The sequence below is a fragment of the Paramormyrops kingsleyae genome, chromosome 7 (assembly GCF_048594095.1).
Source record: "Paramormyrops kingsleyae isolate MSU_618 chromosome 7, PKINGS_0.4, whole genome shotgun sequence".
Lineage (NCBI taxonomy): Eukaryota > Metazoa > Chordata > Actinopteri > Osteoglossiformes > Mormyridae > Paramormyrops > Paramormyrops kingsleyae.
In genome coordinates this window covers 25116445-25260623 of record NC_132803.1, presented here as the reverse complement: position 1 = coordinate 25260623, position 144179 = coordinate 25116445, and the positions used below count along the sequence as shown (strand labels likewise).

The 144179-nt window shown below is 40.4% G+C and overlaps 5 protein-coding genes and 1 long non-coding RNA gene across 19 annotated transcripts in view; 3 read left to right on the top strand and 3 right to left on the bottom strand.

Annotated features, from left to right (window-relative positions):
* dym (dymeclin) overlaps positions 1 to 23879 on the bottom strand; it is a 90113-nt gene extending 66234 nt beyond the window's left edge. For 2 of the 5 annotated variants that reach the window (XM_072714603.1, XM_072714606.1), the window contains exons 1-8: positions 23682 to 23879; positions 15814 to 16007; positions 14274 to 14326; positions 13820 to 13913; positions 12929 to 13062; positions 12120 to 12192; positions 5191 to 5316; positions 4112 to 4254 (exon numbers count right to left, since the gene is read on the bottom strand). In XM_072714603.1, the coding sequence (XP_072570704.1) occupies positions 4112 to 4254; positions 5191 to 5316; positions 12120 to 12192; positions 12929 to 13062; positions 13820 to 13913; positions 14274 to 14326; positions 15814 to 15953 (763 nt within the window). In that variant the 5' untranslated portion in view covers positions 15954 to 16007; positions 23682 to 23879. The remainder of the gene's footprint in view (positions 1 to 4111; positions 4255 to 5190; positions 5317 to 12119; positions 12193 to 12928; positions 13063 to 13819; positions 13914 to 14273; positions 14327 to 15813; positions 16008 to 23681) is intronic. The other 3 variants (XM_072714605.1, XM_072714607.1, XM_072714604.1) reach the window with 2 other exon arrangements.
* Positions 23880 to 33466: 9587 nt separating this feature from the next.
* Positions 33467 to 35431, bottom strand: LOC111834241 (UPF0729 protein C18orf32 homolog). 2 transcript variants are annotated; one of them, XM_023793322.2, is made up of 3 exons: positions 35326 to 35431; positions 34112 to 34323; positions 33467 to 33963 (listed from the first exon to the last, which is right to left on the bottom strand). In XM_023793322.2, the coding sequence occupies exons 2-3, from the start codon at positions 34289 to 34291 to the stop codon at positions 33889 to 33891; spliced, it is 255 nt and encodes an 84-aa protein (XP_023649090.1). In that variant the 5' UTR covers positions 34292 to 34323; positions 35326 to 35431; the 3' UTR covers positions 33467 to 33888. The 2 variants fall into 2 exon arrangements, with proteins under 2 accessions (XP_023649090.1, XP_023649091.1); XM_023793323.2 differs by having other exon boundaries at positions 35256 to 35354.
* Positions 35432 to 36351: 920 nt separating this feature from the next.
* LOC111834236 (alpha-adducin-like) lies at positions 36352 to 70377 on the top strand. Of its 8 annotated transcripts, XR_002835967.2 has the most exons (17): positions 36352 to 36510; positions 46813 to 47015; positions 50167 to 50329; positions 53771 to 53922; positions 54419 to 54499; positions 55827 to 55976; positions 56495 to 56638; positions 56735 to 56833; positions 57427 to 57600; positions 58018 to 58269; positions 61735 to 61830; positions 62273 to 62362; positions 63389 to 63545; positions 64162 to 64322; positions 65251 to 65334; positions 66376 to 66409; positions 68157 to 68256. XR_002835967.2 is itself a non-coding variant. In XM_023793307.2 (16 exons), exons 2-16 carry the CDS (start codon positions 46821 to 46823, stop codon positions 68456 to 68458), a joined length of 2436 nt encoding a protein of 811 aa, XP_023649075.2. In that variant the 5' UTR covers positions 36352 to 36510; positions 46813 to 46820; the 3' UTR covers positions 68459 to 70377. The 8 variants fall into 8 exon arrangements, 6 of the variants coding, with proteins under 6 accessions (XP_023649075.2, XP_023649081.2, XP_023649078.2 ...); XR_002835966.2 differs by lacking the exon at positions 66376 to 66409 and having other exon boundaries at positions 68157 to 68296; XM_023793307.2 differs by lacking the exon at positions 66376 to 66409 and having other exon boundaries at positions 64162 to 64458; positions 68157 to 70377.
* Positions 70378 to 73018: 2641 nt separating this feature from the next.
* On the top strand, positions 73019 to 87394 carry nop14 (NOP14 nucleolar protein homolog (yeast)). 2 transcript variants are annotated; one of them, XM_023793324.2, is made up of 19 exons: positions 73019 to 73129; positions 73537 to 73740; positions 73865 to 73999; positions 74081 to 74222; positions 74680 to 74822; positions 75000 to 75134; positions 75373 to 75495; positions 75799 to 75930; positions 76035 to 76380; positions 76882 to 77012; positions 77101 to 77186; positions 78000 to 78135; positions 78227 to 78328; positions 79087 to 79240; positions 82857 to 83016; positions 84498 to 84645; positions 85991 to 86109; positions 86243 to 86398; positions 86837 to 87394. In XM_023793324.2, exons 2-19 carry the CDS (start codon positions 73558 to 73560, stop codon positions 86931 to 86933), a joined length of 2628 nt encoding a protein of 875 aa, XP_023649092.2. In that variant the 5' UTR covers positions 73019 to 73129; positions 73537 to 73557; the 3' UTR covers positions 86934 to 87394. The 2 variants fall into 2 exon arrangements, with proteins under 2 accessions (XP_023649092.2, XP_023649093.2); XM_023793325.2 differs by lacking the exon at positions 73019 to 73129 and adding an exon at positions 73153 to 73252.
* Positions 87395 to 87633: 239 nt separating this feature from the next.
* LOC111834243 (vimentin-like) lies at positions 87634 to 89601 on the bottom strand. The gene is made up of 3 exons (XM_023793327.2): positions 89052 to 89601; positions 88178 to 88846; positions 87634 to 87944 (listed from the first exon to the last, which is right to left on the bottom strand). Exons 1-3 carry the CDS (start codon positions 89515 to 89517, stop codon positions 87871 to 87873), a joined length of 1209 nt encoding a protein of 402 aa, XP_023649095.1. The 5' UTR covers positions 89518 to 89601; the 3' UTR covers positions 87634 to 87870.
* Positions 89602 to 108310: 18709 nt separating this feature from the next.
* On the top strand, positions 108311 to 111284 carry LOC140592026 (uncharacterized). The gene is made up of 3 exons (XR_011992250.1): positions 108311 to 108381; positions 110830 to 110891; positions 111225 to 111284. It is a non-coding gene; the product is annotated as an uncharacterized lncRNA (long non-coding RNA).
* The last annotated feature ends 32895 nt before the right edge of the window (positions 111285 to 144179 follow it).

Below are 144179 nucleotides of genomic sequence, written 5' to 3'. Positions count from 1 at the left end.
TTTACTACACTTTGGGGACAATTTAGTCCTCAAATGTGATCTATGCAAACACACACACACACACACGTGTGCATTATACCACATTAATGACAGACTGAGCCATAGCCTTTTGTTAATATGAAACATCTGGAAGGAGCAGCACGAACCCCAAGCCCTACTGATCTCTCCCTGCTAAACAACATTCTGCACCAGAAAGTCCTTAAGAGCAGACATGCAAATGTGACCTTATGTTAACTTGTTTGCAGCCTCTGGAACGTCGGCCCAGAGTCCACCATGTCCACGGGGTCATAGGAGGTTTGAAATCCACTCAGTTACTCAGTGTGCAGACAGGAGTGTTTAGTCAGAGTTAAGCATAAAGGAGATTCAGCCCTGGATTATTCAGCTAAAGCCCCAACGTGCCTCTATGTTGGATGTCATCCATAGAGAACTGGAGGCTCAACTGCAAGTGCTACCCAGGTCTACTAGTCTCACATTTCCCAGGATAGTTTCCACAACAATTAACATTTACTTATAACCCCTAGATACTACGGTTTCCTTCCACAGCCCAAAGACATGCAGTTAGGCTAACTGGTGTTTCTGAATCACCCATAGTGTGTCTGTTTCTGCATGTACACTATATGGACAAAAGTATTGGGACACCAGGCCATTACACCCACAGGAACTTTTCTGGCATCCCATTCTAAATCCATAGGCATCAACATGGAGCTGGTCCCCCCTTTTCAGCTATAACAGCTGCCACTCTTCTGGGAAGGCTTGATAGGCACAGCTGATATGCATACCAAGACATCTGGGCAAAAAATCCCACAGACACACTCCAAAATCTCATGGGAAGCCTTCCCCGAAGAGTGACAGCTGTTACAGTTGCAAAGCAGGGCTCCATACTGATGCCTATGGATTTAGAATGATGTCCTGTGGGTGTAATGGCCAGGTGTCCCAATACTTTTGTCCATACAGTATTTGTGCTCTGCGATGGACTGCAATTCCATCCAGCCCGGTGCCTTAGTTTGCCTGGATTAGGACCCAGGATCACTAAAACCCTGATCAGAATGTTACAGGACTTAGACTGCTGCCCCCGCAAACCGGACTCAGATGGATGGATGGTCAGACAGACATACAGTATAGCGTAATCCCCAATCTGTGGCAACTACACTGCCTCAGGAAAAAAATCTAAATTATACATTTTAACAAGCCAACAATAATCTAAAATTGGCATTAGTTTCCATAGTAACACTATCCTGTGTGGACAGCTGCAGCTACTAGCTTAACATTCAAATCAAGAAATTTAGCCAAAACAGGCCACATTTATGCAATTATCATACATCTGACATTTCAAAAACCAAAATAAAATTTCAATTTTCATATACACTCACCTAAAGGATTATTAGGAACACCATACTAATACGGTGTTTGACCCCCTTTCGCCTTCAGAACTGCCTTAATTCTACGTGGCATTGATTCAACAAGGTGCTGAAAGCATTCTTTAGAAATGTTGGCCCATATTGATAGGATAGCATCTTGCAGTTGATGGAGATTTGTGGGACGCACATCCAGGGCACGAAGCTCCCGTTCCACCACATCCCAAAGATGCTCTACTGGGTTGAGATCTGGTAACTGTGAGGGCCATTTTAGTACAGTGAACTCATTGTCACATTCAAGAAACCAATTTGAAATGATTCGAGCTTTGTGACATGGTGCATTATCCTGCTGGAAGTAGCCATCAGAGGATGGGTACATGGTGGTCATAAAGGGATGGACATGGTCAGAAACAATGCTCAGGTAGGCTGCGGCATTTAAACGATGCCCAATTGGCACTAAGGGGCCTAAAGTGTGCCAAGAAAACATCCCCCACACCATTACACCACCACCACCAGCCTGCGCAGTGGTAACAAGGCATGATGGATCCATGTTCTCATTCTGTTTACGCCAAATTCTGACTCTACCATTTGAATGTCTCAACAGAAATCGAGACTCATCAGACGAGGCAACATTTTTCCAGTCTTCAACTGTCCAATTTTGGTGAGCTCGTGCAAATTGTAGCCTCTTTTTCCTATTTGTAGTGGAGATGAGTGGTACCCGGTGGGGTCTTCTGCTGTTGTAGCCCATCCGCCTCAAGGTTGTGCGTGTTGTGGCTTCACAAATGCTTTGCTGCATACCTCGGTTGTAATGAGTGGTTATTTCAGTCAAAGTTGCTCTTCTATCAGCTTGAATCAGTCGGCCCATTCTCCTCTGACCTCTAGCATCAACAAGGCATTTTCGCCCACAGGACTGCCGCATACTGGATGTTTTTCCCTTTGCACACCATTCTTTGTAAACCCTAGAAATGGTTGTGCGTGAAAATCCCAGTAACTCAGCAGATTGTGAAATACTCAGACCGGCCCGTCTGGCACCAACAACCATGCCACGCTCAAAATTGCTTAAATCACCTTTCTTTCCCATTCTGACATTCAGTTTGGAGTTTGTGTTGACCAGGACCACACCCCTAAATGCATTGAAGCAACTGCTATGTGATTGGTTGATTAGATAATCGCATTAATGAGAAATTGAAAAGGGGTTCCTAATAATCCTTAAGGTGAGTGTACATTTACTCAAAAAGATATCTGTAAGAAGATCAAAAACTGTCCTTCTCTGTATGTTTTTTAGGCTCTATTATAAGCCACAAGGTTCCACTCAAACTGTATTGCAAGGCATAAACCCATGCTAGTATTCCAACAGAGAACAAATAAAAACATTAGACAAATCATTTAGACCGAAACAGCGTGATAATGGCCCATAGAATCCTGAGAGATCTTCTCTGTAAGTCTTGTAGACTAAACAAAACAATAAATAAGCAGTGAACCAGATAGATAAGGATTGAGTATTAGTGCAGTTCCAAGAAAAAATGCACGCCTCAGCACTTCTGTGTTTTTGCTGCATTCACCCCCTATAATATCCTCATTCCCCGAGCCTGATCATGGCTCCAAATTCCTCAACAGCCCTGCAAACCTCAAATCAATAAGCCCGGAAAAAAATCTCACGCAAACTGGACAAGTGGCCTAAAAAGGGAACGTTCTTATAGGTTCTTATGAAATTCAAAAAGGCCTAAAACCCAGCTGGATTCCCCGGCAGACACAAACAATAGCATTTTGCTAATCCGTCATTTTACACTAAAGGTACGAGGTTGAGAGATCGATATATTAAGCGAGTTTCTCATGTATGGACCATCGGTAATTCTGTCTGATGGGCACTACAAGCTCAATCCCCACCAATAATCCTGACCATCTGGGTAAAGTTAAAAATTCCAACAGTGGCAGATTGAGAGAACTCGGACTAATCGAGGAAATGGTTCATGAGTTATTGATTGTTTATACTACTTTTCTTACTGTTATAGCACCATCAGTGCGCCAAAGCAGAAATTACTACAAATCAGGGGTCACCAAACACACACCTGCATATAATTTTGTGACCATCAGACCATTCAAGACTGCTTTTCTAAAAGGGCCACTTAAAGTTAAACTAACAGCCAAAGCATGTTATTGTTCAACTAGCTTTATAACACTTCGAAAGACTATGCTACCAAACTCTGCTGGTTAAGCCAGCGAACTAGGAGTAAACGTCTTGAACAAGGTTTCAAACAAAATTCGAAACAGTGGTAAATCCAACGCTATGTCTAATCCTGCATCAACATGTGAATTTATTTGTATAAAGCACTGATACTCCAAGCTGCAGAGTTTGAGTTATGACCCATAATTGCCATGCATTGTGTTTCACTGAGCTATGAGTCATGGTACATCAGGATTCCCGAAAAGGGGCCAGCAGAGCAAACCCAGCCAGCAAGAAGTAAATGTCTGGCCCGTGCAAATCGCCTCGGGCAAAATGGAGCCATAGGAATGCCTACCCGCCTCCCCCAGGCAATTTTATTGTCAGTCCCCCCCATCAGTTTTTTGGGAATCCCACAGTATCGGATTAGTATCTGACAACACAACCCATAATTCCCAATTTTACATGCATCCCTGAGAGTCTTAATTAAGGCAAAGGGAGAAACTTTAATGTACCGTAGTACTGTTATAGTCCAATGTCTTTTTTCAGTGTTCACTTAGCGGTAAAATATTGCACACAGCCTTGTGATACTTACTTGCTACACCGGAAGCAAGTCCATACAAAAGTCCCCCTCCTTCAGACTGCGATTCGAAAATATGGGTGACAGGAGGCGGACACTTCTCCTGCCGGATGAAGTTGTAAAGCAGGGTCTTCACCAGGCGGCTAGTGAGGTCCACACTGCGGAGAAGCAGAGTGACGCGGCGTCAGCACAACACAGCACTGATCTCTACCCTACGCATCACACAAATGCATGAATGGACAAAACATTCACGTAAAGGGATTGTCAATACAGCTTCATCTGATGTTTACTTTTTAAATGAACGGCCTGTTAAGTGTAGAAAGCAGTCAGTCCCACCATAACTCCATTGCAAAGACTTTTTCTTTTTCTTCCCCAAATTTATGTTGTTTGCAAGGAAACTAGCACCCCCCACCCCACCCCACCCATATAAGCATGTGTGCTGTTTAGTATTGCTGGGAAAAGAAAAGAATATTTATATAGAAATTTACATGATAATTCGCTTGTGGAAAAATTCACTTTAAAAAGCTTCTTCACGAAGCATAAACTATGAGGTGAAACACCGAAGAAGCACCGTTTCAGCGCTTCGTTTAACCGTATACTATGAAAAACGATCAGTGCTTTAACCGAATGAGGGGTTGGTTTGGACAGAGTTTGCACATTAAATCCAGCGGCTGTAATTCAAGGACACTTTTCTGGACCGAGCTGCAGAAGCATTCCTGGGTGCCATGGCTGGCCTCTCCCTGCAGGACCGGTTCTCCCAGCAACAGTTACCACAACGTTACAACAACGAGGAACTTGGGCCACCCAGCGTCTCATGTACTTACACCACTGGGTATTGGGTAAAGTGCCCTCGATGTACCGCTTTCGACATCTAGACACTGCAGTCCACACGAGGCAGACACCCACTACTCCCAGTGGACATCTATGCCCGGTAATTTTCACAGGACGTGAGAACATTACGGAATGTAATATTGTCCAATTTCTTATTGTTGCATTCGATTTCTTGCGTAAAGCTACAAGGCACAGTCTCTTCTTGAGCACCATCTTGTGGCACTTTAATCATAGCTAGATCTTAGCCGGCGATTCCCACTCACCATTTCCCCAGCATCAGGTACTTGTAGATGATTCCATCCCTCAGTATCTCCTTGTGGAAAAGTTGATATGAAAGCAGGACAAGGAGTGTGGTCACTGCCTCAAACAGAATGCTGTAGGTAATATCCCTGGAGGAAAAAAAGACAAATCAGAAAAAGACTTTGGAAAGTGTCACCTCGAAGAGCATACAAAGGAGACTGAAATGCAAACACCATGACAAAAGGCAAGAATATATTTTAGAATAGAACAGTGAAAATTATTCAGCCTATAGAAGAGTGATTAAGCAGAAAAAAAGCAAGTGGTAGGCCACTGAACATTTATACGTTATAAGATCATGTTCATATTTCCAGATGCCTGATAATTAAATGCAATACAGTATATGATACCAATTCAGTTAATAAGATTATTATTTTTTTTTTAAATCCAGTCATAACACCAAAGGGGTACACTTCCCAGTTTCCACTCAATTTCAGCCCCTAATTGCTTCACTGAAGAGGTTCTTTACCAAATTAATGTGCATTTAAAAATACGCTGTACTGACAGAGTATCACTGTAACCCTTGTTTGTACACTAATAATCTTATTTATCTGTATGAAGTCACTTCACTATAGGGTGTTAATTGTAAAATGTAAAAATATTTAGCAGATACTTTAATACAAAGCAACATACATTTTTGAGAATGCAGAGTTAGACAGTCCCTAGAACAACTGGTGATGAGGGCCTTGCTCAAAGGCCCAGCACTGAAACTATTCTGCTGATCCTGGGATTTGAGCCAGTAACCTTCTGCTGAAAGGCTCAGCACTGAAACTATTCTGCTGATCCTGGGATTTGAGCCGGTAACCTTCTGCTGAAAGGCCCAGCACTGAAACTATTCTGCTGATCCTGGGATTTGAGCCGGTAACCCTCTGCTGAAAGACCCAGCACTGAAATTATTCTGCTGATCCTGTGGTTTGAGCTGGTAACCTTCTGCTCAAAGACCCAGCACTGAAATTATTCTGCTGATCCTGGGATTTGAGCCAGTAACCCTCTGCTCAAAGACCCAGCACTGAAATTATTCTGCTGATACTGTGGTTTGAGCTGGTAACCTTCTGCTCAAAGACCCAGTACTGAAATTATTCTGCTGATCCTGGGGTTTGAGCCGGTAACCTTCGGCTCAGCATAGTAACCCCTGAGCCACGCATCACCTCTCTATTTCATGAACTACAGCAACACTTCCTCATAAATAACAGCTCCTTTTCATCTTTATTTATTTATTTATTTTTGTCAATCAGATGGAACGAGTATTTTCCAGAAAACTATCGCCATCTTTCTGGGAACTGCACCCACCAGAAAGTCCATGATCTCATAGCAATCTGACAAGACTGTCCAGGTCGGTGACCCGTATCTTCAAAGTTTCCTGCAGGCCTGGGATATACAGCAGTCTCGCAGAGGTTTCCGCATTTACAACTTGGCGGTGCATGCCAAGGAAAACGCACATCATGCCAACTACACAGCGGCTCAGCAGTACATATGTGCCCAATTCAATTATATCACTGAACTTTGTAGAAGAATGGCCCAAAAATAAAGTACGCGTAGTAATTTATCCGACAGTATTGCAGACTTTGTTTTTACAGATCATTACTTCACAAGCAATGCTAAGTCTTCTGAGCCCCAAAGTCCAGCAAAAGTACATTACTTGGAAAAGAACCAAATGGACAAAACTCTATAAAACCTAAAACATAACTAAAACTGATATGCAATAATAAGCATGATCTACAGATTTACAACAAAATACAGTTTATATGTTTTTTGTTTTTTTTTGTTTTTTTTTTTTTTAAACGCCTTTACTTAGGACTGACTATCAAATATAACTAAGCCAGAAATGTACTCCCAGCTTATACAGAAAGACAGAGAGAGACAGACACAAATGAAAAAAAACAAAAGATATAACTGTAAATATCTCAGGTATTATCTTTCAGTAATTTGTTAGCATTTTGCTTAGAAACCCATATTCTTAATCACATCATAATTGCAGCCCTATTCATTCCTACAAATATCCATAATTTTCTGGAAATATTAAATAGTCTTATATTGAGTTATGCCTGATCGCGTTTACATCCGAGGTCCGTAGTAAATGATATACAGTGGTACCTCAGTTCTCGAACTCATAATTCGAATTTCTTAAAAGTCGAACCAACCAGTTCGAAAAAAAATTACCTAGAACTCGATCTGAATATCAGAAGTCAAACCGTGACTTTTGTACATTTATTTTGTACATTTATTTTCTTACTTTACAAATTACTGTTTTGATAAATGTGCTTAGATGTGTTTAGTACAGTATATGCTCTTTTTGTTTTATCCGGTTCAAAAAAAAAAAAAAAAAAAAAACATTATTTCGGTGTAATTTTTTGGAACCAATTAATTGGTTTTCCATTATTTCTTAATTAATTGGTTTTCATTATTATTTCTTATGGGGAAAATTCGATCACAACTCAAACTTTTTAGGATTCGATCCGGAGTTCTGAACGGATTAAATTCGAGTCCTGAGGTACCACTGTACATTGACTGAGAGACACCTGAAAGCGGATGTAGTAGGACATTAGTGGGTGTATCACTTAGTGTAACCAGCGCAGGAGAACGGGCAGCTCTGCTGGCCGTATGACGACTCACTGTAAACCTCGACAAAGTGAAAAACTGCACCGCTGATCTCAGCCGATTCCTGCGACATCACACTGACCACTAGGGCAATGTCACTGCTGTCAGTGTTGAGCTTAGAGAGACAGATTCCTTTTAACCATATCAAATATCCATTCACATAATAAAAATATCGACTTTTTCAAAAAGCTGATATTTTACAGTTTTCAAAACTCTAGTACCGTGGTTTTTTTCAGTACCGGTTTACCATGCAATCCTTCCCACTTTCCATATCTAAAATGACAAAAATGAAAAAAAACACGATGAATCCTTTGTTTGCCATTTGCACAAGTACACTGGGATGCTTCTCTTCGCCTACTCCATCTTGCTCTCCATAGCTTGGGGGTAACAGTGCAGGCTCAGCCACTGTGCAACACCCCAGGAGCTGGGGGTTAAGGGTCTTGCTCAAAGGCCCACGGACATGCAACTGTTCTGCCAAGGCCGAGGCTAGAACCAATAACCTTCCGATCACAGGCACAGAGACTTAGTTCACTGAGCCACTCACTGTGCACCTCTCTCACTTGTAATACAGCATGCGTATAGTAATGTTTACGTGATGGACAATTACAATACTGAGATACAACTAAAGCTACTTGCATCTGGCGGTGCCGGTCCCAAATGCGAACGCAAGTTGACACAAGGCTGTATAAACAACTCTGATCACATCAGCAGATGCAAAACGTTTTCCCACATGACGGTCGATGGGTATAAAAGGTAATTCTGAATCATCTTTCAGGAAACACACACTCAGAAATGAATGTAACAGATTCACCAGTCTAACCGTCCCCAGTAGCTGCATTAGACTCTTCACAGCACAGCACAGCCCTACTCCCTGCCTTCCCCAGCGTCAGCCGGAGTCAGGGTGTCACTCCCTCATGATCAATCACCATTGTTCTTTCCTTCCTGCTACTTTCACCAGCTCCGCGTCCATTTCCGAGCCTCCTGCAGTCACTTGGCAAACGCCGCTTTTACTTTCTAAAGCGAAAAGTGTTATATATTTTTTACAGCCATCTCCCTCATTTTGGGGCCAGCTGCTGGTGTTGGCACTGCAGGGCCATCTTTCTGTTGGGTAGACGAGGTACTTGACCCTCCTCCTGGCACCACAGAACACTGCCCCCTGTGGCTCCATCAGCCGCAACAACATCGGAGACTCCGGTATTACATACAGTACAGGCTATAATAATGGCTTACAGTTAACACAGCCTCTTTCAGCAGTGGAGCAGTTTATCAAATGGGACCTCACAGTGATGTAAATCACAAGAACTCATATCCTGTCACTGTTTAAAATGCCCCTGGCATTAGTGTTACAAGTAACGGCAAACAAATTTGGTGAGACCTTGAATAGTCATGCTGATGTTCCGTTTCCCTTGACACCCATGTTCAGCTTTGTTTTCCTATTACTTGGCAGATGACTCTGGGGCAAAGGCACAGATTCCCTACGAAAGCCCCCCCCCCCCATGTTCTCAGAGCAAGGTATCCTTTTCCATGGATCTCTACCATTTATTGTGTTCCCTGTAAAGGATCTATGCCCAGCTGCAGGGGGGTAACGTCTCTCACAGGGGGTATTTTCATGGCCACACCTATCACCAACTGCCAGAGTTGTCACAGGAAGCGGCCTAGCATGGAGTTCTCTCTCACCAGCCAATCGAACAACAAGCTTCCAGCGTGATGCTGGAGTAACAGGAGAAACGTCCTGACCGGACCCATCTGACTGCTAGCCTTGCATCCTGGAACATCTGTCGGAAGCTCCAGACAAACGTCCAAAAACAAAAAGGATCCAGCTTAGTTTTAGGCCAAGGCAGTACAACAAATTGCTCTTAATGAAGGGAAAAAAATCCAGTCGTTTACATTGGAAGAGATTTTCTGCACTTCTAAACAGAATGCTGAGGGAAAACGAAACGTACTGAAATGTAAAGTTTATAACTGTACGCTTGTTACATTTGGTGGTAGGAAAAGTAGAAACTGTACATGTAAATATTATTTGTTTAGGACATCCGTTTTCCTAGACTGAAGCATAATAAAAACTGAATATTTGCCATGCGTGGCACTTTCCGTCGTACATTAGCATAGCAGGATGCTAAATACCTTTTATAAAATACTCTGTACTTATTGGAATACATACAGTACAACCTCGGATTGCGAGTAACTTGGTTTATGAGTATTTTGCAAGACAAGCAAAAACTTTTTATAAATTTTAACTTGATAAACGAGCCAGGTCTTGCAATACGAGTATTACGTAAACGCTTTGTCTGCCGAGCATTACGTAATCACAACTGAGCCGATGGTTCTTCTCTCTCTCGCTGCGGGATTGTGGGTAATTGTTTTCCATGCTCGGTCTGAGTCGGTGTGCCTCACTCATAGTCGAAATTTATTAGAAAAGCACCATCCGAATAAGGGCGTAACAGTGCGAGCGATGAATCTTTAACGACAATGCAATGTCCACATTTCCATGAAATTGAAAAGGAGGCAAAAGCGGCTGTTATTGGATAGGTTCCCTGTTAAAGTCGCACAAAAAGAAAAAGATTCCAGTGAGCCAACAGATAGCAGTGATTCCGTTATAGTGAAAGTCTTCCTACCATCTTCTCCTCTCTCATCTCCCTCACTCCATCCACGATTCTTTTCAAAGGTAAAGTGCAGGTTAATTTGTTTTATGCATTTTTACTTTACATTTTGTATTAATCATTTTTATATTAATATTTTTGGGTTGTGGAACGAATCATCTGAGTTTCCATTATTTCTAATGGGAAAATTCGTTTTGATATAAGCGTGCTTGCATGATAATGCATGATAACCAGGCTGCCGTTTTTCTTTTAAAAAAATGTCCCATTCAAAACTAAGTGAGCGCTCTTTATGGTTTTGTTTTTCTTATTAAACATGCTGAGCCCATCGCTGTTCCCCCCTGTGCCGCAAGCTGGTTCTCAAAGACACACATCAACACATAATACAGTCTGAAGGCCGTGGCAGAGAGATAATCCCTGCAGACATGGAGGGAGAGAGGAAGTTGGCGGCACCTTTGAAACGCACACCGGCAATGGGCACCGTGCAGGGACACCCTGAGGAGCACGGCGCCATGGCACTGCACAAAGCCGCCGACTCCATGACACGCCCATTCAGCCTGTGGCCCCACCTCTGACCACACCCCCACCCATTCAGCCTGTGGCCCCACCTCTGACCACACCCCCACCCATTCAGCCTGTGGCCCCACCTCTGACCACACCCCCACCCATTCAGCCTGTGGCCCCACCTCTGACCACACCCCCACCCATTCAGCCTGTGGCCCCGCCCCTGACCACACCCCCACCCATTCAGCCTGTGGCCCCGCCCCTGACCACACCCCCACCCATTCAGCCTGTGGCCCCGCCTCTGGCAACACCCCCCACCCATTCAGCCTGTGGCCCCGCCCCTGGCAACACCCCCCACCCATTCAGCCTGTGGCCCCGCCCCTAGCCAGACCCCCCACCCATTCAGCCTGTGGCCCCGCCCCTAGCCAGACCCCCCACCCATTCAGCCTGTGGCCCCGCCCCTAGCCAGACCCCCCCACCCATTCAGCCTGTGGCCCCGCCCCTAGCCAGACCCCCCACCCATTCAGCCTGTGGCCCCGCCTCTGGCCACAACCCCCACCCATTCAGCCTACGGCCCGCCCCGGGGCCAAGCCCCGCACTGCCGGCCACACCCCAACCGGCCACACCTCCCCCATAATCCCATCTGACAAAGATCACCCGGCAACCTGAATAAGTCCCAGAGAGCAGATGGCAGGTGAGCACAGGTGCAACAGGAAACCCCCCCCTCCCCGTCTGCTCTGAAAAGCAGGCTGCCCGAGCCAGAAACACCCGCTTGGCATGGTTGGAGACGAAAGAGAGACAGAACGGCGAAGGACAAGCCCTGACAATGAGGAGGAGCCTGAGAAGGGAGCAGTGCCAAAATCGGGTTTGGTGCAGCGTGTTCATAATACTGCAATTCACCCACATAGAGCCCTTTTATGTTCAGCCATAAAGGGAAAAAAGGCTAAAGTTCAGGTCAAAAATGCGCAAACTAAAGCAGAACAATATCACACATTATAGAGTTTCCATGTCCTGCCTAAAATGAATAATAAAATAAAATATAATAATAATAATAATAAGGAAAAGTGATTCGGCACAGAGACTGTGCTCTCTAACCCAAGTCCTGCAGCACCTGTAGCCAGGACGGCTTCTCCTCCGATCCGGTTAAGGCCCAGAAGCCACAAACTCTCACAGCCCCTCCCCGGCAGGATACTTACAGCAGGGGCACCTCCACGATCAGGTGGACAAGGTTACAGATTAATTCCTCAAGGAGGTCTTCGCTTCCCGTCTCTGCTCGAAAAAGGAGGGAATGAAAATCAAAATCTCTTCCATTTTACCTTAATCATCTTAGAGTTACTGAAAAGGACAAACAGCAGCTATACTAGAACTGGTTTTACACAAAGAAGTTAAGGCCTCAAGGCTAAATATACATGAAAGGAAAAAGGTTTTTTTAAAAGATAGTTCTTAAAAGTAATTCTTCATGTTCTCCAAGGCAACAGACTGATGTGAAGCAGAAGCAGACACTTTCCAATGAATACATCCTGGAAGCCTTAGAATTTTCCACCATCTCTCTATTATTCATACAACGATCTCTTCAGGTAACACCAGCTTCAAAGAATCCCACTAATATTTCCCATCTAGCACCAATTTGCCAGGAAACTTTTCTGAAATTTTGAATTGGGACCTACGTTACTAAAATCGATATTTTTGTATTTTCCTTGTTTTTAGCCAATGATTCTGTGAAAGATTATAACACATGGAAAAAAAATACTAGAAAGCATGCATAAATGAAACACACTTTCAATCCATACCATTTCAGCTCTCAAAATTTAAAAGGCAGTTCTTGGTTTACCATTATTACAAATATAAAACTCAAGCCTGTCCTTTCTTTTTATAAGTAGTATTGACCTGTAGCAGTATTTTTAGCCGTATGGTGCATTACTTTCCCTCTTCTTCAGGAGTCTGTACACTTCCTGTCACTGGCTCCGGCCTGCAATGTGAAAAGGCTAAAGAGCACCAAGCTTACCACTGGAGCCTGGCGCCCTCTCCTGGTAGGAGAACTGCATGTGCAGCTCCTCCTCGCTCATCTCTCGGACAAAGACTTTCAGCAAGCAGCGGATCATGAAGAGAGCGTTGTGGGCCTGCCAGATGAAGAGCTGGCTGCAGAGACGGAAGTGGGTGTGTTCGTTAACCAAGGCGCAAACTCAGAAACACATAAATGCCATTACCTCATTACCTAAACTCATTACAAAAAGGGAGAGTATTGATAAATGTTTGTGGAAAGATTCAAAAGACATGCTTTCCGTCGTAGGTTCAAAAAAGAAAGGCCTACAGCTTAGCATGTCTCCCTGGTGTGAAAAATCCTTTGCATCAGAAACACTGCCCAGTCTGATATGCCTCCCTCTCCATCACAGAGAAACATTCATCCATCCCAAAAAATACACCAATAACAAATCTGGAGCTGTAGATTTCCTTATCTGATCAGAGCTCTACCCAGCTGGGCATCTCACTGTCAATAACATCTCTTTATCTCTCTCTCAGACATTGATTCTCTGCAGAGGAATTTATAAATAAATAACCAGATTGTATATTTCCTGCGAAAGCCCTGATCTGGGAAGCTGCCCTGAGCCAATGACCTCCGACAGGATGAGGGGAGACAGAGCAGGGCGCCGAGCAGAGCAGCAGCGCAGAGCGCCGAGCAGAGCAGCAGCGCAGAGCGCCGCGAGCAGAGCAGAGCAGAGCAGAGCAGAGCGCGCCAAGCGCGGCAGCAGCGCAGGGCGCCGAGCAGAGCAGCAGCGCAGGGCGCCGAGCAGAGCAGCAGCGCAGGGCGCCGAGCAGAGCAGCAGCGCAGGGCGCCGAGCACTGGCCCCTGGGGGCGCCCAGTCTCGTCCACTCACACTTATTTTCACATACTTACTCTTGGCATTCTGTTGATATTTTCAGCTCTTTGGTGCGTCCAAGGAAAATTTTCACAAGGGCTCCGAAGTTTCCTGTCCTAGGATTGTTTTCAACTGCCAAGTACAACAAGTGAAGCAAAGCGATGGTGGCCATGGGGGGGGGGGGGTATTAGTATATCAGAAGAGGGCACCAATCTTTAACATATACGATAGTGCTCAGAAGGCAATAATAGTCAAGAAGCCAAAAAAACAGCTGCTAAAAATCATTTGGTTCTTACTGCTACTCATATTGTCCTCTGTTTTATGAAGTATTACACACATACATACACACACAGACATTTATAATTAGTGTGTGCCTTATGGCTCTGTCCTTTGTGCAGCTCTACTTAGATATCAAAATGTAACAATAGTGACATGTAGAAACTGGAACAAACTACAAAACATCAAGCATTTATGAAAGGTGTCAGGACGTACTGAGGATCTTGGCAAGCGGGATGACGGCCTCCTCCAACAGTTTGGAGTCTCTGCTGAAAAAGGAACAGGAAGTGATCAGTCACCTATGCAGGCCGCCGCCCACACAGGCCAGGCTGGGTGTGACAGGACCACAGCTCCACCCACTGTAAACACTACACGCTCCCAGCAGCATAATCACACATGAATGTGAAGTACAGTTCACGCTGCACCATTCACAGGACTATGAGCTATAATAAAACAGATATGTGGTCCTTTTTGTACTGCACAGGATCTGGAAGAGACCTCACTCAAGCTCTAAAGCGAGGTAATCAGAGTGCAGGAGCAAAACACAGTTTTTCAATGGGACTCCATAACATGCTGTTGTAATACTACACTGTCAGAATAATTGGTACAGCCCAGGTACACGTTTGTTTCCCAAGGGACAAACATCATTAATGTATCCCAATGGTACAAAAAGCTCCTCAGTATCCATTTCTGTACCTTAAAAGGTACATTTACCTGCAGCTAGGGTACAATTGGCAAAACCTTGAGGGGACAGCCCCAGTGACATGTAATAGCATCCTCAAAGCTACACGTTGACACTTTTCTTTCTGACAGTGTAGGGCATCCCCAGTTTGTAAATTGTCAGCACACAGTTTTCAAAAAAAAAAATCCCTAATAAATCCTTGTCTAAGTGTTTATCGATTTTCGTCCTCATGGAGTCATTCTCATGGAAACATCAGGTCTTCTTTAAAGTTCTTCAAAGTGACGACCTTAAAGTCAATTTTCAGTTTTAAGCTGGAGTTAAAACCATTCATATGAAATCCAGCTTCATGTATTACCATTCAGAGAATACAAGGAGGACAGTACAGTGGGATTTGTCTAGATGAAATGCAACATGGTTTTAATTAAGAGGTAAACAAATATTTTTGCTGGGGTGGGGAGATCATGGCCGAAGCCTGCACACGTGGATTCACAGACTCTGGCCATTTTCAGACTCCCATATAACCAAAACAGGCTTAGCAAAATGGCTGCCATACCAGCCATCTTGAATTAACAGTATATGCAGCATACAACCGCTATAAAGACGTCGTGACATGGCTGCACAACAGCCTCAGCAACAGAAGCTGCAGCAACAATAGCTAACAGGTCTATAAAAGAAGTTACTAAATAAAAATCTTGATATACATTTTAAATATAAAAACAAAAATATGCAACTTCAATTCAAGTTCACAAAAAAAAACATTTTTGTAGATGCTGTGATCACATTTTTTTTTCTCTCCCCAATTATTGGTATTCACTGAAAATGTAAGTATCAAAGGACCCGCAGTAAAGACCCATTATGGTGTGGATGTGAACACAACTTACACAATGAGAACTTTAGACTATACTACATCACACATTCCTCAGTCCTAAGAAATGTTAAATCTCAATTTAAATTAGCTAATTTCTTAGTTAATTGTATTCCCATGAATTTCTTAGTTAATTGTATTCCCATCCATCATTTTTCAACCCACTTTTGGAGTCACCTTTTTTGTTTGCAAATCGATCAAGAACTCACCTGCTGGTAGGACTGGTGAAAGTGAAGGAAATCAGCTGATTCCAGAAGGGGTCATTTTCAGAAATGGCCTCTGTCCCAACCAAGGATCCGAGGCTTGGATTTTGCGACAGGTCATTGACCTGGCTTGTGTTAGCCCCCATATCCTAATATTGGACAAGGTCCTCTTAGAGCTTCATGACGAACAGAACTAGGCCCTGTAACGCAGAACATGTCACACGCATTGAGCAAACAAGAACAAATTGCATTTCATTTCCACTGTAGTCATCTGAAATTCTCATGACAACGAATAACATACTCAGTCTACTCCATTAATACATTGCAAATCCAAGACAAATGGTCTTCCACTAAAGTAATCAATCACAATGCACAATCACAATCCTGAAAAATAAGATATGTGGCAAGAGAATACAGTGTACTATAATAAGTTTCACCAAATGACTGCCGGTCAGGTTATTCTGCACTGGTGTTAGGCTGTGAATACTCATTTTGATACTTCTGAAATGTTAGGGATAAATTAAAAAAAAATATATTGGAAACTACAGCTATTTTAAAGCTCAGTGCTCGAACACTGACCTCATATAATTATTAACTGGAATAAAGAGGAACTGGTTAGCCAAAAAAATAAACAGACAAACTGTCTATCACCTAGTCTAACGTGCCAGTTTTTTTTTTTTAAGCCTAGCAGGTTTGCTTTTCAATAGACCCATTTTTTTCATTTTGTTTATTTAATGCCAAAAATCCAGCTCAACACAACCAGCCTGCTGCTCTTCTAAAGAGAGACTTAATTCAGCTCAAGAGAAACCTACCCAGACAGCTAAAGCGAAAACCTATCCATTAATCTGCCATGTCGTAATGGGTTAATTACCAGTGCCAAGCAAATTTACGGCACAAGGTGGACAGAAAGAAAGAAAGTAAAGCTAGCAAGAGTGGAGCAGAGAAGGAAAAGGAAAATGAAAAAGTAACAGCCAGTGAGGATATAAGTGACAGAGGTGTCCAAGTAAGGATGGGGACACATCTGCTGGAAGCTCTGACAAGCTCCGTGATTCTCATGGAGATGTCAGTTTGAGATTCGGAATACCACACATCCTATTACCTTTACAGAGTATTCACCAATTTGACTGGAGCAGAACAAGCTCAAAAATAGCCCTAATCTGCATAAGTCACAATCTGCAATTTATTACATAACCTGAGCCCTACTTCCAGGATAAAAACCCAGGTCCCCTCTTGCACATTTATTTCAGATTAATAAGTATGACTGCTATAAAAATAAATGAACACCCTGGTTGAAGATGATGTTTGTTTCAGGCAGTTTTCAAGTTTATTTTCAATACCTCATTCAGCCCACAGGTTTATCACAACATTCCATTTTTCGATCACCCAAAACAATGAATGAATTTAATCAAATTCTAATAAGCAGCAGGTTCTCCATTGATGTGGTAAACTCCATGTTCATCACTATGATCTGTGTTCATATTCTAAGTGTATGGTGAGGTGTTCAGCCTGAGAAAACTTCATTCAAGATTAAAGAGATGTTTGTCAATGTACGTATATAAATCCAGGATAAAATATTGTCTCCCTGAACCCAATGGCGCTATATTTAAACATTGGCTGCTTTCCCATCTGAGGAAAATTTTTTGAGGACCAGGAACTTCTGTTGCATTCCCACCACAGGAACTCTGCCTAAGTGTAGTTCCTCAGAGGTAGTTCCTAAACCTTTAAGTCCCTACTCCGGAATAGGCACTTTTCACTCACCCACATACTACTAGGTGGTGCTTATATTGATAAACTTGGCTCATTGGTTCACCACAAGCACCGGTGCTAACTTGGAAGTTATGAGAAAGTGTAGGGAAAAGAGAAGTAGTGGAGAAAAAACTGAGCAGAAATATTTTTGCATCTCAGTCACATCAAATACATTAATGAATACATTTTTCCCCCCATATCTGTATATTTCTGCATCGGAAAAATTTGAGTGATGATAGACATACTTCTGTTCAACTTGCCAGCACTTATTAGTGGAATAACATTCATTACACAGTTTTATATTCTGTGGAAAACGAAAGATCGATCTGGTGGTCAGATTTAATCATGGATTATAAGCCATACAAATAAAATGTGATGTGTCCCATATTTTTGGATGGCGATTGATCTCCCAAGTAACTAACAAAACGACAAACTAAACTGATTACTTACAAAGGAATTAACCTTAAGGGTGAATTTCAACTGTCTGAGATCAAAGACGAGAATTCAGCATAATTTTAACACAGCCTACGGACAGTGACCATAGAGAAAAGCAATGGGCTTTAATTACAATGAGTCAACTGTTACTGTGAGATGAGATTATGTCACGCACAGAGAGCAAGACGAATACAGATATGCATGAGCAGATACAGTATTTGTGAGCCAGAAGTGGAACAAGAGGAAGAGAATTACACGGCGTTCAAGAACAACCTGAAACAGCTGGAGATAATACAGGGAGTTCCGCCACGAGAGGCACACCCCCGAGGACATAGAGGGATCCAGTCCACCAAGACACAGGATCACGGACATACAAGTGAAAGTTGTGAAGACGATGATGTCACCAGTACGTTTACTGGCTCTTCTGAAAACAAAAAGAGTTATTTAAAGAAATGATCTAATGAAAAAGGAGCAGGCAGTTGTGGATATGCAGATGTGTGCCTCAGGAACCAGGCAGCCCATAGAAGATAGATGGGGGGTTTAAAGATTTGCCAAACGCAAAGAGAAGCATGAAAGCTTGTGAAGAGCTGGAATATCTGAGGAATATTCAGCAGATGCTTGAACTGAGGGCAGCACTGGAGCATACAATGGTATATTCACAGAGTTTACACAGAGTATAGCAGATACCAGGGAGGCTGTCTGGCAGTAGCTGCAACAACACTACTGCAATGACTGTTTAAATGCGACTGCATGTCTTCAAAGGCGACAAAGAATCAGCAATTCATAGCTTTCCCAGAGTGATTGACATCAGTTGTGAAAATGTGGTAATCAGCATCTACAACCCACTTGAACCAGCCTGAAACCTGAGCTGTTCAAGGGTTTTAAGATCACGTGACCTGAAATGGCCTAAGGGGTGCGGCCTATAGCCAGGTGGTGGATGGCACAAAGAATCCAGATAGCATTGCTCTTGCAGGATGCCTAACAGTAGTTGGAAAACGCCCACATCAAAGCTCAGCGTCTGAGAAAACGAAGGACACTATGGCCATGGTGTGACACACCAAGGCTAAGAGTAATTAAGTGCTTGTAATGGCACTCATCAATGCTTCTGAATTATTCAAGCAGCTTTCACTTAACAGGGGCAACTCCCAGAGATGCATGTCAAAAAACATGCACAAGCACAAAGCAAGACACCAATATATTGTACAACTTCTAAAGTTTAGGGTTTGACAGACATTGTAAAATTAATTTTGCTATGTACAGAATCATCGTGTAAAAGAGAGTCAGCGCCTAATGGACTGGTGTAGAATAACGTGTATAGTGCATGTTCAGATTTAATGACCTAGTATGTACAACAAATAACACACCTACAAAATCACATTGTGGGTTGAACACAAGGGTTGCTACGAATAGACATTTCAATTTAATTGGACTACAAAACGACTACAAAAAGAACATCTAGTTGATCATCCAACATAGTGAAGGACAAGAATAACTGTGGCTTGACCGCTGTGCAATAGACTCCATCATCTTCATCTTCACCTAGCACAGGGAAATAACCCATTAACAAAACTTCTGTAGAACGCATTCTCCCTGTAAAAGCATAAATGGAAGGATGAGGCGTCACTATGAAGAGACTATGAGAGCCCAGTATGGCCGGTATGCAAGGCTAATGAGACTTGATGGCTCATTAATCAAAGAAGTACAGGAGCATAAACCAACATACCGACAAGCTCACCCCTCTCATAGCAGATCCAGCCACCATTTTCAATGCATTTAAACTAGAGATGGGCGATCCACATTTTTTCAGTTCTAATCCGATTCCGATACACAACTGCCGATACCGATTCCGATACAAGGGGTCTTTTTACTTTGTTATACTTTATATATTAATTTTTTTAAGCTAGTAAATACAGATGGAAAAAATGTATGAAACATACCTAACGTACTGTTCTACCTCATTTGTTTTAAGCGTTTTTGAGGCATTTGCAGTTCAATATGAATATCTTCAAAGCAAGTATACACAAGTGGCTTAAAATTTTAACACAGTTTTTCTCCCATTGGCGTCAGCACAGTTACACTTTGTCGCGATGGCAGCCCCTCTTGGATCACAAGCTGCAGCGAGTTCTCAAAACAGTCAGCGACTCCCAAATCATCCATTGCTTTGTTTTGTCTCGTAGTTTCGTGCGCTTTGTTAAATGGGATTGTCCATTAAACGCTATTCCCACCTCAAAACTTTATTTTACATAGACTGCAAATCGCTGTGCTACTGGTTTCTGTTAAAAGCGTATAATACTCCCAGATCATCACGTCTTATCTTACGCTCCTCGTACTGCGAAGGGTATGCGCATGATGTCACAGCAGGCGGAAGTCACTGTACTCACACCCACTGAGTAGCCAAAAAAGACTGAGGGGCAGCGATAGCATTCGATTTGAATGCCACAAAAAAACACATGTAAAATGGGAAAGAGCTGTTGTGCGATTGATTGCCAAAAACTAAATAAGTAAGTATAGGACGTGGATCGGTCACACATGGCCGATACCCGATCCATCAAATAGGTCTGGATCAGCGCTGATACTGATCCCAATATCGGTATTGGTGCATCTCTAATTTAAACCCAATCAAATGGTCCACTACTGAGGATACTGTCGATGATTACAGAAGTGCACCAGATGGCACTGTGAAAACATCTGAGACACATGCCCTACAAGAGTCAATAATCATCCAATGTGTAGATGGCATGCTGGTGGCTTCTAAAAGTAAACAGTAACAAACTATAGGAGCAGTTATATCAGAAAGGCCGCACACCAGCACCAACAAAGCCCCAAAGCAACCAGCGCAAAACATCTGTGTAAAACAATACATTTCTCAGACAGACTCAAACTAAAAAACAGCTAAAATTCTAACCACAGTCCAGGATCTTAGGTTGTTCTTTAGCCTAATTTCAACAGACTAGGTTGATCATTACACCAAACGAGTCTGAGCTCTGATGAAGCTGAAAGGAATCACAAGAAATGTATTGTCCTAACAATGGACACTGAACATTTTATAACCTTAACAGCATCATTTGTGCATTGATAAAGCTTAGAATTCTGAACAATGAATAACCCATTCACCTTTACTTCTGCATGAACAAGGAGTGTTCATGACTGGTGTATTTGCTCAAGAACATAGTGAGGAACTTTGACTCGGTTACTATTCTGAATGCCTGGGTTGGGGAGTAAGCCACCTGTTTGGCGGCTGCTGGAGTCTTCAGCTTTGTGTTGGACTACTTCACAGTTGACGGCCATCATGCAGTGCAGACTCCTACCATGAATCAAGTCTCACAGGAGACCTCAGCCAGATAGGCGGGGTGGACTACAATTCTAGAAACCCTGAATATCATCATGAAACTGGCTGGTCCAGTCAATCCTGCAAAACTCATTTGCATCAGTGAAGAGCTGGAGGAAAGACAGGACCCGTCTGGGCAGTGGGAATGTTGACTTGCAGAAGTCAGTTAAGCTAGAAATGCATCCCTGGATAACTGATGAGTCCTGTACATGGATGAATCATCAAAGGTAACAGATGGAATTCTGAAAATCAGGTGATCTGTCACCACTGAGCACCAAATACTGAACTGAGGAGTGCCGGTGAATGCATTTCCCCAACACGCTAAATTAAAAACATGGGCTAAGGACCCAGCCGTGTGTATAAAGGGTCTGCGCAGTTGAACTTCAGGATAATTTTCTAAATACAAAAACCCTAGTGCATGGCTCCTTAACCTTGCGTTGGGTTCAGATAAGGAATGAAAGACGGTGCCTAATCTGAGGTCTGTGAACCTCTGGGCGCCATAGCGGTTTGTACCAGTTAACAAGGACACTTGCCTCTTGAAACATCCATCTCATGTGTGTAATGGATCCCTGGTGACCATACAGTTTCTCTCTATTCTCAGTGGTTACAGTAGCATAAGCGTTAAAGTAATTGTTTGGAAGTATCGTACTATGCAATGGACATGACAAATCAAGAGCATATATAGGTGACTCTTAGTGGTTCACTTTGATATTTAGTCTTTTGATCTCTAAGAACCCACTTAGAATAGACTGTGAGAGTAAATTCTTACATAATACATATATTTGATACAAAACAACTTTTGAAACAAACTGCACACAGGATATTTTAAATAAAATTTGTTGTTCATACTAGGTCATTAAATCTGAACATGCACTATACACGTTATTCTACAACAATCCATAAGGCGATGACTCTCTTTTACACGATGATTCTGTACATAAAATTCATTTTACAATGTCTGTCAAACCCTAAACTTCAGAAGTTGTACAATATACCGGCGTTTGCATTTTCCGCAGAAGAAAAGGCATATGGGGTAATCAAAAACTGGTAAGTCATCTTAAAGGCCCTCATTTCTGTCACCGGGGAAGATAAATATCTGTCTACAGCAGTGTCTCCCAACCCGGTCCGCGGGGACCCACAGAAGATCTCATTTTTGCTCCCTCTCAGCTCCCTGCCCCACAGTCCACATTTTTGATCGTGAGATGTCTATAGGTCCCTGAGGACCGGATTGGGAAACACCGGTGTATTTGTACGGATCATCACAATAATTATACCTTCTCATATTATATGCTTCTTTTTGAAAGAACACTATTCTTCCTGTTTCATCTAATATAACAAGGTTTTTATAATATATCTTTGCAAAATGCAAGTCAAACCCTGTATGAAGTCGGCAACACAATAGTCTTTACAACAGATTCATCTATTATTTAAGATGACAGTAAACGAATATGTTAAAGGCATACAAGTTATAAAATGATTCTCACAAAATAAAGTATAACCCACAGGTATAAAAACGAAAAACCTCAGATACCTGGGAAAACAAGCAGACTGCTCTGGGCAGGATTTATGACGTCAACATTCAGTGCATTATTTATCCCGCTATTTTTATGTGGCAATTAAAAACGCCTTAAAATGAAACTTGCTTAATTAAATAGAAACTTGTTCAAGAAAATAATACACAAAAAAACCCAAAACAATCTTGTGATACCAGAACACATTACATTCAGAATAAAAAAAGCTGATGAGGTATATGTTTAGAAAAATAGTCCTTGATTATGAAAAGCATGTGATATAATGCATAAAAATAAAATACGTAATGCAATGCATATTAGGGAAACTCTAATTTCTTGACACAAAAAACAACTTAAAATATTATTCTTCAAGTAAGAACTAGGAAACGACCTTAATTATTTTTGGAAAATTTATTTGTTTGAATCAATTTTGGTATCTTTAACCGACCTTTTAATTAGGAAAAAAAGAATACAGCATAAATAACATAATCTAACTACATGAATGCCAGAGCCTAAACATGTCATATTATGAATGATTATTATTTGAATAGTACAAAAACAACGCGCCTGAAAATACCAAAGATAATTTTGTTGTTCTGTCTCAACAGCATGCTTAAATTGTGAGACATCCGTGTACACAGCCGGTTAATCCTACTCATCCAGCCAGGCAAGCGGCTAACCGGCTAGCTAAAGCACGGTCTTATTAACTAATCAGTTTTAGTTAACATGCTTCAGCTGTCTTAGAACCTGGCTGCATTTACTCCGAATATAAAGCGCAAAACCATATTGGCGACTGCCTGATATTTTTTAAATCACCAATGACACAGAGCAAACACTAAAAGCTGCTTCGGTACCTGCCGAGTACCTGACGCGCGTCGGTATGACACCTCTGCCGGGAGCGCCGATCTTCCCAGTGTTACGCTGCTCTTATTTCCCTCTTCTTCTGTTTATTATTAACTACGGTTCAATATTGCCGATATTTCCCAGCTACTTTCCTAATTTACTCCACCATGTTTCCACGTCACCACAGTAACTTGCGTTATTGCAAAAGGTAAGAGGTTAAGTGACAGGATGTGCAGGGTGGGGGCGGAACCTTGTTACACATCCTTCTGGGATATGTAGTTTCCAGAGTTTAATTTATTTTACCATACTTTTAAGGTTTTTTTATTTTCTGTTTTGAGCAGTTGAAGCGTAAATATACTGCACGAACTGATTGTTTATTATTATTCAAGCAATTTAATTCGCTTATTTAGTACAGGGTCCCGGATAGCTATAGGTGTAGTGCAAGGCGTCACTGTGAACAAACATGACCAAGTGCACAATACTGGCACCAATTCACCTGACAGCCTGTTTTTGGACTGTTATATGGCTAGGGAAGATACCGGCATAAAGAAGTAACCATTAGTAAGTTCAAAGAAAGACTTCAGTTTATATGCTTCAAGAGACTTTCAAAGCCAAGACTGTGGCTGCATCCCGTGAATGTGTACAGAAAACAGGCATTGAATGACATTATTGTTTAAGAAGTACCTGTAATATAAACAAAGGTAATCTAAATTAGCTGCCTTAGCAAACATATCATATTTCATAGAATCTTCCTGTTTATATATAAACCACTTCCTACTGGGCACTTGATGTTTTCTGTCAATAAAGCTAACTGTTTTTAAAAATTAGCAATTTGAATGAATTGAGCTGGTGTTGTAGGGAGCATTTAGGACAGTTTTATGTTTTAGCACTTTTACTGGTTGTAAGGCATTTACAGGTTTTGTGTCACAACATAGTTTTGCCGTGGCATTTTGGGAGAAATGTAGGGCTGGTCGTTTCTGAATGTCGTCTTAGTAGTAGTATAAATGAATGGCCTTAAGGAATATAAATGCAAGTTTGTAAATGGTGACATAATTATCAAGACAATACATACTGCATTTTTGATGTGTATGGAAAAATGTAATATGAATGCTCAATAAATGCATGGTTTATGCATAAATCCATGCATGAAGACTAGTCCGTGTGCATGTGGGTGTCATGATGGGGTGCAGGGAAGGAGTGACGATGCAAGAGCAGCTTTTAGAAACTGAAGGGAACTTTATTTCAACCTAAACTCACAGTACTTCGGAAACAAAAGGACTGCAGAGGGTCAAAACAAGAGGCAGGGAGGATACTGGGAAATGCTGGGGGAAATGATGACTGAGAATAGCAAGTGGGGCTATAACATGGATAAAACTAGCAAGGCACGGGCAGGAACACACAGCACTGGCAACGACGGATGGATAAATGGGGCAAAGGTCGGTACATTTCTACAGTGATACAGAACACCAGATGAGAGACAGATGTGAACAATTCACTAATTACACAGGTCTACAAAAAAAAATTTTTTTTCAGGCGCCAAGGTTTTTTGAATGGATTTAGGTTATTTTGAGGGTGCTGAATTAAAAAAATCCCATTACTTTTGCTGAATTGGCTCTAGTTTTTGAGATAATGGACATCCATGAAAATAATGCATTCCCCCAATGCGACTTGTGTGTGATAACAAATGCAATAGCTTTTAGTTTGTCTTTTGACTCTACAGTGTCTTAGGTAATGAAATATCAACAAGCCACTGGTGGACAAGAACAAAATCATTCTCCCATCGCTTCATATTAAGCTGGGATTGATGAAGTAATTTGTTAGGGCTTTGGACAAAACGGGTAATTGCTTCAAGTACATTTGTAGATCATTCCCTGGACTGAGCATGGAAAAACTAAAAGCTGGAATCTTTGATGGTCCTCAGATTCGTACACTCATGAACGATTCCAATTTTACCAAATGCATGAATGACACTGAGGCTTCGGCCTGGAAGAGTTTTGTTTCTGTTGTGAAGAATTACTTGGGTAATCACAGAGCAGACAATTATGAAGAATTGGTGCAAGATACAGTATGCTTGCTAACTTCAGAAATTTGGGAGCATAAAGATGCACCATCTCCATAGCCATTTAAACAGATCTCCAGATAACCTTGGAGACTTCAGCGAGGAACAAGGCGAGAGGTTCCACCAGGATATGAAGGTGATGGAGGAGAGATATCAAGGCAGATGGGACATACACATGATGGCAGACTACTGTTGGAGTCTCCAACGTGATTGTCCTGATGACACACATAAAAGAAAATTGCATAAACAGCGTTTTTTAAGCATTGACATTAATAATAATAATAATAATAATAATACATTTTATTTAAAAGCGCCTTTCAAGACACTCAAGGACACTGTACACAACAAATGATAAAAAAAAAACAAACATAAGAGCAAACAATTTACAAAATCTATATAAAACAATCCAAATTAAAAAGATAGAATAAAAGAAAGGTTATGTTGGAAAAGCAAATTTAAACAAGTGAGTTTTGAGCCTAGATTTAAAAAGAGAAAGAGAAGTAATGTTTCTAATGTCTGGAGGAAGCGAATTCCAGAGGCGGGGAGCAGAGCAGCAGAAAGCTCTGCTCCCCATGGTGGCAAGACGGTGAGAAGGGACAGAGAGAAGAAGAGAGGAAGAGGATCTGAGGCAGCGTGATGGAGTGGAGACCTGAACCAAATCAGACAAATATGGAGGGGAGAGGCGGTGGATGGCCTTAAATGTATACAGAAGGATTTTGAAGTTGATGCGATCTTTAACCGGGAGCCAGTGAAGCTGCTGCAAAACAGGGGTGATGTGGTGGATAGAAGGGGTCTTGGTGATAATACGAGCAGCAGAGTTCTGGACAAGTTGTAGCTTATGGATGGATTTCTTAGGGAGACCAAATAAAAGTGAATTACAGTAATCGATCCGGGAAGTGACAAGGCTATGGACAAGAATGGCGGTGGCTTGTGGGGTGAGTGATGGACGGAGACGATTAATGTTGCGCAGATGAAAATATGCGGACCGAGTGATATTATTGAGATGTGAATTAAAAGATAAAGTGCTGTCAAGGATGACACCAAGACTTTTCACATTTGGGGACGCGGAAACTAAAGAGTTATCTATAGTAATAGGAAAATAATCAATTTTGGATAGTGTTGATTTAGAGCCAACTAGAAGAAACTCTGTTTTATTACTATTAAGTTTGAGAAAGTTTGAAGAGAACCAAGATTTAAGTTCAGCTAAACAGAGGCTAAGGGAAGGTGGAGGAAGAGTGAAGTTTGGTTTAGTGGACAAATAAAGCTGGGTGTCATCGGCATAACAGTGAAAATGAATATTATATTTACGGAAAATATGACCAAGAGGAAGAAGGTAGATAATGAAGAGAAGGGGCCCCAGGACAGATCCCTGGGGCACACCAGTAACAACAGGAGAAGGCTGTGAAGTGAATGATTTAAGCTGGATAAACTGAGTGCGGTCAGACAAATATGATTTAAACCAGTGTAATGGTGTACCAGAGAGACCAATGGAGGTTAACCTACTAAGAAGAACAGAGTGAGAGATAGTATCAAAGGCTGCACTCAGATCCAGAAGAATAAGAATGGTAAGAAAACCAGAGTCAGCTGCCATAAGAAGGTCATTGGTTATTTTTATGAGGGCTGTTTCAGTGCTATGGAGGGGTCGAAAACCAGACTGAAACTGTTCATACAAATTATTATTAGTTAAGTGAGAATGGATCTGTGTTGCAACTATTTTTTCAAGAATTTTTGAAAGGAATGGTAAATTTGAAATAGGGCGGAAATTATCATAATTATTATGATCAAGACCAGTTTTTTTCAATATTGGGGTGATAGCAGCAGTTTTGAAAGAGACAGTAGTATTAATAATTTATAACTAATTAATATTGTATTAATTTATCAAATCATACATAACTTCCCCTCCTGGAGCCGACACCTTATCGTGGTGGAGGGGTTTGCGTGTTCCAGTGATCCCAGGAGCTAAGTTGCCCGGGGCTGTATGCCCCTGGTAGGGTCACCCAAGGCAAACAGGTCCGGGGTGAGGAACCAGACAAAGTTCGGCTCAAAAGACCCCATATGATGAAAAAGATTTTGGAAACACGTTTTCCCTTGCCCGGACGCGGGTCACCGGGGCCCCCCCCTGGAGCCAGGCCTGGGGTTGGGGCTCGATGGCGAGCGCCTGGTGGCCAGGCCTATACCCATGGGGCCTGGTCGGGCACAGCCCGAACAAGGCACGTGGGTCCCCCTTCCAATGGGCTCACTACCCGTAGGAGGGGCCATAGGGGTCGGGTGCATTGTGAGCTGGGCAGTGGCCAAAGGCGGGGACCTTGGCGGTCCGATCCTCGGCTGCAGAAGCTAGCTCTTGGGACATGGAATGTCACCTCTCTGATGGGGAAGGAGCCTGAGCTGGTGCGCGAGGTTGTGAAATTCCGGCTAGATATAGTCGGGCTCACCTCGACGCACGGCTTGGGCTCTGGAACCAGTCTCCTTGAAGGGGGTTGGACCCTTTTCCACTCTGGAGTTGCCTGCGGGGAGAGGCGCCGAGCGGGGGTGGGCATACTTATTGCCCCCTGGCTGGGCGCCTGTACATTGGGGTTTACCGCGGTGGACAAGAGGGTAGCCTCCCTTCGCCTTCGGGTGGGGGGACGGGTTCTGACTGTTGTTTGTGCTTATGCGCCGAGCGGCAGTTCAGAGTACCCACCCTTTTTAGAGTCTCTGGAAGGGGTGTTGGAGAGCATTCCTTCTGGGGACTCTCTTGTTCTGCTAGGGGACTTCAATGCTCACGTGGGCAATGACAGTGAGACCTGGAGTGGCGTGATTGGGAGGAACGGCCCCCCCGATCTGAACCCGAGTGGTGTTCTGTTGTTGGACTTCTGCGCTCGCCACGGATTGTCCATAATGAACACCATGTTCAGGCATAAGGGTGTTCATATGTGCACTTGGCACCAGGACACCCTAGGCCGCAGTTCGATGATCGACTTTGTAGTCGTGTCGTCGGACTTGCGGCCGCATGTCTTGGACACTCGGGTGAAGAGAGGGGCGGAGCTGTCAACTGATCACTACCTGGTGGTGGGTTGGCTCCGCTGGTGGGGGAGGAAGCCGGCCAGGCCTGGCAGGCCCAAGCGTATAGTGAGGGTCTGCTGGGAACGTCTGGCTGAATCCCCTGTCAGGAGGAGTTTCAACTCCTACCTCCGGCAGAACTTTTCCCATGTCCCGGGGGAGGCGGGGGACATTGAGTCCGAATGGGCCATGTTCCGTGCCTCCATTGTGGAGGCGGCTGACCGGAGCTGTGGCCGTAAGGTAGTCGGTGCCTGTCGCGGCGGCAATCCGCGAACCCGCTGGTGGACACCAGTGGTGAGGGATGCCGTCAAGCTGAAGAAGGAGTCCTATCGGGCCTATTTAGCCTGTGGGACTCCAGAGGCAGCTGACGGGTACCGGCAGGCCAAGCGGGATGCGGCTTCGGCGGTCGCTGAGGCAAAAACTCGGGTTTGGGAGGAGTTTGGTGAGGCCATGGAAAACGACTTCCGGATGGCTTCGAGGCGATTCTGGTCCACCATCCGGCGGCTCCGGGTGGGAAAGCGGTGCAACATCAACACTGTTTATGGTGGGGATGGGGTGCTGCTGACCTCAACCCGGGACGTTTTGGGTCGGTGGAAGGAATACTTCGAAGACCTCCTCAATCCCACCGACACGCCTTCCGATGTGGAAGCAGAGTATGGGGACTTGGGTGTGGACTCCCCTATCTCGGGGGCGGAGGTCGCTGAGGTGGTTAAAAAGCTCCTCGGTGGCCGAGCCCCGGGGGTGGATGAGATCCGCCCAGAGTTCCTGAAGGCTCTGGATGCTGTAGGGCAGTCTTGGTTGACACGCATCTGCAGCATCGCGTGGACATCGGGGGCAGTGCCTCTGGACTGGCAGACCGGGGTGGTGGTCCCCCTCTTCAAGAAAGGGGACCAGAGGGTGTGCTCCAACTATAGGGGGATCACACTCCTCAGCCTCCCTGGTAAGGTCTATTCGGGGGTTCTGGAGAGGAGGGTCCGCCGGATTGTCGAACCTCGGATTCAGGAGGAGCAGTGTGGTTTTCGCCCCGGCCGTGGAACAGTGGACCAGCTCTATACTCTCCGCAGGGTTCTGGAGGGTTCATGGGAGTTTGCCCAACCAGTCTACATGTGTTTTGTGGACTTGGAGAAGGCATTCGACCGTGTCCCTCGGGCAGTCCTGTGGGGGGTGCTCCGGGAGTATGGGGTGCCGGGCTTCCTTTTAAGGGCTGTTCGGTCCCTGTATGACCGGTGCCAGAGTCTGGTCCGCATGAGCGGCAATAAGTCGGACTTGTTTCCGGTGAGGGTTGGACTCCGTCAGGGCTGTCCTTTGTCACCGATTCTGTTCATAACTTTTATGGACAGAATTTCTAGGCGCAGCCAGGGCGTTGAGGGTGTCCGGTTTGGTGACCTCAGGATTAGGTCTCTGCTTTTTGCAGATGATGTGGTCCTGTTGGCCTCATCAGACCGTGACCTTCGGCTCTCGCTGGGACAGTTCGCAGCCGAGTGTGAAGCGGCTGGGATGAGAATCAGCACCTCCAAATCCGAGACCATGGTCCTCAGCCGGAAAAGGGTAGAATGCTCTCTCCGGGTCGGGGATGGGATCCTTCCCCAAGTGGAGGAGTTTAAGTACCTCGGGGTCTTGTTCACGAGTGGGGGGACGATGGAGCGGGAGGTCGACAGGCGGATCGGTGCGGCGTCCGCAGTGATGCGGGCGCTGCATCGGTCTGTCATGGTGAAGAAGGAGCTGAGCCAAAAGGCGAAGCTCTCGATTTACCAGTCGATCTACGTTCCTACCCTCACCTATGGTCACGAGCTGTGGGTAGTGACCGAAAGAACGAGATCGCGAGTGCAAGCGGCCGAAATGAGTTTCCTCCGCAGGGTGGCTGGGCTCTCCCTTAGAGATAGGGTGAGGAGCTCGGTCATTCGGGAGGAACTCAGAGTAGAGCCGCTGCTCCTCCGCATTGAGAGGAGTCAGATGAGGTGGCTCGGGCATCTGATTAGGATGCCTCCTGGGCGCCTCCCTGGTGAGGTGTTCCGGGCATGTCCCACTGGGAGGAGGCCCCGGGGAAGACCCAGGACACGCTGGAGGGACTATGTCTCTCGGCTGGCCTGGGAACGCCTCGGGATTCCCCCAGAGGAGCTGGAGGAAGTGGCCGGGGAGAGGGAAGTCTGGGTTTCCCTGCTGAGACTGCTGCCCCCGCGACCCGACCTCGGATAAGCGGGAGAAAATGGATGGATGGATGGATACATAACTTTTTCCTGTCACTTAGATATTTTTAATTTCTTTTTTGGTTGATGTTAGACTGTTTACTTACTAGTTGTAACTAAAATAAAAAATATTCTTGCAATTCTGAATGCTTTTCAAATGTGTTGCTTTAATTAACTATGAAATGTCTCAGAAACTAGAGCCAATCTGACAAAACCGAAGTCATATTCTTAATCAGCACCATAAACTTAATATAAAACTGTTCAGACATCGTCGGCACAAAAATCACCATATACCAGTGCTATATAAATTTTCAGGAACAAAGGGAAAAAGACATGATGGCCAGCGGCATCTGCTGGCCAAATGGGGCATGACAGACATGACAGGGACAGGACAATGGACTTCACCAGAAGGAAAGATGTAAAGCACACTGTCTTGATATTGAAGGGCATGCAGATTCTCCTGCATTAACCATGCTAGTGGAGTCTGTCTAGGGACTGGTGTTTCAGTAGCTTGCTGCATACAATTGCTGTGCATATTGGCAGGAAGGGAGACCAGTTTGAGGATGGCTATTAGCTGGACTTGCAGTAGACAGAACACTGCAGGAATCTGTTCCTTAATTACAGTTCTATTTTTTTTCTTAGCAGACACTTTTGTCCAAAGCAATTTACAATTGAAAGCAGGGTCAGACAGTTCCTTGAGAAATTGAGGGTTAAGAGACTTTTGTTAATTAAAATGCCACCATCCACTTGCCATGCTAGAGTGGATCCCATACAAAGACCTAGTTTAGACTTCACTGGAATCCTCAGAGATGAAGCCAGATGCCGCATCAATATGCACTGCCAGTTCATAAGCAGTGTGGGCTGCCTGGTAGGCCCTCCAACCTCTCACAGGCCAGCTTTCTGTTGTGAATGGGTGAGATACTCACTCAACATTTCAGAAAAGCTTTGTAATTCATTCTGATGCTTTGTCTCAGCAAGAATCCCCACTGCTTTTAAAGGAAACAACTGTCAGTGTCATCTGAAATGTCCAAAAATATTTACCCATAGCAGCTTCTAAAATTTGGCAAAGTATTAACTCTTGGCTAAATATGCAAATACTGTAATAACCATGATGGAACTAATCACATGCACTGTACACAATGTATATATAAATTTGTGCCAATGAATGCAATGTAAAAATATTATAAGTAATCTAAGACAAAAGACCCATACTGACTGTGACATATTTACATCGATACAAGAAATTTCTTCACAATATTCACAAGCAGAGGAAAATAGATGACATGGAAAAAAATTGCATGAAGATCAAATATTTTATTACCTCTAACCTCTAACCCTAACCCCATTTTCCAAATCTTTTTTAAATCAGGAACGGCCAGTTTGTCAGAGGTGCTCTGTATCAGTATTTGTGGCATTACAGACTTAACAAGACACTTGTGAAGTATTAATCATGACATTTCACAATTAGCATAAACATTATTATGTGATCTTTAAGTTAAATTACTAATAGAATGAATTGGAATGGAATCAATCAATCAGACTTTATTTATATGGAGGGTCTGCTCATACCCCTCTATCCTGGATCCACAAACCATATTATTATCACTCTCCCCATCTGTCCAACCCCCTCCCACCATCACCCCTCAACATTTGCAAAATCAGTACCAAGGTGGGTGCTACGTTGGCACCCCCTGTCCCAGTGCCCCCGGGCAGTGGCTAAGCAAACACCCCCCCCCCCCAAAGCCCCCTGGCAGTAGCTAAGTTGGCATCCCCCCCCCAAAGCCCCCTGGCAGTGGCTAAGTTGGCACCCCCCCTCCCTGTGCCCCTTGAGAGTGGCTAAGTCAACACCATCCCTCCCCCAATGCCGCCTTGGAGTGGCTAAGTCAGCACCCCTCCTCCCAGTGCGCCCTGATTGTGGCTAATTTAGAGCCCCCAACCCAGGTGCCCCAGGCAGTGTCTAAGCAAACACCGCCCCCCAATGCTGCCTGGCAGTGGCTAAGTTGGCACCCCTCCTCCCAGTGTGCCTCCCAGTGTGCCCTGACAGTGGACTAAGTCTGCACCACCTTACCCAGGTGTTTGCCGAGTCGGCACGTCAAGGTGAAAGTGCTAACCTGTCAGAGCATAAAATAGTAAGACAGCCAGGGGCATGGAACTGGGGGGGGGTGCCCTCTCAACATTTAATTTGGATTCATTCATTCATTTCCCTCCAATAAATAGGCTTTTGTATTTAAATTATTAAGTTCTATCCTCACCAATACAGTAGCCTGCAGGGAGCCAATGAATAACCTGGAAAACACTAACTAGACTATTACACAAATGTATCTAACAATAAGCGCCACTCCGTCATGTCGCACAGCAGAGTGGAGGCAAAAGGACAGCCACACTCCCGATAACTAGTCACCAACCCCTGATTAAAACATACTCTAACTATGGGATGACATGGATAACATGTGTGACTGACAGCTTTGGCACATGTCAAAGGAGAAAAAAAATTCTGAAAATCACCACCACATATTTATTGCTTTTTTCTTTATTGTGAACCTATATTTAAAATATAAGCAACGTGTCTCCCCCTCCTTCTATTAAGCTCGTTAATAAATTAATGTTTTGTAGTAACCTTAAAGTAAACATTTTAAAATAGACAAGTGACATAAGACAGAAGGAAACTAATGTACACTACACTTAAGAGATAAGCATCAAAGTTGACTTTATATACATTTCTCAAGCTTAATAATTAATTAAAATTACATTTTTAGTTATATAATTTCCATATAAAGTACACATATTCAAAATGTAAGGCTTAAACACCCAGTGTTCAGTCTTACGAGTGGAACAGCAAATGTGCTATATTTATGCACAATTTCAAAATAATTTCTAAATTACAATTCATATCATTACAACGTGACTAAAGTCTTCATTCTTTTATTAGCAGCATCAATCCATCTTCTTATCTGGGGCTGTCACTTGTCCATTCACAGTAGCACTTTTAGCATCACTGCTGCAATCATTCTGGAAAAGAAAATTGTTCTTGTGAATGAAAGAGAGAATGAAAAGTGACAGTTCATAATATTTTTTAACTATTAAACTTTCAAAATTCTGGTACTGTAGTTGAAGAAGATCTTCATTAGAAGTGAATGTGTCACAGAAACGTTATTACCTTGCATGTCCCATTACAGTTTTCTTCAGTTTTCATTTCGCCATTGCCTTTACCATCAACTGCCTTTTTAGGCCAAAACCGGCTCAAAAGTGGAGAGATGAAAGGGTAAATAATGGGCTCAAGGAATCTCTTATAAACCCATAGAAGGACAGGTATGACGATGCAGGGAATGCACACCATTTCTGCTCTTCAGCTGAATGCAGACAGGAAACCTGAAACGTTAATAAAAGTTTATCACTATACATTCCTAAATTAAACTAAAAGAATGTTTCATGTACTATTTCATTAAAGCACATTTTAAAAGAAAACGTCTTTTTCAAAGTACTCTAGAATTCACTGGCAACCACTGTTGTGCCTAGGAAACTTATACAAGTATAGGAAGTTATACAAAGTCAAATATAGGCACATTTCTTGGGTTCTATTTCTGCTGTATGCATCACTGGATTACTGATATATGCACAGAAACAAAAAGCTATAAAGAAAATAACGAATTTGTTAAAGACGCATGGTACTAAAATACCGTATGTTATTCAACATACATGAACATCTCAATAGCCATCCTATATTAAAACCGGTTTCGAGTTTTTTTTTAAGTTAATGCCGAAGACAAGAAACATGGTTTTCCTTCATCGGTAACTGGAACAAAATTCTTAAGTGAATAAACGTATAAAGGATATTTAAAATGTCTGAAATGTCTTAGGCCTTAAGTACACTACACAGAAACGACATTTACTTAGAACAGCGATTTAGCTAGGGTGACCAGACAATCCATGTCAGGGAGGACACTTTGAGCTACTTCGTATTTTACAAACTACTTTCTAATTGAAAGGCTCCTGTGCTCGGTTAAATAGTTTAGCTCTTCTTGTGCTTTGACTGGTTTGTTTCCTTGACTGAAAGACTCATCCAGCTGTTTCACATTAGCATTAGTGACACATGCATGATCATAGGAGACTGACTAATCAGCACACAGCAAGAACTCAGTGATCAAGTGAAATCCAGGTCCGTTTAATTGAAATGGTAATTTACAATTCCTGTCCTAGCTCAGAGTGTCCTCCCTGACATGGATTATCTGGTCACCCTAGATTTAGCCATTCAATTTTCAGTACAATTGCACATCTTCACCATTCAGACCAGCACTACTTACATTCTAACAAACGATACGTTTAAAATAAAATAAATATAATAGCAATAACACACGTAAATAAAACACTAACCGACAAATTGAGTGTGTACTGCCTTCCCCGGATCGCCGAACAACGGATTATTCTGGAATTCGCGTCTTCCGGGTTCATGGGTCACGTGATCAACGACAAGCTACCTGGGAGAGAAGCTCGTTTTTTTAGGGGTACGCGCACCCAGGGGTGGGAGACTATTGTATTTTTTTTTTTTTTTTTACTCATGATTTTAATATTACTTATGAAAAAAATGTAAAATTTGAGACAGTTCGTGGCCCCTTGCTGTTTTGATCTGTTTCCGAACCATAATGCGTTGTCGCCATCTACTGCACTGGAGGATACTGGAGGACCTGAATAAGCGTCAGTATAGCATAAGCACAATAATTAATCAATATGAAAGAAATAAATTGCAGAAAATTAATTTAGAAAGGTATATGTCACAAAACCACAGACCCTTCACTGACTTATGTTTTATTTTCACTATAAAACAGCTTACATTTCTTAGAAAATTTACAATTACACATGCAAATAATAAATCGCATTTCATTTAGCTTTAACTTTTTCTTTATGAACATATTATCAAGTATTGTAAGTATTGTTATTTTCAGGTTAAAGCTATATTTGAATTTGACCTTTAACCATTTATGGTCAGTTGAATGTTTTTTTTCCTTCGACGACAACCTGGGCCAATGTCATGTTCCTCCCTTGGTAGATATTAACAGCACATGTAAAGAATTTAAATTGAAGTGACAAATCAAATACCCAGATAAAAGGAGAATCGGGCGATGTAAGATACACATGCGCGGAAATGTAAATGTTCGTAAACTGTCACTTTAATGCAATTAATAATGTAAGTGTGCATTTCCAAGAAGGAAAAAAGTGCTATTAGAAACTAAAGATAACACTTGTTCAGCGTGCAATATCCAGAATGTAGGAGCAGACTACAGCTGTATTATATGGAAAAGGCCCATAAGAAAGGCCGGTGCTGGCATGTAGGGAGGTTGAATTCACACGCTCTCAGTAATGCGGCTCCCTATTGGTTGCGGTTTGTAATCTTGCCGCACCCCAGAGCGCGGGGCGGAGCGCCACAGGAGCGACGAGCTAAAGGGGGTAGACCTTTTCGAAAGCAGCGGGGCTGCGCGGATAAAAATAGTGAAAAATTCAAGCTTGCTTGCCAAAGCAGAAGAAGTGTTGTTCATCGGGTTCGAGTCAAGTTTACCTTGGGTAAGGCAGAATCAGGCCGATCACAAGTCATAGTGACAGACAACGCTAAAAGCGAGATAGTTGCAGTCATTTAAAGGCTATTTTCCCTTTAACACTAAGCTGGCTGTTTAGCCTGTTAGCTACTAAGATAAGAGGAATGGAGGCTGTACAGGGGCGTGTGTGTTCGGCATTTGTTTTTAACTTGAATTCACCTCCGTTGCTAATGCACGGTGCAGGATAGATATTGGTAGTGTCTCGACAGAAAGTCCTTTTCTAAACGTAGGCGGTCACAGTTTCTATTCGTATAGATTTGAAACGGAGGCCATTGTGCAGTGGCGTGTTATTCTCATTTTAAATTAAAATTGTTGTAACATGCTTGACACGTATTACTGCATGCTCCTACTCTGACTCGCTGGTCACATGAACGATGCATTATGCAGTTGACAGATGCAGTAAATTGAAATTCACTCGGGAAAATTGCATTACACTATGCTTTGTGCCTGTTGTAAATGTCCTCTTTGAGCACAAATATGGATCTGTATGATGCATTAACCCTTAGACTGCTTATTTTGCAAAGTTATGAGGGTATTTAATAATAATAATAATAATAATAATAATAATTTGTATAGCGGAATTTGATCATTAATTAATATGTCTTGTATGTAATTCATATGTATATACCGGAGTTTTTTTTTTTTCCTGGCATTTAGTGATAAAAAACCCAAAGGACATGGCAATGATTTTGGTTTGGTCTGCATTGTTTAGTAAGCGGATCGACGTTTATTTAAAAGGTACTAAAAGTTCAACTGCAGTTTGATGTTAGTTAAGTTTTACCCGGTTATTTGTTTCTATCTTGAAATGTTGAAATTGTTATACGAAGTGTAATTGTATGCTTATATTTCACGTTTGGACACTTCTTGCGTAGTTGAATGTACTGTAGTCTATGGCTGTATGACTTATGTAATATTTCGATATACTCCGGGGGGGGGTTATGACGGTAGTGAAAATCCATATTTGTAATGATAAGGAGGTGACATGTCGGGTAGAATGACTATCCTGAACACTGTACAATTGGTAATTTATATACATTTACAGGTAAACTATTTAAACGTTCTGCTGTTTTTTTTTTCTATGACCGAATAATGCCGTTACCACCTTCTTCAGTTTAGTACTTAAATTAAGGTAGTAATAATAGTTTTTTTTTTCTTGAGTGTTAAATAATAACAAAAACTGATTTTTGAATTCAAGGAAAATAATACTGAATACTCTTTATAAACAAATTCTCTGCGTCAGTGCAGCAACATGCATAAGATTGCTATAAAGCTGCCGCTTTTTTGTCCCTTGAGATAAGAAAGTGTACTTTGAGTTACGTCTGGCAACAAGACGATAGTTATCCTTACACAATATGTTGTCGTACATGGAGTTAAGAAACCGAAGCCAGCGTTAAGCCTCCCCCACTATCCCCGCAAATTGTTGCCCCACCCCCAGGCCAGGAAGTCTCCTGCAGTCCCTTCCACTCACAATGAGGGCTGGGGGTGCATTTTCAGGCCTTCACTCACTTTCACAGAAAACAGCGGATATGTGAATATATAATTTGAATATCTAAACAAAATAATCACACAAAATGACTGCAACAGAACATACTCTGTGACTTTTTAATGGGTCTACTGATGCTTGATCACCTGTGCTGTATGGTTTTTTATATATATATATATATATATATATATATATATACACATACATACACACACTTAATAACCCTGTTATTTAGCTTATTTGTCTAGATGAGGAAGTGTCCAGACCAAAACATGGGTTTTAGCTTATCCAGGTTTACCTCTTATTATTAGGAAGCAGTTCACATGCTTGAAAACTTAACTTTCCATTCTGTTCAGTAGTTTAATTTTGAGTTGTGTTCTACTGTGTTACACATCTTACAAAGGAAACGTGTAGATGTGTAGAACTGAGTTTCCTTCCGAAAATCTCTATCTCTTTTGCATATTTTTTTTTTTGTTGTTGTTTTGGTGAGGTAAGAGCCTGAGGTGTCATTTATTTTCTGGTATCTTAACAGGAATTCAGTGTGTAATAATCGCTGATTCATTAATAGGGTTTGTAAGTTTAATATCTTAACAGGCTAATCTTTGTTGGGAAAAGTTTCAGTCATGGCTTCAGCCATCCTCAGTAAATGAATGGCCAAAATCTGTGTTTTCCCAGCCTTATGGGAAATGTGTTCATAGTTTTCCTTTCATGAATATAAATTGAATAGAATTAGTGTTACTTTTGTGTACTGCAGTGTATGGCTCAGCTGGTTAGGGTGCTGTGCTCCTAATCGGACAGTCACTGGTTCAAATCCCAGGGTCGATGAAGTGATCTCACCATTGGGCTCTGGAACAAGGCCCGTAACCAACAGTTGCTCCAGTGACAGCCTGAGCCTGCCTTTACTGTTGTATGTCACCTTGTGTAAAAATGTCTGCTAAATGAATAAATGCAGTTAAATTATTGATTTGTTTGAGGAAAATGAAAGCTTTGCGTTTGGCGATGAAGTCTGCAGAATAGCTTTTTATATTTACCAGAAAATGACATGGGTTGTCTTCCTGCTCATGACATTCCCAGCCTTATAGAAAATGTGTTCGTAGTTTTCCTTTCATGAATATAAATTGAATGGAATTAGTGTTACTTTTGTATACTGCAGTGTATGGCTCAGCTGGTTAGGGTGCTGTGCTCCTAATCGGACAGTCACTGGTTCCAGGGTCGATGAAGTGATGTCACCATTGAGCTCTGGAACAAGGCCCGTAACCCCCAGTTGCTCCAGTGACAGCCTTGCAGTGAAGTCTTCTGCAGTGAAGTCTGCAGAATAGCTTTTTATATTTACCAGAAAATTACATGGGTTGTCTTCCTGCTCAGTGCATCGCAGTTCATCCCAGAATAAGGATTTGTCAGTGACGGCTGTAAAAGATTAACTGGGCACACTAACGAGTGGCACAGCACCGATGCGTGTGACAGACCTGTAATGCTTTCAGGTCATTGCTGGAGGCCTGAATGGAGACAGGTTCCACATCTCTAGGTCAGTTTATTTTTTTTTTGCTCAGTCTCCTCCCTTTGCAGTCACATTGCACAGAGGGAACTGCGTGCAGCCAGCTCACTGGATCCAGCTATTCTTTCATTCTTTAGGAATGAAGTTTACACTCTGAGGGCCTGACCCTCCTGCAGTCCATCTGTACATTCCTTTTTACTTTCCAGTTTCTACTCCATGTGTGTTTTTTTGTATTGACATATGCCCACACCCCTCGCTGCTCTATCCTCTCTCTTCCTTTCTACCCACAAGGCCTCTGTGGGCTGTAACAAGTAGGAAAAGCCCCCCACGCTTTTTTTTTTTAACCTAATAGCAAACCCGTGTGCACTTATTGTGTTACTACTGCAGTTTGTTGCATTTTGCTGATCAACTTACTTCTTGAAAAATATCCAAAAGTCTTTTTGGGGGGTAAGTGCAGAACAGGCTGGAAGAGTGATTATCATCATTCTCATATTTACATTTGTGATACATTTATTTCCCCAATTCTTTTATCTAAAGCATCGTATAAATAAGGTAGGTAGTACATTACAGGCATATGTACACAAGAATCGTTACATTATTGTAATGATTTTAGAATATAATTTTAAATTGTGGAAATGCTTCTTTTTGGGTTTTCCCCTTTTCTGATTTTGCCTTTTGTAAGATGATCATTTTTGAAGCAGTTAAGTGAATTTATGTTTCATCACTTAATGCTTAAGGTTATGAAGGAGCTCAACTTTATTTCTACTTCTTTGTCGCATTTAGAAAATTCAGGCAGTGACATTCAGCTGCTGATCTCCTTTTGTGCTTTTGAAGATTAAGGTGGTCGTGATGGTTTTGTGTCTTCAAGCAAAATAGACCTGTAATGTACAGACAAAAAAATCTGGCAAAAACTATTTTGTGTGTGTGGTTTTTTTTTTCCTTTCAAGGACCAAGATTTTACCCCAGATACGTTGTTAGCAATAGTCACATCGAAATTATGGCGCTATAACTTGTTTCCTTATAGCTGGATGTGCAGTGCTGAGCCAAAAATGTTATATTAAACCATTCATCTCACTGTGCTTGATTAATCTTGCTTTGACTGTAGAGTAAGTGCTGTTCTTGAGTGGAAAATGTTGCTCTTTTACGCTGCTTTACTTCAGGCTACCACACCTAGAGACCTCTGGGGGAAACACTGAAGTGTGTGAAGCATCGCCTGGTCTGAAGCTGAAAACCACAGGCTTGTTAATCATGCTGCACACTGATGTATTTTATTCCCACTGGAGTGCTTGAGTTCAAAGTGGTTATCTCTCATTTTAGTGTGCAGTGTATTACATAACAGTCGTACGACTGACACCTAATGTGTCACTCAAGACGCACTAATCTCAAGCATACTAGATTCTGTGCATATTTTGCACACTCTTCTGTGATTATTCCCTTCTCCATGTAAGCGTGAGCCAGATATTAATAATATATTGTTTGACCGATTTCTGTTGTGCCACATCCTCTGTTCAGCAAGTGAAGGTTTTTGGGGATGAACTGAGAGCAAAGCAATGTGATCTGCCACTGATGATATGTATTTAATATATTCTAAAAATGATTCCTCTCCCCAAATTTGATCACATTTACCTGAAAGTGTATGTTAAAATGACATTTCATTGATTGACCTAGTGTGATAGAAAATGGGTCTGAAGGGTTATATACTGAACCATATAACAAACACTTTTAAAAACAAACTTCAGCTCTTTGCCTTTTCTTTGTCTTTCAGCCTTTGTGCATAACTGCATGGTATGTTAATTGTAACATGTTCTGTTTTAAATTTATTGTACTGTTGTGCATAGAGGTGAGAGATGGCCAAATCACAATATTTTTTTATTAGAATCACAATCAAATTATTAATTAACCATTTAGCCTTCAACTAAATAAAATGAGTATCGCACGTTACTTATGTTTAACAATGTTTTAAAATGAAATGAACAAAGTAACAGTGATTGCTCACATTTCCCCTCTGTGGGCTTCCCCATGAGGCGCTTTGATTTTAGCTGTGAATTCTGGGATTCTGTGTAATGTCACAAACAAAGCTCTTGTTCTTTACAACCAGGAAGAAATACTATAAATTTCTGTAAAAAATCTTTAATAGAGCCTCAATTTAAACACACCGTATATCGATATAAATGGTATTGTTATCCTATATTTTCATTTGAAAGATGTAAGTATATCGATATACCATAAAAATCCAGTATAGGCTACTTTCTGACCCTAGCTTTATGTTGTATTCTTTTCCTACACTTTTCTAATAAATGGCACAGCCCCCCTCCGCCCTCGCTGAGGCCACCTAGCGGGCCCCGGGCCCCTGGTCCAGAACCTCTCACCTGCAGTATGAATTTCTTTACAGGCTGTTCTGCTCATTTTTAAGGGTATAACAAATTACGGATTCAAATTCTGAACCACCAGTCTGGCACAATAAAGCTGTCAAATTACTATTACTTAATTTTTACTGTAATTATTTCATGTCTTTTTTTTTTACTTAAATTGCTTAGTTTCAGTGCAAAATGAACACAGTGACATATGAAGGGAATTTTTTTTACATGATTTGATTGAAAGGAATGTAATGATAGTTAATCTTCATTTATATCATATCACTGACCATTCTGCGATGTTGTTTTCTTGTTCAGGAATAATTAACGATATCTCATACTTAGTGTTTTTATTTTAGTAGATTTTTCAATCTATTGTCTCAGTTGCATTTGTTATATTTCATATCTATTAGAAATTTTATTAAATATCATTTTTATAAAACCCATTCGGTGCATTAACTACGTGAAACACCTATAATGTACGAATGCTGGATTTTCCTTGTTTTCTTTTTGCCATCAACTCTTCAGGCAGCACGGATAGTTTCTTAATATAGCACACAGTGCGTTAAAACCGTATTCATTCCTGAAGATGCTGTAGAGTGGATACTACAGCAGATATACTTCTGCCCTTAGTTTGCTTTTCATTGTGGGGGAAAGATGACGTCTTAATTGTATCTATATATATCTTTATCTCTATCTCTATATCTCTATCTATACACACGCGCACACATATATAGAGTCATTCATTGTTAATATTATCCTTTTAAAGAGTTAAGTGTGTGTGTTTTTGTTGGATTATATAACGTAATAAGCTACTCTCTGTTTCCATGGAAATGTGCATCATTTCCATGGTGACTACAGTCAATACTATGCGACTGCACAACCAAAAATATGTTTTTGGCTCAGAAATTGATCAACTGCAATTGAATCTATTCCAGAATACATTTTCCAAAGCATTTGAGCTAATATTTGGCAACAAAATACTTTCAGATGAATGGAAAGAGGAATATTTTGCTATTTATTTTATGTCCAGACAACAATCCTAACTGAGATCTGATACTGATTTCTCCTCTCTGGTGTTTTTTAGATTGCACTTTCCCCCTGGGATCAATGAAGTGAATCTTAATCTTTCCTGCGTTTCTGCTTAATCCCATGCGTTGAGCTGCTTGCAGCAGTGTAGGTGGTATGTGAGAAAATGCGTGCTGTGCGGCAGTATAGCTGGATGTAGGTATGTGCTGTAGAGCTGTGAGTTCTGTCCCTGAGTTGGTGGACAGAGATCCATCTCTGCGAAGTGCCAGGGCACCTTGGCAGTAACTGCATGTGGGTGGTATTCCTTGGGATTCAATCAGTATAGTAAGGTGGCAGTAGCAATTGAAGCAATGAAAAGCAAACTTGTATTTCCATCTCTCTTTTATTGTTGATGCAAAAAATATCCAATCCATGAGTCAAAACCATGATACAGACCGAACTGTGAGTTTCGTGGTCTGTGGAACCCCCAGTTTAAACCGTTGGGACATTGAGCAAAGCTCTTAATCCGAGCCGCTTCAGAGACTGCCTGACCTTGCTTTCTCATCCACACCTGTATGCCACTAATTAATTTTCAATTAAGAAAGATCATGTCCTGTAATTTTTAAATTGCAATCAAGTATTGTTTCTATTTTATTTTAAAGAAAATTTTAAAAATGCTTGGAGCATTTATAGCCCAAAAAAAAAAAAAAAAACACACACACACTAGAGAACAGTCAACAGAACATAACTCTGTCGGTTTGGTGTCCAGAAATGTACATTATGGATCATGCAATAGGAAATTCTTTTTGTAGTTCATTGCTTCATGGCTTGTGGTGCTATATAACTTCAGGCGAACAGCTGAAAGAGGCTTTCAGCCTCTAGAATTGGAAGCGGTCCTATTCGTTTATGAGTTTCCATTCATCCTGGGAAGGACTGACATAGGTCTGTATAACACACCTTTGTCCATCTTTATTTGCACCAAAAAACAAAGTGCTCAGATGTTTATAACTTGTATATATCACGGGACACCTGATCTGTATCAGGGGTTTTCCTTGATACGTTTCTCTTTATTTATTGCTTAGGAACCGTTTGCCCTTGGCCTGAGTAGGGCCCCGGATCCAGACTGCCTTTGACTGAAGGAAATTTATGGCGGTTATTTGGCAGCCTGGTCACGGAGATTCCGCTGGAAAACTCGCAGCTTCTCACCGGGGTTTGGTGCGGTGTAACCGTGTCTTTAGAGACAGGCCCCCAATATTAAGTCTAACCTAAGAATGTACTCCTAATATATACCATAAGGGCTGAAACGGATTTGTTAACAATGTTGTAGTAATAGAACATGGGAAATCATATAGGGTCATTAATGCTTTACAGTTTGAAACTCAAGTAAGAGGTTACTTTCATTTGTTGGACGGGATGAGATTTCAGGGTATGGGAAGAAGCCATTGAGCCGACGCCTGTATCTTCTTTATTCTGTAGTCTGTGTGTGTTTGTAGGACCTGTTCACACCTTTATTTTCATGTATAGCAATGTGGAATTCAGGCTATAAAATTACTTTGGTCGTCTGAGTATTACACATCCCTGGAGTTAACTGGAGTTTAGATCCTCCAGTGTGGGGTTAAATAAACCCGAGACTCCATTCGGAGCATCTGAGAACTGGAGAGTTGAGGTATGTTACTGCTCTAGTGTCTCCTGCATGCTGGTTGGCTTTTTTCAAAAGCTGTCGTGGCCACAACCCCAAATGAGACCTACTGGTACTCGGTACTGGATTTCTACCGGACTCACTTAGACCAATCAGAACTGTAGAACTGCAATTGTAGGAAATATCTCATGTTTTGCTAAATATTCATGCTGAGCTGGTCGTTAATAAAGTGTGTAGCGTTTTATACGTTTCAAAATCGTTTCCGTACATTGCAGCACCAGGGGTGTGTCAGTTTATTACACTTCTTCAACCAGTGAGAAGTGATCTGTCCGAATATATAAAACTAGAAAAATCTTCCCAAATAATCCAAGAATGTCACTGATCTGCTTTGTAATTTTTTTCTGGGTTAGCCAGGGTGTTTGGTTTCTGCAGTGACCTTGGACGTGACTCCATTGTACACCGAGCTGCCTTAGTTTATTTCTTACTGTAATTAAAACTGCTTTTTAGTTTTCATCACATAAAGCTTTTGTCACTTATAAACACTGTTTCATTTACAGGTTTCCTGAAGCGTTCCCTACTTACTCTGGGACTTGTTCTCTTTTTCGTCTGAGAGCTGTTGCAGGGCTGCAGCCCATCTCCCTAAAGCGAGATAGCATTACACAATGATTCAGTTATTTCCTGCTCCCTTGTAGAGCAGTCATAAGGGAGGTGGCCGGCTTCATGTTTCTGCTATCTTGGCTAGATTTGCTCGCCTTTTGTAAGGGTTTCCCTGTTTGTTTGTCAGTTTATGGTTTATTTGAATTTCCTGTACCAGTGGTAGGTAGGTAGGTAGGTAGGTAGGTAGGTAGGTAGGTAGGTAGGTAGGTAGGTATGTATGTATGTATGTATGTATGTATGTATGTATGTATGTATGTATGTATGTATGTATGTATGTGTGTATGTGTGTATGTGTGTGTGTATGTGTGTATGTGTGTATGTGTGTATGTGTGTGTGTGTGTGTGTGTGTGTGTGTATGTGTATGTGTATGTATGTATGTATGTATGTATGTATGTATGTATGTATGTATGTATGTATGTGTGTCATTTTGGCTGCTGCTGTTTTCATCTTCTGCTTCATTCTTCAGCATTACCAGAACTGCACCAAGATGGTCCATCTCTTTACGTCTTGTCCACTCTACTGAGAATGGATGCTAAAATAGTTTGTTGCGGGGGAGTTTTGATTTAGTGCAGAGCCTAACAGAAAAACCAGCCAGTCAAGATTAGGGTTCCTCTACTTGAAATTAATTCAAAAAGTACACTAGTTAATATGGAGAAATAATTAAAAAAAATGCTATTGCTACAAGTCAGTTAGATTTTGCTAGTTGTTGGTGTTCAGTCATTACAAATGTAATTGTCTGTGTAGTCTGTTTAAAATGCAAAAAATGATGTATTCCAGATATCTGCATGGTTTGTGTGATTTACAGGCATACATTTGACTGAACTCTTATCTGTTTATCTTCAGCATTTCTTGGACTATGCTGATGTCTTCTTGTTCCACTGAACGGCAGTTTTAAAAGCCGCCTTGTCTTTTGAAATAATGTGCCCTCCCCATGAGCCCGAAGCGCTTCCTCGCCGCCTGCGGTTGTTATAGCAGCACTCTTGGCAGTCCGGGGGGAGATGCGATCCCCCCCAAGACAAATGAGCAAAAAGAGCCATTTCAGCCTCTCTAGTATCTCCACTCCGCCTCCATGAAAGGAGTGTGATTTTTATAAATTAACTGTTTCGAACCTCATTGTTTCTGGAAATGTCTTTTTTTTTAATTCTTTAGACAACTCCTACAACGTGTAAATTAAGTCCTTGACTTGATCCAATATTGTAACAGTATGAAAGACAAGCTTTTGTCTGCCTATGATATTATTTAGTTGTACTGGAATAGCTACTATTTGAGTTTTTATCTTTGATACTCCTTTCTTGAAGAAAAGATTAAACGTAACTTTTTTTGGATTTTCTGCTTTCATACTATTCCGGGAAATAAGTAATATTAAAAATACGTAAGACTCTTTAAGTCATTAAATTTAATCTGCTTTCCCATGAAAGTAAAGCCTTCCCAGAGTATATTGACTTTCAGATCAGTGGGAGGCCTCCGGCCGGCGGGTCATGTGACTTGTACGGAAACGGGCAGGTGTTTATAGACGCCTGAACATCTGGCTCCTTGGTTGTGAAGGGAGCTATTGGCAGGTCTCTGACGGCAGTGTCTGTGGAGTCTTCAGACCCTTCAGTGAAATCATTGACTTCCTCCTCCTGTCCTTCCAGGAGCGGAAATGAACGGAGAATCGGGCGTCGGGGTGGTGACGTCGCCACCCCCCACCACCGCTCCCCACAAGGAGCGCTATTTTGACCGTGTGGACGAGAGCAGCGCGGAGTACCAGCGCGAGAGGAACATGGCCCCGGACCTGCGGCAGGATTTCAACATGATGGAACAGAGGAAACGAGTGTCCATGATCCTGCAGAGTCCGGTCAGTCGGGGACCGCACACTCCCAATCAGGGGGGGCTGAATGGGGTGTTACACCTTGAGGCAAGGTTCTGAAAAGTTGGGCAGGACCGAGCTTAGCAGTCTTCAATATGCAAGCCCAGTGTTTACTATAATGTTAGCATGACCGGGGGGAGGGGGGGGGGGGCTGGGCAGGCAGTTGACCTTGGAACCCCAGAGTTTTTTTTTTTTTTTTTTTTTTCTCCCTCCTTGGGAGTTTTTGGTTCCTCTCCTCTATTGCCATCTTTCTTTCTTTCGTTTCTTTGTCTTTCCTTTTTCCCTGTTTTGAATTATTCAGTACAAGTAACACAGGAATGTATTGCAACACACCCATGTAACTTTGGGGTGACTTTGTTGTGAAAGGCGCTATGCAAAAATAATATACAATGAATTGAATTATCGAAGCTTTGGAGTTGTAACCCCCCCCCCCTGTAATGAAAACCGGGCAATACAACCACCCAAAATAATCTCAAAATGTGTGGAGACCTCAACCCCCCCCTCCAGTAATCTCAATAGTGATCATTAAAATCATGCCAGTTAAGCAAGCGTGTTACCAAGTTTAATATATGGTAATAATCATTAAAGCATTTTGCTCTCATTTAGATATATATACATTATTAATCTAATAAAGCGCCCAACCACGGGATTTGAGCCAGTGACCTTCTGATCATAGTTGTAACCTGCAAAACCACACACTGCCCTGTTTAAGGATAGTACATCTCTGCCAATGACCTTTATAGCAGTGTAGTGTAATGCGTAACTGTCAGTGACCATGACAAAGAAGAGTACCCCCAAGTACCGCAGAGCTCAGCCTTGTGTAGATTGTCTTTCATAGAAATGGGCTTGCAGATGGGCTTAGGATTTCTGTTCACTCTCTCCATTGTCTGTGGCTGGACAATGCTGAATTCAGACTGAAGGGAAACAATGGACTCAAATGAGCTTTAAGGGCAGATGGATAATTATCTTGAGAATAATTCTTTGTTTCCTGCTCCTGGCCATGTTTGGAAAGATGAATATTTTGGGGGCAAAAAGTTATTAGCCGGTCTGATTTGATTTTTTAATTTACTCTTGGCTGAATGGTCTGGCCTATTTTTGAACTGTTTCAGTCAGTTTTGTAAGGGTGTTAAAAATTTATGGGTGGTTCGGGGTGGGGGGCAGTCCCCCCGTGACAACATGCATCGGCCCCCTTAAATACATATGCTACTTGTCTGAAATAAATGTGTAATTATTATTAATTATGTCTGCTCATACAGAGGGGAATACTTGATGTATGAATTACGGACAGATGCATAACAAGTAATGGAATGACACCTTTCCATGCAAGGCCTCTTAGCTGGAAGTGAATTTAGGTAACGTTTGTAGTGGGGTATACACTCTGTCCCTGGATCTTTCCAATAAGCATTATCCAAATATGTTTTTGGTTTGGTTGTCAGCTTTTCTCTGGAAGCACAGTGTTCTGAGAAATATTGTCGATCCTGTTTTAAAAATGTCATCGTCATCATCGGCGACATCAGAACTTTCCCGCTGCTTTTGGCGGGATGCTACGCAGGTCCGACCAGACACCTTTCTCCATGGCGACAGACGGTCTTTCTGGGGGAGATCCCTAGACCGGTTTGCAACACAGTTTGCAGACTTCCCTGCTCAGACACATCTTAATCAGCTAATTACCAAGCTTAGTAGGTGTGCCTGAGCAGGGAAATCTGCAAGCTGTGTTGCAAACTGGTCCTCCTGGACCAGAATTGGGGAGCCCTGCCCTAGACGTTCCCCAGGCGGCCAGGAGATATGATCCCTCCAGCATGTTCTCGGGTTCCTCCAGGGTCTCCACCCAGTGGGGTATGCCTGGATCAGCTCCTTTGCTGCCAGTCCAGGTGCCATCCTTGTGGGATTTTGGAACCACCTCAGCTCACTGCTCTCGCCCTGGAGTTTCAGCAGCTCTTCCCCAGTGAAGATGCCTGGTTTCCCCTGCATGTTCTCACCACCTTGTTGTTTTGTTACTTACCCATAGCTCATGACCACGGGTCTCTGCGTGAGGATGGGGATGTAGATAAGCTGGTAAACCACAAGTCTCGTTTTACAACCTAACTCCTGCTTTACCGCTGTTGATTTTGTCTCATGTTCCCTCTTGTCAATCATGAACAAGATCTGAAGGTGCTTACACTCCTTCACTGAGGCCAGACTCCCTCGTTGCCTGACAGGAGTGACCCACACTGTCCGCAGAGAGTGCTCTAGCTTCGGATGCGGAGGGGGCCGATTCTCGTCTGTGCCGCTTGGTATGGAGTTTGTTGAAAGGCATGCTGGAGATGCTGGTCAGATGAGGACAAAGAACGTCATCTTCAGATGACAGAGGTGTCACTTCTAGCCCCCGTATTGATGCCTTTCCAGCTGTGGCGTGATGTTCTCTCTATGGGAATCTCAGATGAGGGAGAGACGACCAACACAACTGCTGCATTTGTACTGGGACACAATAGCAAGAAAACCAGGAAATAGTTCTTTGTGTGTGTGTGTGTGTGTGTGTGTGTGTGTGTTTTAGTCAGATTTTTATTGCAACGTGGGGACATTTGGTCCCCTCAATTTTAATAAATATGTTATCTTGATGTTGTGGAGACCATTTTGAAGGGGAAACTCAATTTTATAAAAATATGTGACTGCAATAGAAAATCTAAAAATGTGAAAGTCCTGTATTTTCTTTGGTTACTTATAGTTAAGTTTAGGACTGTGTAGGGGTTAAGGTTGTCATTGTTGGGATTAAGGTTATGCCCATAGAAATGAATGGATGGTCCTTAACTGTGAGTACTTCATAATAATTGCCATGAATTTGAATCTTCTCCCATGCCTGATGCAAGCACACTCACTCATACATGGATATGTGTGCTTCATAACCGTCTTCAGATCGGGGGGGGGTCTGCTGTATCAGTGCCAAACACACCCTGCCCCTCCCCTGCTCCTCAGACTCGTGTCATGTGACCTTCCATGACAACTACCACTTCTATGAGTAACTTCATTGAAAGTCCTCTTCCCAAAATCACTTGCGACTCCCATTTTGGATGTCGTCATGGACTCTCCCTGTTAATATGAACTCTACTTGCTGGTTTTTCGCCGCACTGACGAAGGGCTTATGTCTGTGCTGCGGATCTAGGCTTTTTGCGATGAGCTGGAGACGATGATCCAGGACCAGCTGAAAAAGGGGAAGAATCCCACCAGCCTGCTGGCTCTGCAGCAGATCGCCGACTTCATGACCACCAGCACCCCCACTATGTACCCGGCCGTGCCGCAGGGGGGCATGGCCGCCCTCAACATGAGTGAGTACAGTCAGCTGCTGTTAGCGTGTCCGGGGCGGCTGGGGGGCCAGTAGACCTTGGACCCCCAGAGGTTTTTTTCTCTCTCTACTTGGGAGTTTTTTGGTTCCTCTCCTCTGTTTTCGTCTGCCTTTCTTTCTTTCAACTCTTTATTCTCCCTATTCCCTGTTTCTGTAATATTCTGTCTTAATGATGTTTAGTGTATCACAACACACCCATGTAAAGTTCCTATAGTCGACTTTGTTGTGAGAGGCGCTATATAAAATAAACGCAGCATTATAGTGCAGTAGTGGTGACACAGCATAAGTCAAGTGTTGGCGCAAAAGTTACCTAGGTAGTGTTTTGCCTGGAAATCTTAAGTATAACGTAACTTCTTAATACTTTACTTTAGTTATTGTTATTGTTAAGTTTAATGTGGAGCGTAGCTACCAGGCATTGCAGGGGTGGTGAAGAAATGAGGCGAGATGGGTTTAAACGAAGTTTGAAGTAATGTAGCCCTTAAAAATACCGCACTCAAACAGCAGCACTGCAACACCACGCTTCCACGATTTACCAAAATAGCCACATTTAGCATGCTCTGCTAACCAAACCTAATTTGGCGTATCCTTATGCTTATTAATACGGTTAACTACCTTTTTGGCATCTCAGTATATGATATTTTAGGCTTATCAAATTGTAAACATCTGTCTACTTTCCAAAATCAAGTGTCCGTTATGTAAAGACCTAATGACATACAGTATGTTGTTGTCAAAATAAAATTAAATTAGATGAGATGGTCAGTTTGATTTTCTGGAGGAAAAATAATGGTTAAGATTAATTGAACCATCGGTAATACAGTTGATAGATTAACCTATAGAAAAACAGTTGTTAGTGGCAGCCCTAAGTGCATCGCATCGCTATACCATTCATACCACGAGATGAAACTTTATCACATAAAAATTTATACTAGGGCTGTCACTATCGATCATATTAATAATTGAGTAATCTGCTGATTTTAATTTGCTGATTCATAGAGTAATTGTTTATAATATAATACATATACATTGAAATTGTTGCAAGGCAGGAACCAACCATACATTGCAGGCTGCACACTCAGTCAATTTAAACACTCCAGTTCACTTAAGTTTAATGTGTTTGGACAGTATAAGGAAACCGGCGGATCTGCCAAAAAGTCACACGCTGTACTGCTAGGCTTGTACGATGTGCAACGTTAATGTCAACATGGTATTTCAGGCACATGAAGTTGTCACAGCAAGGACTGCTATAGTCTCCTAGGTTCAAACCATCAATAAATTGCACTAAAACATTTACTTAGTCACAGAAAACCAAACTTGGCAAACTTTGCAATTATAATGATGGTTCCTTTTGAACATTATCTAGTATAAGTAAAAAAAAAAAAAAAAAAAAAGTCTAAAGTTTACCACATGAGTACTCTATGTGATCACTGAGACAACACTATCGTTTTTGTCCTTTCTGTTGGACTGATTCATAGACTGCGTGGCACGTTTGTGAAAATTAAGCAAAAAATGAGTAAAGAAGAGGAAGGCGAACAAGAACTGGTCACGAAAAGCCATTTGTATTCTGCTGTATGGAAATAGTGTGTATTGTATAGTGACAATGAGCGAAAGCAAGTGAAGCACTGTGTCGAATGACCCAGTCTGCAGGAAACGCACGAGTAAGCACCTCACTGTACTTTGAACTTTTACTAGTAAAAATAACACTAAAGCTTTTGGACAATATGGTTGCTGGGCATTGTGATAAACCTAATATTACAATTACTGGGTATAAGTAAGTTACCTTCCGCCCAAGATCTGTTTCGATGCTATTTAAATAATATAAATAATGACACTGTGTTCATACCCATTGGGAAATTCCCCGTCTTGCTCTCCATGACACACAAACAGTTTTTGCCATGAGGAAGTCTGTTGGATTTTGTTAATGATCCACCGTTATGATCACTAATTAAAACTAACCCCGATTTATTAACCATTAAAAAATCTAATAAAATGATTATCAGCATGACCTCTTTTCTGCTTTCTACTTATTTTTCACTTCCATGGTGAGACATGATCACAGAACATAGTGGAACATTCTCTGCCTCACAGTGTGGCACACTGCAGAGACCTGCGAATTAGGAGTGATACAAATCAGGTTTTTTTTCGTCGTCATATGAACCCCTAGACAGTTCTAGCCGTTGGAGTAGCGCAGCTGTCATCTGGTACAGCCATTGAGAATCGGGACACGTGCGTGCTAAGGGAGCGGACGAGGTACCGGATTGGTAGCACCTCACCATCTGGCCGCTCGGAGAAGTGTGTGAGATTTTGCTGAAGTTGGTGCCGAGTACATGCTGAAACGTAGGCAGCCCCTCTCTGATGGAGCCTTCCAGATCAACTGGTGCCAGATGTTGCAGGTTTGTTACATTACGCAATCACTGCTGGCACGAAGTAAAAAAATGATGCAGTGTGGAGGTCATGGCTAGACATTGTCGCAGTTATGAGTGCGTTACTGAAAACCAGTCTGTCTGGTCAGCCATGGACTTATGTTACACTAAAACAGGAAATGTAATTCAAATACACTTTTCAAAGATGAGCGAATGCTATTTTATGCTGATGACACACTGAATGAATAAAGGTTTGTTGGCCATTAGTGTGAATATTCAGAGGGAATGGGAATTAAGTGATGTTTATTACTAATTTAGCAAATGTTAGTTTTAATGGTGGGCTATCTCTGAGTTGGCATTAATAGTCTAACCTGGTTTAAACTGTTAACCTTTCAGTTTAAAACTATAGCTAGCATAGAGAGATGAGACTGTCTCTCTCTCTCTCTCACACACACACACACACACAAACACTTTCCTCTGAGTACCCTAGTTTTCTCATGGTCTACAGACCTTATTACTGTTATACTAGATGTGGTGGCCTAGCATGCCGTGTGGGGGGGGGGGGGGCTTTTTACCTTATGCTGCCTGGGATAAGCTCCAGGCCCCCCATGACCTAACCAGGTTAAGTGGTTAGAAATTGGATGGATGTATAGATTGATGGAAGAATGGATCTAGTATTGGGAGGGCTTGTATTGATATAGTTGTCATCGATGTCTAGTACAGTTTCAATGCTGGTGGATGAAGTAAAGCAGTAGCAGTACCTGTTTCGCTCCTGCTGTCGATCACAGTGCTCTGAAATTTATGGTTCGGTGTCTCATTTCAAAGCATGAATCATGCCATCTGACGACTACATGAACTTTGTGAATATTACAATGACCATATGACCTACAATAGAGTAGATTTCAGTGGTTTGTATGACATGACAAAATCACTCTATATATTAAATTTATGGCTGGCTATTGTGAATTTATTTATTTATTTATTTTAACCCAATTCCTGAATGTCAATAATCATTGGCTTTGAGTGCTGAGTTGACCACACTCATTCCATTTTGCCATTGGCAGGTCTGGGCATGGTGACCCCAGTGAACGACCTCCGCGGCTCGGACTCCATCGCGTACGAGAAGGGCGAGAAGCTGCTGCGCTCCAAGCTGGCCGCGTTCTACCGGCTCACGGACCTCTTTGGCTGGTCACAGCTCATTTACAACCACCTGACGGTGAGTAGCTCCGATATGTCAGCCAAAGATGGGTGAGACGCATGGTGGCTAGGATTAGCATGCACTGTGAGACAATTACACATGGTGAATGCGCCATAATCCCACAGACTGTGGGTTTGAGGCAGTGTCTCTAGAATTAATGATGATTTTTTTTTTGCTGCTTAACTCCATCCTGCCAGAGGTCTTTCAGAATGCGAGGTGGCTTTTTAAAATTTGTCATTTAAATTTTTTATTTTAGTTTTAATTTCACGAGTATTTTTTTTTTTAAATTTTGTTTTCAATTTTATTTTTTAATTTTATTTATGGTAGTTTCTATTAATACACTATGTTGATTCATGTGGTTAACAGAACATTCTAGAATATTGTGTCAGAGTACTATCTAGCAAGTGAGAGTGTCAGTAGTGATTATCCTTGTGTTTTGTCGTTTCCCCCCAGGGGTTTTTCCACAGTCGAGGGCCTATACACGTTGATGCTATCTGCTTGGTTTGTCTTTCAGGTCCGGCTGAATTCTGAACAGGAGCGTTTCCTGATTGTCCCCTTTGGGCTTCTGTACAGTGAGGTCACAGCTTCCAGCCTGGTAGGTTCCTGTTGTCCAGTATTGTTGGCAGAGTAACATTGTTCAGTAAAGAGTAAATAAAAAAAAAAAAACATAGCGCCAATGTCGTTGTATGCCAGGGGCGGCGAATCTTATCCTCAAAGGGCCAGTGTGGTAGTTTTTGGGATAACTTTTAGGTCAGCTGTTGAAATCTAGGTGTGAGGACTCTTCAGCCAATCAGTCCTCTAATTAGTAATCTAAACTAAGAGTAGGACTTAAGCAAGATTTAGAAAAAATAGCATAATAGACACACACCAGTGTAATAAATTTAAGTATTAAACTTAAGTATTAAACTGAGTGGGTGAAATAATACTAGTAATTTCAAAGGATAGCCCTGATTCAAATGAATACATTGCTGATATACAGACGGTGCTCTACTTACGAACTTTCAACTTACGAACTTTCAGACATACGAACGAAGTTGTGTTCGTTGGGCTCCTGTTTCCTGTGCGCAACATATATATATTTTTTCTGCGCGCCAATTTCGCCTAGTACGACTTCTGGCCGCTATTCCCGCCGCGCAGCAGTGTAGCGTGCGAACTCCCAGCATCCTAGTTCTTTATACTTGCGTATACCCTTAAAATGATGTTGAATAATGACTTATGAACATTTCAAGTTATGAACGGCCATACGGCACACAACTCGTTCGTAAGTAGAGGAGCGTCTGTATGTTAGTATGCATTCAGCATTCATGTTTAGTCCTGGTTGCTGTGCTGTCCTCTCTTCACGCAAGTGAGCCTGACAGCATTTGCCGTAAATTTAAGTGGTATGTAGTTAGACCCCAGTGTGTGCCTGTGTCTCATTTTTCCAGGTTCATGCTTTAATAATAATGAAATACAGACTTCGCTGAGGGTGAAGAATGACGTACCGTTCACCATACAGATATTTTTAGCAGTCGTTTGAATTTGTCATTCAGCAGGAATGGTTGTGTGTCAAATGTGGCCTTTCAGCAGTCATGGAAAAAGAACCTGATTTGTGACCTGATGTTCTGAAATTTATGAGAGAAAATTTAGAAATTCAGTGCCACCCAAATAAAACCATTATATATGGTTTCAGTCCACAGCTTCTTGTAAATCCTTTACAGCTCCAAGCTTCTGAGGTCATCTGTCTGCGAGGATGCAATTTGTTTGTTGTGCTATGGGTCAGTGGCAGGGCAGTAACCTTTTAACCATCTCTGAATTTTTGCAGATGGTGTCATTTTTTCCCATTTGATAATACACTTTGCGATGAAATGAATGTTAAACTTGGATTAACTGAAATTTTCAACTAATTGAACCAAAGAATTACCATGTATTTCAATGGCTTGCAGGTAAAAATCAACCTTCAGGGGGAAATCGTCGACAGGGGCAGCACCAACCTGGGGGTTAATCAAGCGGGATTCACGCTCCACTCCGCCATTTACGCAGCTCGGCCGGACGTCAAGTGCATCGTGCATATCCACACGCCTGCTGGAGCGGCGGTGAGGGCCCCGATCTGCGTTTCTGCTCTTCCTTCTGTCTCTCTGCATCTGTGCTAATTCTTCCTGTTTCGCTGGGACTTGCTCTGACAGATGGGGTTTGTTTGTGGTTTGTTTTTTTTTTCTTCTTTTTTTAGGTTTGAATGTCATGAAATAACTCTGAAATAACGAAGTTTTTCATTCTATGCGCATTCAGTGTAGCAGCAATTGCATTTATAATAGCAATTGCTGTAATATTTTTGCGTGTTGTCATGGAAACGGGAACGTACTCAGATAGTACAATACAAAGTTTTAACCCCTCTTAAAATTTTCTAGACCCCACCCCCACCCCCCCATTTGGTTTCTGGACGGAACTAAAATATTATGTAAAATTGATTTAACTGCAGGAAGAGGGTTTGAAATTTCTAATGATGTTGTACTGACCTTCAACTCTGCTGCGCCTTCCTGTTATGCAGGAAGTGTTGGGTCAGTGCCCGGAACGATAAGGTGACTGATGGAAAGCTGGCTCTCTCTGCCCTCAGGTGTCGGCCATGAAGTGTGGCTTGTTGCCAATCTCACCGGAGGCACTGTCCCTCGGGGAGGTGGCCTACCATGATTACCATGGCATCCTGGTCGATGAGGAGGAGAATGTGTTGATTCAGAAAAACCTGGGGCCTAAGAGCAAGGTATGCTGGAGGGGAAGCCGTCTCACTTTGTTTTTTATTACAGTATGTAGGGAATCGGTGACGAGAGAAATGAATTAACAAGGGAGTGTCTTGTAGGTTCTTATCCTTCGCAATCATGGCCTAGTCTCTGTTGGAGAAACTGTGGAGGAAGCCTTTTACTACATCCATAACTTGGTGACGGCTTGTGAGATTCAGGTACGTATTCAGATCCTTACAGGTTCAGCTTGCAGTTAATTGCGGCAAATCATTTGGTTGCTGTTTTCGTGTTTGGTTATCGTATGATCGGTCATGGTTTTAGTTTTTAAATAGCTTTTTTGAAATAAATGTTGCACTTAAAGATGTGCAGGTTTATAGTAATGTAATATGTGTGCCTCAGCAAGGCAAATATCAGTGTCTACAAGTTACAAACTAATCTCACTGTATTCAGATTTAACAATGATGTTGGTTATCTAGTTATCCATATGAAGTTGTCAAATTTAGCAATAGAACATAATCCATAGAAATGATCGTCATGAATATACTGTAAGTGTTAACTAGTACGAACATAAATACCATTTAAATAGATGACATCATAAAACATCTTTTCATTGGTCAATTAGATGAGAAACGTTATCAGGAGACAGGAGAATGAGCATATTCCAACAATATATCCATCCATCCATTTTCTGAAAGTGCTTGTCATAAAAATTTTATATATAAACTTGTGTGTGTATATCAAATTTTTTATTTGGGGTGTAGCGCTCGTATTAAGTTGAGTGACAATGTGCTGCACTGGACGCCTTCCACAGGTGCGTACTTTAGCTAGCGCCGGGGGCCCCGACAACCTGGTCATGCTGGACCCGGGGAAGTACAAAGCCAAGCCCCGCTCCTACGAGCTCACTGGCGATGGCACTGGAGCCCAGATGAAGTGGCAGGTCGGGGAGCAGGAGTTTGAGGCTCTCATGAGGATGCTGGATAACCTGGTAGGTGGGGGGGGGGGTGTTTGGGGAAAAATCCTGTTACTGGTACTATTCCAGCTGAAAGTCGGCTGTTATTGTGTGACATATGGGTGTTGTGGCTCAGTGTGTTAGGATGCTGTGTCCGTGATGAGAAGGTTGCTGGTTTGAATCCCAGGGCCAGCAGAGTGGGCCCATAACAGCCAGTTGCTTCAGTGACTGGTTGACCCTTCTTTCTTAATCGTGCATCGCCTTGCCTCAGCTGCATCTGCTGCTGTGTAGTTCTTGACCTCAAGGGGCTAAAGTGTAAGTTTTAGAGAATTTGATACCTGGAATCCCAGCTGAGGTGAAAGGACTAAAAAGCTGAATTTCAATTTCCCTTAAACTCATTTTTATACCTCACTGATTAATTTCTTTCCCTTCTATAATATCTCGTCCTTCTAGGGTTACAGAACTGGATACCCGTACCGGTGCCCTGCTCTCCGGGACAAAGCGAAAAAATACAGTGATGTAGAAATCCCCCCATCTGCCACAGGCTACCCCTATGCCGAGGACAGTGAGTCGGGCGCGCGTTCCCCCCTCAAACACAGCTTTCAGAGGCAGCAGCGCGAGAAGACACGCTGGCTGAACTCGGGCCGGCCCGACGAGGCCGCCGAAGAGGGCCCCGACGGCGGCAGCCCCAAGTCGAAGGCTAAGGTGTGGGCGAACGTTACACACGATCACGTGAACCCCTTCCTGCAGTCTCTCTCGTCCGGTGTCTGCGTGCCAAGCTGTATTACCAGCTGCTTGGTCTGTGCCTTCCTTATTGTTCATAGTTAGACGTTCGGCTAGTGTGGACAGCTGGCCGGCGCTTGCAGGCTCTGGGGACGGAACCCCGAAACAGGGCTGCATTATAACGTAGCTCTTAATATCTAACACTACCAGCCTTAGTCTCTGGACAGTGATAACTAAAACTGCTTGAGATGGTTCTTCTTTTAGAATTTAGAATTTGATTATTTGCAGAAAACCTCCCCTGATCCCTTGGATTCCCTGAAGGCTCATGCTCCCCCCCCAGCTGTCCAGATGCATGCAGTGTCGCATGTGTTTAGATGCATTGTGGAGGGGGGGGATGTTCACAGGATGGTGTGGTGGGAGGGGCCTGGACCCATAGTGGGATGTGGCTTGGTAGTGCTGCTAATCACTTTTGCTTTGCAAATGTCGTCGTCTTGTTTTTCTTTTCGTCTTGCTAAAAGTAGTGATGTGCTTTAGTAGAGTTATTCAGTCAACGAAAACTGCCTTTGTTAGGTTGGGTGATTCAAGTAGTAAGTTCTGCATAGATTCTTATCTTTGACATGCTGCAATATTCATGCGACTGAAAACAAAACGGTTCTATTAGATTTTCTGGTAAAGTGAAGAACCCAGATTCTTCTCTTTCTCATATGAAAAAGAAGTTTAAAGTTATTCTGCCTTTGGGATTAGCTAAATTGAAGTATTTGACAAACAATTGAATGACAATCGAAGGACAGTTTCAGAAATTTTCACAACACATATCATATATCAGTTATTAGGTGATCGACCTCTTGTTAGGACATGATTGTATACGGCTGCTTTACTATAGAAGTGCCCTGGTTAGCTTGTTACCCTTTGAAATGAATATATGTCCTTGTAGCCTCTTCTCCAATAATTCACCAATTCAGTTTGCGACTGTGCGAATGTAAGATGTAAAACTGCTCAAGATGAGACCAGCTTGGTATTCCGGAGTTACAGCTCGCTTTTTTATGACTTAAGGTTCATTTCCCCGACTGCCCAGTGATTTCAGTTGCTGTAGTGTAATTTTTTTCCCTTTTTTGAAGTTTCATTTGGATCTTGAACAAAAATGTTGACTTTCTATAAAGGGTGCCCAAGCATGAGCAAGTTTTTAAAATCGTTACACATATTAACTCTTTAACGATTATCTCTAGTGGAAGGTTTGTGTTGTGAGAGACTAAGCGTGATCTGTAAGTATTTCATGCCTACATGTTCATCCCATGAACTCTCCTAGCTCGTCATCTCAAAGCGTCTCCTCATCTACTTCTGGTTTTCCATTCTACTACGTGGCTGCTACATTTTAAAGAGGAAATTAGTACATGTAGCTCATGCTATGTTGAGTAGGCCTTATTTCAACTATTTCCATGAAAGTAAGTGCATACATAGTAATGCATGGGGATGAAATCTGATGGGGGGGTAAAATGCACTTGCTGTGTGCGACTAACAACACTAAAATTGTTTCTTCTTTTGATTGAGTAACAGAATCTTAAGACCTCAGTTTTCCCATTGTTGTGAAGGTGAAATATACTTTAAGTTGTACACCTACAATTATGTTGCCAGTCTGTGTTTGTCTACCTACATTTAAATGTTTGTCTGTCAGAACCTTTAGCAAAGAACTGTGGTTGTAGAGAATCTTTTTTTTTTGTTTTATTTGTTTTATGATAAAATGATTTAAGAGTTTATTTGCATGGTAGATTGGAACCAATTTAGAGAGCTGGCAGTCTCTCACTCAGTCTGTTGATTTATGTTTACAAAATCATTCCAAGTTAAGTAACTTTCTCAGGGACTCAGTGGCAGGGTCCTACTTTACCACTTTAAACTCTATGTCCTTTGGGGATTTAATGGGATTTATCAGCAAATAAATTTGGGGAAAATTTGGATCAGACTTTATATCACCGACTGACTCTGCCGTTTCAGTGGACTAGAGAGTATTGAGAGCATGAGCTTCTGTAAGTCATGGGCAAGCGTTTTGTGTTTTACTGTCTCGTCTGTAGCCTGAGAAACAACTTTGGTGATGCTCACTCGTGCTTCTGTGTTTTTTTGCTCATTCCCGGCGCTTTAAAAAAAAAAAAAAACATCATCATCTCACCCGCCATGTTCACGTCATGTGATGCCTTCATACCATCATGTGATGCCTTCATACCATCATGTGATGCCTTCATACCATCATGTGATGCCTTCATACCATCATGTGATGCCTTCATATCGTTTGTGGTTCTCATTTATCGGGACAAGTATCAATGATGATTTAATGGTGGCCAGTGTTCACTGGTTTACGTCCTGTTACCATCTGTATTATTTATGTGTTGTGATCAATAATGTAATTGTTTCCTATTAATATTTTTAATTTGTTGAATAAGACTAAAGACTAAAACTGTCTAGTAACGCTGTAAAATTTATACTGCCTGTTTTATTTTGTAAAAGTTTTATTCTATTTGTGGCGCACTGAAACAAGGCAAAACATTTACTGACAAGCTAAGTTTTATTATGGTGAAATTATGTTCAGTATGAAGTCCTTCCTAACAACATTGCAACAATCTTCCTAGTACTATGCCAGGTTATACTCATTTTAGGTATTCTTGGGCAAAGTTGCATTTAATTTCAAGGGCAAAAATCACTCGCTTCCTTTACAGTGTAAGAATCATGGCAGGAAACCCAGCAAATTCAGTACTTTGTGCTTGTTAGCAGAGGGGTCTCACAGAACCTCATTATTTAAAGGGAGAGACAGCTTATTAGTCATTAAGCTGAAAGTTTGAGTGTTTTACACATGAAAAATGAAAAGAGCTGCTATAATTAGCAACAGAATTTTTTCCTGAAGAATGGTATGTCAGTGAAGGATGTGTGCATAATTAAATAATGGAGCTATTTTTAAAATTGTAATTTTTTTTCACCCTTAGCCCCTGTCAAAAGTGCAGTCTATTTAAATTTATTCGGAGGAATTGGGAATGTTGTTTGTAAGATGAATATTCAGGTTCACTTAAGTCCATACCTCGATAAATGGTTCTGAAAATGGGTAAATGAACAAACTTTCATTTTAATAATAATAATAATAATAATAATAATAATAATACTTTATTGATCCCCATAGGGAAATTTTCTTTTCGCCTCCCTCATCTTGTTCTTCACATGTAGGTGAGAGCAAGTTTGGCAGCGAAACACAATATTTATGATAGTTATTTATATAATACAATTAAATTTAAACTGCAACTTTAATTAAAGAGACTGCATCATCATTGGTTCTCACGCTCCCTACCTATAAACATATTATTTCATATTTATTGAATGCATGCTCTTTTGTTAAGCCTGTATGTCCTTTTGGTTTCTATGTTAACTTGTTTGTTTCAATGCGTTCGATTTTTACCGTGGTGATGACAGTGGACAAAGGAGGAGGGCCTACGACAGGCTGCGGTGGCCAATCAGTTTGTCCCGCTCAACACAAACCCCAAAGAGGTGCAAGAGATGAGAAACAAGGTCTGTTGTTGCAATAAATCGCTATAGTTTTCTTCCAAATAAACATAAACACACATTTATGTACCATACATTAGAAAGCTAACAAATTATCGTGTACAAAATCTATACAGTATAGTAGGGTTGCACAATATGACATTGTGTAATAATTGTGATTATACATTTGACTTGCGCCAACGTTTTTTGGTAAGCAGATTCGTAGTATGCCTAAAATATTAATCAGAGGCGTACTGTGACGTATTTACACTCATCATCTAAAGCCCTGGTGATTATTGCACATGCCCATATAATCACGGTGTCATATCATGCAGTCCTGCAGTAGAGTTTAGTGTCAGTTTGTAGTTCGTTCCTTTTAAGAGGGCAGGTCTGTGGCTACATGCGGCTGCTTTGCTCACATGTTCCCTGACATGAAACCCTCTACCATCCTGCTTTCCTTTGCACCCAGATCCGTGAGCAGAACCTTCAAGACATAAAAACTGCGGGGCCTCAGTCTCAACTGCTTTCTGGGCCAGTGGTGGATCGCTCCTTTCTGCAGGTGAGCCGGCGTGTTCTGCATCACTGGGTTTTGTCACAGTGTGGTCCCACTTGAACCCTCATCTATAGAATATGTTGGTGCTGTTTGCTCACGGAGAAATACGGCCTGCCGGTTAAGTGGCAGGTGTCAATACGGGCTGAGACGCTGTCTTGACTTACAGGTTTGGCATCTTACCCTAGTGATTGGCTTAGCTATCTTATAAATCAAGCGTGAATGCAACAGCAAAAGCACCCAGCTGCTTTTGGTGAACAGAACCGTGAAGATAACGAACCATCATATTGTGTGTTTTGAGAAACTTTTGTCCCTCTGTAGTGGTGGTGGCGTTGTTGTTGTTTGTTGTTGTTTTTGTTAACAAAATAAGAACAACAACAATAATGATAGTAGTGACAATGATTATAATAATATTGATGATGATATTCGTTGTTGTTTTATTATTATTAGTTGGTAATTGCATTTTTTTAAAGTTATTTCATAGCCCGTCCTGTTTCTGGCTGGTCATGTTTGGGGGATGTTCTAACTAGGAGTGTATGTCTTTTAATGTGTGTTATATTTATTAATGTGTGTTATATTGCACAGACTGACTATTTATTGAGTGGGATGTTCCTTGGAACGTCTCGTGACTTTTCATGTAGCAGTGCAGTCAGGTTCAGGGTATAAAGTGGCGACTTGGGAGTACTTCCGCGGGACCAAAAATGTTTTTCTTTAGATCTGAAAATATTTTATAGTTCAGGAGCTTCATAGTATGAGTGGATAAGCTGCCTTACATTGCTTTGCCATGGACACAAATACATACCAGATTTATTGTTGAAGGTTTGGAGACTGCATGCTGTTTGTATATGACCGGATGTGTCTGTATGTAACCACTTTAAGGAGTCTACTGGTATTGATGGGAAAATTTGGACATTGATGAAGTTGCGGGCCACCTTGTGAACTGATGATTGAGTTTGCATTGCAGGACGCCTTGCAGAATGGTACTTTCTGCCATAACCCTGGGCTTCTCTATGGTATGCCTTTGTTTGCCTCTAGGGGGAGCTAGTTACTGCCTCCAAGGCCATCATTGAGAAGGAATATCAGCCACGTGTCATTGTCAGCAAGTCTGGACCAAACCCCTTCAACAAGCTGACTGACCAGGAGCTAGAGGAGTACCGCAAGGAAGTGGAACTCAAGCAGAAGGGTCCTGAAGGTAATGAGCAAACATGGCCCTTTAAAAGAATAATAATAATAATAATAATAATAATAATAATAATAATAATAATAATAATAATAATAATAACAGGGAAAACTGTATTTGTTTGCAAATGATTGACGTTTGGGTGATGGCTTTCAGTGAATTTGCCTTTGTAAGAAATGATTAAGATCTTCATTTCTTGAAAAGTAGAATTTAATGATTAATAATGTTTGTATTCTTCTAATTTAGTTCATTTAATGTCATCAGTTTATTGCATCCATTTGGATTTATATGAAGTCTTGGTTCTTTTTTCCGTAAAAACAATAGACGGAAGTTTACTCTCTTGGTTAGGGATTTCTTTTATTAACATTAAGGCTAGACTACCAGGCATAAACTATTCTTGCAATATCACAGACAGCGGCACAAATAATGTTGTTTCCTACAGGGTAATTTTGTTGGTCAAAAAGGTTCCCTTGCTAATAGTTATCTTTTGATGGGATTGGTAGTGGTTTATCCCGCTGAGTTATATTTGGGATGTGGAGATGTTTGCTTAGCATCCGAGTGCACAGCTCCATAGCGTTCACCAGCTGGAGCTCCAGCTGGCAGAGGGAGAACCTTCTGCTGTATCCAGTACAGGGAGAAGAGTCCGGCCCAGCGCAGCTCTTTCTTCCTGGGGAGAACCCGGCCCCTAGCCCTCTTACGGTGCCCGTCCTTGCCCACAAGCATGAAGAGGGGGAGGAACCTCTAGGCAGTTTCACTTCTGTGCCTTCCTCGGATCCCAGCCGGGCAGAGGTGGGCCGAGACGGCATAGCCGGGGGGCACGCTGTCTCGGGGGAGAGGGCTCCCTTAGGGTCACCTCACAAGGAGTTTCACTGTGCTGTCCTCCGCGCTCTTGGCACCAGCATGGAGCTAAGGCTCCAGGCTCCAGGTATTGCAGAGTCCTCTCTCCTGCATTCTGGAGGGACTGCACCCCCACCCCAACCCCCTGCTGTGTGCCCAAATACCTTCTTTCCGTTTCCTCCAGTAATCCGTTGCCCCTGGTGATCCACTATTTAACTGTGGAACCCTAACAGACGTAGTCTAAGCTTTTTTTTTTTCGTTTGAGACAAATGTTGCCAGCTCTTTGTCTGAAAGGGGTTGGGAACCTCATCATGTGGACCGATGCTCCCTGGGGATTGTCTGTGAGGCTACTAATATCTATACTCTTCAATCTTCAATCAGCGTTGTTCTGGGACTAAGCGACTTTGGACATAATCCTGTGGGTGACTGTTCCGTTCCTTGCGGGTTTAACATGATTCTCTGCGGTGTGTCGGGTGTACTTTAATCAACAGCTGTGTCCTCTTCTGCTCCCTGTACTTCTGTCTGGTGTTTGCACAACAATCATTGTTTGGACCTGGGCTTTGTCACTGAACTCCTTGCCCGGGTCTTTGCTGATTCACAGTGTTTAACTTGGATAAATTTTGGTTATGATTGTTAACCAATTATGAAATCATTATATTCAAGCAGTGATTCCCAGTCCGGTCCTGGGGACCCACAGACAGCCCATGTCTTACCGGAAGCTAAGATGGAGCAGAAATGTGGCAGGGAGCAAAAACATGGCCCGACTGCGGGTTCCTGAGGACCGGATTGGGAAACGCTGTGCTAAAGAAGTTTATGGCATTTAGGGGAAAACCTCACTGGAAATACATACTGATGAGCTGTGGTTGTGTGGTGTCTTCAGACCAATTGCAGGAAGCTCACGAAGAAGTGAAGGGTCCAAGCCCAACCCGCACACCCCCCAGCACCCCAGTGAGGCCGGAGGAAGGTGAGGTCTCCCTGACTGTCCCGCCTAATGCCAGCATGGCTTCCAGACGTACTACAGTTTATGTGGGTCAAAACGGAGAGTGCTGCGATATTTGTCCGTGCGTCTTTGACACGTGTCCTTAAATAACCTTACACTTATTTTTGTGTTGTAATAAAAGACCAAATGTCCTATTATATTTTAAAAAAAAAACGTATTATGTATTCTATCAAGTAAATAGACAATTAGCAATTGGAGAGAAAAGGCTGCAAAAAAGTACCTTTATGAGGGGAAGCTTTTTCTTATCAAATTGGACTTTTTCAGTATTTCCTTTTGGTCTTTATTACATTTGGATTACACCTAGAATTCTATATATCAAGATGATCTTAAGAAATTGTCTAAGTGTCCAGTATAAATGCCCTGACATGGCTGCTTCAGGAAACTTGCTCTAAATGGACGGTAATTACCAGAGGGCTTTGCTATTTGTTGATTAAAATTCTCCTGAAGTCCTCTGCACTTGGTACAATATTGTGTGATGTTCGATTGTACTAGGTGTGTAGTGAAATTACACAGAAAGTGAGGAATATGTATATACATGTTTAAGCATTACATGGCGATATAGATTTTTATCTTTGACATAAATTAGCTTAGTTTTTATCCAGATCCAATTCAGTTTATGCACTAGTTCAGTGATACGAGAAACGTGCAAATTTGATGTCCCTGGAAAGTCTCTTCCCTCAGTGATGTCACTGTTATCCTGCGTCTGAAGTAGCCATGGCAACAAGTATGCTTAAATGGTTTTAGGGGGTCGAGGGTCATTTACAAAAACACAGGTGTAATCTAATGTCAGAGTGTCCTTAAAAGGTGTGTCCATTGTCTTGAATCTCTCCCCTTCACCTTTTCATTTTCATGTCTTGGGGTCTTGCAAGAATGGTATTTATCCATTCTGTTATTCTGTTTTTTCCCCTTTTTCTTTTAATTTTAACGTGGTGGCTGTGATTTGACCTGCATAGACATTTTGTTTCTACTTGTGCTTTTTCTTCTTTGTGGCTGCGTTACAATCAGGAGGTGGAAATGCAAAAGAGTACCTGTTGCCATAGTAAGTACTGTCCCACATCCCAGGCTTGTCCTGATAACCTCTCCATGCATGGCCTTGCTTTGCAGCGCTGCTGTTGCCTAACTCACCTGCTAAACTTCTCTCTCTCACTGCGCTTCTATCTCTGTCTGACTTCCGTTTGATGATGGGTGCTATTTCAGAGGTCTTCCTGGAACCAGTCCTCCTCAATATGGTCCCAGTATCATGTGGAGAAAAATAGCCAGGAAAACTGTTGTGAAAAAAAAAATGGTCTGTCCACCACCCAACTAAGATGCTGAATATTCCATATTTGCATTAGAAGGGACTGAAACATAATGAAATCCACATAAACCTTCCTTGGGTTTTGGTGTATGATGAGAACTTTAATCTCAGTGCCTGTGATGTTTAGTTTGTTGTGGCAGTTACTTACTGATCAAATACAGCAGTACTTTTCAGGTGTTATTTAACAGTAATGTCCATCTTTAATTATTCTTTTCTTTACTGGACGTGTGGAATGTTTGTTTCCCCCCCCCCCCCCACCAAAAAAAAATAAAAAAATCCAAACCAGTGACCCAATATTTAGATCCAGCAAAAGAATTAATGGAGCTCTCTGAGATACACCTTGCAACAAAAATATCTTATTAGTAACCCTGTCTCTGCTTTCTGGAATTAAACCATTGGGGAAAAGTCTACAAGTGTTTATCACTTAACGTAAAAAGCTAAAATGTTTACATTAACATTTTGCAGGTAAGTAATTTTAAAATGCTTCTGAAAGGCAGTGTTTTGCTTTGCTCAGTATAGCATTTGCTAACTTTGTTAGGGTGTTTCTATCTTGAAGTGAAAGCTATGCTTGCAGTGTGAACGGATGGCCAGGGTTGGGTATGTAATGCAAGTAAGTGTTTGGAAGCATAGCAACACTGTGATCAACCCTTAGTAGCTGAAGGCAAAAGGTAAAGATTAAAAGTATCAACAAAAACAGCGTTAATGTTGTGCCATTGTCGGCAGCTAGACGTAGATGTTTCTAAAATAAACATTTTGTAAGTCTGTTACTGTTGTGCTAAAAGTATTTCATTGTCACGTTTTTCCAATAATAAGCTCTGACATAGTATTTGTACAATATAACAGCTGATGCAGAAATAGCAAAGGGTAACTATACAGTACAGTAGCCTTCAGGTTGGTTTTTAATCTGAGTTTAAAAAATGTAGTTATAACAATCATAGAATATTTAGGATAACAGCATGGTTAGAGCTTTGTTCAGCTCAGAGCCCTGGGGGAGTGAATTTCTTCCCCTTTTCAGGGGCTGACAGATTGGCAGTGACTAGTAGATTAGAGCAACACTTTTCACTAGAAACTGTATGACGTCTGTGTGCAGAATGTGATTCATATGAGGGAAGAAGGTTTAATTCAATAAGTTGAATTCCCTGGCCAGACCTTTATTACTTTCAGCCTTTCTAGTAACCAGGAATGATACATTTTTTATTTCTTTTAGCTTTGTCTTGGTGGCATAATATTTCAAATGTTCATATAAATTGATGCTTTTGCGAATTACTTTAAGGGAAGAAGGAGAAAAGGATTTGGACATGTGACAAAGATTTGGAGCATAAGGAGCGTAGTGGAGCAATAATCAGCCTGTTTTGTTATCTTCTTTTTGCTGTTTAAGAGAATTTTGTTTCTCTGCTAATTGCGTTAGCGGTCCTCATGCGCATGCAATGCCCAGTCTGACTGTCGCATTTGGGTCCTCCTCCCTCTCCTTCCCCATCCTACTCCTCAGAGTCCCAGCAGGAACAGCCCTACAAAGAGGAGAGTGACGCCGGCACTTTACGGCAAACCCCTCCCGACCAGACCCCCGACCAACCCTCCCAAGCCCCCGCCCCAGTCCCCTCTGAAGGACCCCCCCCACCTGAGAACCCGGAGCCCCCGGCTGCCCCAGAAGCGGCCGAGGACGGCGCCGCCGCAGCAGCAGCTGCCGGCGACCAGGGCAGCGACGAGTCCCCCAGCAAATCCCCCTCCAAGAAAAAGAAGAAGTTCCGCACTCCCTCCTTTTTGAAGAAGAGCAAAAAGAAGGATGCCTGAAGGCCTGGAATTCTGGGGGCCCCTCCTTTGATTGGTTCTTTTTTAAAAATTGATCCCTTTTTGCTATTTTAGTGTTCACCTATAACGTGTGTCCATTTTTTGGAAAAGGGTCAAATTACCTAAAAGTTTTAACACTGTTGCTTTTAGTGATGAATGACTGAACTATGCCTGTTGAAGTGCATTTCTGTGGTTTCTTTACACGCGTCGGTTTAAGTCCACACTCGAAGCAGGCAACAGTTTTTAATTACCACTTAAAAAAGAAAAAGAAAATGCATTACTAAACTTGTAGAATTTATTGGCATTGCACGAAAAGTGTGATTTAAATGGAAAATGCTAAAAAGCACTGTTGTTGGTAACCCACGCTAAGGAAAATGACAGGTAGGGTGCATGGTGCTCATTTTTGATAATCTGTAGCATTGAATTCTTTTATATGTGCATTGCAGAATTTGGGTCCAAAGGTGTTCCTTTGCTATATTGAAAAGTAGGATGTGTGTGCGGCAAAATTATTAACAAAGTAATATTTTACATTTATATACCCATAAAGATTTCTAATGGCATAAATGTATAAATCACTTTTTTTTTTTTTAAGTTTATTTCATGTTTGGATAAGCACTAAATTCAAATGGTCGTATCCAAGAAAGATACACTAACATTGTGTTACATAAAATTTTCTATTGCAAGATTATAGATAGCATTGTTTTTGAACTAATCCCATTGCCATATATTAATTTGTAATGGGAAGTCAATCTGTTTTTGCTCTTAGCTTTAATATATGCAAATCCGAGATGGCAAGAAATCCCACCTGATAATTCTTGCTTTTGTTCATTGTTTTCACATTAGAGGAGCTATTTTTGTGTTTTGTAACATTGCATCCTGAGCCATCACAACAAATCTTTCTGAAGTGTTTTTTTTATCCTGGGGAAAGATCAAAATGTAAGTGTAATTATTAAATTGATTTTTTTTTTTTTTTTTTTTGGCATCTGCACATAGAACAGTTCAGAGCGTTTTTTTGCCCTGTAGAGGTACTTTCCTCATGTACAGACCAACTCCATTTCATAAGAAGTTGATTTAGGCTGGGTTGACGAGATCTTGTGAATACACAGACCCTCTTCTGTGCTTTGGTCCATATGTTGTGATTGTGCTTTAAGTACCCTGTTATAAAGTGTGAAGGACGATGTTAAATTGGATGAAAGTAAATTGATCAATATGTATTACACAAAAATACAGATGCTTCCAAATTTCACTGCAGAATATTTTGTCTGTTAGCCCCCCCCCCCCCCTTAACTATCTGAAGCATCTACAATTTAAACTACACAAATTCTCTGCTTCGAAAGAAATTTGAAGTTAAGCTATGAATGCTGTTGCTGGAGGTCGCGGTTGATGTGATGATCTGGTGGGTCGTCTCGCCACTAGTGTTCCAGGTGATAAAATGTCCTCCAGGTACTCTTTACTTTGGAGTCACACTCCATCGCTATGAAGTTATATAACAGAAATCTAATCTAGGCGCAGATTTACACTGACGTTTAAAACCTGGGTGAACATTGATATTCAACCAGTGTCAATTGCACTCGGTCTTTGTGAAGCTTGGCGGAAACCACTATATGATATATATTTTGTGCAAAAAAATGTTTTTTTGAAGGACTGCATGGCATAAAAGGCTTTGAGCTTGTATAGTTTGTCTTATGTACATTAAGACCGTAACCCTCTTTGTTATTGTGCTTTATTGACATTCTAATAACAGTACTAAGTCAGTTCTCTTAAGGAAGTTTTGTTCTTCAAACACGGCTCCATTAAACCTCTTTATTGTGTTCTTTTGGTTATATTTAGTACATGTATTCAGCACATTATTATAACTGTATTAATTACATGTATTTTTTATAGTACTGTTTTAATTGATCAATAAATAAATAAAAAAATCACTTTAAAGTGTCTCTAATGTATACTTTAAAAAAAATTAAACACGTTGAATTTTTGTATTAAATGCAAGTAGTGATCATATGAATTTGTTTACATCAACTTTACTTATAAGAACATAAGAAATTTACAAACGAGAGGAGGCCATTCGGCCCATCAAGCTCAACTTGTTTATTTTTAAGCCATAATTATTGAGCATTAGAGTAGATTTCATATCATTTTTCATTGGGTCGTGTGGTGTATGTGTGATGCAGAGAATACTTTGAACGGATGTGTCTCTGGTATGTTTGGTGTCCTCACTGTGCTCATTGGCATGGAGTAAATGCAGTACAGAAAACATAAATAGGGGAAAAATACGTTAAAATTACTATTTCTAATTATAAGAATCTATGGGCAATATTATGGTTCCTGTAGCACAGTCCCTTCACAATGGTGGGGGTTTAAATGTTGTGTCTGTGTGTATTATGATCATCATATATTGTGGGGACCACAGTGTCCCCACAGTGTAATGACTTATTTTGACATTGTGGGGACCATCTTCCATGTCCCCACAAAGACCTGTGAATGCGATCGAAAAACTAAAATTAAAATTGCCAAAGGTTTTGTATTTAGTTTGGTTACTTATGGTTAGGGTTGGGTAGGGGTTAAAGTCGTCATGTTGGGATTAGAGTTTTCCCCACAGAAATGAATGGAGAGTCCCCACAAAGATTTAATTACAAACCTGTGTGTGTGTGTATATATGTTTGCATGTCGTTGATGTGCCATGATTATCTCCCACAGTGCAGAGAGGCGAATTGGTGTTTCTGAATTGCCCATGGTATGAATTGCCCTCTGGGTGTGTGCCAGCCTTTTACGCTGTTTTGCCTAGGATACGCTCAAGGACCCAATCAAAAAAATTAAAATAAGGAAAAATGTTCGTGGCAAGTAGTATATCATCACAAGCTTTTTCATTAAGATTAACTTTATTGATGCCAGGGGGAAATTCTAGTGCATGCAGCAGCAAGAACATAATGCACAGACAAAATATACATGTAGTGCCAAACAGACAAGGTACAAAGACGGTACACTTAGTGTAGACATGATTTGCAGACATGGTGCAAACACATTTAAAAAAAGTACTCCATACACATATATCCTGAAAAACTGAATAATGTGATGTGCAAAGTAAACATCTAAGAGTAAGAATGATATTTATGTCCAAATCATGTGCATTTAGAAGAGGAAAGCACTGAATGGTCACTATGGACTGAAACCATAAACAGCAGCTTGCTACACATTTTAAAAGACTGGAACCTCCTCAGAAAGCAGAGTCTGCTCTGGCCTGTCCTGTACAGCACTGCTGTGCTGCCCACAGAGTCCAGACTGCTGGTCAGGTGGAGCCCCAGGTACTTGTAGGTACTTGTTGATGTACTCCCAGGTACTGGTACTTTGATACCCAGTATGGAAGATATTTGCATATTATAGCTTGCTAACATTTTTGACGGTGTCTCTTCCATTTAGTCCTGCAAAGCACGCAAATCATGTACAAAATTTTAGCATAAAATTTATTTACGTGTTGCATTTAATTATGTTACATTTGCTCCGATTTGCTTTTTTTTAAAATTTGGACTGTTTCCAGTAATTAAGTGCAATAGCTATTAACAGCATAAACGACCAATGCACACTTTTTAAATGCAATATTGTAAGGATCCACCCGTCTTCCACTGCTCTTCCAATAAAGGGTCACAGTGGATCTGGAACCAGGTTGTTACTGGTGACAGAATTTATCATGAAAATTGAAAAAAATGACACTTTCCCTGCTTATCTAAATCCAGAACAGTGCTGCGTGAAGCGTTGATATGCAGATGTCCCTCTTAGTGAATTTTCAATAGAATATTACATTTACATATAACGGTGAGGATTAACCAGGAACGTCACTAGAGGTTTATGAAATGTGGGGGTGGGCTAAGTCTTCACCAGCTAGAAACAGCCCAGCAACAGTAGGCCACTTCAATCCAACCCCTCCCCACCCCAGGGTAAATTAAAGGGACACAGGGCAGGTGAAAAAGATCACAATGACATAAAGTGCAACAGTATTTGAAAGATGCTGTGCAAAATTGCAGTCAATCAGGTGGATAAGAACTGATAAATATGTAAACAGAGGTTTTGTTAGTGGGCATTTGGGGGGGGGGGAGAAGTCTGTGAGTTGAGGAGTTGAACGGCCCTGGGAATAAAGGTTGCTCTCCTCCTCTGTGTCCTGCAGTCAGGACAGCGGAGCCGTCATCCCGAGGGGAGCCACTCAAACTCTGGGAACAGAACATGGGAGGGGTCCTGCAGAATCCTACACGCTGCTCTTAGAGTTTGCTGCTCACTCAGGGATGAAAGTGCTCTGACTGGGAGTCCGATGATCTTAGAGCAGACTTTCACTGTGTTGTACAGGCAGGTCCTGTGCTGCAGGCTGGTGGAGTGATACCAGCAGATAAATTATGAGACCATGTGACAGTTTAAGCTGATCTGTGCAGGATTTTCTAACACAGACAATAGAAAAAGTACAATACTGTACTGTTAAGCAGCAGTTGCTGGCCAGACTCTCTGGAAGACTTTCAATAGGTGGCGCTAAAGAAGCCGTTCTGGAGTTTATCCGTTTTGGAGAAACTCGCTGGCTGTTGAACTGCGACCTTTAACATGTGTGACGCCCGCTGTGTTTAGGCAGAAAACGTGGGTCGGGTAGATCTGCCTTGCGTTTTCTCTGCTTATTTATTTTTTATTATACTTAATGTAAGTCCGCAACGCAAAAATAGTTTCTCAAACTTCTTGCATAGCACGTAAATTTAATAATAAAAGTTTGTTAGCGTTGACTTGAAGTGATGCTTTGGTGTTTCTAATAACGTGCTGCTCACGGTATTGATGCATCATTTCTTTTTACAGTACTGGCATTTAAAAAAAATGGTACATTTATTTTAATGCCGTTCCTGTTTTGTTTTGCTACGCGCAGTTCTTATATAATAACTGTTAAAGTATTTTTGATTAAATGGCATGAAGAAAAATTTAATATACTGTACTTTGATAGTCGTTACTTGCTATGTGCTGTTTGTCATGCGGTTTGGTCATAGATAATTTTTCGGTGCAAAAGCTGAAATATTTGTTTTTATACAAAAAATAACATTTGCGTTCATTATTTATAGTGTTTATGAAAAAGCCTAAACATGGGGAAGCCGCAGAAAAAGAGGGGTCTTGCTGACAAAGTTCGCAAGACGAAAACCTCTAACGAAATCAAGAACAATCCATTTGAGGTGAAGATCAATCGGAAGAAGTTTGATATTCTTGGGCGAAAGACGAAACATGATGTTGGTCTTCCTGGTGTTTCCAGATCAAAGGCCATAAAAAAGGTGAGTGATATACCTGGAAAAAAATAAAATGCAGTCGCTTTTGGAAAATTTCGCGTTGTGGCATTTGTATATAGATTAAATATTCTTCTGTACTCTCTTGTCAAACTGCCTTTTAATTTCCCAGCGCCAAGAGACCCTGCTGAAGGAGTACAAACAAAAAAGCAAATCTAACAAGTTTGTTGACAGGCGGTTTGGTGAATATGATACCAAAATGGCTCCTGAAGACAAAATCCTGAAAAGGTTTGCCTTGGAAAGACAGGTAGAGTACATACCTGAAAAGACGTCGTCTTACTGATTGCGGCCTTTGATTTCTGCTCATGTAATTGGTCTTGTTTTAAAGCGTATGCAAGATAAAAAGAACATCTATAATCTTAATGAAGAAGAGGAGCTTACTCACTTTGGCCAGTCGCTGTCAGAAATTGAGAAGCTGAATGATGTGGTGGACAGTGACAGTGAATCAGAGGACAAAGGACTCCTCTCTGGTATGTTGGATGTACTGTAAGAAAGAGACCTTTAGTTGGTAACTGTTATGAAACATAGTTCAGACAATATCCACTCTTGACCCGCATATCGTGGACTGGGTTGCGGGGAGAGAACTGGAATCTCCAAGCATTTGATGAAGGTGGGGCTTCACTCTGGATGGGATGCTAGCTCATTGCGTAGCACCGGGGGTGCTGGTTAGGCTAATTGGATGTCGCGTGAGGGGGGACTCGTACCCCAACCCTGGAGGTGTGAGACAGCAGTGTAAAACACTCAGCCACCATGCTGCCGCTCTTCAGACAATATGGTGTGTAACTGTCCAATAGGTTTGTTACTGTATGACTTTCAAAATACAGATTTCTTGAAAAATGAAAATCTTTAAAAAAAAAAAAAATTCTCGATTTTTTTTATATTTATGCTCAAAATAATAGCCATCTTTCTTTCTCTCTCCTTTTTTAGCGGAGTTCACTGCGTCACACTTTGGTGGAGGCGGCGGCTTGCTGAGGAAGAAGAATGCTGAAGAGGAAGGCGATGGAGATGGGAAACCCAGATCTCGTCAGGAGCTAATTGAAGAACTTATCATCAAGTCCAAGCAGGAGAAGGTGGGCGGGGCCTCTAGGTTCTGAAGTCGCCTGCATCTGCTCAAATCCGTTTGCGTTCTCTGGAATTTACCAGTTATTCGTTGTTCATTGGTGCAAAAGGTCTAAGAGTCTGTTCTAACCTGTCAAGTCGGGTACTTCTGACAAAAGCTAAATGACCGTGCTTCATGTGGTTGTCAGCATGAGCGCCAGACCCAGAAGGAGGAGGCACGGGTGCTGACCGAGAAACTGGACCAAGACTGGAAGTCCATTCAGAGTCTAATGGCTCGTAATGCCCCCAAGTCGGTCTGCAGAGTGGAAGAAAGCAAGCCTAAGGTAAGATGGAGACAGATGCATGGCAGCCACTGGTTGGCAATTGTGAGTTTAGTATTTTGAAACTATGATATTGTATATTTAAAACAGAAATGAAATTGTAGAAAAGTGTATGCATTCTTAATGAAGACAAAGATCATTACTAATGCGAGTAATCTGATTAGCTTTTTTTTTCCCCTCATTAGCAGAAAGTCCAATGGGTTGATTTATTTTATTTTATTTTTTTTTTTACCCCCCTTAGGCAGAGGAGTATGACATAATGGTTCGGGAGCTGGGCTTTGAGATGAAGGCTCAACCATCAGAGAAGATGAAGACGCCAGAGGAGGTGGCCAGGGAGGAGAGGGACAGGCTGCAAAAACTGGAAGTGAGACATTGTTCCTTTGTTACCACAGTTGTGATGATTATAGAAGTATCTCCCTGTAACCTACACGTCTCATTATTCCACCAGTGCTCTGCTCGTATTCATTTAAATATATTTTCTGAAGCAGTTCGAGTAAAATTTCATGACCGAGGTTATAACAGATCCGTCAGTCGTTTGTAGTAAGTTCGCCTTGACATCAGTGTTGCCAGGATACTGATGGATAACGTGAAATGGTGTGAGTGTTTGTGCCAGTTGGGAATACTCAATGTGTCAATGTGAGTAAATGAGGATATTTATTGATTGAAGGCTGACAGACAGCGTAGAATGTTGGGTGATATGGAGGAGGAGACCAGCAAGAAACAGAGCTACTTGTCAGCAGATGACCTGAATGATGGATTCATCTTGGATAAAGAGGATCGGCAGATGCTTTCTTACCAAGTAAGTGGACTAGCATGAAATATCCCCCATCTCTCCTGTCCAATCAGAAGGCAGTCAAACAGCCTGTTTTTGTGTTTGTGTGTGTTTTTTTTTTTTTGCCTTAGGATGGAAAGTGGAACATAGCAGAGGAGGATCAAAATGCTGATGATGCTGATGATGCTGATGCCGATGATGATGATGATGATGATGATGGAGGCAATAATGATGGCAGTAATGATGGTGAAGATGGTGATGATGATGACCAACATGGAGAAAGTGGATCAGAGGAAGAGGGTAGCGATGCAGAGTCGGGTCATTCTGACCTCGACTCGGAGGATGTAGTGGAAGATGACGATGCGGAGGTTCTCAGGAAAGCGGAGAGCCAGGCTAAACCACACTGCACCTTAAGTAAGGAAGAGCGGCTCGCTGGGCAGGAGGAGGCCAAAGCAGAGCTTCCATATACCTTTCCAGGTAAGACCACCTGCAGCCAGTGAGGAATTCGCCAGCTGTGTGCATGCTGCATCTGTGCTGCAAAGCTTTCTGAGTTATAATAATTCAATAGGAGGACCCCCCCCTTTGAGTCTGATTCCTCCCAAGGTTTCTTCCTACTAGGAAGTTTTTTCCTTGCCATTATTACCTCTGGCTTGGTCACTGAGGGCTTTGAGCAGGGATAATGTCAAGTGATTTGAAACTCTGCCTTAAGAGTGGTTTGATTAGCAAGCAGCAGTTTCTGGGGATTCAACTCTTATTTTAGTGCTTAAAAAAGACCAAGCTAATATAGCAGATATATGTATTTAAATGTGGATTTTACAACAATGTATTGACAGCTAGCTTTGCCCAGTTATTGTCATGTTACATGTTCATTAATAAAAAAATTACCTTCAGGTACAGGTGTTACAAATATGTCGGTACAGTGTATATTTATTGTGCTGAAGTACAGTCTGCTACAATATCTGAAATTGACTCTTTTAGCACCAGAGAGCTTCAGTGATTTGAGGTCTCTTCTGCATGGGCATTCTGCTGATAAGCAGTGTGTTATTCTGGAGCGGATTCAGAAATGCAATCACCCAAGCCTGGCAGCAGGAAACAAACTTAAACTACAGGTATCTCATGTCCCCTTTTCGTTTGGGTTAGACAAATCTTTGCTTTTGTACGATTATCTTTTATGTTTTTTTTTTTTATCTTCTCCAGAAAATGTTTGGCTTTCTTCTGGAGTATGTTGGAGACTTGGCCACTAGATGTCCTCCTGAGCTTGGCACAGTAAACAAACTTGTTCCGTGAGTATCACTTCACTTCCTGTCACACATTCTCGGGTGCTAGGGGTTATTCTTAATTTGCGCTAATTAGAGTCACACAAAACTAAATTTAAAAATGACCCCTGCTGACATTTGTGAAGTTTAGATTTGGCTCTCCACAGAAAATAATTGTCCAGGCATTGGTTAGAGAAACAAGGATTCAAATATCTTTTTGAAATGCGTAAAGACATATCAAATTTTCTCTTAATTTTATGTTAAAAAAAAGACAGAAAAGGAAACAACATATTTTCTTTGTCAGTTAATGTTTAACACCTCTCAATTGAATTTAAAGTGATTAAAAAAAGTTAGCTTTCACAGTATACAATAATATTTTCAAATTATGCTTGAAATTCATACCCCTAAATATGTTTCTGTGATGATGCTTGGGATGTTGAGTGCTCGACGGGTTGTCCCATCGCTTGCAGGGCCACGGGTTTAAATCGCTTCTTTGTGACTTTCTGTGTGACTGGAGTTTACTTGTTTTCCTCTGTTTGCGTCGCTCTCCTCTGGGCAAGTCAGTTTCTTCCCAGAGTCTAATAACATGCAGTTAAGTTACTTGGCATCTCTAAATTGCCGTGTCAGTGAACTGGTTGGAAGCACAGGTGCTTTTCTTTGTGCTATCAAATTGCTGATCCATAGAAACTTTTATAAAAAAAAAAAAAAATAAATGAAATTATGGGAATGATTGCGTAGTGCGCTTTTGAAATTAAAACCACATACGGCGGAGTCCTAAACGATTGGTTGGCCTGATAATCAAATTGCCTTGAAATAGCCATAAAGTCTCCTGTTTTTCAGCCATCTGTACGGCCTCTGTCAGCTGTTCCCAAACGCGGCGTACCTGGCCATGCAGAACGTGCTGAGTGACAGTGCCCACGATATGGAGGAAGTCGTAGAGGTCAAAGGTCGTGCCGCCCTCCCAGGCCTTGGCATGGTAAGCGTATTTTGCGTGCTGTGACGTCCGGCACTTCTAATAAAACCACAGATGATCATGGTGTTGAATGCCACGTCTTCTGGCCCTTCAGCTCATTTACTTGAAGATTGTAGCTCTGCTGTTCCCCACTTCGGATTTCCGGCACCCTGTCACCACTCCCGCCTTGGTGTACATCAGTCAGCTGCTCACTAAGGTCAGTAGCTGTCCCACGTTTGGTTAAACCCACATTGCGTAACAGGAAGCAGCTCCCATCTTGGACCTAAAAACGCCAGGCTGCCGCTCCCCTTTAACTTTCCCTTTTTCCAGGGAGAACAGCTCAGGATTTTCAGTTGTGTGAGATTTTTAAAAAAAACATAAAATAGCTAAACTTAAATACTATTTCTGTGGGAATTTGTCTTGCAAGCTGATCGTGAATAGAGCTCAAGCAATCTCCAAGTTAAAATCAATACAAGACGAAGTCCAGAGATATAAGATTAGGTTTCAAATACTATGGTACAGTAAATACTCAGTTTAAAGCTTGGCTTGTACTCATATTTTGGCCCTGTTCCAGCAATAGCGTAGTTCCATGTTGCTGCCTCATATAAAACTTGGCAGTGTAGTGTACATTTTTTTCCCTATGTTATGTTGTCAAAGCAAACCCAGGGAAGAATGAAGCATTACTTAAATTATGTAACACTCTAAATGCCAAACTACTCTGAGGGTAGTTGTTGTGAGGCGAATATAAGGTGTGATTGCCAGGAATAAATGAGTTGTGATTCTGCCGCAGTTTGCAAATCGCCAAGAAAATGTAACTAATTAATTTCCTGATTCTTTCCCTGACTGTCCTCAAGTGGGATTTTATACAAAATCATAACCATGTTCACTGATGACATGTTTTCATTGGTATTGGTTATAGAAGATTAAGTGTTTGATGTATTTATGAGAGTTTATTTTGGTTACATTTTCCCCCAGTGCCCAATAACTTCCCTGGAGGAAGTGACCGGCGGATTGATTCTGTGCTGCCTGACGCTGGAGTATGTCACACTCTCTCAGCGATTCGTCCCGGAGCTCGTCAGCTACCTCTTAGGAATCCTGCACCTGGCTGTGCGAGACAAAGGCTCCCTCGGTACATTACCACGGAGGGTGATCGCCGCTGGTCACCAATCGCCTTCGACTTTAGGGGGTTTATTACTACACGTTTCCCTTGATTAACGTGATTAATTCCCAAATGTCACTGCGGAAACCACGTTAATCAAATATAATCAGTCGTAAAGTAAAAATTGCTCCACTATTGATTGATCTCAGAATAATTAAGTATATGTTACCCTCATAATATCATAGTCTAACATAATATGATATTCTTGTAATGAATGACCCATATTGTCAATTCCTTAAAGCCTGTCTATCTTCCAATCTTACTTTTTCTCTCGCCTTGTTTAAGTCTTTTAATTACGTCAAGTTTAATGTGTAAAGTAATCACTTTTCTGGTTTCACTCGTCATTGAGGTGTCGCTCTTATTAGACAGTTAAATGGACGAATATTTTTAAAGAAAACAATGGGTTTGCGATAGACTTGATAATCACATATGCTTCCTACGCACTAGCTGCATGTTTTGACCGAGGAGGTTGCTATAATTCCCACCTCCAGTCACGCAACTGATGTATTGATCTGTGGGAGTTTTGGGATAAGGTTAATCAAAATGTTTGCCGCCTAATATAAGGATGATTGCAATTGATTTAACCACGTTAATCAGGGGTTACCAGTCTATGTACTACGGCTGACGATTGGGAAATTTCTTTGGTCATTTGTTTTAAGCTTTTTTTCATGTATGGTTCGTGCAGGGGTGGGCTTTTTATTTTCTGGGGCCCCTCTGAAAAAGTCCCCCCCCCCCCCCCGGTGTTTCAAAAGTAAATAGCTAGCGAGTAGAATCAGAACATCGTAGCCAGTTACCTGGTAAGCAGAACATGCTGCTTCATCTCCTGAATTAGGAACGCATTCATTTAGTATTTAATGTGGTAACTGTTGGTGGCCAGCAGAGGGCCCCAAACCTCGTGGGCCCTAAGCTAATGCGCGTTTTGAATGGTGGCAAACGCTGCTGGATTTGTGTGAGAGGAAATCAAAGCCTTAGTTGAGCGTTGCCTTGCCTGTAGTGTAACGTCTTTTAAAATGCGTTGTTGGCTGCCATGCGTTTTAGCTAAAACTATAATTAGTCAAACGTGCCGCTAATGTTATCGCCCCTGATGTTGCTAATGTGCAGTGTGTGCAGTAAGGGAGTCAGACCTATGACAGTGTGCAGTGAAATGCCTTCACCCTGCTGCCACCTCGCAGCCTGTGGAATTTAGCCCGGCTGGTTGGGAAAGCCTTAAAGAGACGATGGTGGAACGTCTCTGAACACGTTCGTGTTCACATGGTGACCTTTAGATGATTTAGATGTTCAAATATTTTTTAAAATTACATCAGCAACATGTTTTTTTTTTTTACGCTTTTTTTTGTTTTAATCGTGAGTGGTATTTGTGTAAATTTCCCTTGATTAACGTAATCCCCAAATGTCACTGCGGAAACTGCGTTAATCAAACATAATCAGTTGTAAAGTTAAGATTGCTCCGCTATTGATTGATCTCAGAATAATTAAGTATATGTTACCCTCATAATATCGTAGTCTAACATAATATTATATTCTTCTAATGAATGACCCATATTGTCAATTCCTTAAAGCCTGTCTCTCTTCCAATCTTACTTTTTCTCTCGTCTTTTAATTATGTCAAGTTTAATGTGTAAAGTAATCACTTTCTGGTTTCACTCGTCATTGTGGCGTCGCTCTTATTCTTAGACATAGTTAAGTGGACAAATGTTTCAAAAGTTTAAAGTAAACAATGTACAGTGGTGGGCTTATTACATATTTTCTGGGGCCCTTCTGAAAAAGTCCCCCCCCCCCTAAATAAATAGCTAGCGAGTAGAATCAGAAGATCGTAGCTAAGCTACCTGGTAAGCAGAACATGCTGCTTCATCTTCATCTTTTTTTGTTTTAATCGTTAAAAAATGTGAGTGGTATTTCTGTAAATTTCATTATCTTAAGTTTAAGTAGAGTTGTTGTGCAGCTCACCATTAGAAAGACGTATCCGTGTTTGTTAGCAAAATGAGGGCTAAAGCTAAAGAACTAAATCGGAATCAGCTTCATTCTCTCTCATTTTGCAGAATCGGAATCACCTTTATTCTCTCTCATTTTGCTGACTCAGGATCAGCTTCATTCTCTCTCATTTTGCTGACTCAGGATCAGCTTCATTCTCTCTCATTTTGCTGACTCGGGATCAGCTTCATTCTCTCTCATTTTGCTGACTCGGGATCAGCTTCATTCTCTCCCATTTTGCTGACTCGGGATCAGCTTCATTCTCTCTCATTTTGCAGAATCGGAATCAGCTTCATTCTCTCTCATTTTGCAGAATCGGAATCAGCTTCATTCTCTCTCATTTTGCAGAATCGGAATCAGCTTCATTCTCTCTCATTTTGCAGAATCGGAATCAGCTTCATTCTCTCTCATTTTGCTGACTCGGGATCAGCTTCATTCTCTCTCATTTTGCTGACTCGGGATCAGCTTCAATCTCTCTCATTTTGCTGACTCGGGATCAGCTTCAATCTCTCTCATTTTGCTGACTCGGGATCAGCTTCAGTCTCTCTCCTTTTGCTGACTCGGGATCAGCTTGGAGCGGTAAGCTGCCAGGGAGGTACCCCTGCTGTACGTTTCCCATTTGAGGTTGCTGGTCATGGTGGTTGGCAGGAGCTTGGATACATGCAGCCTGCTCACAGCTGCATTGTGGGTTGTTTGGGGGGAGGCGGGTTTGGGTGATTTCTGAAATTGGTCACCACTTCCACTGCTTGGTTCTTTGAACACCAAGACACCCTCAGTTCACCTCCCTCCTGTACGTGGACTCATCTCTGTCTGTGATGAGACCTACAAGGGTGGTGTCATCTGCAGACCAGGGCGGCTTTGTGGCTGGGTCAGTTACTTGTGTACAAGAGGTACAGTAATTCACGGGCAAGCGGGGAGTTATAGTGTGGGAGTTCATCAATTCAGATGATCAGATTCAGAGGCTTAGCTTAAATGAAATACAGGGTGAAGGCCCGTGTTCAGGGTATCGCCCACTGACCTGCTGATCTGGTGCACAAACTGCTGAGGATCAGAATGTGATCCGTAACAGCTGTCGGGTCAGAGCGAATCAGCCGTTCACAGGCTTTCATGACAGCTGTCAGGCCGATGGGTCTTGAGTCACTGAATTTGTGATGCTGATCGTAGGTAACATGCCTTCATATCCAAGTCCTATTTCACATTTGCTGCCTCGAACTAAGCTGAAATTGGATTCTGTACCTAAATCCCTTTTCAGACACTATCCTGACTGGCTTCTCTGATTTAGGGGTGGGCAAATAATCAAATTTTAATTTCAATTACGATTTTGGCTTCCAACGATAATTTAAATGAAATAATTGAGATTATTGTGCCGCCTCTTTTTGCAATGATGCTCCCATTTTGTCTTGTCTTATAAACCCAGCGCACCCTTTCCCATCCCTTTTCATTTGTTTTTCAGTTGAATTAAATTTAGCGTCCAGGGAAGTCCACTGTTAAGTTTTTTTTTTTAATTTCCAAAGTCAATAATAATTGTGTTACATAATCGTGATCTCAAGTTTGATCAATATAATGGTAATCAAGATTTTTGCCAGTATATAGCAACCCTAATGTGATGTTTCAGGTTACCGTGTGGTGCCACCATTCAGGCTAACAGGAAGACACTGCGACCTGCTGGTGACGAGCGACGCAGCTCACGCCGAGTCATGGAGCAGGATTCCGCTGCCGATGTCTGGAGCCCAGAGCCTCAAGCTGAAGGACGACCTGGAGAGAGACCATTATAAGTAAGAGAGACTGTGACAACTGGAGCAGAAGTCTGCAGCTTTAGGTTGTCAGGAGTTGCGAGATTTGACAAGATTTAAAATCATCCATTAATATTATTAGAAATGATGAACAAAATAGACTTACAGGTAGTTCTCGCTTTCCAAGCTCTCAATTTACGAGTTTGTATCTTTATGAGAATTTTCTGCAGCAAAAATTTAAATTTCATTTTTTATTTTTGATTTGCACATAACTCGACATGCGCTGCCCAAAAACGCTGCCCGTGACAAAGTTAATAAAATATCTTACTCTATGCTGGATTTGTACCTTACATTGTACAGCATATTTTATGGTGGTGTCTGATTTGTACCGCTTCGTTTCTTTACCCAACCTGATTCCGTTAATACACCAGGTTCCTTTTATGTACTGTGAGCGATCTCCAGTCAGCTTACAATGGGATACAGGAAGAAAAACTACCATCTCCTGAAAATCAAAGTGCCCAAAATTCACAGTGAATATTACCATTTTAGCAAAGTAGTGTTTTGTTTTTCTTCAAGGATTTTTTTTGTTTAAATGTGCGTATATTTTTGATTAAATGTTAATTCTAATAATGTTCGTTTCCATTTTTATAACATTTCTATGGGAAAATACATCCCGCTGTACAGGTTCTTAGCAAGCAATAATTTGAAACAAATTAGCTCGTAAATTCGAGAACTACCTATATAACAAATAATCTGAAAATGAGATTAAATGATACGAGAGTCTTTGTTTAGCTATTTTGTTTGCTTTCATGATCGATTGTGGTTTGCTCGTGGCTGTGTGGAGGGATTCACACAGGCCTATATAACAATGGAAATCAGGGGAATGGAGATACGGGTGAATAATTATGGGAAGGAATGGAATGTGTTCTTTTGGTGAGGACCTCTGGTTGCTACAGTATGTATTTTTCCGTCCCCCCGTCATAATTCTCCAGCATAAACTGAAAAGATTTTTCTTTTAATTAGATGCCCTAGCTATGTAGACCAAAGTGTGTCGCAAAAGTGACCTGAATACAAAGGCGTGTCACGTAGACCAGTGTTCAACTGGCAATTAAACTTATAATTAATCCAGCATTGTGGAACCTCTAGATCAGAACCAATAAGCACTGAGTCTCTCTGCATAGTGAAACACAATTTCTGGTTTCCAGTAGGGAGTGTACAGTATGATAATTGTTCAAATTATTCCTGGACTAAGACCGATGTTTAGAAGCGTGTATGTGAAGTGCTTTAAATTACTCATAATTATCACATTAGTGCCAGTTCTGAGAGACAGCAGGAATGCCACCATTGGGACAGGCACTTTGGTAAAGGCCCCACCCTCGCTCAGGCCCCCAGGGAAGCCAGGCCTGACGCCTCTTGCATCTCTTCTTATCTCCTAAGTGCTTCTTAAATGCCTGGTTTAAGAAGCACAGCAGCAAGACTTGATTTATAATTCCCCTACTGATCGTGGACGTCCTGTTTTACAGGTTGTCGTGCTTGGCCACATGTCTGGACCTGGTGAAGAGGTGTTCCTCGCTGTATAAATCTTTGCCATCTTTTACCCAGATCTTCTGGCCCATCAGAATTCTACTGTCCAAGCATATCTCTCTGGAAGGCCACTCGTCAGTCCTGCAGGTGACAGCTCCCGGTCATTCAGACATTTTAGTTTAAAGCAAGCCTGTCTGCTTTTTTTCATTCATGCTCTTAGGTAGTCTGGGGTGCTGAGAGATGTCTGAATATGAAATTTTGGTATAATTTGTGTATGTTATAGGCCTAGTGTTTGTTCCCTCAGTTTGGAGTAGTTTCTCAGGCAATTATTGGTTATGTGCAAGTCACATGTTTATTATGAAACACTACATTGCACCGGTGACATGCAGGGACGCTGTGAAGGGCGAGGGGACTTAGGACAATTCCTGGGGCCCCTGAGTGGCAGAGGCCCTAAAAAAAATTTGGAACGTAATTGGATTGGTCTGGGTTGGGGGCCCAATGTGATATGCTGTCATGGGGCCCAGAGTCTCCCTGGTGACGCCATTCCAGGGTGTAGCTTGTCTTTACATCCTGCTTTCTGCTACGGCCACTAAATGGGTCAATGGATTGAAATGGAAGAAATGTTGGTGTATTTCTTCTTAAATACCATTCTTGCAGTCATGCTTTAAACTTCCTGACCCCTTCACGCCCTGCATGTCATGCATGCTTAGTCATTATTTCAGAGAAAAAGAGAGTAACAGGTTCTGCCTTGCAGGAAAACACCCTATTTTAATTAAGTAGGATAATCTCCTCCGTAAGTATCACGTCGCTCGGATCTTTTTTTTTTCTAGCTGAACAAAGTTGTTCTTTTTTTTTTGTGGAGATTGTTTTGCATATTTTACCTTCAATTTCTAAATTAAATCCACCATGCTGGCTGGTTTTATTTAAGAAATTATGAAAAAACTTTCTTTGTAATACCGAGGGCTTGTTTAATTACCGGGAATATCGGTAATTGCCTCTGTGAAATCTTGTTCTGAGTGTTCTTGTTCTAAGAAAATTATGTTAATACCTTAACCCAAACTGATTTCACCTGCTGTTAGTCTGCAGAACATCAATTGGCTCTCAGGCCAAGAAAAGTGCCCCAGCTTGGTCTTAAACTAATTACAGAGGAGATTAGACACAGAGATCAGATGCTTGTACCAAAAGTGAACTCATTGTATAGCTTCCCTTCAGAAACTGAATACAAAAGAAGATCGTTTACCCTATGACGGTAACTCCAGGTGAATTCACCTGCTATACTCTGGTATTAACATAGATATTATGCTGATTCTGGCTAAACAATGATTTTCACAGAGAATGTTGCCTTTCAATGTGAAACGTTGCCAGTGGTTTTTAGCTCAGCGGGTCGGGTTGCCAGTTCAAATCCCGGAGTTAGCAGAATGGCGTCAGTATGGGCAAGGCCCTTAACCCCAGCAGCTCCAGGGATAAAATCCAGGATTTTTATGTCTTGAAGGACCTGCATAGGGAAGCACTGGAAGCTGTATCCGAGTCCCCAGAAAGGCCGTCTCCCTTGGTATTTGAGAAGACAAAGCCCATTCCTCTAAGACTGTTCACTCCTAAAATAGTGGAAGTGTGAGTGTGTTTTTTGTTTTTCCCCTCTTGTATTTGGAATGTGAAATATTTGACAATATGAATCTTACCGCCTGGTAGTTTGTCGGTTAAGGCGAGGCCCTCAGAACTGTCTCTCTGCATGATGCTGTTCCAGTTTGGACTTTGGAAAGAAGCGGGGCAGCTCCAAGCAGGAGAGGGAGAAAGAGAAGCTAAAACACAAGTATAGGAAGGAGCTGAAGGGAGCGCTGCGGGAAATCCGGAAGGACACCAAGTTCCTGGCCAGGGAGAAGCTGACGGAGATCATGACTCGGTACGGATGCTCTTGCATGCCCAGTCTTTATGGACACCATTTGTCATTCAGCTTATACATTTGCTTTGTATGTATGCAGTTAATGCAAATTAGGATAGTGGCCATGAATACCCCACAGGGTATAAGAGGTGACAGGAGATGCCAACTGTACCTCACAACCATGGCTGTCATCACAACTGGGTGCTGTCGGTCTGACCGGTTCAGCCCACTCGTAATTAGCGTAACTACCTTTAGTTGAATTAGGCGGTGAATGACAGCACATCATGATTCGACTTACTGTCAGTTTCGAAGCCTTTTACAATGTGGCCTGGTTGTGGTTCGATTTAATTATTCTGTTTAATAACTGGAACTGACAGTTTCATTCTCTGAATTGTACACAGAATCATTAACTGTGATGTAATAGCGGCTCCATTATTTTTTTTCATTTGTTTACGACAGGGATGCGGAGAGAAAGAGGAAAGTGAAGGAGCTCTTCGGCAGCCTGTCCACTCAGGAGGGGGAGTGGAAGGCTCTCAAGAAGAAGAAGAGGAAGTGATTGGCCATCGCCGTCGTCACATGACATCGCCAGATCTCCATGTGGACTGTATTAAATCCAACTCAATCACAGCAACCCTATTATTCCTTTTGGACTATAGTTTGTAGGTTTATCAGTTGTTTTTCTGTAATGTAACTAAATGTAACATAATTCTTTTTCAAATGGGAAGAAAAAGGGTTAATTTTAAAAAAAGTTAAACTACAGATAACCAATAAGTAGGCCTTCCTAAAGGGCATACCAACCCATCTCCGCCATTCCTGTAGGCTTGCAGTACGTTCAGAAGTACGACATTGGAAACATTGGCAATGGCTTCAAATTCTATGAAGTACCCCTGGGATATACATTTTGAGCAATTTGTATGGCTGTTTAATGGACAGCAGTCTTTGTAAATGTGATTTATAAACCCATTAGGATAATAGAAATATTTCCATTTTAATAAACAGATTGCTCTTTATTTGTTACGCTGTGAGGTTTAATGGATGGATCGGTTATGTACGCAGTGGTGGTGGAGGGGAGGCCGTGATGGCAGCATAATCCAGTCCCTTCATACGTAAAGTATTTAAACCCGAAATCCACTCGGTCTGTGAAGTTTGTAAATGACTAACAGATTTATCATGTATGTTTTTTTATTATTAAATCGTAATTGCTTAAACTACAAAAATAAAAATTGTGCATATTAGGAAGAATCAACAAATGCAAGTTTATGCACTAAAGTCAAGCTTTATTGGGGTTTTGTGGTACTCTTTGTACACTAAGCATTCATGTTACGTTAGGCTTGGGGAAGGGCGATGGGTTCCCTTGGCTTGGGTGGGACTTGGGTCGTACTTTTTAACCATAGCTCAGCATCACAAAGGGCATTCTTTTTGGGTTTAGGGGTGACAAGGGTGGTCTAGTATGTTGTCTTCTGGGGGCCGGGTTGAATAGCATGGGGGAGACCTCAGCCGGTGATTTTGGAAGCAGTGTGACTCTCCACACTGCGAGACAATGAGGCGCTCCGCTCCTCGGTAATTCCTGTTAAATGGGGTGACAGTTAAAATGGAAAAAGAATAACACCAGTTTTTCAGCACACAAGAAGCTCTGCTTGATCAAAAAACTTAATGCGGCATGTTGTGTCATGAAGCTAAAAAAAACTGGTATTGCATCAAATTTAACTAAGGTATATTATCAAAAATCTCCTTGAAGAATTTATATATGGTTCCTACCACAGCAGACTTTGTTGTTACTTAGTGTTTTGTGTTATTTACCTGATAGGCTCTCTGCAGAAATGCCCAGTCTCTTCTCTTCACCTTCCAGCAGCTTCCTGTAGGTTGCAATCTCAGCATCTAGCTTCAGCTTAATATGAAGAAGTTCCTTGTAGTCCTGTAAGTATTTGCCCATTTCGATCTTGGTCTCACAGAGCTGGTTCTCAAGCTGAGCAATGATGCTCTCCATGCCAGACACTTTATCCATGTGGCCGACCTCCATGTCTTCCAACTGCTGCTCCAGTGCCGCGTTGTTGGCGCGCAGTCCATCGATCTGGTTCTGCAGGTCGACCACCTGATTGTGAAAGGTGGTGATCTCTTCCTTCATGGACTTCATCTGACCTTCATGCTTGCTTGCGTGGGCTTTCAGAGTGTCAAACTTACCCTTGTACCACTTCTCGGCCTCTTGCACGTTGCGAGCGGCCGCTTGCTCGATTTCAACCCGAATGTTGCGCAGGTAAGTCGCCAGGTCAGGCCGGTCAGAGTCTAGCTCAGTTGTCACCTTGGAGTCCTCGATCTGTTTCATGAGGTCGGCAACTTCCTCATCATGAAGCTTTTTAAGGAACTCCATCTCAGCCACCAGTTGTTCCACCCTCTTCTCCAGGTCTGCCTTTTGCAAGGTGGCGTTGTCGACATCTTCGCGGAATTCTCGCAGTATCCTCTCTGCCTCCTCTGAAATTGGTGAGATCGCTATGCTTCATTCTTGGTTATAGAGCAATGCCAGAGGAGGCCATACATTTAACAAAAATGCTCTCTAAGTCAAAGGTCCTGATATAGGCAAATTTGGTTATTCAATAACATTGATTTAGTTTTCATGTCCTTCAATAGGAAAAACACTGTAGTGTAACTTCTATTGACAGTAGATTTTGGGTCTTACCTTTGAGTGAAAGCTCCTCTTCGAGTTTGAACCTCCATATCTCTATTTCTTCCTCGATGTAGCCCCGTTCGATGTCAGCGGTTCCTTTCTCTTTAGTCAGAGACTCAATGAGCTCTCTCATTTCTTTAAACTTGATGTCATATTCTTCCCCGATGTTGCTGGGTCCTCCCTTGTAGCGGTTTTGCAAGGCAGCTAATTCGGCTTTAAGGGCTGCGTTCTTCTGTTCCAGTGCCTGAACTTTCTCGATGTAGCCGGCGAAGCGCACGTTCAGCTCCTGCATCTCCTCCTTTTCGTTGGCGTGGACCTTGTGTAACTCCGTCCCGACCTCTACAGCGGCGCCCTGGAGTCCGGAACGCCCTCGAGTGAACGAGGACCCCCGGCATCGGGTCGGCGATGGACTCTGCACCCGCATCCTGCTGCTCCCGCTGACCGTCAGTGTCTTCTGCGAGTAAGTTGTGCCTCTCATGTTTGAAGTCTTTGGCTTCTTAGCAGTAGCCTTGCTTAGCGTTTCACCAGACCACCCTTATTAACTGCCCTGAGCTTGTGGCAGGTTTTTATGGAGCTGCAAGGAATTTTACAGACACCCTTGAGAGTCTCACAGGTTTTTGACATATTTTAAATTTGGTAGTATGACACTGAAGCCAGACCTGCACAGCTTGCCATATTAGCTAGCATTTCATTGTCATGAATAGTGTGAAGTGTGGTAAGACTTCACGTAGCGGTGCTAAATACCATGGTAGCCATGTATGGCTCTCTCTGCCCTCAGCTTGCTCAGTGCAAAGGAGTGAGGGGCATTTTACACATCAATTACCAAAGCCTGTACTCCAGGCAGCAACAAACAGGCACAAAAAACGAGTTCTGTGACAGGACTTAATCCTACAAGAACTTTACTTGTTCAGCTGAAGATATGTACTCTTAAGCGTCAGTATGCATGGTTTGTGATGAAGAAAGAAATTATTTAAAATTTTATTTAGTTAGTTTATTTTATATTCATCTGTTGCTTGGCAACTTACAAAATATCCTGGTACCAGAGTTAGGGCTGAGGTAATATAAAATGACATCATGATATTTTTGCACATTTGTACGTTTTCCTTGTTTGTGGGTTTCCTTCCACAATCCACAGTCTGCTCAAGTAAACAACTGAGTTGTTAAACAGAACTGACACCCTATCCCAACAAAAACTCTGCTGTACCTATGATTTAGTATTTTTAAAGTATAATGTCAATATATAGCTTAAATGGGTAAAATGTTTAATTTTATCCATTTAAGCTATTTTTACCCTCAGAAAATATATAAGTCCAACATCAGCTGCTCCAGCCTCTTCTGCAGCTTTTCCTTTTTCTGGAGAGAGACTGAATTTTAATGACACTTTGGTGACACAGTGTCTTCGAATCACTCATTTTTTTCCCACTTATATCCTGCACTAGAAACTATACTAGAAAGGCCACATTTGTCTGAGCACATGTGTTATATTTTCTTTAGCTGTTAATTTTATATGTGTGTCTGTGTCTATGTGTGTGTGTGTGAGTGTGTATGAAGCTTACATACTAATCAAATACATTTATTATGTTTTATTTCTTTTCTCTGTGCAGCACTTCAGTCAACTTCAGTGCTTTACAAATGAAGTTTGCTTACTTCTAATATTGATGAATTAGCTAGAAGAATCTGACGGCGACCCTGATGATGTCATTGGTGCGGCACAGTTAGAATCTCCATGACGTGTTAATTGACAGTTGGGCCCCTGTTATGCCCGACAACATGGCTTCATTTTCTTCCACGGACATAATAGAAGCCTGCAAACACTATGCTGAAATTCCCATGAACTCAGCACTGGGTCATGACATTTTCCATTTCCCTTGCAGTAGACAGGGAATTAAATCTCTGCCATTTTAACAATGACAACTATATTTTTCAGCAGCACTGCAATTCGGTCCTTTTTATCAAGGGTCATCGATTGAGTATCATTCTAATAAGAGTGAGCTCTGTGTTGCTTGTAATCTTTTGTATTCAATGATATACATTTAATTTGGACTCATTTACTCACTAATATCTATTTAGAGCAAACCAACAAAAATCTCAATCAGCTAAGTCTCAGTTATGTGAGATGCAGATAAACCATTGTTTATCGATCTATGTTTACTTACATGCTTTGCTACTATACGACCAAAACTGGGTTTTCATTATCAGTTATCTACTCAAAGGCACTTAATCATGGAATTCATGTAAAAGAATGAGCACCCAGAATATTGAAGGGAAAATGGCAAACATAGAAGGTGGCTGCTGCAAACATGGGAAGGTGACTGCTGTAAACATGGAAGGTGACTGCTGTAAACATGGAAGGTGACTGCTGTAAACATGGGAAGGTGACTGCTGTAAACATGGGAATGTGACTGCTGTAAACATGGGAAGGTGACTGCTGTAAACATGGAAGGTGACTCCTGTAAACATGGGAAGGTGACTGCTGTAAACATGGGAAGGTGGCTGCTGTAAACATGGGAAGGTGGCTGCTTGAAACATGGAAAGTGGCTGCTGCAAACATGGATGATGAGGCGGCCGTTAGGGGAAACCGTCAGAGCTGTCGTAAATCTGTGTGCGGAAGGCCTTGATCTGAGCTGTAACATAAAATCCTGGCTATCAAAGTGATACATGCATCCCTCCTTTCTGACCCATTCAGGATTGCCTCACATGTTCCAGCATAATGAAAAGGTCTGACTAACACTCCTTACTATATTAGTCAGGCTTCTCTATTGTTATCATCACACAATAAATAGACACACCTTAGGATCCCGAACTTTCTCTTAAGGCTTACTAAATCGCATTCTAACTATATCCCCCTAAGACCTACCCCTTGACAGACCAGCAGTCTGTTCCTCCGGTACCACAGATTGGGCCCCTCTCCAATTATTTATTTATTTGTATTTTCTCATTTAGCAAATGCTTTTATCCAAAGCAAAATATAACTGAGAAAGCAGGGTTGCTAAAGCAACTGGGGTTAAAGACCTGTAGTTAAATATCCTTGTCTACCACAAGATTTGAACTAGTAACCTTCCAGTCAGCAGTACTGTACCTCTATCCATATACCACCCTACCTCACTAACTACACCACTTACCTTGTCTAAGAGCCCTTTCCCAGAACAGACAATGCATATTAAATATATATCAAAACTGGCCTGAACTTATTGCTTGGTATATAACGCAAGACTGGAATTCCACCTAAAAGTATATATTCTAGTTGTGATGTAATAATTAAGTGAACCACTAGAGGCCGTCCTAACTCCCTTTATTCCATTCAACATTTTAACCCAATGAAAGCCGCAGCTAAAACTGGCATTACCAGTTTTGGATAGCGTGTTACCAGAACATTTGATCACTTTCATACGTTTCTAATTTTATTTTGAAATTTGTCTATTTATAGGTACCCTTTACAAAAATATCTATCGTAGAATTTAATAGGAATGTGGGGATTATACTCAGAAATACTACATAAATATATGTTGGGAGAGTTTTCATATCCCATCACCATATAAATGTGCAACTTTCTCTCACGCATTTTGCGGCACTCCTAACCTGCAAAAGTATTTCGCAGATGGTGATTCTTCTTACAGAGTGATAGTGGGGGGTGGGGGTGGGGGGGGGCATTGGGCTGGGCCTGTGTGCCCCTAATTGGAAGGTCCCTGATTTGAGTCACATGACTGGCACAGTGCTGCTATGGTGGGGATCATCAGCAAAGGCTGCTCACCCCGTTTCTAAGCCCTGCTTGTATGTCGCTTTGGACAAATGCATCTACTCGATAAATAAACGTCAACATGCATGAGACGGGCATGGCCATTTGTCTATGAAATAACTAGCGTTTCTTTTCGGTCTTTGCATTTTCCAGACACCAAAATGCCATTCTTGGAAAGAAGTCTAATTATACCAAATGAGACACAATTAAACGGCTCTCTTCTAAATGTAAAAGTGTAATAAAAGTGTTAGAAAAGTGATGATATTTGAGAAGGTCATGTGACAAAATAAAATTTAAAACATGCTTTTATCATTTTATATCCAATCTGTCTTAGGTTTAAGGAGTTTCAGCTTAATAAGGGAGTATTATATGCTGGCAAATTAAGCAGACAGCACAGCAATATAATTCATATAAAACGCAGTGTTCTGTCCTGCACAAACCATTGCTCTTTAAGAAAGCAGTATCTGAGTTCACAGCTGTATTTGTTTTCACTGGGTTCAGGTTTAGAGTTCTGAACATGTAGATTGCTCTTTGTTAGCTTTCTGTTTGATGGGTTACACTTATGAACCAAGGCGTTTGGGAAAGGCTCCAAAATAAATTTTATTAAATACAGTTTTGCCTTGCCTCTTCAAGTCCTTTTCTTTTTAAGACACTGAAATATGAACACTGAAGTCTGTTTAAATGTTACACAGCATTTGTTTCAGTTTTTATCAGCCTGATAACACTTCTTTACACTGTAATTATGGTATAGTCACTTTATTTCATTATGATTAATATGAAATAAATACATTTCCTTGGGAATGCGAGATTGTATGGCAGATTAAAATGAAGGGGTTTAACACTTCCCTAACTTTAAATGAAAGTATGTAACTAAATACGCAATATTTCCTGGTGCATTGACTAAATGCAGTGCATGCAAATTTTGCGTGGTCATCTTCTTCCAGAGTATGTACTGAATTAACATTTGTATTGTAAGGTTTTGGGCAGCTTGAAAGACAGTTGTCTTCACATTCTGTATTGAGTCATGCACATGTTGTGAGTAAATTTGGTAGATATACTCTTCTCTTTTGTCTGAAAGGCATAATTTCACATGTTGAATTACACATTCACACACAACCCCCCCCCCCCCCTCCTTATATTCTTATATTCCAGTCTCTGTTCCGGCATTTGACATTTCTCCTTATTATAATAAATCAAATCTCCTTTGTTCTATGATTGTGCATTGCTACAAAAAGCATTGTCAGATATGAAGAATGCAAGAGTTTGCTTAAGACCCTCCTCTGCTTTCTGAATTAGATCTGCTGTAGCCAGTACTTTAGTCATTTCAGTTTTTTTTCGTCAGTAAGTCATATTTGCAGTGTGCTAATCATTGATAAAAGATTTACAGATGAAAAGCATATAGCAAGTGCTTACAGACAAAGAAATACGTATATTTGTGAGCTGTCATTTTGTTACACTTTATGGATAATTTAAAATGTTTAAAAGGGTCATGCCCGTCCAGAGCAGAAAGGCCAGCGTTTACATGAACTCAGAATTTTCCAGACAAGTAGAGCATTAGCACAGAAGGAAATAATTAAGCCTAGTCCCGCACTCGTTGGGACACTGGTCAAAGTAGTTGAAAGTTCCCAAAAGTCAGTTCTTCATTAGTTAGAGAGCTTTTTAATGCACAGTTTAAGTAGTACAGGAAAGACTGGCCCAGTAAGAATAGAGTGCATAATGCAATCAGTGTAACACATGCACACGCTATGGGTTTGATCTGGAGTGACAGTGTGTTACAGTAGGCACTGTTCTCTCACACTAGCATTATGTATTTGATTCTGGCCCCCGGCTCTATGTGGAATTTGCATGTCCTTCCTTTATTTGTGTAGGTGTCCTCTGTGTACTTCAGTGGTTACCAGCTACAAAACTATGCAGTTGGGTAAATGAGGGTATCTAGACTGCCATTCGTGTGTGTGAACATGCTCTCTAACGGGCTGCTGTTCTGTCTAGCGTGTCTTCTGCTCCCCTCATGTCCTGCTTGCTTGGTTTAACATTGACTTAGACTTTATCTAGCTGGTTGTGAATACTATGTTGCACTAGGCTCTCATACCTTCATGAGTCATTCCTTATCTTACGGTGTCCCACAAGGGTCAGTTCTAGGTCCACTGCTGTTCTTTTTCTCTATGCATTTTCATCAATATTCTGATGACGCCCAGCTTTATCCATTGGCTCCTTGCTTGATTGCATAGATGGGATCAACTGGTGGATCTCTCATAACATCCAAAGGCAAAACAAAGAAAGGCCAGAGGCTTTTTTTTATCAGGAGTAAGGTGATGAGAAGTGGAGTACACGGTTATTTTGACACCATTTCTTAGAAGGCTAAGAATCAGGTGAGTCATTTTTGATAGCGATCCCCACTTTAAGATTTCATTAGCAGGGGCTATAAGTCTGCTATCATTGCCACAATATCGTTATGCTGCAAGCTGTCTGTAACAGACTATGAAAAGCTTACACACACACCTTTGTCTCAAGCAGAATAGGCTATTGTAATGCAGCCTACCGAGAATGCTATCATAAATCTGCAGTGTGTCCAACAAGCCCATGCTAGAATTTTAACACATATCTCATCCACAACTGATTTTAAGATCCCCTTAAGAACATAAGAAATTTACAAACGAGAGGAGGCCATTCGGCCCATCAAGCTCATTTGGGGAGAACTTAACTAATAGCTCAGAGTTGTTAAACTCTTATCTAGTTCTGATTTAAAGGAACCCAGGGTTTTAGCTTCCACTACACTAGCAGGAAGACTATTCCATACTCTAACTACACGCTGTGCAAAGAAGTGCTTTCTTAAATTCATTTTAAAACGTTCTCCCGCAAATTTCCACCTATGGCCACGAGTTCTAATATTTAAACTAATATTGAAATAGCCGTTTGGCTGAACAACATCCAGACCTGTTAGAACCTTATATACCTGGATCATGCCCCCCCTTAGTCTCCTTTGCTGAAGGCTAAACAGATTCAGCTCAGCTTAGTTTTTAAATGTTTTCATGGTGTAATTAGTGCATGCTCCTTACTTTGCCACCTCTTTACCTTAGTGATCTGATGACTGGATAAGTCCCATGCTGATCATAAAGATGATTGGACAGAAGCTTTTAGTCTTGTAACCTGGTTGACATCTATGATGTTTTGATGGGACAAACTGCAATATTAACTCTCAGATTACTTGAGAGCTTTAGCTTCATTCTTCACTTTAAAAATCATTTATTTAATCTAGTGTGTAACATTGTTTTTTCTTTGTTTCTTTTCAATTTTTTTATTGTTATGTTGTTTCCTTTTTTCTCATTTTTAAAATTCTTCATCTGTAAAAGATGGAAATGAATAAACTTAAATGAAGTAAGTAAGTGGAGAAAACAAAAAAAGCAATATTTATATATGAAGATATTCCTGTTTAGGTGATGAAACACTGGTGATTTGCTACATATAAAAAGTTAATTAATTTTCCTTCCTGGGAGCTAGAAAATAATTAAAAGTGCTTAGTGATTGAAAATTGCCCTAGTCATTTGTTGACAAATCAAATTACATTCACATTAATTTATATGTTAATTTGGTTGTCATTTTTATCCGAAGATTAAGTCAACAGTCTTTCTTACTCAATGAATAATAAAAGATTAACCTGTATAGTGACACTGACTTTGTTGAAATGTTGCTTTCAACCAATATTGACCAGGTACTTGGAACTTGGAAGAATCATTGACAACAGGGGAACATGCCCTGTAAAGGTGAAGAGTCTGCAGACATAGAAGACAAGATGAAGCTCTCGCTGTCCTGTGAGAGTCGTGCTTGGGGTCAGAAGATTGAAGTGGCCCATCTTTCCCATACCCTTGGAACAATGGTATTTCTGATAAAAGTCTGAACAAAAAAGACAGGAATTGTGTTGGTTTCTGTGTTGTTCAACTGGAACTGAAAAAACAGATGACTAAGATATTTCTTACAGCTGAGACTATTTTTAAGAAGGATAAGAACTTTTGGTGCGCAGTGAGGGCCTGGTAATCCAGGGAAGAACACAAGTCTTATTTGATTCATTTACTCAGTCTCCAAATATGTAAATATTGTATATAATTCTTATTTTGTTGTACATGTTTTAGAACAAAAGAATGAAGAATAAAAAGTAAATGAAAAAAATATATACAAAAAATACATATTTAGAAACTGCATAATATTTTAAAAATGGGAAAAGGAAAGCGAGGTGAACGGTTGAGTATTTAAAGGTACATACAAAGTGGAAGGTGAGGCACTGCGGCTTTGGAGGGAGGGGGGGAGGGAGCCACCTCAATCAACCAGACTAACCAGGTATGATGCCAAAAAAAATGCTGAGGTCTGAGCTTTGCAGCAGAGACAGTAGTAGCACTAATATGACTTAGACGAACTTTTTTACGTTGGTATGTATTGACGTTAAAAATTCCTGTTGACGCATTTAATATGCATCTGGAACACTGTCAAAGGGCTTGTATAAAATTACCTTGCGAACTCCGTATTAATGGGCAGTGGCAGGAGAAAGCAATGAAGGATTTGTCATCGTACTCTACCATCCTGTTGGAGGATTTAACTCCACCACGCCCTTGTCCCGCCTTCACTTTTTACGTGTCCTTGTTGTAAAAAGCACAGCATTTATTTGTACGTGACACACTGGATTATGGGGCTTCCTCATTGCCATACAGTGCACACCATACATGGTTCTTCCGGCCATACACGTGAGTATCAAGGTAACACTCGTGTCCCAATCCGATGCTATCCGGTAGGTGTGGATAAACCTTTGCACTCTGATGACAAACGTCAGCAAGTCCTGTCACGTCAGCAGATGAGGGGTTTCCTTCAGTAGGCCTCCGATCACCATGACAACCTCATACCAGAAACTACAAACATTCGTGTCAACTAGTGCCTGCATTCCAGAGGAACTCCCTGGCAGGGAGCCAGTGTTGTTGTTCTTGTTGCTATAGAAGTGCTACAGTCTAGGTGAAGCAGGACAGTTAATCTGCGGCTGCTTTTCACTAATCATTTTGTGCATTTTGATACGGGGAAGAATAATATTCTCAACTTTTCCTATTCCTTGTGTTTTGCTTAGGCAAACTGCTAATGCAGTATAATCCTACTGTATGGATGTATTGCACTGTGCAATTGTGTGAAATTTCGGGAACATGATCTCTGAGTAGTCAGGTGTTGTCTTTCACCATTGCCCCCGCAGACCCACAAGCTTTCACCGCCTGTGCAAACATAAGCCAGGACCAATTGCAACCTTGGGATGACTCCAAGAGCAATAGTACACTCCTTTATTTTCTTAATTGACTTCTACCCAGTGGAGACATTTATGATGTCACTGCTGTGGGTGTACATGGCAGTTTTTCCACTGCAATTAAGCATTAATCTCCACAAGTCTTGGGATCAGCCTGACACGGACATGATTTTTTTCACCTGAACTGAAAGAGAGAGGCGCAAATTTCCCACCTTTCTCAGCTCACATGCACATGAATTGCTACTGAACATGTGCTGAATCCACTCTCAGTGCGAATGTTCAAGAATGACAGGGTGTAAAATATTTGGGGTTTCCGGTTCGTTCCCCCATTCTAATTCCCCCCATTCTAATGCCATAGAAAGCATTATTGCTGCCTTTTCATGCTTATAGTCAGATCATCGTGACTAATAAACGACAGACAGCCTGTCTTAAAGATGATACGATGAATATCAGTATTTTAACGTCATCTGTAAAGGTAGTAAAGAATAGAAAAATATACTGTTGACCTAATATCATGCAACCTCTTTTGAAATGATGTAACCACTTAAAGCTGAAAACAGAAACGTTTCAAAGCACAAGTGAATTCAGAAGATCAGTGGTGAAGATCAGTCTCATGTCAGCCTTACAGTATTTAGCGCCTTTTGTAGATGAATGACACACAACAGGTTACCATGATATTTAATATGCTTTTGATGCATCGATAGATTCCTGTTCTCTGGTTACTTTTTTAGTTATTTTTTTTAAGTGTATGTTTTTAGGAAGAAACAAACACATAATTAATTTTACTTTAAATTTAATCAGAATTTTAATATGAATTAATTTGAAACCTGGCCCTTGGTAAGCTGCAGAAGATGGATGGATGGATGGATGGATGGAGGCATGGAATATTTATATGTGAATGTAATCTTGAGATGTACTGAATGTCCTACTTGAATGACATTTGAACTATGTCTGGAAAAAATTTATCTTCCCTGGTGTAATAATGCCCCCGAAAATGCTTTACACTCACAGCTGTTATAAATCTATCAAATTTGTAGTTAACACCAGGCTGAGAAGCGCGGTGATGACAGCATGCTTCACTGACACAGTAACCGATGATGTAGTGAATCTGCCATCATTACGAAACTTCCTTTAATACTTATGTGTAATGTGCATATTACATGTATTCATATAAACATTCCGCATAACTGTCAAAAGAGGGACCAAAAAATAATAAACTACGTTTCATAAAAGCATGGACCAATTTCTTAAAATTTCCAATATACTATATAGCTTCCCTAGATCCATTTGATGACTTGATTAGATCATTCAAAAGGCATGTTTTACTGTGATCCATTTTTTTCAGTCAGATCGTTTAGAAACTTACCGCATATAAACTGTTTATTTTTTTCCCCGACACTAGGAGTCAGGAGTTACTGAACCCATCCAAGTGTACGCGCTCTGGCCAGTCACACAGCATGGGCAATGTAAGGTTACCAGTTCATCAGGCATGCTTTTGGATTGTGGGAGGAAGATCAGCTGGCCAAGAGGAAACTCATGCAGACCGAGGAAGAATCCACACACGCACATAGGAACTCCAAACAAACAGTGTGGCTGGACTCAAACACGCAACCCTGGTCAGAAGCCATCACACAGAGCATCTCAAAAATAAGACAAATTGTAACACAAATGTAAGTTTCACTAATTAATATGCTGCCATATACAGGCTAAACACCATAACTACATATTTAATCAAGATTGAGTTATGACTGAAATTAGGCTCTGCTTTATCTTGGGACAAAATATCTTAGTTCACCTGTGCTCAGTTTTGAAGAAAACGCTACCTGTTACACAAATGGGGGGACCGTCAAAAAACACTTTGAAGCCCCTTTCCTCAGTTTTAGTGTCAGCATAGTTACTACGGTTTGATTCTGTAGGGCAGTATAGCGAACGTTGGCCAAGATAAGCAGTTTGAAGACTTCTCCCATCCCATAGAAGTGCACAGACCTAGGATACCTTTCCAAAATGTTAAAACTGCACATGCGCATGGAGTAGAACTTATGAGTTTATTACTCACTCAACTTGCAGACCATAGTAAGCCACTGTTTTGGATAATGATTTTGCAGCTGTGGCAAGGATGGAAATCCATTCACAGTACTTAAAAACTATGCACAAAATTTATGCTAAATATGGTTAAGACTGAACATAACCTGCAGGGCGATTTTTTTTATACAGAAAGACTCTGTTAATAGTAGGACAAGAACCAGGAATGGGAGCTGGAGCAAATGACACAAATAAATCAGTGAAGCAGAGGTATATTTCCATCCATCCATCCATCCATCCATCACCGTAGTCACTTAACCCCAACCAGGGTCGCGGGGGGGGATCATAGCCTATCCCAGGAACAACGGGTGCAGGCAGGAAGAGGTATATTTCCAAACAATGAAATTAAATCTAACATTTGTAGTACTAGTTGTAGCATATCTAAAATATAAAAGGATATAAATAATATGAGGATATTATAAAACAAGCACATAGGACTCCTTACAGTTTATTACATGCTTTACAAAACACAAGTTTCCCATTCTTCGGTGTTATATCCTGAACAAAAGGTGTGCAGAATTACATATCTCACTTTTTTTGTGAGCCGTCCTTTAAAATCCTGGCCAGAATGACTGCAAAAACCCTTATTCAAAAATGCATTAAATTTAGGACAAATGAACTCTTTGGTTTTATGATTATCCCCTTTACACCCCATAACCCATATAATTGAAAAGTGTTTAGTTGCTTTTTATAGAAACTAGAACTTTTGGTAAAAATTCCAGTAACATAGTCGGGATAATGAATAGCATTTTCCCATGAACTCTTACTTTCAAGTGGAACTCAGCTTTCCACTTGTCTTTTCATATTTCTTACAAAAGAAATATTGTTTCCGTAACTTTACAGGCAACTTTTCATATGTGGAAAAAAATGAGAATATTCAAAAACAGGTCGTGAGCACAGGCCTTCAGTAACAAACTGATTCAAACTACCCCCAACAATGATGATGAATGGTGAGGTAAAAGACTGCCAATTTGATTGGTGTGAGACCTAAGAACTGTGCTCTCAGGTAGTGTGTGGCTCAACTGGTTAGCATCTGGAAGGTTGCTGGTTTGAATCCTGAGGTCGGCAGAGAAGTCACATCATCATTACGCCCTTAACTTCCGGAACATACTCTAAAGGTGGGGTATGTGAAGACTGCAGCATTCCAATGTACTTGTGCAAATAAAATATCATTTCATGCAGTTTTAGTTTTGATTTAGCTGTCAGGGTTTATGTTCTTGTTTTATTTTTGCCTCAAAAAGGCCAAAGTTTATTTCTGCTTCTTGAATTGTATCAGACACCTGACCAGTGCTTCAGGAGGTGTTTTCAATGTTGACAAACTTTTCAAAAGGAAATCTGTGGGAACAGCATCACTGTCGCGACTCTTCAGAAAGTTCTTGTCGAGGTTAACTTGGGTCTTACCCAGTGCTACTGTAGCTAGCTAGGAGGCTAACTTGGGTCTTACCCAGTGCTACTGTAGCTAGCTAGGAGGCTAACTTGGGTCTTACCCAGTGTATTTTACAGTGTGCGTGATGAAGACATGTAGTACTTGGTGTATAAACAAGAAAAGAGTTAAATGCGTTTATTTACACTGACCATTCATGTTAGCTGAAGTCCAAATCCAAGACATTAAACGTTTCATGAGACAATATTCTTTTTACACCCATCTCTCTGCTTTTTAAAGCTCACCCTGCTCGAAAATGTCAAACAGCCCACAAACCAAAATTAATACATCTCAACACGGCTCGCAGTTTAAACAAACTGAAATCTTTGTACTCAGCGTCTTTTCACAGCCCCTGCATCTGTAATAGAGCAGCCCCCTCCCCCCTTTTTCATTGCAAATTATACAGTTGTCTTGGGGTTGATATTTTCTGCCCTGTCCCACATGAGGATGGCACAGGGACTTTGGAAGGCCACATAACTTTCAGCTCTGCCTGTATATTTTCAAAGGACGCGGACGTATGTCTGGATTACACGGGGCGTCAGTGTTAGTTTTTTTAAAGAAATAACGGCATTAAGTGCTACGACATTCTTGTACACTTTTTTAAAAATGTAAAACTGCTGTTAATAGTAAAATGTACAGCTGCTGCTAATAAAAATGATACTAACAGCAACAATAATAGTAAAAATAAGAATCGTCATTGTCATAATCATATTGGTGGAAGTAGGTTGTCGATAAACGAAGACCTTACCGTGTGACGGAAATAATACTTAGTAACTGTTCTATGATCAGCAAGTGACCTAGACTGGTTAATGGTAGCAATTACAAGACCACCCAGAATTCTTAAAGGGCTCCTATTTATATCGTCGGTTTGCTTAGTTCACTGTTTAAAATCTTAGCTGTGCCTTAACCACTGCCGATCGGAGCTGTTTTTGGGAAGTCACGGTTTCATCTCTAAGTGAAATATTTGTACTTTGCTTCCCTGGATTGACTTGAAATAAGGACGAATTTATTTCCGAAGGGAAAATGCCCATGAACTTGTGGTGATTATTTCATCGGCCAAAAATATATCTTGTATCAAGTATATGTGTTTTCATTCTGAGCAAGAACCTGTTCTGAAAGCAATCAAATGTATACAAAATTATATTCACTTAAAGCTTCATATAATAGTTAGTATTTCATACTAAAATATACTTCTAAGTATATAACTGTGGTCTAGGCTCTATGTAAAATGCTCATTTCAAAGTTGAACCCATGGTTTTACATTATACTATAACCACTCAAAAATTGTAGCCTCGATTACAATGAACCTCTTAAGTTTGATTATCTTTGGGGGCATGGAAGCTCCTGTAATTATGATACTCAGCTATTATACATTGAAAGGCTGTTTCCAGTGTTGGTTTCAACAGCAGTACTAAAAATAAACGTAATGGAAAGCACATCACACTTTTGTTTATTTCTAAAATGGATTCTGTTTATTTGTGTCGTTTGCTGTACTGTAGGTCACTGTGGCATCTTCCACATTGAGGTCTTTTTATATATATATATATTAACGCTCCAACCTTCCATTTGTCCATTTTCCATTGATTTTTTCCTAGTGAATGTCCTGTTGATATTAATATTGTGTAAAAGAGCTTGGAACTGGCTACAAGAGTCTACATATTATGGTCTCGTGGTCAGAGATGGGCAAAGATATGTATGGTTAAATTATACTGTAATTAACAAACATGAACCTTCTGTGACAAAATATAATTAGTACACTGTGGGTTGAGAGAAGATGAGACTGCCATCTGTCTTGGTCGGGGTGATTTGGTGGTTATAATTATTGGTGATAATTCACCTGCTCTCATTTCACATTTCAGTGCTATTATATTGTTTTACAGTATATTGTTTCGTATTGCTAGTCTTGTCACTATTCTCTTCCAGACACCCCTGACAAGGGTGTCCCTTGTGAATCCACCATTCACTGAACAGTTTTCATGTCATGTGATTCTATATGCCATCCCAACCAAAAACATGTTCAGAAATCCATACTCGGTAAAGTCATTGTATTCATGCTGATCAGCTATCATTTAATCTGATGATTGTTCCCAGGCATAAGACAGTATCTCTCAGAAAGTATCCTGAATACTCAGCAATACTTCTGAATGTCACCTGTACAGTCAGTGGTTTGGTGAGGTAATTTATATGCTAGTGAGATTATTTATGTCTGGACCCCTCAATTTTAGGCTGTAAATGTGAGAGGAACATCCATGGTATCAGAAAGTACCTTGTCCTTATCCAGAATTAGCATAATTATTGTTTAGTTGTATATTTTTTCAGTGCATTTTTCAGTGATTCCATTTTCAATACATTTCCCCAAGATACTTTGTATTGTATTTTAAACTGACTATTTCATGTATATCGTGATTCAGCATTTACAGAGACATGGAACAGCTTTGTTGAGTCTGGTCAAAATTCATAGACACATTTTGAGAAGCTGATTGACGCTGTACAACAACTCTTTTGTGTGAAGTTTTTTATTAGCTTAACATAATGGTTTAACAATAATCAAACCATTAACAAATACATGCAAACTGTGTCATTTATCTTGTATGCTAAGCGTCAGTAATGGTAACATACGTAGAAGCATTTCCTTGCAAGCTAATGGCTGTAAATGCTATTATGTGTTTCATAAAACAGAAGACTTTAACCCGATGCTGGCAGACAGCGTTACTATTTTACTGTTATCCTCACGTAAAATACATTTTCCATTAAGACAGAATGTCTAGACGATATTTTATGACCATCAATGCATGTGGTTAATTGGCTTTTTTGTTGTGTAACTCTGCTTTAATTCTTCTTTGTTCCACAAAGTCATTCTTTCAGTCTCTGGAGATTGCCAGCCACCCACATGAGTTGAGCAACTGGTGGAATGGGAAAAGTGGCAGACAGACTGCTTGTTTGGGTGTTAATGTGGCCTCGTGCTACAACCACTCAGGCTTCCTGTGTATGGAGCCTGGGGTCCTTGCAATGCACCACAACCTGAACCATTGTCTGCCTTAGAGATTGTGGGATTCGTGTGGGTTCCAAAACAGGCTTTTAGACTTAGCTGGGTAACTAAATTGTACAGCGAATGTCTATGTTTTTGTAATTGGTTTCTCAGTTCTGACCACATTCTACAGTCCTTGATTTCTTATATTTTTGCAGGTAAATAACTGTAGCACCTTTTTCTTGCTACTGATCTGCGTAGTTTAGTCCTTATGGGCCTTGACCTTCTATCTAAAATGCTCTAAATTATGCTGATGATAAGAAGATATCTGATTGGCTGGTGGTTCAGTGAGGATTTGAATTCTAGCTCTGGTCTGTCTGTGTAGACTTTGCATATTCTACCCATTTCTGCTATAGTCTAAAGGCATGCAGTTAGGCAATGTGGTGTCTGTAAATCAGGGCTGGGGAACCTGTTCCATGGAAGGCCGGTGTGGGTGCAGGTTTTTGGGATGACCTCTCAATCAGCCAATAACAGTGGGTCTCCAGGATTGGAGTTGAGAACCATTGTTTTATTATTGGCTGATGGAGAGGCAATCACAAAAACCCACACCCACACCGACCCTCCATGGAGCAGGTTCCCCACCCCTGCTCTAAATTGTTTGTAGAGTATGATCATGCATGCATGTATGTTGCCTGTGGTGGACTGGAGTCCAGTCCAAGGTATAGTGCTGCCTAGTACTATGTGCTGCCTGGGATATATAGCTTCCAGGCCCCTCAGGGACCGTGACCGGGAAGATGGGTGGATGGTTGAATATCTCATTTATCAGAGAGCACGTCCTGAAATTGGCTCATGAGTTGTACCTTTTCACTGCAATGTTCCTCAAAGAGATTTTGCCCAGGGACCTTCCTATGGGATTTCAGTGCAACGTCAGATTTTATCACAACAAACCACCAGCCAAAACAATTCGTGCCTAACTACCACTGTGGTTTTATCTTCACCCAAGATAAAGTGTGCTCTTTATGTCGCTAGGTGCATTATATACCTCGGCCCATGTTTCATGGTCTTACAAATAAAACCGACTGATAAAGCAAGGGTACTGTTCCACAGGAATGTTCCCGTGACAACTTGTGGACATTTGATGGACTATCTTTTTCTGGTTACTGGAAAATAAAATCTCCCACAGACCATAGTTATGTGATCCAATTGTGGATGAGTAAATCAGCAACAAGTGCTGGGGCTCCACAGCTATTTTTGTGCTGGTGATGGATATATGCAAACAATGGTTGTTTTAGGTTCCGAAGTAGAACCAGGAGACATAGAATGTGACTGAACAACTTTAATATAACGAGGAATGGAGAGAGAGAATCAGTTCACTAGACAGCAAGTGTTCTCTGGTGAATCTAAAGGCTCAGCCTTACAGCAAGCGGGAGGTCCAGAGCATATGATGGAAAATCCCACAGGGCCCTCAAAGGAGGCTGCTAAGGAACCTGGGTTCTACTCAGGGCAGGATCATTGTTCATTGTTCCTAAATAATACTTCAGATATCAAGACAGGTGAAACACTGTACCTTATTCTATACTATACTCTATATATATATATTATATATATATATTATATATATATATATATATATATATATATATATATATATATATATATAAAATATATATATATAATATATATATATATATATATATATATTATATATATATTATATATATATTATATATATATTATATATATATATATATATATATATATATATATATATATATATATATATATATATATATATATATGTATATATATATATGTATGTATGTATGTATGTATGTATATACACACACACACACACACAGTGGTACCTCGGTTCTCGTTCTCCGTTCTCGAACTTAATCCGTTCCGGACTCCGGATCGAATCCTAAAAAGTTCGAGTTCCAATTAATTGGTTCCCGGCCCCCCAAAATTACACCTAAATATGTTTTTTTTTTTAGCATTTAAACACAAAATGAACAGGATAAAACAAGAAGAGCATTTTTTTTCTTAATGGCTTCCAAAACGATAAAGATCTTATCCCAACATTACCGCTGTCCTGCCCCGATCGTCCGCTCCTTCCGGGTGCCACTGCCCCTCGTTAACCTCGTGTGGGATCCCCATGTGATCAGCTGTTTCTGGTTGTTGTCATTAGTCCTCTGTATTAAGTCCGCGTTTCAGTGTTTCCCCAGTCCGGTCATTTTGTGTGTTCGACTTACTTACAGCGCTGGCTTAAAGCAACGCATTCTGATCCTGACGCAATGCATTATGGTTAGATGCATTGCGACCTCTCACCCGGCTGCACAAACTGGAACCGCCTCCGTGACGACACACCTTTGCCCTTATTGGCTGAAGAGTTTAGTCACACGCATGACGTTTGTATCCCAGGCAGTTCCGATGCTTAATCTGCTATTTCAAAAAAAAAAAAAAAAATATCTGCTATTTCTCCCGAATATCAGGTAAAGCAGTGAGAACTGGTTTTCAGTTAATTTACCTGGTGAAATAAAGTTTAAATAAATGACATAAATCCTCTAATAGTACACGTAGGTTAGTGGTTTATTTATTGTTAGTTACTGTAATGTTGCGCTGCTTTATTTGGTTAGTCGTCCAGTCTGTGAAGAAGGCATTCAAGTAAAAATTGCATTGTAGTCTGTATATGACAATAAAAACTTTTAATCCAGCTGTGTGACTCATTTCCTGGCGCATACAATTTATTAGGTCAGGGTTCACTGTTCGACTTCTGATATTTAGATCGAGTTCTAGGTCAAACTGGTTTGTTCGACTTTCAAGAAATTCGAGTTCTAGTGAGTTCGAGAACCGAGGTACCACTGTGTGTGTGTGTATGTGTGTGTGTGTGTATATATATATATATAAATGTATTTGCATTCATGGATTCAGTTTTTTTGCAACTGTAAGCATCACACTAAAAAATCTAATGTAAGGCCACCATAATATTTATTGTTACTCATAAGGCACTTGTAAATAAATGTTATTTCCAAATTTGACTACAATATCACCAAAAGACATGACAGCCAAACAAACCAAAGAAGGCTTCATGCTTAGATAATTTTAATAACCAATAATTTGAATAATAAAGCGCCATTTTTACCAGCTATTCACCGTGTAATACAAGAAGGGATGTGCGCACTTATTGAAATGCAAAGGTCATATTTCAGTACTGTTATGTAAGAAATCTGATCTTCTGCCCTATCTGGTTTTCAATCTTATGTAAGTTTTTAATAGACTGCTACAATGTTGAGAGAACAGCAAAATAATAAAATATATCATTATTTCCTGAAACTGTGAAAAGGATAAGAGGGTAGAAGATGAATAGATTTTTATATTTGATATTAATATCCACACATAATATTTGATTGATGAAGTTATTTTATCATTTCACTGAAGTTCAACTATGCACTAAGTTGTTGTTATCATGACCACTTTTGCATGTATCGCAAAAGAACTGGTCAATGTATGAGTGGATTTCTGTGTTGTAGATGTGCATTTTTTTTCTTTGAAGGAGACAAATAATTTTTTATCCTAAAAATAGCAGCTGGGGGACGGGGGGCTGTCAAAATAAAGCCTACAATACAGGAGACAGAGAGAAGGCGATACAGCGTATACCTAAACAGCCAGACTTTGAGATACTGCACCTATTCAATGTATCCCATAGCCGAATTTCCTCTAGCTTTCATTTAAACAAAAAGAAAACACTCAAAAGAGAAGGATGTGTCTAAAGATTTTATCCCTCCATGAAAGGTGGCCCTGAGGTGACCCAGGGGCAAAAGGTGTGGCCAAGGACCTCCTGGAAGATCCCACATAAAACAGGTAAAAGACCTCTTATGAAACTTGTTGCCACATACAAAAGGCCAGATGTGCCCCTTCTTTTGAGATATTGTGAGTTACATTTTCTACAGCGCATTTTTACCTTTTTTTGGGGCCTGATGTCTTCATAATTTATATGGACTTATTGAGTTCATTAACCATAAAATATATTAATGTACAGTTGAATTCTTTCAATCAAGTCATTTTATTTCGACCATGATTTGAAATTTGGTCCTGTCCCGCTTAAATTAATTCTGTGTGAGGTAAAGGTCTGTGCTGGTCCACCAGGAAATTAAAAGTACCGTTCCTCTAATTCACACTTACATCAACTTTAGTCATATAGCATCTTTGGTCCTGATTATGGATATACAGGCTGTCCAAAGGTTAAGAACGTCCAACTTACGGACAGCTCCTGCTTCCAAATGGACTGCCATAAAGCCTATTCAATTAAAAATTCAAGTTAAATATGATGGTTTGTCATAACGAACACACATTGTGCAGCTTCAGTGGTCCGTCGACTCAAGTTATGGTACACTACCATATGCAGTTACTTTAATATTACTGTTTAATAATAATCAGAGTAATAATAATAATAATTATTATGATTATGATTATTATTATTAAGTAATGTATTATTATATGTAAATATATTGGAAAGGGATCCATATTAAACACAAATGCTATTGAATTTGTTCTTAATGCCTGCCTGTTTTCATCACTTTCCTTTCTGCCCTTTCATGGTTTTAATGAATTCTCCTCAAGAAAGTAAATTCCAAATAAATAAATAATAATCAACAATAACAGTAATCACGCTGTAAAGGTCAGAGAATTAACTGTTGGTAAAATTAAATAAACAGCTTGTTTTTATGAACTCACATTTAATGCTTTCAATGGTTTTGAGGTTGGTGGGAGCTGTTTATTGTTTTTATAATACATTTAGTGAGATGAAGTGTTGAGTTTATTTTCTACTCTAACTGAAAAGTAGACTGAAAGTACTGAAATGCTACCCAGGGCTTGTTAAGTTACAATGATATAAAGAAGGAGGAAAACTTGGCAAATGATTAACAAAATAACAAAAATAATACATGAAAATGAACAGATATTAACTTATGTGATTACAGTAACATATTAAATAACTGTAAAGTTGTGATAATTTAATGCTATTTTTTACATAAGAATAGCATTGATGCTGTGATGCCTGTGGCCGATAAACATTTTGTTCTCATTTTTCCCTGAACAATTACAGTAGATGACTATTTTTCTTTACCATTTTATATTTTTCATTGACATTTGAGAAAAACTCTTGCTGCCTGAAAACATTAATATCATGGCCATTCTACCCCTAGCAGTCCTCGCCAGCCTTGATAAATTTCATTCATTTGACAGTATCTTACCAATGTTTTTTGTGGTTTTGCCTCGAAAACATACAGGTATACAGGAATCTAGATTGTTAACATATGAATTGAACAAACACAATTCCTTGAAACAAATATTGAGCATTAATAGCATAAATTTGATAGGCACAGTTTCATGGCATTACTAAATATTGTTTTGCATATGATCAGTCTAAATCTGCTGCAAGCTATTTACAAATATGGATCAAATAATCTTTTAGTTTTTTTTATTATTCAGAATTATTACACTGTTACACCTTTGAATGTGCATTACCATGTATGAGTATGCAGATGGTGAATAACAAACAAACAGTGCTCTGTTTTTGTACCTAAGGAAATGTCTTCGCTGCTGATTTGGGGATTTTGGGGATGTTTGGGGATTTTGGGGATGTTTGGGGATGTTGAACTTGCCCCAGTTGTGGGTTTCTGCTGTGCACTGCTTGCGTTCTGGGGAACCACATGACACCAGCAAGCATCACATGGAAATAATACTATTTCAACCACGCTTTTCTTTGCAATGTTCTCATATTGAAGTATTATTTTTTTTATCAGAGCTGGGCACCATCGCTTTGACCTAAACAGGCCAATATTATACATTGTTTGTTATTATTTATTATTATTGGTATTTGTTTGTATTATATTTACATGTGTAGTGTCCTGTATACATAAAGAGTAAATTAATTATGTAACGAATATCATTATATTATGGTCTGTTACTGGCTGTTTTCGGAATAGCTGCTAATCTATCTAATTGCTTTAATAATAACTGAAAGGACTCGAAATTACCATTCAGGATATTGAAACTTGAAAAGATCTGGACAGGAGCAAAATGTAATTTTCTGACAACTGAACCCTTCACTGGAACTACAACCACAGAGAATGAGACCTCAGCCCCCAGGTCACTAAAGCACAGTACCGACGCTGAAATTTTGGCCTGAATACTCCTGTCTCTCAGATTTCTGAAATGTGCAGGACCCAAACCTCCAATACAAAGCTCCCACGAAACAATTGAAACTGTATCATTAATGCCTGATATTTCATCCTCTGACATATAAAGATGGAAACTTTGGAGAACAATGGACCTGTTGCATGGACCTATTCTTCTGACCATGACCTCAGGCAAGGTCTTCTTGCTGTACAAAATGTTATATCTCACTTTAAGTTCCTAAACCTTGACTGTCATTGATCATTGATGTTCAATCACTCATAAACATTGGCACAAGTTGCACAGCGTTGCCTACCTGCAAATGTGTAATGTATTCATGAAATCATGTAAGCCTATAAGAGACAGACTTTGTGTAAAAATTATTCCAGGAAAACAAAAGTTTCAAAAATAAAAAGCAAAAAAAAAAAAAAAAACAATCATTTAACCGGTTGTGAGAAAACAATTCTCTTTCATAATACTTGTGTACATTACAGATAATTGATATTGTAATCCTTCTGTATCCACAGGTGATACATTCTAGATCGAGGATGGCTGAAACCGCAGATAACAGTAAAACATCTGTGGACCCCATATATACTGTGAATCTTGTGTATGTAAATGTGGCAAAATTCAATTGATAAATTCAGTACATTGTACATTATTATATAATACTGTACTCTCTAATGAAAAAGATTCTGATTCTCAAGAGATGATAGAGAAATGAAAATCATGCTTTTAATACAGTTTTTTTATAACAGACACTGATAACACAACAAAGAATGTGATTAGCGAGAAGGCAAGAGGCAGACTGGTTGACATTCCTACTGGGAAGCGTGGCTATGGGGACAATGGGAGATGAATCAAGTACTGGGTGCAACTGGGCTGGGAGATTTTATCATGTTACAGCCTGTACTCACTTGGCGCACAGTTTGAAACTTATGAACTATTTATTTATGGAATTTCCCATTTTTTTCAGACCGTGGTAAACTGTGGATAACTGAAACTGCAGATTTGGGGTGTCCCAAATCTGCATTTGTCACTGACACATGTTAAGATGGTGGCCTCACGCCACCAGGACTGGGGGCTGAAATCCAGGCCGTAGCTGTGTGAGTGTCTGCTTATTCTCTCCATGTCGAGTGGGCTTTCTCTGGGCACACTGGCTTCCTCCCACAGTCCAGAGACATGCAGTTAGACTAGCTGGTGTCTTTAAATCGCCACTAGAGTATGATTGACTGTGTTTGTCTTGCAAAGGACTGACATACCGTTCAGTCTGGGTTAGGCTCCAGGGTCTCTGTCACCTGAGGCAGGATGAGCGGTCAGTAGATGGATGGACGGAGTGTATGTTAACCATCTTATTCTCTTTTGTGTTCAAATTTAAGTCAGATGCATACGTGCTCCTTTGGTTAAAGCCACACAGTACTAAAACAGGCTCTGGTTTAATTAGTGGGGCTCAGGAAACGAGATACCCTGTATTTATTTGGCCAAACATTGCAGTTCCAATGTGGACATATGAAACACTTTTAGTTTCATCTGGTTGGTTGGGTAATTATCCTGAAGTGGTTAATTATGTTCAAAATCTTCAACAGGATCCGCTACTGAAGAACTTTCCCAGTTTATTTCAAGGCATTATGGATGGTCTAATTTACTGGAAAGTATTGTTCAAAATCTCTTGGAAAAATCTCTTGTTTCCACACCTGCCTGCTCACCAAATGGGCCTACTTTTATTTTTTTTTGATCAGAAATGGAATTTTCTTCTACATGCTTTTCCACTTAATGACTTGCTCGCTCCCCCTGTCATCCCCACAAAAAGATACCTCACATGGAAGTTCTGAGAGTGACCATCCTGTCAGAAACACACAATCATTTCAAATCCATTGTGGTCAGAAGTCAGCTCTGATTATGTATAATCACATAAGATAACACAAAGCATATATTTTGGTCACAAGATTAACAATGGTTTTGACTCTGCATGACTATTATCTCAGTACAATGAGGAACAAAGTTTGATTGCATTACAAGAGAATAGGATTTAAAGTGTCCTATGAATTGTATCCCCTTTCATAATTTCAAATTCTTTGGCTATGAAAATATGTCTGTGTGGTAAATGCATTACATATTACATATTAATTTCTTATTAAATTCAAATTGTTATTACTATATTTAGTAATATTTAGACAATAAACACTTTAAAGTTTCAAAAAAAAAAAAAACTACACCACATTTTGACTTGAAACAGATAATTTGATTTGATAATTCTTGATATTGAGAGTTCAATGCAGGACGAGGCCAGCCCACCGATTGCCGACATAGGTAATCACCTAGGGCGCCATGTGATTGGGGGTGCAAAAGAGTGAGTGGGGAAAAAAAAACAGAAAAAAATTAAAAAATGACATTAACTGTTCATGCTAGTTTTATATATCTGCTTACAAAGTATATATTTCCTTAGACATTTTAACATTACAACATATGCATGCACAATTTAATATTAGAACATGTGAAAATTAAGAATAACACAATAAAAAACTAGCACAAATTCCTTCTGTTCTCCAAAAAGTTGCTGATACCTCGTTGCTTGGCGCTGGTTCCCAACCCTCTCCTCAGGGGCACTGCATTCCATGTGTTCATTAAATCTCACCACCAGCTCAATTAATTAATTAATTCAACAAATTATTTTTGAAAAGTCAATGACTTATTGATTAACCACGCAAGGTATACTAGGGGTCAAGCAAAGACGTACATGGTCGCTGCTGTGGACTAAGGTGACCTTAGGGGAGGTTTTGAAATGGTTAAGCTAACGCTCCATGACAGACATAATATGATTTTTCACTAACATGAAAATCATTTAAAAATCTTTTTCTTTTGACTGCCTAAGACTTTTGCACAGTACTGCATTTTATAACTTAACCATTATATTGTATTAATATTGACAATATATGAATCCACCTCTTTGAAGACTTGGTATCGAAAGTCAGTAAATAAAAGGTCAAGCTTTTCATAGATTTCAAGCCTGTTACCACCGCCCTAAGAGAGTAAACACCAGTGAGGGCTTTTTACATTCACACCTGCCAAATCATGCTTAGATGAATGTAATGTAACCACTCTGAATTTTCCTCAGTTTTCGTCCAAAAAATGAGTCACTCACTCAGCAGCGATCATTTAGTTTCATTTTTGTGATTCAATGTAGTAATTTCTAATATTCAGAGGTGGAGATTTAAGGTGCAGAGTGTACCAATCCAGACCAATATTTTGTTTCAACCAACCAGTTGAGTACTCTGTGACTGTAAATCTTTATACTCAACTGGTTAGTTGAAACAAAATATTGGTCTGGATTTGTACCTTCTGGACCTGAAATCTCCACCTCTGCTAATATTCATCTGAAAATGAACATGAATAGTAGACTGAACACTGGAAACAGGCACCATGTAATTTTAAAACAGTGAGGTCACACGTACACAGTAACTGCTGTTAAGATGAGTATAAAGTGTTAGTTCTGCACCATGCCTTTATTCCTAACTGTGGGAAAGTAATTATATTGGTTTAGCAGCCTATTGATCTAACTACAGTTATCCCATAATTAGTCAGTCTATGAAAATTCATTAGAGTAGGGGGTAAGCTTGATTTTAGTGATAAAAAACTGGACACAGTATCAAATCCTAAAAGGGAAATTACCTCAAGTAAAACTCTGTACTGTACACATTACTCAATTCAGTAAGTTAAGAAAATTCCCTTTTTTTAAACAGAACAATTTTCTGCAGAATTGAGTGATATAAAACTGTGTGACACGAACTGCATGCAGTCTGTTTCGCGGCATCATGCAAAACAATAAGATGTCAAAGTGACATTCGTCAAAATGTGTTCCTCTTGTGCATGGAGGGTAACAGTACCTCAGCATCCAGAGCTGAGCTTTTTTCAGCCGGTGTTAAAACTAAAGATTTATTGTCGCTCCCCTTACCCTCCGTACACACAATGCAACGTGAAAAGGTCACGAATACACCGGAGCTGATGGTAAAGCTACGATCGGTTAATCTCAGCTCGAGGCAAGCGACAGGTAGGGTTATCTCTGACTCCCCTGAGAAGAAACGTCCACAAAAGGACGAGGAAAACAGAAACCCAAGCTTCCAACTAATGTCGCCTGATAGCGTGCTGATTGTATGGGGCCTGGATCGCGCCGTCTTTCCCGTGGCTGAGAGGAAAAAAACAGAAAAACCAATTCCTCTATCATGGTATCTGATGTCAGCACATCTAATGGGGCTCTGATTACCCCAGCATCAGACCTGGGAGAGGCCGTCTGTGAGAGCTGTGGGGGAACTGACTCAATGCAAACCCAACAAGGAGGATTGCTTAGTTTGTTTACTGTTTTTTTGTTTTGTTTTTATTAAGGCAGCTGTGATTTTAATACAAAGAAGATGGTAGGTATTTTAGTCCACTTTGCATGGCATCCGTGTTTCCTTTTGCAGATTCAATTCCAGTGATTTTACAAAAAAAATAAATAAAATATATTTGTATTTTGATGATACCTTTCGATCTTTATATGCATTTTGTGTTAAAAATGAATTTAGATATTAAATATTAAATATAAAACAATAACACTGGCTATGCTTTGAATTGCTTTGACATTGTTGACTTTAAATTTCTGCTCTAAAGAAGTACCTTTGAGCATGGTTTATTAATAATCATCATTCTAGGTAATTGTGTGTAAACAAGGTTTTTCTTATGATCTAAATGGCCATTGTCAACATTTATATCTCTGTTTGAAATCTAGAGTATTTTTCCAATAACTTAGAGACACCTGATCTCTCATTCACAAACACTTTCTGTTTATTATATACGTGCAGAACAATTTAGACAGACATATACTACTCAAATCAGATAGGTAATGGAAGATTAAGTTTTCTGGAAATCTGCAATCAACCCTGAACCAGAATTTTTTACATTTTTACAACAAAGCAACTTAGTCATGCATAGGCAAGTGACAATACCTGACAAAGCATGGTGGAGAGTCATAGAAATGATTCACAACAACAACAAGAAGTTATATGGAGATTAAATGACAGAGATCACATTGCCCACCCAGAATGAACCTAGACTTTTCTTTTTACTTATTGTTTAGTATTTAACTCTTTGTAACAATTTTTATTTTCCATTTGTAATTAGATTTATCCCCTCATTATCATTCTCTTCATCATTCAAACAATAAACATTGTCAGAATAACAGCCTCCCCCATACGTAAATCTGTTTTTATATATAATTTCATCGTTTTCATATAATTTTTGGTGCTCTACTATTATATACTTTCCTTCCATCCTTTGCGTGTTTGAGTAGACAGAAGAATGAAAATATGACAGATTCCAACAAATAGATTTACTGGTGTTTCTGTTTTGCAATGAAAAAGCTTGGATCTGGTCACTTGGCCTCTATGTAATGTTTCTGAATTTAAAGTGGAGGTGTGAAAAACAGGCCTTTAATCTTGACCAACACACCAACTGTCCTGACAATAAGGAACGTCAATGCAGCGGATTTTCGGTTATTCCTTGGCATTCTACTTTTCTATCGGCAATTACGAGCCACCATATTTTCACAAATCACCATTCATCCGCATAGAAAGTGACCCTCAGTATCCTGCTGTGGCTTTCACACAACTCGTTCCAAATTCCCATGCTGTGGATTTAAAATAAGAGGCTTCCTGAAAATGTGAAACTTTACAGGATCAGTGCTCTTGTATATGACTGACAGGCTACAAAAACCATAGGTTGGTCACTACTTTGTGAGAGCAGCTTTTCCAAATTCCACTGTTGTAACCCACAATGCATTGCTGTACACATATTATGCACTATTATACATATCATCCGATGTATGAATAGAAAAATTGCAATTTCAAAATTTGCATATGGGTAATATGAAGGTTTTATTATTGGTCTGATCTCCAGATGGATAGATGGAAGAAAATATAAGAATCTTTTTCTTTTTTTGTATTTTGTCAAGGATTCCTTCGATAACAGGTTGCAGTGTGATATAGTTGTAGTTCTGCTGATTAGGAGCCTGTTGAGCCATGAAAATGGCCCTTAGCCCCAAGCTCCGCCCCATACGTGCTGGATAAATTGCTGATATTCTTCTCATAGGAGAGCAGGATAGAATATGCAAAAGCCAAAGAATTCCTACGCACCCGTACTTCTGCTTGTACAAATGACAAATAAAGCATCATTATTTTGTTCTCCTATGAAAGGCAAGCAATCAGTTCCATTGCTGTTCAAAGTAATTGGTCTTTTTATCCCTTTGCGTGTATAGATACCTTTCAAAATACTTTTGACAGGAAATCAGCCGTTTTATCACCTTTTTCTCATGAGTCGAAATTCACAATTGTAACTTACAGTGCCTTTACAATGCTGAATCATATTACAGTCATCCACAATAATTTATCTACATAATATATATTAATTAGACCCAACCAAGCCACCATTTGCCATGGCGATGGTGGTGCAGGAGGTAGTGCTACCGTTTGGCAACCGGAGGGTTGCAGGTTCGAGCCCTGGAGCAAGACACTGAACCCCAAATTGCTCCCAGTGAGCAGGTTGGCACCTTGCATGGTGTGTGAATGGGTGAGTATGAGGCATAGATTGTAAAGTGCTTTGGTACTCGTAAGAGTAGTAAAAAGCGCTATATACTGTAAATGCAGTCCATTTACCATATTCTCGGTCTGTCCTTGTGGATTAACTCAGAAGTCTGTATAGGAAAATAAATAAATGATGAAAGATTAGAGCAGAGGTAAGATCAGACATGCCGTCATATGGGCTCTTTACATCTCTTATAATGACATGTAGTACCAGTATTTTTAGAATACTGTGCACGTGAGTAGAATGTTGAGGGTCAAGCATGGTTCAGCAGTTGGATATGTGTTCAGAGGTTTCTCCTCTGTATTTAAGGTCATTTTTGGGATTTATAAATCCGAGATGGGAAACCAAAAACTGAACCTCGAATGTATCGTCTATATAGCTCATATATAGCATTACTCAGACTCCAGATTAATACAGCCAACAGAATATTAATAAAATGAATAATCTTTGATTTTTTCTCTATTACAAATAAAGAATAAGATCTCAATGTCTGCTCACATGGATTGAATCCAAACTGTTAACATACTCTCCAGGCAACAGATGAAAAAATACGCACTCTTTAATTCATTTCCTCCCCTCTGATCTGGTGCCTTGCACTGCCAAACCAACAGCATGCTTCTGCTCTCCAACATGCTTTCAGGCGTGATGGATCGCTTTGTTTATGCATCATTCAATAAAGCATAATTAAATGAATCAACAAATGGTTTAAGAACTCAGAGGGCAAGCCATTACATATCATAGGCTCTGAAGATCTTACTCTATGAGCACAATCAAGAAAACAGCTGGTAAAATGGCAGCACTGAACAGAAACCTTTTAATTGGGTAACAATCGCACAGGCAATTAATTGGTCAAAGTAGTTTAAATAATATATCACTATAAAAGATTCACATAAATGAGTCATTTTCCCATCATAAAAAATGAGTTTATAACAAATGATGCCAGAATGGCTTCCCATCCCCTATTAAGTAGTTATATATTTCTAATACTTGCATAAGTACAATTCTTGCTATGACAACATGCAGCCTGTTGTGTTCAATCAGACTTTGTCCTGGTGCTTTTGGTCTCTAGGATCAAATATTTTCTGAACACCAAGCACTTAACAAAAGACAATAAATTATAAGTGTGTGTATGTGAGATTTGTTACCTGTTGTGACTTGATGAAGACGTTTGCCACACCTCAGTGAACTAAAGCAACCATGGCTTACTTCCATAAAAATGGGCCTGAGGAAATCAAGATGAGTAACTTGGTAAGTGCTCTATCTATGTGGAGTAAAAGAAGTTTTCCAGAGTGCGGAGGCAGAGCAAGGCTCGTGTTGTTAGGCAATTACACATATTTCAAAATATAGATACTACATGATTATGTTGAAGATTAACCTGATTCCAGCTGTTTTGCTTGTTTTATGCTCCCTGTTTGCGAACCAGCAGAGCAAAGCCAGAGGCAGCGTCAAACTGATCAGTTGCATTTCCATGGAAACTGATCACCAGTCATACAGTGCCTAGACAAAAAAAAAACACCTCAGTTAATGAAACTCGGCTTATTAAGCCGTAACAGTTTAGAGTTTGGAGTCAGCAGAGTAGATTTAGAATTCAGGAAATTCTGGTTGGCTCCATATATGGTACAGTGTTTCAGCACGTTATGTTTCTTCTTGAGTTTTAGAGGTTTCTTTGTTGTTAGTTTGCACATTGTTTGGAGTTTTTCCATAAAGAAACCATCTCCCTGTTTTACGTTTTATTCTCATTTAATTAAAAAGAAAAAACCCTTTTGTTTTATTAACCCTTAACTGTCCTGTGCCTCCATCCAACTTTTGTGACCACAAGAAATTACAGATTCAAATGAACCTTTACAATTTATTCTCGCTGCCATTTGTCTTTTGTGTTTTACTTGCATTGTTTGTCACTTGGTTAGATTTGCAGAAGCGGTCTATTGGGTGCATTTATTTCATGCTTCTATTTGTATTTCAAATAATGAAAGTGATAATTCTGTCAGAGCGACAATAAAGGACAAAAGCAACACATTTCATCAATTGCTAAATAAACTTGGAGGATTAGGGTAACAATTTGCCTGGGCTCATTGTTAGGCTGCCAGTTTGACGTCTGCCCACTGGTGAACCGGAGCCCAGGTCAGTTACCATATATCTTATAGAATAGGGCTTCCCAACGTTTTTGATAGTTCCCCTCTGCCTCTTGTCTGACATGGTTCATTTGCAGTATTGTTTAAACAACTGTTTCAATAAATACAATAAACCATTTTTTGGATCTTAGCACTAGTAATGGTTATGTATGGTTCTTGTACTATGTTAATACTCTGTTGTCTATAAATTTTTGTATTCTTATTTGTGTTCCTGTAGTTCTGTGAAGTGTTTCTTGTGTCTTTCTGGTACTATTGATATGTACGTCATGTTTGGCACTGGACCGCAAATATTTCTGGTATGTTTTGTGCATTTGTTGCCAGTGGATCTATCAGTCATTTTATGTGTTTAAACGTTTCTTAGTTTATTTTTGGAAATTAACCAACCCCCCTGGAATACCCCCAGTGTTCCCCTGCCCGGTGGAATACTGACCACAGACTGAAGGGTGCTGTAAGGGATTAGAAATTCCATTATATAACCAGCCAAGTACAGATGCAGAAAATGTTTACATGGTCCGTCAGATTTATGCTTTACAGGTTTACTGTGAGACCCTTCAAATAATAGTCCTATGAATTTGTTCATTTTTAAGTTCAGCTGGGAAAAAGTGTGAATGTGGATTTATTAGATTTTTTTCTGTTCTAGTCTGAAGGGAGTTGTTCCATTAGCTATAAGTTAGTGGGCGATTACTGTTACTATAGGTGGTTAAATGCAAACAGACAGTTTTCCCCTACCAAAGATGAGGCGCTGAACTTAAATAGCAAATGACATGACATAAAAAAACAAACATCATTTGTCAGCATCGATTTGGTGATGTCAGTTAGTATTTGTTTTGAAATATTACATTTTAATGATTGTATGGCAATATCAGAAGGATACCATGGTAACATTTCAAGCTCCATGTACTGATAAAGTGCTGAATGATGTTTAATAATCACTTCAACTGGAGAAATTACGAGCGAGTGCATGAGTATGAAAACTTTGTTTGAGATTACCCATGAAAGTGTATTGTGTAGTCTGTAGGAGCTGTGAAACATATGGAAAAAATGACTGGTTACATATCATAGCACACAAAGCTTGGTGTACGAGAGAAAAGGCAGACAGACAGGCCAAGAATAGGGGCGTGGTGAGAATTTCCTTGGCTCTGTTTTTACAATTGCTGGCTCATAGTCAATCCCTGTAGAGTTAAAAAAAAAAAAAACCACGCTACATTAAATAAATGTTATTTATTTTAGACAACTTGTAAAAAATGAAAATTGGAAAATATTTTTTAAACAGCCCAGTCATAACTGCCATTTTATTTAGACCATTCTATGTTAACCAACCTTATTTCCTGGAGGGGCTCTATAAGGTTTCGGAAAGAAGTGAGCTACGCCAGCAATAATGTTATTAAATTTAAAAATAGGGAAAATACAGAATATATTTGTATAAAAAATTATAATTAGTGTAATTGTTTGTTTGTCCATGACAGAAGAACAGAGAATCTGTTACAGGTGCTTGGTACAGGTTTGTAAAGTTAGCATGCCTCGGAGGGTCACCTTGCACTGAGCAAATTGGCCTTCTGGGGGCGCTGTGAAGTGCCTCAAATTTTCAGAATTTCAAAATAAACAATATCGTAGCATAAACTATAGCATAAATATTCAATTTATTTCTGATTCTTTTCATATGATAACTTTGCCAACATAGTTGTCCCGTCCATCCTTAAAAACATCCCTAAAAACTCATCTGAGCATTTTAAAAATTAATATTAGCTAAAATTAATGGTGTAGTAAGTCAGCTCAATGCTGCTTGGAAACAAAAGTAAGAACCTTGAGAATAAGGCAGAATTCTTTGCTGAAAAAGCACTACACGTTAACAAAGAAAACTTACATCTTGTACACCTTGTCCAGTAAATTGACTGTTACATTTGTTATTTTCACCAAGAGGATAAATGCACACGTCATGTTATAAACCCTTGATGCTTGGTGGATATATGCTAATTTGCTCATTACAGTGCTCTGTACAACGTGGCTTGGACACAATCACTGAAACACAATATCACAGCATCAAAAAGTAACACAATAATATAGTGCATTAAAATAACATCACATATACCTGAGACAGCTAATCATTAAGCTTCATCTTAACTGAATTAATCAGCAAAAAACATGCTGTACTGCGAAAAGAAAAAAGTATTTGGTCCATGTCAGATTTTCATCCAATTTGCACAATTATTCATATTAAATGTTGGGAATATTAGATAAAAGGGAATATTACTGAACAAGATACATTTTATGCCTGACATTAATATAATGGTTTATTTAGTTAAGTTATGCAACATGCAAGTTGCTCCAGGTGGAAATCCGGCCCTGACATTCCATCTCTAGGTTTGCCACTGCAAATAAGCACATCCTTCCATTATTGGTCATTCATTAACAGCACTGTGAACCAGAACATTCTAATGGGATTTAGGTCAAGGCCTTAACTAGGCTGGTCACATCCATAATTTTCTTATTTTTATGATTTATGGTGCACCTGCACATACTGATTATCAGGCATTCATAGTTCCTCCAGTTGATGAACCAATGAATGAATGAATGAATGAATGAATGCTACATTTATATAGCGCTTTTCAATACACCCAAAGCACTTTACAGAACCAATAGGGAGCCACTTCAACCCCCACCACTATGCAGCCCCCACCTGGACGATGTGATGGCAGCCATTCTACACCAATAGTCCAGTACGCTCACCACACAGTAGCTAAGGTGGTGAAGGGGCAGGAGAGAATTCAGCAGTTAGATATAGGGGATGATTGGGAAGCCAGATTTGAAAGGTCCACAATGGGGAATTTAGCCAGGACATCGGGGTACCACCCCTACTCTTTCAAAAGACACCCAGGGATCTTTTGTGACCTCAGAGAGTCAGGACCTTGGTTTTATGATTCACCCTGAAACCATAACAGATCACCTCCTTGCTCGATGGTTGGTATTAGTTTCTTATTGTAGAGTGATTTGGTCTAAGCCAGACATAACTGAGCCAATGTCAGCCAAGTTCCACACTTGCCTCATCTGTCCTGAAAACAGGAAGTTATTTCTTCCCTGATACTCTGCCAAATGTTTCTCAATATTTTCATGAAGGTTGATTCATAACGGCAAGACCTGCTTATCCCTGAATGTTATTCTAAGGTTCTGCATCTCCTCCTGAATGACATCTTCTATGCTGATCTTGGGGAGAGACTGACATGTCAGCCACTCCTTGGAAAACTTACTGCTGTCCTCATCTTTCTCCATACCGTTTGTCCAAAAAATTATGTCAAAATTTCCCCAAGATGAATGTATGGATACTGCAGCTCTGTGATTCAGTGGAACAGCACAGAAACACCCCCCCCCCCCATTTGCTGACAAACGTACTGACAACTGGGGGGTAAATAATATTTTCCTCATCTGAAGATTGAATCTGATGACTTTGGACACAGAAAAAGATTAAATTAGTTTAGTTTAGTTTAGTTTAGTTTAGTTATAGATAGATAGATAGATAGATAGATAGATAGATAGATAGATAGATAGATAGATAGATAGATAGATAGATAGATAGATAGATAGATAAAATCATGGTCTCTTTTATCCTAGGCTCTCTCTGTATATGACTACAGCTCACAGAGATCTGAAACCAAAAATCAAAGGAAAAACTTATTTGCATTTGTTCTGTACATGACATGTGTATATCATCTATTCGCAATAAAAACATTCCTCAATAAATTCCCCGTCCACATGTATGGTTGAATTCATGTCTGCATTTTCTGTGAATTGCAGATAGTGGTTTTAATTTCCAACCATCATCAATAATAGAGAGTTGAATTTGAAATATTGCTTTTGTGAATACACACTAATCAGAATTTCCTTGTATTATTTACATGTTGTGTTATGTGTTTTTCTGCTTTCCAAAGTCATAAAATGTGAAATGATGTTAACAGGAGTTCAGTTGTCCATTATTTATTTGTTTGTCTATCCATTACATAAAACACTAAATAGTTCATTTCGTGGCACAAGAACAGAGAAATATCATTTTGGCAGAGACTGAGCACAGCTATAAAGCATGGTAGTAGTTTCTTTAAACTCAGAAACACCCGATGCATTTTAAAATTATTTCTCTCTTGTGTTGTTCCAAGGTTATAGCTCATTTGGTGCTGAAAAAATGATATCGGGAACAAATGACCTTTCCTGTGTGAGTTACATGACGAATATGTGCTCAGAAACGTGTTGCTGCATGTTCTACTCTTTTTCAGTTGGGAGCAGTTCATTATACGTGCAGCATTTGCTTTTATAGCATAAAAAATCACATTGGATTGGATCAGACATCAGAAAGGCAGTTTAACTTATTTGGAAAAAAATGATAAAAACACCAAGAATCAAAAAAAAATTGTGAAACATATTGAAATGGTCTGATTCTGATTTTACTGCACAAATGAGTCTGCAGACTCTAATCTCTGTAACCATTTCTGCATTTTATTTAAATGAATAAAGACTGTGAAAAAGTTTAGGTCAAAGTATTATTAGTGTTCATATATACATCACATGAAATTTGTACGCAAACCTTAATATCCAAAATCAATCCAACAGCTATAAAGCACTTTATGCATCTATTTTAAGTGAATTGACTTTGGGCATTAATGTCCACATACTCCCCCAAGTACCAGTGATAAGCTTGCATGCTATCCCCCTGCTATCCCCATACTATCCCCATGCTATCCCCCTGCTATCCCCATGCTATCCCCCTGCTATCCCCATGCTATCCCCATGCTATCCCCCTGCTATCCCCATACTATCCCCCTGCTATCCCCATACTATCCCCCTGCTATCCCCATGATATCCCCCTAGGGTTTTTTTGCCGACATTTTTGTCGTCAAGTGTGAAACAACCCTGAGTTGTAAAAGTTGAGAAGTCTATCTGTTCAACATATGGACATCACCTGGGATCAGATGAGCTCATCATCTTGGATTGTGAGTGATTTACATTTCACGTCACAAATCACACCACATATACTGTACATACACTTCCTTGTTTTGGAGGGTGTACATGTTACAGGAGTGCCTGGATTTGTTTAAAAATATGGTTAAAATTATTAACAGTAACTTACCCTTTGGTCTATTATGCAGTAGTCATGTCTTTCTTTGAACTACAACTATGGAAACAGTCATTATTCTGTAGGGCATTCATTCAATGTGTTTCTTTACACTGTTGCTAATTGACACAATCAGTAGAAGAAGCCATTCCTTTCAGATGTGGTTTTGACTGTCAGAATCATTTGAGCTCAGTTATTGCGACCATATTTTTCTCAGTAAGGCCTTGTTGTTTCTAAAAATGCTGAAAACCCTGAAAAGTGGCTCTGTTAGTAATTACAAAGAGAATGTTTGGGCTAATTAAAAGCTTACAATGAGACCCAAGTAAGAAAATGTATGAGAGTAAAGATGCCCTGAAAGCTCGAGCTTCTCAGTTTTATGTATGAATTGAAAGCCTGACTTCGACTGCAGAAACATGCATGTTTGCTTTCTCGAGGGGAGCGTTTTCTCAGCATAAATGTCTTCTAACAGCTTATCCAGCAGGGGGAATAGGTTTCATGACTAAGACACACCCTGGACAGGTTATCATTTGATCAAGTAATATTTCACACAAATACTTTTTGATTTTGGACATGAAAATATAAAAAATATTTTTTAAATAAAATATATAAAAAAACTTTTTAAATGAACATATTTCGTTGTTTTAATAGTCAGACATTTAAACATGACACTGTTGTATTTTCAAATGAATCCCTACCTAGTTTGGGAGGATGAAGCCCCCTGATTTACACCCTTTGCAGACTCGAGACCCAGGATATATACTGGGCTAATGACTGAAAGATGATGGATGGATGGATTGATGGATGGATGGATGGATGCAGAGATTGAGGGCTAGCATAGCTGGAGGGTAGAAACATGTGATGTGATGTGAACCTCATCTTTATTACAGACCTTTTATTGTGGAGAAAACAGGAGATGAACAAGACAACAAAATGGGAAGGAAAAAGAAAAACAATAATGGCAAAATGATGGAATTCAGAGGAAATCAAAACCAGAGGGAAAAAGAAATTAAGTACTTTCATTCAAAATGGGTTATTTGATATTTATCTGCTTGCTCCAAATATGTTAAAATAACTATATTAAAACTCCAAACGATTACCTTTCAATACCTTCAGTGAGACATATTTATAGGTTTTTGACTTTGTATTTTCCTTAACTTCACAACTGAATGAAATAATCCTGTGGCAATATTGACCATCCTTGACTCAGTGGATGTTATAAACATGTATGTCGCTTCAGCACACTTTGATAAACATATACGTCGCTTCAGCAAACCTACTTTAATTTGATTTCAACCACATTTAATGTCTCCTTCTTATGTTTCTCCTCCTAGTTTCAAATATTTTTTCAGTTTTTTTTCTCAGAACAATACATTGCATATTTTTCCAAAAGGTTAAACTGAACAAATATGATGTCCAACACTACAAAAGAATGAAACCTCTTTACAATCTTTAAAGTAAAAATACGTGTCTTTATATTAATCTCTACTTTAGGGTTGATCTCATGCACACATAGCTACACAATATTCCTTTCTACTGCAAGGTGTAACCTTTACATATTTCTGTCATAAATGTTTGATTAAAGCATTGACCAAAACACAACCAAACAAATCCTAACCCTGAGAACCTGAGAATAACAGAAACCGGACTGGGATTGAACTCATTTCTCTGTAGACGCTTTCATCTGCTTCCCCAGATGTTTCCCACCGGCTTTATCTCATTTGCACTTGCCCTGTTTCAAATTGTGTGTGAGAACCAGCTGGGTGTGATTTGCATGTTAAGCTCAAGTTGCTCACTGAAAACAATAAAACACTCTCAATACCTCGATCCATCGCATATCAACTCGAAACACCTGCACTCAGAGGGAGCGAGCCATCCGAAGGCATTCATTCCAAAAGTGAGGAAACACCACAGCCATTCTTAGGCTTAATAAAATGTAATCATAAACAAACAATGGAAAAAACATTATTTTGCATAACCATCAACGAAAAAATTTAAACACAAATAACCTATGATCAGGGGGTGTCATCAGCACAATATTGAAAAAAAGAGAAAAACTATTTAACGTTAATAACTCTAGCTATCTAAAGCAATACAGATGTGTACATGGTTTATTTTGCATTTCCCATGCTTTTACTAAATGGTTACTGAGAAAAACACATTATACTTTTGTTTTGCTCTTTCTCATTGTCCACATCAGAAAAGCCATTAAGATATTGTGAAATTTGGGAACAGGCTCTATTTGGATTACTAGCCAAGAAGCTATCAAAGCAGCAGCCAAGTGAGACCCATGGGCTTAATGCAGAATTGTGCGATGAGTTCCTGCTATTAAAGTCTTTCTGCGTTAGAAAAGACAGATCCCAAGGGCTTTGATTAGGCTCCACAATGTACCAGCAGTCTAAACCGTCTGCTGCTCGTCTGGATTAGCGAGTGATGCAACTTGAAGTAACATGACTTGGAAAAGCCAGACTCAATTCCTTATACCAGCTCATTGACAATGGAGAGAATTCCCCTAAAATAAAGACATTGGAAATGACTAAGGCCTCTTGTAATACCTTTCTTGAAAGCAGTCCTTCATCATACAGAGGTCATATATCTTGTTTTTCCATTCGTATACGTCTTTTCCATTAAGTTTCTTTAAAAATAATGTTCAAAAATCCTGTAACTCTTCACTGACCATAGATTTTAGACCTTAATTTAAGGGCCTTCTGCCACCCTATTTTTTGTCAGCCCCCTGAAAAAATATTTTTCTAAACCCACTAGGAATTTATTCTTAATTTTCATACACATACCACACAAATTCTAGTCAGGAACAACCGCGCCCCCCCCCCCCCCCCCCCCCCCAACCCCTGCTCTAAAAATTACGTTTTGTATTGAATGTGTCAACCCTACTAAGGGTCAAATCCTTAAGCTGCCCATTACTGACCATGTGAAAATACATTTATATTTTTCCCAGACCATGTATAGGTCATAAACACAGATATTCCTTAGGAATATAAAGTGTATTTTGTAGTTGTGCAGGTAGCATGGACGTGCGTGAATTAAACGAAAGCACACAAACAAATTCTTGTTTAATACTTCTGTATGCTCCATGTCATGCTCCCTAGTCTTTGCTAATCAACCAGGGGATGATTATTTAACAGTAATCAAGCCTCATTATCAGTAAAATGAATATGAAGTTTACATCGTACAACTAATAATGTATGACATAAATGATTATCAATTCTTTTTTTAAGTAATAATGTACAAAATAAATGATGAATTCTATTCTTAAAAGACTGGGCAGTTTCAACAAAACCAAAGATAGATTATATCAGTCTATTTGTAATTCAGGTGTGTATTACTGCAGGTATGCAGAACAGGAATTACAAGCTTGTTTCCAAACAAGTTGAGATGCTGTGTAAAATATGAATAAAAACAGCATACAATGATTTATAATTCATATAAACCCATATTTAATTGAGAATAGAACAAAGATGACATATCAGTTTTTGAAACTGAGAAATTCATTTTTTTAATGAGAAATATATGCTCAGTTTGAATTTGACGTTAGCAACACGTTCCAAAAAAGTTGGGACAGGGGCATGTTTACCATGTTTACCACAGTGTTACATCATCTCTTCTTTTAACAACATGCTGTAAATGTTTGGGGACTGAGGAGACCAGTTGCTGGAGTTTTGAAAGTGAAATTTTGTCCCATTCTTGCCTGATATAGGATTTCAACTGCTCAACAGTTGAACAGTTTCAGTGGGTCACAGGTCTGGACTGCAGGCCGGCCAGCCTAGAATCTTCTACTATGGAGCCATGCTGTTGTAATATGCACAGAATGTGGTTTGGCATAGTTTTGCTGAAATATATAAGGCCTTCTCTGAGAAAGACATTGTCTTCAAATTGAAATTCACCATATATTTGTCATAAAACAATATGATTTCTCCATTTCAACATTTGATATGTTGTCTTTGTTCTATTTTCAATTAAATATGGGTCGTTTATATTGGTAGTATTGTTGTAGTATTGTGACCAAGGTCCAGCATACGTGATAAGATGCTGATTTAGTTATTAAGCTAAAGGTCTTATAGAAGATGAACACTGGTTGAGAATTATATATTAATAATAAATAAAAGCATGTAGCTAGATACAGTGGCTCAGTCGTGGCTGTGACTTCCACTGCTGATTGAGTGTGTAACATTCGTATGTCCTTCCTGTTTGCACGCCCCCCCCATCCTGTGCTTTCTGGGACTGGTTCTTGACTCTCCTTAACCTTGCAGTGGATTAGTGATGACAGGATGATACTGCGAGAAGGTGAGTGGGCGGGGACAAGGTCAGGTGACAGGCACATTCATTTACGTCACTAGTGCCTGGTTATGACTCCATAAATAAGGCTTAGTCCTGTTATCTCTCTCATCCCGGCCCTTAGGCCTGGCCCAGCCCTCAGCCTGTCTGAGAACTGAAGCACGTTTTGTTTTCTTGTGTCTCTCCATCTGTTTTTCTTAAATTTTCTTCCCCTATTTTGTATTCTTCTTCCTCTAATTACATTCCCATTCCAATCCCCGCATTCCTAATGTCACTTGATTCTACTTCCTGTCCTGCCCAGACAGTCATTTATACACTATATTGACGAAAGTACTGGGACACCAGGCCATTACACCCACAGGAACTTTTATCACATCTCACTCTAAATCCATAGGCATCAATATGGAGTTGGTTCCCCCTTTGCAGCTATAACAGCTGCCACTCTTCTGGGAAGGCTTTCCACAAGATTTTGGAGTGTGTCCGTGACAATTTTTGCCCATTCATCCAGAAGAGCGTTTGTGAGGTCAGGCACTAATGTTGAATGTGAAGGCCTGGCTCGCAATCTCCGTTCATCCCATACTGTAGGTGTTCAAGGCGGGTTCCGGTCAGGGCTCTGTGCCAGTCATGTTCTTCCACACTTAACACACTCAACCATGTCTTTATGGACCTTGCTTTGTGCACCTGGCTCATGCTGGAACAGAGAAGGTTCTTCCCCAAACTGTTCCCACAAAGTTGGAAGCATAGAGTTCTCCAGAAAATCCTGGTGTGCTGAAGCAATAAGAAATCCCTTCACTGGAACTAAGGGGCCAAGCCCGACCCCTGATAAACAGCTCCATACCATTATCCCTCCTCCACAGAACTTGACAGTTTGCAAAATGCTGGCAGGCAGGTAACGTTCTCCTGTCTTCTGCCAAACCCAGACTGCCAGACAGAGAAGCGTGATTCATCACTCCATAGAACACATTTCCACTGCTCCAGAGTCTGGTGGTGTGCTGCCATTAATGGCAGAGGATGTCGTGCCTAAGTACTCAGCTTCCCTGCTCTGTTGCCCTACATGGTCTGCCACTTCATGACTGAGTTTGTGCTGTTCCTAAATGCTTCCACTTACTTCCACGCAATAATACCATTTACAGCTGACCTCAAAATATCTAGCAAGGAAGAAATTTCACCAACTGGCTTATTGCAAAGGTGGCATCCTATGACAGCACCATGCTTGAATTCACTGAGCTCTTCAGAACAACCTATTATTTCACAAATGTTTGTAAACCCGACTGCATGCTAGGTGCTTTATTTTATACACCTGTGGCAATGGTTCTGAATGAAATGCCTGAATTCAATGATCAAGAGGTTTGTCCCAGTACTTTTCCCTATATAGTAAACATTTATTACTATGATGGGAGATGAGTAAATATGGTTTATTGGGCCAAGACCTGACAAGACACAGACACAAAGTAACATTGTCTAATGAGTCATCTCTCACCCCTTTTCATACGTCTGGGCAAGTATGTGTCAAAGGAGGCCTTCAAAGAATAACGTTGGCTAATCCAGGGTGCAATGGGCAGCCAACTCAATTAGGATGAACGATTAGGACCTGCCCAGCAAACAGTCTGTATGGTAAATTTTACAACACCTGATGCAGCTTGTCATGCAACCACTGTTGCTTCATGATGTTGCCATATTCCAAGATGCCACCTTACAAAATGCATAACAAATTCAAGAGCAGTCAAATGCCTTCTCCACCATCTAATCATCAAAGACCGTTTATGGGAAGTCCTGGAGCATAGACTCTGAAGTAGATTTCCTTCTCCTTTATCCCTCGAGAAATTGGAGGCTTTTCGGCATGGGGAAGATCCATTATCACATTACACCCAGTTCAGGAGTGTATGACAGTATCCTAAGAGGACTTAATCTGCTCTGAAGACACTAGGCGGCCCTCCTCCTTTTTAGGCTCTTGATATTGATATATTACATATTTCCATAATCCTGTTACCAGCATTTGCTGTTGTTGCATTTATTTGAAAAAGATTTCATGTAGGTTTAAATGAATTAAACCTAACTGAAACTACTGTCTACAGGTTCAAGATGGCGTTTCCTGCTTGGCCTTCTGCCTGTCGCACCTCCTCCAGTGCACTTTGGGTCAGATGCGGGGTCGTCAGCTGGTGCCACCTTTCACCTTGGTTTCGCCCCCTATCCAGTACATCTCCAGGTGGGGGGGCAAGTGGTTTCCTAGGGACGTCTCCCTACCACTCCCTGCATCTGACCCTATTGGGGTGTCTGTCCCCATATACTGTCCTTCCTCCGTAACCACAACCAGTGGTGTTATTATATATAATGGTTGGTCTAATTATTTAAGACACCAGTTATATGTAGTTTTTTTTCCCAAGCAATTCCAGTACTAGTTTCTCTCTTGTTTTTATTTCCCACCAGATTGTTCAGATGGATAAGACTTATGATAAGGTTATAGCTTTATAATGAAAACAATAACAAGTCTTCCATTAACCTATCTGCGCGTCTGACCGATTATCTGTGGCAAAACTGTTATGGTATATTTTGGTATATTTGCGACCTTTGTAACTTTATCTGACACCATTGTGTACAAGAACAAAAACAGCCCATTGAACTTTGAATCTTTAAAGAATGTAATTGCCCTGCATTTGATATGCAATGTTAAAGTCTGTTTTGCACTTACCATAATATTTCAGTTAGCAATAATATAGTATATATGTAGAACGTGTCATGTTAGTGAAAGGCAATACAGTATGAATTTAAAGTATCTCATCACTGATGTCATAATACATTCCAAAAAGATTAATAAGGCAGCCTGGATAATTAAGTGCTTCTACAAGCCAGCTGTGTTGTGTGGGTCACTGACTCATTGTAACACTCTTTGTTACTGATACAGTGGAATATACACCAGCACAGGGTTTGCTTTCACTGGCCAGCTGCTAGAGAAGGAATCTTTTGTAAAATCTTTTACTGTAAAAATGGGAAATTGCACTTGCTGGTTCATAACAGGATGACTGCCTCTTATTCTGTACAACTGTCATCACAATGAACATACCTGCAATACTTTAGAAATAAATTAGATATTTCAGGCTCATTCTAAGCAAATTAAATTCTTTGTCTGTGGTATAAATTTTATAATATGAAAATGATCAGGTGTTCCATCCATCCATCCATCCATCCATCCATCCATCAGTCCATCCATCCATCAGCTGATTGCTTATCCAATACAGGGTGGCAAATCAGATTTTATCTTAAAAGCAATCCACAATTCATTGCTATTTGTTAGAATATCTCTTCATTTAAAATATAAATGCACAATAAAGAAATTGTCCAAAGAGACTATTTTGTTCCTAGAAAACCGACAAGCATGCAGTGTGCATCATTTGACAATTCTGCTATTTTTTTACGTCATACGTGTCGAGCTTAAAGGTTCCTCTTTCATCGCCTTTGTGCTTTTGCTTTACAGTAGAGAGGAAGAATTAATTTAACAAGAATAATTTCATACAGCCCCAGCATTTTTCATATTTCAAAAGCAAACATATGGGGCAACTCAAATGATTACAAGGTCTATTATATAATAAATATGTACAATATGTAATATAAGAAAAGCTAAAATATGATGCTTGAGATTTAACTTGGCATAAGCAGAAATCTAAATGGTAACACTATTGGATGTGGTACAAATACTTACTGATAACTAAATATTATGAACAAATATAGTCCCTACTTGAGATAAAAGATGCATTATGATTCATTAATGATGAACATCAGATCAGTATTTCTCTTGTGTTTTTCATGACTTGTTCCTTCAGTAGTTCAGAAAGGTTTACAGAATTAACAGATATATTAACAAATATAGTAACTTTGTGATAAAATGTTATGATTTATTAATGAAGAATTAACATGAGATCAGTAGTTTGTGGTTAATTAATACATAAGTAATAGCATTACTATATTATTTGTGCCCTGTGGAGTACTTAAGCATTACTATATAAATTTACGCTTTGTCATCAAAAAGAAAAATGGTGAGAATGTTTATAGCCATAATTGCATTGATTTTTATATTCCTTGGTGTCGTGTGCATATCATCAGCAGGTTTATTTGGAGCAGAACGCGAACGGCACGCACACCTCAGCTGGTGCAGATTGTTTACCACGGGGGTCCCGGCTGCAGTGTTAGAATCGCGGCTTGTATTCATGAGGTGAAATCCTAACCTTTTCGCAATGCTGTAACATTATATTACAGTGATTAAACTGAATGCATGTTTGTGCATTAATGTGCTTTTAATTATGTAAGGTGATCTGAGTGAATACAGCATGCCATACTCAATCTGTATTTTTCATGACCTGACTTCAGACACCATCGACTGTCACTGTCCCTAATTAGATTCCACTGTACTGTGCACCGAAGAAGAATTGATATACAATTATTAAACAAACATTGACACTAGCTATTGTTAATGATCTTATGACTTCATGAATTATATACGCATATAATGAAATTACAGTGTGACAGACATTACAAGAAGCAACAAAAACTACTACAGCTGAGCAGAGCAACTTGTATGGTAAGCACTTCAATATAAACGAGATCAAATGGGGACTGAAGAACAAAAAGAGCTGCTGCTTGGCTCTATTGATTAAATGCTGATTTCCTTATGCTGTCGCTTAAATCAGACTCCCATTCCCCAGATCCCCAGACAGTCCACGTTTTTGCTCCCTCCCAGCTGTTCTAACAGTTCAGAGCTGTTCTATGTCACATAAATAAATTGCTGTTATTAAGTAGATGATACATGGCTTTATGGAAATGATCATTAGATTCAATATAAGAAGATCAAAGCCTCAGTCTTTTCTTGTAAACGGGAGGCTTGTCAAATTTAAACAATGAAAACATGGCAGCTTCATTCTCTTAATGATGATGAAACCCTTTATTGCTGTTGCAATACACCATGTCACTAGTCACAAGTACCAGCGAAAAAACTGGCCATCAACCTGACCATACATATACAAACATCACATACACACATCTTAATGTAAGAGTAATAATTACTACCAATTTTTATTTTGTCAAAATGTTTTGTTTCCCAGCATGTGGAGCATTGGGGAGTATTGAGGAGTATTGTCTATACTCATCCAATTTCCAGCCAGTGCCTGAAAGCACAAGGCAGTGGACATCCTACAGTATACTGGGTAACACACTGCTTTTGGTAATATTTTACAGATGTCTATTTATTTAACTGTGTGCTGGTACTACCAAAGGAGCGTAGTTTAGCTCCAAAAAGTAAAAATCCAGATCAAGATTTTGCCTTAACCAACCAGTTGAGTATAAAGAGTCACAGTCACAGAGTACTGACAGAGTACTTATACTTTCTGGATCCAAAACATCCACATTTGAGTACTACCCACTAAGCTACCCTGCCACACTTGCTCAGCAAATATCACTTAGAAGTCAAATATAGGAATTTAAAAATTTCCAGTGCCAAACCTTTGGCATAGGCTGTAGTTACTTTTCACCAAGACTGCAGTACTTTCTTCCTGCTTGGGCTAAAGGCATGTACCCTCATGCGATGTGAATGAATCCAGATGTACCATGACATATCTCTGACCTCCTTAAAACCTCGGTGCTCCCAGTCTCCTAACCTTGGACATCATTTGAAGCTCATTCCTATTTTATAGCCTTGGTATTGGTATAAAAGACTGCCAAGGGAACAGCACCATATCACATCCAAGATTCCTTCAGACTCTGCATGTCTGCAAGGTCGTTATTTAATTTCTCAGTCACAAAGGGTATCATTAGCTATTATTACTGAGTTTATCATTAGGCTACAATTCAGTATTAGAAATTAAGGAAGATATTAAGTAGAGAAACATAAAATACATAGATTAAACATTATTAAACAGTAATGTTTTTAGAATCTTTATTTTTACTTGACTATGTGTAATTCTGTTTTTCAGTGGTAAACTTCTATTACAGTCAGTAGCTGCGGATATTATTTCAGGACAAAAGAATATGTTATAGTACAGCTGACATTTGGAAGGAGACAATGAAATAAAAAACAAGTCATAGACAGCATGTACCGAACAGAAGAGGGAGAATTCTAGGATTCTATCCATTCATCCATTTTCTATACCCACTCCTGCAGGGTGGGGGGGGTCCAGAGCTTATCCAGGAAAGGAAGCTACAGGCGCAATCTCAACCATGACAACCCTAACCCTAACCCAGCCCTAACCCTAACCCAGCCCTAACCCTAACCCTAACCCAGCCCTAACCCTAACCCAGCCCTAACCCTAACCCTAACCCAGCCCTAACCTTAACTGTAAGCAACCAAACAAACTGCAAGACTGTTGGGTATTTTAGTTTTTTGATTGCAGTCACAGATATTTTATAAACTTGAATTTCCCCATGTGGGCACTGAAAAAATGGTCCCTCACAACGTCAAAATAACAGGACTGAAGGAGGGACCGACATGACGACATGGAGAGAACATGCAAACTGCACACACATAGGGCCATGGAGGAAACTGGAACCCTGGTCAAGCTTCATTCATGTCATTTAACATAAATACAGTACATTACTCCCCTTTCATGTTATATTACCATTTAACAATAAAATCAGATAAAAATGCTTAAATGTAAACAAGCTTCATTACAATGATACAGAAACAACTGAGTTTGTGCAAAGAACACAACTCAGAATATGAAAATAATCCAATCAACTACTAGGCCTGTGATACGTGCTAATAAATAACAGCTGGTGAATTCCTAGTTAAAAGCGGGGCATTCATAACCGGGGAACAGAATGTTGAGCATTGCAACATATTTATAAGGGACATTTCTGTGCTGGGACCAGTAATGCTTTGGATACAAATAATTTCAATACATTAGAAATGAGAAAAAGACTGTAGCCAATGTGTTAGAGGTATGTTAGTGAAGAAAATTCTTAAATGAATGCCCTTGAATTTATTCCTTAAGCAAAGAGATTCACAGAAAAGACAAAAAAAAACTGTCAATTACAAGTTTAGCTGAGGTAGGAAAACAGCCAAAAAACTTTGAAATATCCCTCTACCCAGCTGACATTTAGTCCAGAAAGGAGGTCTGTGAACAGCATTCTGGAACAAATTAGTAAGCAGACTCATAAAGTAATATATGAACAAAGTTTCACTAGATTGAGCAGTATTTTGTAATGATAATGGATTCACTCCCAAGAATTTAATTAAAAATGAACTAATAATTGGACATTAGATGTTTCTTTTGTTAAATGTTCTGTTGTTAAAGGCTCACTGTTTATTGAATAGTTACATCTTTTAGATTTGAGCCGGTGAGAAATGGCTCCCTTGTGCGCTGAGGTTTGACATTATGCTGTGAGGTGAAGTACTGTTCTTGCTCTGAGCTGCTTTTGGCTCTTGGCTACAGTGTCGTATCCATCAGACACTTTCCAGATTCACTGCTTCAGATTATCTCACTCACGCTTACATGTGCTTTCGCATTCATTAAAGCTGATGAAATTTTAAAAACCATTTAATGTTATCACACAACCCAAAGGGGGAAAATAAAAACAATCACAGACAGACGTTTGTTCTAAAACCCTCTCCTGGGTCCGAGCCGACCCCGTCACAAAAACAAGAAATATCCTCTCGAAACTGAAAGACATGATAGTAATCAAGCAGGTCAGCCTGACTGTAGCTGACACTGCATCAGAAAATTAGCTACTAATCACATGACTAGACACAGTTTTTGACTCTCAAATAAAGAAAACATAAAACAGTGATGGCAGAATGCTCAGTGTGTGACATTGTTGCCTCATATATCCTGGACTGGGTTGTGTACCCCTCTTGTGTACTGTAACACAATAAGAACTAACAAAAATTCCTTCTGTTTTCCAGAAGTTACTGACATCCAGTTGGATGGCTAGAAGAACTGCTTAGTACCCAAACCTCTCCTCATGGACACCTCAGCCGTTCCATGTAAAGCTTAAATTTCACCACCAACTCAATTAGATATTTTACTTAATTCGTAGAAAAATTCATTGAGGTGTTTGTTACCCAAACAAGGTGGGATAGTGGTTGCATGGGTGTATTGGATGGTCGCTGACTTTAGGAGAGGTTTTGAAATGGCTAAACTACCACACTTGGACAGACATAATGCACCAACATGAAGATCATTTAAACGCCATTTTCTTTGACTGCCTTAGACTTCTGCACAGCACTGCACTGTTTGAGACGAGATCTATGCTTCTGTTACCTGCTCAGGGTAAGTGGCAGGAAGATGGAAAACATTCATTTTCTGTAACCGCTTGTCCTATTCAGGGTCGTGGGGGGTCCGGAGCCTTTGGGCAAAAGACGGGGAACAACCCAGGATGGAGCGCCAACCCATCACAGGGCACCAACCCATCACAGGGCGCCAACCCATCACAGGGCACACTCACACAGGCACACCTATGGGCGATTTGCCAACTCCAGCATGTTTTCGGACTCCGGGGGGAGACCGGAGTACCCGCAGAAAACCCCACGACGACATGGGGAGAACATGCAAACTCCACACACATGGAACCATCGAAGAGACTCGAATCCTGGTCCCAGATGTGTGAGGCGACAGCACTAAGCACTGCACCACCATGCCGTTCCCAGTAACTTAATATTTAATAATAAATAAAGAGTCTTACATTGACCATGTACTGGCTAAGCAGCTTAGCATTTAGCTAACTAGTCTTTAGAGCACTTGTGGCAACAGTTCTGGCAGAGAGTTATGGCTGAAACCTGTGGCTTATGGAGAGCAAGGTAGCTTTCTGTGACAAATTTCAGATAGAGCTGTAGCCAAAGACATCATGTGGACCTAAATCTTTTAAAGAAGAAGCAGGCAGTTTAAATAAAATGTTGTTTCTGGTATAAGCTTACAGAGAACCAGCTGGATGGAGGTTGTTTGCAGTTGTATTTATGATGATGGCAAAGCTCCTTACTTTAAATCACGCGGCTAATGTTAACTGTACATTGAAAAAAAGACCCTTGACTCTAGATTCCTTGCTAGATGTTTAAAAGAACAAAAAGGGAGACCTGATTTTAGAAGGTGTGGTGGTGACATAATGTCTTGTGAGAATTGTTATGTAAGTTTGAAATGGTATTACCACAGGAACAGTGTTCATGTACAGAACTCTAAAGGTCATATTGCTAGCTATTTTGACCACCAGGAAAACCCATTAATTCTGTGTGTATTTGCCATATCTAGCAGACAAAACTGTGTTTCTTAAATTAGCATTATTGTTTTATTATTTTCATGAAAGGTTCCCGCTTCATTTATTTAAACGATTTTAGACATAGCTGCCAGGACACATCAAAGTCTAAGTCAGGCTAGGTTATCATTCTGCTGGTATGTGGTGTTGAATGAAGGAATGAATTATCAACCACTGGTGGCAATAGAAGGTGCCAATACAGCATGTCATATGACAAGGTAAACAATGTCAACTGTTTACCACAGAATGGTTAATATCATTCATCATATTCGAGTGCATATGTATCACTGTCTCTTAAACTCTCATAGACTCCATATGCTTTGGTCAAAACCTCTGTTAGCATTCTGCTATCACTTGGACATGCTTATTATTTCTGACTCGGTTATAATAATCATATTTATTTGTAAAAGAAATTATTTGGTTGAGCCAGATGGGCTCATATTACTGAAGTTGCATCTCATTCCTCCCAAAAAGACGTAGGGTTCACAGATGCAGGAGGTTCCAATTACCGAATGTACGTTGTGTCGTCGGAAAAGACGTGGAGCTGCAATGCGTGCTTTGAGGTGTTTGGTCAAAAACGTCTCCCAGCTTGTATTTGTTCAGCACCAAAGTGACGTAATTTGTATTAACAGGCTTTCTGTGGTCCCCTGATGACATCACTGGCGGATTCCACTCTGACAGGCGGGGCCTGAGCAAACAGAGCAGCTGACCCTGTTTAGAGCCGAAATATGCAACATGTTTCGTCAGCCTCTGGAGGCTAACTTGTAGAAAGTGTACCAGGGGTGTTGAAAAGAAAACACACCATGACATCACTGCTTAAGTCTGCCAGAAATGTCCTATCTTATGTATTGTTTACTGCCGACTTCTCCCTTCGGTTCTGATGGTGCCAAATTAAAAATTTCAATTAATCTTCTCAACACAATGTTAATGGGGTTACAATAATCTCTCAGATGACATCCATCCATCCATCCATCCATCCATCCATCCATCCATCTTTTTTAAATCACATTTGTTGCCTGATTGATTTTGCTGTCCCAGATACAAAAAAAAAAAAACACAACAGTAAAAACATGCAATTTTCCACATCAATGAAGTTCATGGGGATATGTGAACTTATTTTGTGCATATAAAATGTCTTTTTTTACTTCATAGTCTTTCTGTAGTACATTTCATTATTTGAATAGACTTTAACATCTTAATTTCCATTTAAAGACAGAGTCTTAAGGAGGTGAAACTTTTAGGTAAATTTTACAGTTAACTGTGGAGAAATTCTTGTTTACTTTCTTAATGGGCTTATGTTTGTTTGTATATGTTTTATGTTTTTGAGCAAATAAACCCAGATAATTAGCCTTGAACATTTTCTTTGACTGCCTAAGTCTTCTTTATGGCACCATTTAAATTGTAAATCGCACAGCCATCTTTATGTAACCATTTTCATTGTATATCGCACAGCCATCTTTATGTCACCATTTTCATTGTAAATAGCACAGCCATCTTTAAGGCACCATTTTCATTGTAAATAGCACAGCCATCTTTAAGGCACCATTTTCATTGTAAATAGCACAGCCATCTTTAAGGCACCATTTTCATTGTAAATAGCACAGCCATCTTTAAGGCACCATTTTTATGTTTGCCACAGACTTTCCCCACCTATAGCCCATCTGTCTCTCACATTGACTGAAGAGGGCTGAGTCCATCATCAGGGATGCCAGCCACCCAGCTCACTCCCTCTTCACACTCCTGCCCTCCACCAGCTGCACCATCTTCACACTCCTGCCCTCTGCCAGCTCACTCCCTCTTCACACCCCTACACTCCGCCAGCTCACTCCCTCTTCACACTCCTACCCTCTGCCAGCTCACTCCCTCTTCACACCCCTACACCCCGCCAGTTCACTCCCTCTTCACACTCCTGCCCTCTGCCAGCTCACTCCCTCTTCACACTCCTGCCCTCTGCCAGCTCACTCCCTCTTCACACTCCTGCCCTCTGCCAGCTCAACCCAAAACAAAAGTATTGGGACTCCTGGCCATTACACCTACAGGAACTTTTGTAACATCCCATTCTAAATCCATAGGCATCAGTATGGAGTTGGTCCCCCCTTTGCAGGTATAACAGCTGCCACTCTTCTGGGAAGACTTTCCAAGTTTATAATGTGTTTGTGGTGCAATTACATGCCTGTTAATCCAGAAGGGCATTTGTGAGGTCAGGCACTGATGTTGGACGTGAAGGTCTGGCTTGCAATCTCCATTCTAGTTCATCTGAAAGGTGTCAAGTTGGGTTGAAGTCAGGGCTCTGTGCAGGCCAATCAGGTTCTTGTACACCAAACTCACCATTCCATGTCTTTATGCACCCTGCTTTGTGCACTGGGGTACAGTTGTGCTGGAACAGAAAAGGGCCTTCCCCAAACTGTTCCCACAAAATTGGAAGCATCGAATTGTCCGAAATGTCTTGCTATGCTGAAGCATTAAGAGTTCCCTTCACTGGAACTAAGGGACCTAGCCCAACCCCTGAAAAACAACCCCATAACATTATCCCTCCTCCACCAAACTTTACAGTTGGCACAATGCAGTCAGGCAGGTAACGTTCTCCTGGCATCTACCAAACCCAGACTGATCCATCAGACTGCCAGACAGAGGAGTGTGATTCATCACTCCACTAAACATGTTTCCGCTGCTCCAGAGCCCAGTAGCGATGTGCTTTACACCACTGCATCTGACGCTTGGCACTGCGCTTGGTGATATGAGGCCTGCATGGAGCTGCTCAGCCATGGAAGCCCATTCCATGAAGCTCCCGTTGCACAGTTTTTGTGCTGGAGTTAATGCCAGAGGAAGTTTGGAACCCTGCCGTTATTGTGTTGACAGAGCATTAGTGACTTTTATGCACTATGCACCTCAGCACTTGGAAATCCTGCTCTGTTACTTTACATTGTCTGGCCCTTCGTGGCTTAGTTTCTGTTATTCCTAAATACTTCCACTTCGCAATAATATCACTTACAGTTGACCATGGAATATCTAGTACGGAAGAAATTTCACTAACTGATTATTGCAAAGGTGGCATCCTATGACAGCACCATGCTTGAATTCACTGAGATCTTCAGAACGACCCATTAATTCACAAATGTTTGTGAACCTGACTGCATGGAAAGGTGCTTAATTTTATACACCTGTGGCAATGGGTCTGAATGAAACATCAGAATTCAGTGATTAACAGGTGTGTCCCAATACTTTTGTTCATATACTGTAATATTTACCAAGGCAGCCATGCATCACGTTTATCTTGCCATGCCTAACACCAATATTTGTATATAATGTGATTATTAAGCAACATACAGCAAACTCTGGCTGATTGTAAAACAATAATGTTAATAAGACGTCCGGATATAGCTGACTCCAGTGAGCATAGGCATCCTGAAGGCCCCAGGACGAATGCAGCAGTTCATGAGCATGCTAGCCATACAGGAGCGGCATGTAACACTTAACGTGAGTTTATAGCGCCTTTATAAAAAGCAGGGCCTTAGTGTTTTTAGAGTTAAGGAAATTTCCTTAGTTTATTTTACCATGACCTGAATTCATATAATGTAAACCTAATTCTAGACATATTTGTAGAATTTATTAAGATTTGATTTCAGATTTTAACATTTGCATCATCATAAAATTAAATGGCATGACTGTGCTGTAATTGCAGATTGTTCATGAATATCGCTACATTATTATTTGCTGTAGTTTCAAAGTTATTGGCTGAGCCAGATGGGCTCATATTACTGAAGTTGCATCTCATTCCTCCCAAAAAGACGTAGGGTTCACAGATGCAGGAGGTTCCAATTACCGAATGTACGTTGTTTCGGAAAATATTATAGTAAATATGCTAATGTGAACATTTTCATAGTTATGCACTGTTTTTGTTGTATACATTTATACACTGTTGATAGACAACAGCAAATCTCATGCTGTTTTCCATTATCTATCTGGTAATAATGTCCAGAAGGCTTACACATTATTACATTAATTGGCTTTTAGCTGATGTAGGAGACTTCTCCAAAAGCCAGAAACTAAGGCTAATAATGCGAAACTCCCAAACTGCTGTCTGCATTGCAGTAATAATAATAATCTACTTTATTTTAAAGGATTGTGAAGAAAGTCCTGCTTTAAAATACTGTAATATCTGAGGGGCTGTAACCGGATGGGGGCGCGGTTAGGTAGCCTGCAAAAAACTGTTTGTTTTATAACACAGAATACTACAAGTATTGTAACACATTTAACACGGTACAGGCAGCTCACGACTCATGGAAATAATCTGTCCCAGAACCCCCACACAAGTCAGATTTTCTGTTAGTTAGATTTATCTCCATACCATTCATGATCTCTTACAGCAAAAAAAAACACAAGTGAAAATGTACTAGTAATGTGTACTAAAGAACACATATTAAATAAATAAAAAGATAAATATATTCTCAGTGTATGTCACCTTTTTGTGTCAGCATGTCAGTAAACTGGTGTTACGGCGAGTTCGGGACAAGCAGGCAAGCAAGCAACGGGAGCTGTAGACGCGAGCAAACAGGGTTTATTGACGGGACACAGGCTTCACTCACAGGCAACATTAATGACAGACCTAGGGGAGACGGGCTAGCACACGGACTAAATGCACAGAACTAATGGACGGAAATGCAGGACAACTGAGAACAATCAGGAATTGACACGAGGTTGATGAGGGGGTGTGGCACACAGGAGGATTGTACGAGCAGGTCATGACAACTGGGTATTTCCAATTTGCGGTGGTCGGTTTTACATAAGTTGAACGCTGCCTGCAAATAATTTCAATGTCCTATAAAGACAATAGTTTACAAATTACACTTCAAATGTTTCTGCATGACAGTATACAATGTAAAACATTCAGGTTAGTTAGTAGGATCCCACCAAATGGTACATTAATTAAGATCTACAAGCCCAAAAGAGAGAAAAAACACTTCAATCTAGGATAGATTCAGCAGGCCATGTACCTCCTGAAAGTAACTATTATTATGTACAGCTACACCAACTGCATAACTGAGAGGTTTAAAATGGTGTCACACACCTGCAGAGCCTCACAAATCATAGTTATGAATGTTAACTGATATTTAAAACCTCATACAATAACAAATCTCTCAGTACACGATCTCTAGATTCATGTATAATTTGTGGACGATTTATTTTTTAATTCAACACTATTTACAGCTGTAAGATAAGAAAGTCATTGTTCTTAAATACTCTTAAAATCTTTTTTTGAAGCTCAGCTCAGACATCTTTGCTTTTTCATTCTTGAGGATCATTCTTGATCTAAATTACATTCAGCAAACCAGAGTGGTTGACCCAGTATCTTCATATCAGATAGTCATAACAAATAATAAAAAAGAGCTGGTAAGTTTTTTTTTATTTGATAGAGAACAGTCACATCTCGATGAAGAACATTCACTGACATTATAATTAGGAATTAGGTGATCAGTGTTGACACACCACAGCACACAACAACGAAATGCATCCTCTGCATTTAACCCATATGTGACATCATGACATACAATAGCAGGGGGCAGCTAATTCAGCACCCAGGGGGCAGTACCTTGCTCAGGGTACCTTGCCAGTCAGGGATTCAAAGCAGCAATCTTTCGATTACAAGGGGGCATCCCAAACCATTAGGCCACTGCTGGTCCAATTTATTGACTTCTCAAACATGTCATCCTATACTAGGCATTTCACAGAATGAGACATTTCACAGACTGAGAGACCCAAAGCAATGGGATATCCACTCATAAAACTGCGGATATATAAAGTTCATTTATATAGGTTAAACAAGTATAACAATAATTTTATAATATAACCAATATAGTTTGAAAGACCTGGAATACATCCAACTACGAGATCATATCATTCCCATACAACACAGATGTTGGCTTTACTAAATACTGATTTACTATGTGTCCCTGAAAACAGGGATAGGCATTCAGACCTCGGCGTAATAAACTATAGTCATGATAAAGTCTAGCAATGATTTATTTCCAGATCAATACTTTGAACCTAAGAACGGCGATAACGTTTTCATATTTCACTCTAATGTGAAATATTACGTTGTTTTATAAAGAGTCAATTTT

Coding starts and splice junctions, on each gene's coding strand:
- LOC111834243 (XM_023793327.2), bottom strand. CDS start 89,517: ATGAGAGGCACAACTTACTCGCAGAAGACACTGACGGTCAGCGGGAGC. Junction 88,847..89,051: donor AGAGGAGCTTTCACTCAAAG/GTAAGACCCAAA, acceptor CACCAATTTCAG/AGGAGGCAGAGAGGATACTG. Junction 87,945..88,177: donor TTCTGCAGAGAGCCTATCAG/GTAAATAACACA, acceptor CCCATTTAACAG/GAATTACCGAGGAGCGGAGC.
- LOC111834241 (XM_023793322.2), bottom strand. CDS start 34,291: ATGGTGTGCATTCCCTGCATCGTCATACCTGTCCTTCTATGGGTTTAT. Junction 33,964..34,111: donor ACTGTAATGGGACATGCAAG/GTAATAACGTTT, acceptor TTTCTTTTCCAG/AATGATTGCAGCAGTGATGC.
- LOC111834236 (XM_023793307.2), top strand. CDS start 46,821: ATGAACGGAGAATCGGGCGTCGGGGTGGTGACGTCGCCACCCCCCACC. Junction 47,016..50,166: donor CCATGATCCTGCAGAGTCCG/GTCAGTCGGGGA, acceptor CTGCGGATCTAG/GCTTTTTGCGATGAGCTGGA. Junction 57,601..58,017: donor TGAGGATGCTGGATAACCTG/GTAGGTGGGGGG, acceptor TCGTCCTTCTAG/GGTTACAGAACTGGATACCC.
- nop14 (XM_023793324.2), top strand. CDS start 73,558: ATGGGGAAGCCGCAGAAAAAGAGGGGTCTTGCTGACAAAGTTCGCAAG. Junction 74,223..74,679: donor GGACAAAGGACTCCTCTCTG/GTATGTTGGATG, acceptor CTCCTTTTTTAG/CGGAGTTCACTGCGTCACAC. Junction 79,241..82,856: donor GCGAGACAAAGGCTCCCTCG/GTACATTACCAC, acceptor GTGATGTTTCAG/GTTACCGTGTGGTGCCACCA.